Below are 144,179 nucleotides of genomic sequence, written 5' to 3' on the forward strand. Positions count from 1 at the left end.
CTGAGTTTCAATCATTTTATGAAAATTTTGAAACAACAAGTTCACTTCATCTTTGGTCTTCATCAAGCATAACCATGTCATTTTGGTACAATCATCAATAAAAGTAACAAACCAACGTGAGCCACTCAAAGTTGAGACTTTGGATGGGCCCCAAACATCAGAATATATAACCATAAAAGGAAACAGACTTTTATTCAAAATTAACGGAAACGAAGCACGATGGCTTTTAGCCAATTCACAAATATCACAACGAAAACTAGAAATATCACTTTTTGCAAACAAACTAGGAAACAATTTTTTTAAATAACCAAATGAAGTATGTCCCAGATGTCGATGCCACAACCAAATTTCAGATTTTTTTTTTCCCCCTTAGATCCATCTGCCATCAAGGCTTGTTGCAACTTATTTGAATCCTTTGACTGCAAGTCCAAGTAATAGAGTTTTCCCCGCTTAATACCACAACCAATCATCTATCTTGTTTGGATGTCCTTAATCACACAAAATTTAGGCAAAAAATGACAATACAAGATAAGGTTGCAGTGATTTGAGAAACTGACAAAAGATTGTAATCTAAAGATGGAACAACTAAAACAGAATCCAAATTCAAAGTATCAGTAAGAGTTAAGGATCCTTCTCGAATGACTGGGGTTGTCTTACCATTGGCTGTGGAAACAATTTTTTGTGAGGAAGGTCTAAGGGGTGAAACCTGTCTAGAATCAAAAGTCATATGATCTGTAGCACCAGAATCAATTATCCATTCACTATTAATAACAAGTGTAAAAGTATTTAGAAACTTACCACCATGATCTATAGCGGCTACCAATGCAGAGGCTTTTTCAACAACATTAGCCTCTATTTTTATTTCGGCAACAGTTGCAGTCGAGGTTTTCTTGGAATCCTTCTTCCGTTGATCACGATTATTATCATTAATAACAAAGTGTTGATAGCCTAAACATGATCTAAAGGTCCATGGTTCAAACCCTCGGTTCCTCATTGTTTTCCTGGTCATACTAAGAGTCGTTGCTTTGAAATTGTGGGATATCCATACTGGTGGGATCAGTCTTATTGCAGTGAGTGCATTTGAAGGTTGACTTATCAATATTAGGGCTTGTCTTAGGATGGTTGATCGTTGTCGGACTACCATAGCGACAAAATATCCAGGATTTCAGTTCCATGGCTCTGATGCCATCTTCAAATTGATAAATGGTAGTTTTTTTATTCATTTTTTCATTTGTTTATGTACAGAATATATATAGAGGGTAATCACCATTCTAAGAATGGGAAAGAATGATACAAGGAAAGAATGATATAAGGAAATAACAACTAATATCCTAATATCTCAACTTTCCTAATATCTCAATATTCATAATATTTCAACTTTCCTAATATCTAAACATTCCTAATATCTCAACACTAAATGATATAAGGAAAGAATGATATAAGGAAAGCATTCCTAATATCTCAACAAACTCTAGTTTGGGGTCAAGGGTTTTTTTTTCCCTAAAATGACCGAGAGAGACAAAGACAACCAAATGTTCAGATTTGGGAGAGGCAAATTAGAGAAGAAGAACTATCAGATTTGGGAATGTTAGATCCGGTCGGGTTGAGACATGTAACCCATATTTCAGACAAAAATTTGGTTTTTTTTTTTATTTTTTTATTTTTATTTTTAAAAACAATGGTTGATGTGGAGGTTATTTGGCTGCTGATGCAATAGACATTGGGGGGCAATTCGGGCAGAGAAAATTGGCTCCGCATAGAGTGCACAATTCTCATATTATTTTTCCCATTAACGATTGCTTTCCATATTTCATAAACTTAAGGTTCAAAAATCATATATTTTATAAATAAGGGCCTTGAAGCACAAGTTTCCCGTGTATATATATATATATATATATATATATATATAAAAGGCTAGTGGAAGGGTTTTATGGGCATTTGACTTTGATTTACATGTTTGGTTCTTGAAAATTAACATTAAAGCAAAATTCTCATAAAATTAGAAAAATTAAGATCATGGATGTGATATTTTCATTTTTTTTATTTTTATAAAAATCTCTTTAAAAATATTTATTTGATATTTTTTTTGTTACCAATTTGTTTAAATTATTAAAGTCATTGAATTTTATATTTATAATTTTTGTTATAAAATTGATCCTTTATTTAAAATTTATATTTTTAAAAATATTAGCAAGCTTATTTTTATTAAATGCTTATATAATTACAAAATTATACGGCGAATTTTATTTTGAAGAATTTTAAAATAAAAACAAATAAAATAATAAACATAACAAAAAAAGGTAAAGTGATAAATATCCTGTAAAAACAACTTTTTTTTTTTCATAATATATAACTTATTTGACAGTGATTCTAAAAAGCGTTTTTAATTTAAAAACCATTTTTGAAAAAAAATGGGTGTTTAATAAATTTTAAGTAATATTTTTAAAATTTTTAAAAATTACTTGTATTGAAAAACCATTTATAGTGTTTTTTGGATAAACACTTTATAAGTTATTTTTGTTTTAAAAATGTTTTTAAATAAAACACCTCGAATAAAAATATTAGTGAAACGTACTCTTTTAGGGGTGAAGGATACTGGGTAGATTTTTTTTTTTTTTTTCTCACATGGGTTTACAAGGTTTAATGAATCTTTTTTAGGTTCTTTAATGTTTTCTTTCTTCTTCTTTTTTTCTTTCTTTTTTATTTTTTTATTTTTTTATTTTTAATATGCGTTTCCATATTTATAATTTTTGTATGCATATTCACATACTCAAATGATTGAGATTTTGACATTTTCTTCGTATTTTAAAATAATCAATATTTATATATATATATATATATATATATATATATATATATATATATTCAAAGAATCCAACGACGCATTTTCTTTATATTTTAAAATCATCAAATTTATGTACAGATTCAAAGAATCCAATGACATAGACTTTGGCATTTTCTTCATGTTGTAAAATCATCAATCGTTTTTTTTGTACACTTGTCGATACTGTTTGCTGGCTACCCATACATGCAAGTAATGGTTGTCACTTGTCACTTATATGGAGGAGGGGACACCCCTCCCTGCTCTTTGCGGACTACCACGCAAATCAATGTGATTTCTTTGAATAAAAATAAATCAATGTGATTTATTTATTTGACATGTCTTTCCCATTCGAAGCTCTCCCGCTTTCAGTTTTCTCGTGGGGGAGGAGGTGGCTGTTTCTATTGATGGCAAATTATTATTATTATTATTATTATTATTTAAAATAAAAATAAGTATAGTTTGTTGCTCTGAAATTTCAACTATCACTTCACTTTTATTACTATTTGTATCATTTTTATTTTTATTTTTATTTTATTCTTATTCATATGATAGACATGTCAAATAAATAAATCTTGGCCGGGTCTAACCCAAGTTAATTTACTTAAAAAGGAAAAAAAAACCAATCATTGAAACAAACTCCATCCCATTGCTAGATCCTCTATATATACAAACCTTTGGTTGTGACTTGTGAGTGTGGACGGCAAAATAATAGTAGAGAAGAGAAGATGGAAAAGAGCAAGATTCTTGTGGTGGGTGGAACAGGCTACATTGGAAGGAGGATGGTGAAGGCAAGCTTAGCCCAAGGCCATCCCACCCTCGTCCTTCAACGCCCCGAAATCGGTCTGGACATCGAGAAACTGCAGATGCTGCTGTCCTTCAAGGCCAAAGGGGCCACCCTTGTGGAGGGCTCCTTTGCAGATCATAAGAGTCTGGTGGAAGCAGTGAAGAAAGTAGATGTGGTGATCTGCACCATGTCTGGGGTTCATTTCAGGTCTCACAACCTTTTGTTGCAGCTCAAACTTGTTGAGGCCATCAAAGAAGCTGGAAACCTTAAGGTATATATATACATATTGTTTTAAGTCATGTAGTTCCTTTTTGCACATAGTATTTTAACCATATCTGTAGTACAAAGGTATAATAATCCTTTTGGATCAGATTAGAAAGCGTAGTAATGGTTAAGATGAAATAGTTTATTTGATTTCAATTGAATTCAGGTTAATGGAAGCACTGCAAAAGTATAAAAAATATTCCTTCGAAAATCATATGCGAATTTGAATCTGTATTTTTCTTTTCTTTCATGGCTTCCCGAAGATAATATCCCTCATAAATGAATTAGTTTTTTTTTTTTTTTTGGTACTTTTAATTTCCTCACCCTTTTGATGGGCCTGCCTGTATTTATTCTATCAACATCAAAATCCAAGATTGATAATAATTGTGTACAAAATTTTGGCAGCGATTCTTGCCTTCAGAGTTTGGAATGGACCCATCAAGGATGGGAGATGCACTTGAACCAGGAAGAGTAACATTTGATGAGAAGATGATTGTGAGGAAGGCCATAGAAGAAGCCAACATCCCCCACACTTACGTGTCTTCCAACTGCTTTGCAGGCTACTTTGTTCCGAACCTCAGTCAGATGGCTGTCCTCACCCCTCCAAAGGAAAAGGTTTTTCTATATGGAGATGGCAATGTCAAAGGTACTTACAATTAATTATAAAATTTTGTGATACAAATTAACTCTTTGCATGATGATGGAGTATATATGTGCATGTTTTACGGGGTATTACGCAGCGGTTTTCGTGGAGGAATATGATATCGCAACATACACAATCAAAACAATAGATGATCCTCGTACATTGAACAAGACAGTTTACATTAGGCCACCAGAAAACATTCTCTCCCAGAGGCAATTAGTTGAGATATGGGAAAAGCTCACGGGGAAGAAACTAGACAAGTTTAGCATCTCTAAAGAAGACTTTCTAGCCTCTATGGAAGGTAATAAATGAGAAATATTGACTTCCAACTTTACTTTACTTTCATTTATCTGCATGCATTCTTTCTATGGTGTAGGTAAGGACTTTACATTCCAAGTTGGGGTAGGACATTTCTATCACATTTACTACGAGGGCTGTTTAACAAACTTTGAAATCGGAGAAGAGGGAGAAGAAGCTGCAACGCTCTATCCGGAGGTTAATTACAAGCGAATGGATGAATACCTGAAGCTTTATGTATAACAAGTATATGTCTACCAAGCTTATTATATGGTGATGAAATAAAAGCTTTGGAGTTTGGTTTTTGGTTATCCTATTTTACTAAGAGTGATGGAAGTGTTTTTCTTCCTATCATTTTTAATGAAAGTATTTTTTTAGAAATTGTTTTTAGGAGAATCATTCATCCAAGTATTTCTCTAAAACATATCACAAGTGGTTTTCTATCATGACAAGTGGTTTTTCAAAATTTTAGAAATGGTTTCATAAATAATTTTTAAGTTAAAAATGTTTTCTACCATTATTGTCAAACAAACTTTAAAATAATACCATCAAAATTGATTTTAAGATGATCGATCAAGTATAAGGGGCAATATATATATTATCAAAATAAAAAATATATATAAATAAATTAAAAATCAATAATATTATGTTTTATCTTTGATATTATCAAATTAAATCATACATAATTATTAAAGTATTAATATTTTAAATTTTATTAAATGAAAGGTATATAATATTTAAATATAAATATATTGAAAATAAAAGAAAACTCAATTATTTACTTTAAACTAATTTTAAAATTTTTAAAAATATTAAATTATTTTTATTTAATATAATAAAAATTTTTAGAATAGAATATATTTTGTTTTATTTGTTATACTATTTATCAAATAATCGGTAGCCGAGTGGCGTGTCATTTACTTAACTGGGGATCCAAGGGTCAAACCAGCCTATAAAACCAGTACTCACCAAAGTAAAGGCCACATCTAGTGGGCTCGAGATCTACCCATAAAATGGTTGAGTTCAGTAGGCTTCCTAATAAATATGGGTTATCGGGTTGGGTTTTCGCCGAAAACCAATTAACAGTGGAAAATGGATCTTCATGATTACAAAAAGGAGGGGGTCAGGACTTGAATTGTTTGGTTCGTCAAGAACCGATTCCACTAGGTCACTAGTCAAATCGCGATTCCTCCGAATTCATAGCCAATGCAAATGAGCAGGCGATTTAATAAAGGAAACCGAATTGGAGATATCATCGGTCAGTGGTTGAACTGATTGGACCAACCCGATTTTGAAAACATTACTTAAAGGTAAACAACTAGCCATGTCATTTTTTGAGAATATATTTAGCATATTCTTTTAGCAATAAACACTCGATCTTCTTCTTGATAGACTTCAATTCCCTAAAAAACAATGAAACATTCTCATGTCACTATTTCATATTTGTTAATGATTTCTTTTCTAATTTTTCAATCAATTTTTTATCATTGCAAGTAAAAAATCAAATAATCAACATGAAGAATAACAATAAGGATGTTAGAGCTACCTTAATTTGCTCCACACATAGAGTAGACTCAATCTTGCTTTCATTGAAGCCATTTTCAGTGAAGTGGATGCCTATTTAAGTTCTAGGCATGAGGGCCTTGCTTCCAACCATATATGACCTTCAACTTTGTAAACTTTGTGTTTTTCTTTTTTGACCAAAAACAAATATAAATTAGGAAATTATAACTGTAGTACACCGTGTTCAACCTTATATTTGAGTTCCTAAAGGTTTCAAAGTATTGAGTTTCCATCTTAATCTTCCTTTGATTCTTGCTTTGATGAATTTTCTTAGAAATTGAAACATTTAAGCTTAAATAAATTAATTCCTCAATCTTATTTTGTTATCATCAAAGTTACGATTGGGTGAAACTTGGGCTTGAATTTGATTGAATGATTAATTTGAAGTTCTTTTCTTATTATGAATTATGTTTTACAACACCATTAGAATTTAAATAGACATAATAAAAGATGATAAAGACTAATTTACCCCTACTCCTAAAAAGAAAGAAAATAATTCTAATATATTAACTAGATAAATAAGAGATATAGTAACTAAATATATAATTATAATATAGTAACTAAATATATTAGCAACTTCTAACATTCCCCCACAAACTCATGATGCAGTTGCAAGAAGCAACAAGAGTTTGACAATTGAAAATAAAAAATGCGAAAGCGGGTGTGACTTGATAAAAACCTTTGCAATCATATTGTTGAGAAATCCCTTAGCAACTAATCTAGCTTTGTACTGTTTAATCGAAGTACCAAATGTCAATATTTGCATGAAAACTATTTGTATTATCTAAGAAAGGATAAATGTGAACAAGTTCAGACATAGAGATATTATAAGACTCAATAAGAATAGAAAATATATATGCTCAAAGAAGAAAAAGTAGTATAAGATATAAAACTAAAACTATCAAGTAAAGAGATAAGAAAAAGAAGAAGAAGAAGAAGAAGTAGAAGAAGAAGAAGAAGACATAAAATTAAACTATCAAGGAAAGAGAGATAGAATTCTAACATAAAACTTATTAGTAACGAGAGATCAAAGAATAGAGATAGAAGAAGGCACATAACCATAAAAGAATGAAAAATAGAAGAACAAGAGATAGACAAAATTTGGATTCATATCCAACAAACAAAGCCAAACAGAATTTGGATTCAAATCCAACAAATAGAGACAAACAAAATTTAGATTTATATCCAACAAATAAAAACAAACAAAATTTTGGATTTACATCCAATAAATAAAGATAGATAGAATTTGGATTCATATCTAACAACATAAAAGGAGAGACATACCAAAATTTGGATTCATATCCAACAACATAGAAGAAAGAGAGAAACAAAATTTTGGATTTAGATCCAATAAATAGAGATAGGCAAAATTTGGATTCATATCCGAAAAATAGTGATAGATAGAATTTTGGATTCATATCCAACAAATAGAGATAAACAAAATTTGAATTTATATCCAATAAACGAATATGAAATCAAATACCAGGATCAAATAGGAAAACAACGATACGATCACCCATTACGATATCCCACGATCAAGCAAATACGAAATTAGTGTATGAGATCAAACTTTCTTCCATGAAATCATAAATCAAAAGTTTCATTAAAGATGCAGAGAGATGGTTTGAGCCTATTGTCTTTTACTAAATTAAGCTTCGATATCATGTTGAAATCTAAAAAAGATTCAAAGAGAAAAGAAAATCTAGGATTTCTCATTATGAATTCTCTTTAAAATATGTACAATACTATTAGAATTTAAATAAGCCTAATAAAAGAAGATAAAGACTAATTTACCCCTATTTCTAAAAAGAAAGAAAATAATTATAATATAGTAACTAAATAAATAAGAGATATAGTAACTAACTAAATAAATATATAGTAAATACATATATAATTTTAATATATTAACAACTTCTAACAATGATATCTTAGAATTGAATTATTAATTTTATGATATAGATACTACATTTATTTTAACCTTGAATTATGAATGTTGTCCAACTATGATATTAGCTTGGCACCCTGTAAAATTCATGAAATACTATATTTTTTATTTATTGAAATACTATACTTTTTATTGAGAACATTAAGTTCATATTTACCTCATTTACTTTTGAAAATTGTAAGAGTGCATTTTTACTTTTATTGATTTAAATTCATTTTAAATGAATTTTTAGGAATGAAATTGCTTTTAGGAAGTGTTTTTATTTTTAGTTTTTTCAAAAATCAAGTGTCCGTTTTTAGTGCCTATTGCTTTTATTACTTACCTATGTTTCATGGCATCCCATAATATATCATTTGATTTACCAATGTGTAATTATATTCTTTCTTTTTTTTTTCCTTCACAAAAAAGAGAAAAAAAGTATTGATTATACAAATTATTGATTTTGATGGTCACATGTGTGAGATATTTTGTAGTTATTTCCAAAAGTGGAGATATTGATTTATTTTTTTACTTATTGGGAAGATGTTTATGAGAGAGACATAAATTTCATTGTCATTGTTTTTCTCTTCTTATACACTAAGCTTTGCATGAGTATCTTATTGTTTGAGATATTTTGGGCGATAAGTTCATGTAGAGAAAAAAAAAAGATAATTTTTTTTTTATATTATTCATAATTAGTGATATTAGGTCAAGTAAATCTCTCTATATGGATGGATAATTTCCAAATAGATTAAAATAAATAAATAAATAAATAAATTTTTACATAAGTGAGGCTCAAACATGGTACAAAGCACATAAGCTTCCTTTGGCACAATTACATTGGCATTCAAAAATTGCTTTCTTAAAAGTAAGAAGTGAGCTAGACTCTTGCAAAAAAATGTAGCATTAATACATTATGTAACAATCTTCCCTCTAATGTGACATTTTCTACTCCTAAAAGCCTTCTAAAATGAATAAACTTCTCTAAAGATAAAACTTTTGTAACGACTTGTGTCTAATCCTATAAATATTCTCTGTTTTGGGCTTAAAAGATTCTTACAGTTTTAAAATGCATCTACAAAGTTAAAAAGAACTCATACTTATACAACATCAACAAATTTCTCTTCTATTCAATATAGAATATCACAAACACCCCATATATAAACATTACATTCTCATTGTGTCTCATAGGATTATGGGGTCAAACAAACAAACACCCCTCAGCAAGCCAAACAAATCACCACACCGGGGTTGGGAATTGGTTCTGATACCATTTGTAATGACTCGCACTCAATTGTGTAAATATCGTATGCTTTGGGTCTAAGGGGCCCTCACAACTTTAAAACGCGTCTACATAATTAAGAGGAACCCATACTTATATAGCATCAAGTACTTTCTCTCTTATTCGATGTGGGATACTACAACTTTAGTAAAAATATTAGTCATTGACTCCTCTAATTTATATTTGGTAAAAATATTAGCTATTTGTTCCCCTAATCTAACCTTCACCTAAACAAACTAATAGATATTTAGTATTGGTTATTCTTTTATTTATTTTAATTATTTTATTTTATTTTTGTAATTATTAGACCACCTAATCTAACCTTCACCTAAACAAACTAATAGATATTTAGTATTGGTTATTCTTTTATTTATTTTAATTATTTTATTTTATTTTTGTAATTATTAGACCAACAACTCCCTTAACTTTAAGGGAGAGTTGTGCTTAGACCCAGATGGGTCTAGAAATTGGCCCTAAGTCCTCCTAACCTATGTAATTGGGCCCAAAACCCAGCAAATTCTTGCAAATTGAGATGAAGGATATTGAAATTCCATAAACTCGAAAATGCCCTTAGTTGAGTTGGAAAAAAATAATCATGCTGAAAATACAATTTGCAAAATGGATTCCAAGTTTGGAAATTAAAATATTTCTCTTATTAGTTTTACTTTTCTAAAGATTTGAAGACATTGAAACCCTAAACAATTTGAAACCCTAGCCTCCATCATCTACTCTAGATCCCGGTGATCATTGTTGTCGTCAACGTTGCTGTAGCCACACGAATATCCCCAAAGGAGCCCGAAGTCCTGTTGTCGTCATTGTGGTAGTCGGCATCCCCTTGTTCCTCACCATCACCATTTTCCTTTTTATCGGCATTAGGACTTTCACCAATGCAAGTTTTTCGATTGTTGGGAGTTCAGTTTTCCATGATCTTTTTGCTCATGTACTTATACATCATCTTGATTAATTTTGTATTCTTTTTTTTTTTTTTTTAACCTTTTTCATCAACTTTTTCTTGAGAAAATTGGCTTGTTTGGATGGGAATGTGAGCTATTTTTGGGCTCTCCTTTTTGGGCAGGTTTGGGGATTCTACTTTTAGTATTGGAACAAAGTGGATATGTATGATAAACTTAACAAGTTTGTCCATGGATCTACAAGTGAAGAAAAACTGCAACCAGAGTTATGAGACTTTGATTTTCATCATGAAACTTGGGTATTCTAATTCCCAACATCGTGGGAAAGAATTTTCTGGAATGTCTTTGATAATGTGGGCATGCAGCTAGGTAGTTACCATGTAATTTTATTTGTTCCGTCAATTTTTAATTTTTATTTATTTTTTGTTTTTTCTTTTTGCATGTGATTAGATTCACAATAAGGGTGCAACTTCATTGTGTAATCTTGTATCGGTATTCATGATGAATTAATAAAAATATGTATAGAGTATAAGTCAATTTTAAATCACAATATATATCAAATTTTGAGTATTGCATTCTACGCTCTAAGTCTAAGACTATGGCTTTTTCTTTTCTCAATAATATTAAAATTCATAAATATAAACTTAATTCTAAATATATAAGGAAAATTTGAAAAAATACGTCGGAAAAAGAGTATATGTGTAGTTCAATAGGAAAACATTGAAGAGAGATGGAGAGTTTTCAGAAAATTTTAATTATATGGGTTACAAAAAACAAAATATAAAGTTACAAATTTTAGATGATGAAATTTAGAAATCAGAGTCGAGCAAGTTTTTGAAAATTAGTTGAAATCCTTCAAGGAATGTAGCCTTGTACACCTTTGTACAGTTAGTACATTTATCTTCTACACTTATTGTAAATACCTTGTACACCTGCACAAATTCCATAGACCTAGAATGCAATCTGTGAATATGAGTGAGTTAACCATATTCCCATAGTCATGGCTTAGGGAAGAGGGGAAAAATTGAACCCAATTTATGTTCCTATTCATCATTAGTGGGGTAGGTAATTGAATGAACATGTACAATGTAAAAAAAAATGCATGGAATAAGTGTGTCATCAAGCAATATGTTTGTGGAATGTCCTTCATCCTTGGTAAAGGGAAATGAGCGAGCAAGTTTTTGAAAATTAGTCGAATTACTTCAAGGATGGTAGCCTTATACACCCTTGTATAGTTAGTACATTTGCCTTGTACTCTTAGTGTAAATACCTTGTACACCTGCACAAATTCTATAAACCTAGAATACAATGTGTGCATATAGGTGAACTAATCATGTTTCCATTGTCATGGCTTAGGGAAAATGGGAAGAATTGAACCCAATTTATGTTCCTATTCATCATTAGTGGGGTAGGTAATTGAATGAACATTAGCCTTGTACACCTTTGTACAATTAGTATATTTATCTTGTACACATAGTGTAAATACCTTATACACCTTATTTTAGTTGGATATTTAAAATAAAAACTCTCCATCCATTCTTTTTCTTTTTTCTTCTTTTGATAAATTTTCAATTAATTCAAATCATTAAAAAATAAAATAAAATCCTTAATAGATAAATTTGCAACATTTCATATAACTTATTACCAGAAGTCATGTTCAAAATGTTATTAAAATAAGGAAAAAAATTAAAGAAAATTTAAACTTTTTATTATAAAATAGTAAAAAAAAAAAACTTTAAAATGATTTTTAGTATATAAAAAAATAGTGAATATGTTTATTTCAAATAGTATTTTAATCATTAAATTATTTACTTTTAAAATGTAAAAGACAATTTTTATTCATTCAAATCAACATATTTTTTTAAAAAAGTATTTTTCAAAATAGTTTTTCAATCATTAATGTAATTCTTTTATTTATAATTTAAAAATAAAAAATAATGTTAATTTTAGATTATTTATAAAAGAGTTTAAAAACATAATGAAAACGCTTAAATAAGGGAGAATTTGTTGGAGTTGGCATGTGAAGAGTGGTGGAATAAAGAAAAAAATGATGGGTCCCACAAACACCATATGAGTTGAGACAATTTTTATATATTTGATGTGGTAAGTCAAATGGATATTTTTGTCCATTACTATTTCACATCCTTATCATCAATTATGGGTGATAGGAGGACCTTTGACCAATTTCCAAGCCCATTGTAAAATACAATTCTTCCAAGCATCTTCAATTTGTTCAGCTAAGTTACCTTCAATCTCTGGGAATGACCAGTTCATTTCTGTTTAATATCAGGTACATATTTTTAATCATCTTGTTATGGAGGTCAATGGCAGAATTCACAGTCTACAAAGGATCATCTATCTTCGAATGCAATCTATCTGTCATAAGGAGAACAAATTGTCTTGCCCACAACCCAATCAAATAATTTAAAATATGCAATTCTGGCCAGAACATCTCTCTCGACAGCTGCAAAGTCTGGACCTAGCCGTTTCGAAAACCAAGTATCTCTTAGTCACTGATTGAACCATGCATCTTTCTACCTTGAATCAAGACCTTCCTCTTATACGGAGCAGGGAGTTCTCATTATAAGACCACATTAGCTATCTTCAGCAGGGCCATTACCGAAATTGAGGAATCACATTCTGATTTACCGTTTGAAGAAATGCCTGAGCCTGAATCGCTTGATGAAGAGCTTGAATCACTATTGGAGGTACTGGAAATACTACATCCGTTTACTTTTGAAACTGAGACTGAAATAACCGCCTTGCATGGTGCAAAGATGTGCAGATTTGAAAACATGGCAGTAGAGTAATTGAAGAATCTGAATGACTCTCTTGGATTTTGATACGCAGGGCCCATCATCAGTTTCCTTAGGTGAAGTGGGATTCTTATTAATTGTAATGCAATTTTCTGGTAGCTATAAAGGAAGTCAAAACTGATTGAACCAATTCATGTCCCTTATGGGCAGATCTTCCATAATAAGTTTATGAGAATCCTCTGTGCTGCCAATAACTTCAAAGCCTTCATGCTCTCCTTGACGATGACTTCCAATTCACTTCAAAATTATCACATACTTCTGATCGTTTGAAACATGAATCGTGTCCTTCAAAAAAAACTTATCATGACAAAGATCACCTTCCCCATTGTTACCTCTTTCGCTGCACATCTCATTTAATAATTGGTGTCGTCATCCTTCTGAACAAAACCAGAGATGATGATAGTCCGGGAAACTACATTGCAGATTGGCATTCACAAAAATTCCTTCACAACTTGATCTATATCCCTGCATTTGGTATTCAAATCAATGATGGCAGTCCCCACAAAAAAAAAGAAAAAAGTATCTTCTCCTCGAATCTGAAAATGATGTTCTGAAGTGAGGCATTGCATAGGAAAAAATGTTGCTTTAGTCACAAAAGTTTTCCACTTTCTGTAGCATTTTTAGGATATAGAACTACACTAATCTGTTGAGCTTGAGAATGAAGCTGTGCAGCAGCTTCATATTGTCCATCATTAAAGTTGCCCATCTACCCAGAATTGCAGCATTCTGCTCCCCTACAGCATTCTTATGATGTCTCGCATTCAATCAAATATAGAGAGCCACCTCAACAGTTTCAGAAACTCTCTTAGCAAACTCTATGCCCAACATACTGCCAATTCCAAAAGGAATTTGTTTATCATGCGCTGAATGCATGCTTCAGTCCAATAACCATCAGGTATGGATGTTACTATTGCTTCAGACATTTCACGGTCAGTCTTCACTTCAAGTCTAAGAGTTTGGACGGAGAATTCAACAAAGAGACCAATGACCTATATGCACTGATTCTCTGAGATATTATTTAAGAACTCCATGCTAATCTTTTCATAAGCATAAACTGTAGTGTCATAATCCAGGCCACTCGTTTATTTATGAGATTTGCCACAGAGAGTATAATCCAGGCCACTCGTTTATTTATGAGATTTGCCACAGAGAGTACCAAAGGGTCAGTTTCAGCAAGATCACCAAGAAGGCCACAAATAACCAAACGTATATCCAGTCCAGCAGAAATTAGTAGAAGAGAAATGGCATTCAAGATTTTTTTGGAGAAGTTTCACTCCCTGAAACTGGTATAATATCTCGAATAAGTTGCAAAGCTTCTACACATGCATCAGAATTTTGAGCTTTCTTTCCTTTTCGATAGTGATGTCTTCATCATCCAATTCGTTATCAATATTCAACAGATTCTCAATAAACTTAAGGACACAAGATATAATAACTTCAGGTGCTAACATCACCACTCTCTGTCTCTTCTTCTTCGACGAGCTGAACCCTAGGCAGTCCCTTCATAGAAATCTACCCTTCACTGTTTTCTTTGGTGGAGAGAGATCCATGAGACTTCTCTAGCAGATTCTGATCCAATTTTTGAGGTTCTACTTGTACATCATTTGGAAATTCCGATACTGTTACCGCATTCTTATATGCATTTACAAGCTGCTCAAATGTTGTCCCGGATGTCAAGAGCTTCTCATAGCTTCCTGATTGAGTTATCTATCCAGCTTCCGCAACCAGAATTTTATCGACTTCAAAGAGAAACTTCACTTGATGAGTCACTAGACTGACGATTTTATGAGCAAGGGCAGTTATGACGCATGCATAGGAAAGAATTGCAGCTGTATGTGCATCCACTACACTGAAGGGATCATCTAGGAAATACACATCTGAATCGTTTCCTTTCTTCCCCTCTTCCTCATGAGTGCTGATAGTCCCCTCTTCCGAGATCCTCCATTGTTTCAATTAGGTTCTTCACAGTATCACCATAAAAACTGATCACCAAGTTGAGCAACCAGAAAAAGTGCAGATCCCCTATGTGTTAAAGTATTGGAGCAGTGTGCTGCTATTACGTGGGTGCAGCATATCGCTGGATCATCAAAGTTCCATGGAGTGAGAATGAAAGGAAGTGGAGGAAGCTTTAGCATTGCGGTTCCTTGTGACTAGTGGGATTATAATGCGTAATCATCAGGAAAACTTAATCAGGCTGCAGCTAATTCATTCAAAGCTTTGATATCTCCGAAACTTTCTAGAATGATGAAAGATCAATTATCCTCGAACCACAAGTTTAAAAGCAAAGTTGGAGAATGTTACTTTCTGAAGCAACAAACATGGAGAAACACCCGTAAAGAGACCATAGCTGTTCTTTAGTAGAAGATATGGATGCCAAATTTGAGCTGCTTGTCAACAAGTTTTGGAAAGAAGTCAATCCAAACTGAAGGTTCTTAACCAGTTCAGAGTTCTCATCGGTTGTTACTTTCCCATCAAAGACCACAAGGGAATCATCAGAAATATTCCGTACAGAGACTGATTTATTTGTTGTATCAGTTTGAACCTCAGGTGTATTGAAGGGTGAGCCATTAAGATTAAGTATGTCCTGGTCATCCAAAACTGCAACATCTTGATTGTGAATTAAAACAGAAATAAAACCAAGAAAGGCAATACAGAATGCTTCTGGTTCACCGATCTCGAAGTCTGGTTGATCATTATAGGCTCTCAAGCACGCATTACCGACATAAGGTTTTTTTAATAACGCTCTATATACAAAGGAATTTGAATCTTTCACTTCATATGAACCATCTGGGACAGTTTGATTGACATCTTGCGTCATCGAAAATTTTGGGCAGTGGAGTCCATGTCAAAGGAACCTATGTTTCTAGGAAGACCTCTTTCTGGGGGATTTTGGGTGAGGAGTTTTATCAAACAATCTGGGTACATGAACCATTGAATTGAATTTACAATACCGATTCATTAAAGAATTAACTATTCGAAGTTGGTGATCCCTCTCCATATAATGATAAGATCAGCAGAGAATGGCAACAAGGCTGCTTCCATGAGGATCATCAGTTGCAGTATGAACTCCCATTTTCTAACAGAAACAAAAAATCGAACTCTCAGAATTTCTCCCCTGTTTTTCCTTCACAGGCTCTGTTGTTTCTATAAAAGTCAGTGCAACAGGAGCAGGCGAGTGGCGTAAGCTATCCTTCAACCGTGAAGAAACAATGGCATTGCTCCCCTCAGTAGTAGCACCAATAATCGTCCCATCATTAGGTTGATGAATATAAGGAGGCAAATCCTACTGCATAATCTGCGAATTCTGGGCAGTCTTGCTTCCAATCGCTCCCTCTTTCTACTCTTCTCTACGCTTTTCTTCAAGATCTCTCCAAAGAAAACCCCCAAAGACAATCTCCGAATTTTCCCCAAAAAATTCCCATCGAAAGCCATGAAAAATCTTTCCTTTCTCCCCCTGTTCTCAGTGCATGCTACCAGTCCCCTCTTTTCTCCCCTGTTTCCCGAGGTTGATAGTGTGGGATAGATCCGAATTTCAATGGTGCATATTCCAGATTTCTGTAGTTCACTCGAAGATCCTCGGAATCAACTATCCAATATTTGAGTGAGATTGTTGCATACTTCATCTCGTATTGACACTTCCCGTCATTCCTCAACGTACTCCCAAATACAAAAGCAAGGGTTCGAACACCGTGCGGGAAAAGAATATAGATAAAAATAAAAATAAAAAAAATTGAAGTAAAACTTGGAGAAGGAAGTGGCAGAAGGTGTTGATCAATAAACATGGATAGCCCCCACTTCAGATATTAATCCATGGGCTAGAAACAGAGGGAAAAAATGCAGAATATGATTTAAATGAAGAACAGAATATGATTACATTCTGGCATGGAGTTATATGCTTCCGAAGACATCAATGACATCCAAAACCAAAACAAGGCAAACAAGCAAGCATCCAATCTCAACAAAACAAATTGTGGCCCTTTTCGTCCACACAAAATCAACAAAACCATTAAGTATTCACGTGGAAAAATCAAATATAGGTCAGAATTCCAAAAGCAACGAGGTGCATACCTGGACAGCCTTGGTTGCCATTGCTCTTTTCGTTTCTTCTATTCTTTTCCCCGACAAATTTTCAGAATCCCTCCCAATCATCCAATGCGTCTTCTCCAATGCGTCCTCTCACCAAAAAAGAATCTCCTTTTCTGCTATCTTCCTTCTTCTCCTCACCAAAACTCCAATACCTGCTCCCTCTCTTTTTTCCTTTTCTCACATATATATACCACCCCCCAAAGGCCTAAATCTGTTCTTAAAAAGGAAAATTCTCCTATTTCCTTTCTTCTCTTCTCCCTTTTTCCTTTTTCTTTTTTTTTTAAATCTTCCAATTCAAATTCCCCTCCAAAACCTTCCAAGGAGAGTCCCACCTTCCTTAAACTCCAATGGTAATTTTCCTTGCAAAAACATGAAATTTTTGAAGTTAAATAATTGAATGAATAGATAAGTAAGTAAATAAATTAGGAAACGGTAAAAAAATAAAAAAATAAAAATAAATAAATAAATAAATAAATAAACAAATAAATACAAAAATGGGCCCCACAAGCTATGCAACCACACAAGTCATACAAGTCACGCTAAAAATGTCCGAATAGGCCAAGTGTGCCTAAACGGGCCTATGATGGTGACTAATGGGCCAAGTGTATCTAAAAGCTATCCTAAAAAAAAAAACAAGAAAAGCCTAAGTCTAAGTTAGAGCTGCCAAGGGTCACAATAAGGGATCAAATAATCCCTCAACCAAAATCTCCGAGGTGACTCAGAAAAAGGTAAGTGATATGAGTAGCCATGGGCCACCAAGGAACTATTGTGGAGCATTGAAAACGAATTTTAAAGACATGTGCTAAAGGGACAAAATTGAGGGTCTACACCACCTTAATTTCTAGATTAATATAGAGAGCAATTTCGCTTCAAGAACCCTCATCACCTAGTGAAGATGGTTGTGAAAGGGACTATCTTTCGCTGGAGGTGTGCTGAATCTAGAGAGTATAACGAGTCATTCGTATAATTAATCCTTTCTTGGAGGTAGTTTTCTTAGGTGTTTATGAGAACAACATGTTGGCTAAGACTTCCCATCTAAGCATTTCCATCGATAATGTTAGAAAGCAGAAAGAGAGATAAGAAGTCTCAAGTTTTACTATTGAATCATAGTAGAAATGGCTACATTTCCAAGGAGATGCTTATTAGTGAAATGGTCAGAATGATTTAGAAAACAAAAATATCCACTATTATAGAACCCAACAATGAATTTGAGTAGTGTGAGATAGGCTGAAGCACAATCTTCTAAGAATTTGATGAGCCCAAAAGAAACCAAGCAAGAAAATGAAAGAAAATAATAAATTTGGGCTATCATCCGACATTAGGGTGACTTTTTCCCTTAATTAGACTAGAGCATTATATGACAACATTAACTCAATCTTTGGGGTTATACATCTCTAGAAGCAAGTCTTGAGGCTGATGGGCTTGAAGGGCTTGACATTGTACCATTTGAAGAGCCATTTACAGGTTTAACTCTTCTGATTTCAATTCTATACCCTATAATTCTTTTTTTGTTTTATGTTTTTCCATTTACTCCTTAACAACTTGTGTAAAGTGTAAACTCCTAATCTTACTGTTAACCTTCTTGATCTGCAAAAATATAGACTTGGATAGCAGTCCCAGAAGTAAAGCAACATAGAGAATAGAGGTGAGTACTTAACCTTCATCCAAAAATTACCACAAAGCAATGATTTTAAAAGTTTTAGCATAAAGCATATAACCTAAGCTTTAGATGAAAATTAAGGTTTTAGAAAAGAACTATCCTTATTGGCATATTCTTTTAGGGCATGTAATATTCATATATATTGTCTTTTCAGTCATTTTTATATTTTAGTTCTACTTGAATAATGCTATTTTCATATTTTTGCCTTCCAAACACTGTTTATGTCTTTCATCTTTGTTCTAGGAGTTTCATTTGTAGATTATAGGACTCATGCCTCCAGAACAAGTACTAAATCATAAAGCAGGAACAACAAACAAGGGTATTGAAAGTTATTTGATCTAGCTTATGTAATACTTAGAGAGAGATGAATAGGTGTTTCAATTCTTTTTAGTCATGGAATGAAAGTTTTAATTATTTAACTATCTTAATTTTAAATTAGGGAAGCCTAGTGAACAATCAACACAAGACACAATTTTTTACATGGAAAACCACCTACACAACGTGTGGATTTAAAAACCACAGGGTCAAAAACCTCAAATCTCCAATTTAATTAATATTCAAAAGTATAGACAGTTATGCCTGGTAAAATTAATCCCTAAATCTTACTCCCTAGCACCTATACTACACCTCATGTCCACGATGCAACACCGTAGATCTATCTTTAGCACCTAAGGTGACACATATCTTATTCCCAACCTCAAGAATCTGAAGACAACCTCTTGAAAGTTAGGAGTTTGGAGAAGGATAATTAGGTTTTTCCAATATTTGCATCAAACCAAAAACCTATTTAGATAAGGTATTTGTAGGATACAAATACCTAGTTGACTTAAATTAGGATTTTCAAAATAAATCCAATTGTAATTGTAAAATAAAAATTTTCAAAATAAATTCAATTACGATTGTAAAATAAATCCAATTAAAATTGTAAAATTGATCAAATTACAATTGTAAAATTAATTCAGTTACAATTGTAAAATTAATCTAAGTGTGCAAAATTGGAATTCTTCCACGAGCACTTGAGCGCCTTTAAAAACATTTTTACTCAATTTAAAAAAACCTTCAGTCTACAACAAGCCTTATATAACTCCTATTAGCTTATTCCAGACTTTTTTATACTTACCTATGTCATCTCAGTTGATCACACAACAACCTAGAGTCTTCAATGTAGTATAAGACATGTAATCAATAAAGTCCTATACTAGAATAAATGAAACAAAATTGCCAACTTAAATTACATGGCCTAACGTACCAATAATCTCCCCCCTTGATAATTTTATTACAAAATAATGATAATATAAGGCCCCCAATTATCTCAAATAAAGTTTACATATAACTCAATATCACTCCTCTACATCAAATCCTTTTAAGTTATACAAGCATTGACCATAGCACATCCAAGAATGATCAATTTAAACAAGCATGTGTCTTGCACACACCAACCAACCAAATACCCAACTAAAGTAGTGTGTGGGAAATAAATATAACTCACAAATTCTATTCAATCATGGTAAAAGTGAATGGATGCAAGTCATGCATGAAATAATATAATGATATCTATCTTCTCCTACTGTAAAACAAAATGGCAAAGACTAATAAGATAAAACAGGAAAGACACGTAAAAGAACACTTGATGCAGCTTTGAGCACATAAGCATTTCTAGTGCTAGATGAGTATTGGAAGTAACTTTGAGTGCTTGAGTGCTTAATACCTAGTATCAAATGTTGGGCACTCTTTAAGCACTCTTTTAAGTTACTGAAACATCATTTTTAATGTAAATAACCTAAGAACTCAACCCTTTATACCTAGAAAGGCTTGAAAAAAACATGAGAGAACAACAAATACAACCCGAGGCTAAAAAAAACCCATAAAAACTTGTGTTTTTAGCATGAAAAAAATAAATCAAGTATGTAGCCATATAATTAACTTCTATAAATGCAAGAATAAATCAACATCATCCAAAGAAAAACATTAGTTACTAATTATCCTAAAAAAACAATTTCAATACTAAACAATATATTAAGACTAAAAGAGACCAAAGGCATTGGTTATTAAGGGCATCAACTTACTATCTTACATATTTCAATTTTGAATTTCAGAAGTCCACTAAACCATGTCAAGATCTAATTTATTCAACATTCGGTTGTTTTGAACATAGTTCACCAAGTTTTTGTTTAACATCAAATGTGTTGATCTATATATAGCATAACTTTTTTTTCCATCTCAATTAGATATGTAGACCCTCCATTTTGTTCTCTTAACTCATGTTAATACTAGGTGCTTTCTTATGCTTCTTTCTTGACTCATAGTCATCCCTTAGGGGTCCATTGACACTCATACAGTTTACTCTTTCTGAGCCACCTTCAGGGACCCTTTGTTGAGGGGTTTATTTGGACCCTCACCATGAATTTGGTAGCTCCTTTTAAATTTAGTTTAGAATTCTTCAGATAGGTGCACTTTAGGATAGTTCATTTAGGTGTTTTAGAAGTTCACTGAACCTTAGGTACACTTTTAGCTCACTTAGACATCTTTTAGGTAGGTTTACTTGGCTATACTTCAATTTACTCCAACCCACTAAGTTATACTCTAACTAAACTTAATCCACTTAATTCTCAATAGAAGCACCATGATAGCTCATGAGATTGAGATAGTGTGTCCCCTTAGGTGATCTAAAGGACATGTGATCATGAAATATGTGGCCATAGTAATTCATTTAGTGGAATTTGACATATGTTCCTTGAAGATAGAGTATGTCAATTGATCACATAATAAGTGAGATCTGTAACTCAAGGATTTGAGAGTTAATCTTGATAGGTGATAGCACAACCTTATTAGATTATAGATAGTATTTCATGGGGAGTCTGCATGCAGTGGATAGTAGGTAACAGACCCGAGCACTTAGTGTCTCGTTGTTATTTACATAGGATACTAGAGTTCAGATGATTCTCTAGTTAGATGTTGAATCAACTTTGGAATTGGATTATCAGAGAGCTAGTACTCGTATAGTTCCTAATGGTCCCCGCTCTAAACTTGTATACCTTGTTGGCATGGATTATGAGGGTTAGATTGACTATAGGTTCCCTTTTGTGCATAAGGGCATTTTGGTAATTATGAAAGATTGAAAAGGGGTAAGTGAACAAGGTCTTTAGATTGACCTAATTGATTAATTAATAGGCCTATTGGGTTAATTATTCAATTAGGACTCATTTTGGATATAGTAAGTGACCCAAGCCCACATGGGCTCAAGTCACTTAAGCCTAGTTAGGATCCCTATAAATACCCTCTTAGAGCTAAAGTTTTCATAACTTTTATCTTCCACCATCCAAAGAGAAAAAGAGTCATAACCTCCACCCTCTTTTCCTCTTCGTTGGAAGTATGCTGAGAACAAGATTGAGTCATCAGGTGGAAGATTGTGGTTTTACGAGACCTCCAACAAATTTAAAGTCATCTTCAACACTTGGAATTTAAGGTTTGGGAACATCCAAACCTAAAGGTTAGTACTTTAACCCTAAAAAATCAATTTTAAAAAAAATTAGTATTACTTCTATTGCTTAGATTTAAGATGCCAACAATGAGATGGGTCTTGCATGCTATACCTCCCAATTGGAGCCAAAAAATGTAGAAAAAGCTTTAGAAGATGAGTCTTGGACTACCACTCTCTAGGAAGAGTTAAATCAATTCACTATGATGTGTAGTATTTAATTCCTAGGCCTAATAATAAGCATGTCATAGGTAAAAAATGGATTTTCAAGAATAATAAGAAGAAAATGGGATCATTGTAAGGAACAAAGGAAGATTAGTTGCCCAAGGATACTCACAGATAGAGAGGATTGATTATAAAGAGACATTTGTACTTTTGGCAATAGCATGCTCATTGAGGATAAAGTTTTACCAAATGGATGTCAAGAGTGCTTTTCTAAATAGGATTATGAGTGAAGAGGTTTATGTTGAACAACCTAAGGTTTCAAGGATTTGAAATTCCCCAATCATGTCTATAGGTTAAAGAAAACCCTTTATGGATTAAAGAAAGCTCCTAGAGCTTGGTATAAGAGGCTCATGACCTATCTTTTGGAGAAAAAGTTTGAGAGAAGGGGAGTTGATAGAACCTTGTTTATACATTGGTCCAAGGATGAGTTGTTAGTGGCACAAATTTATGTTGATGATATTGTTTTGGGAGCCACCTCTAGTGACTTTGCCCTTAGTTTTACCGAGGAAATGAAGATTGAATTTGAAATGAGCATGATAGTTGAACTAACTTTCTTCCTAGGATTGCAAATTAGACAACTAAAAGATAGAATCTTATTTTCTCAATTCAAATATGCTAGGGAGTTAGTGAAGAAATTCGGTCTAGAATCCACCAAACACTTTAAGACACCTATAAGCACTACCATGAAGCTTAACAATGATACATCTATAAAGGATGTTGAGTAAAAGTTTTATAGGAGTATGATAGAAAGCTTATTATACCTCACAACAAGTCATCCTAACATATCTTTTAGTGTTGGAGCTTGTACTAGGTACCAAGCAAACAACAAAGAGCTACAATTAATTTATGTTAAAAGAATTATAAGTTATATAAATGAGACTTTTGACTATGGTTTGTGCTATCCCTATGATTCTTCTTTTGTGATTATTGGTTATTCCGATGTTGAATGGGCCGAAAATGTCAATGATAAAAAAAAAAACACATCTGGTGTTTTTTTTTCTTTTTTTGGTGATTGTTTTATGGCTTGGCTTAGTAAGAAACAAAATTCTATATCTTTATCTACTGTCAAAGCTAAATATATTGTTGTTGGAAGCTGTTGTCCAAAACTCTTATGGATGAAGCTAATACTAAAAGACTATGAAATTGAGCAAGAGACCATGAACATACACCGTGACAACTCTAGCACTATAAATATCTCAAAAAAATCATGTTCTTCATTCTCATACTAAACACAATGAAATTTGACATCATTTCATAAGGGATCTTATTGAATGTAATGTTATCTCTCTAGAGTTTGTCCCCATTGAATATCAATTGGCAGATTTCCTTACCAAATCGCTAGATTCTCTTAGGTTTGAGTTCTTTAGGAAATCCCTAGGTGTATGCCTAATCAATTGATCATCTAGAGTTATAGGCCTAAAAAGTTTTGAGCTTATTTGTTTCATTTTTTTGTTTTCCTCTGGTTTTCTTTTTGTTTACTTTGGACATATGATTTTTGTTTATTTACTTGATATATTAGCATAATTTGTTATATCTCGAGTTTATGAACTGGAGAAATATACTATATCTACAAGGCTTTATGTGGATTGATTCTTAGACAATTGTTAATCACTATTGATGTGTATTGATTTCTAATAATTAAATGTCTTTATATAGTGGAATTTCAACCGTAGTTACATCTTATGCTTGATTAAAAGGGGGACTTCTTAAGTTTAACTCATAAAGTAGACTTTGTTCACTTTGGAAAGATCCTTTGTCATGCTCAAATCTTATTATCCACATGTCTGGTTTGACTATGATCATTATAATTGTTTCCCGAAGTGAGTCAGTGCAAAAAATTGAATACTTAGTTAAGCATAATTCTCATACACTTTCCAAGATTCATGTTCTTAAATGTAAGTTGCTTACTTGCAACATTTGGAAGCACCCCTAAAGTAGATACAAAGGCAACCATGAATGAAAATAAAATAAAATAAATCAATAGTGATCATGGTGTACAATGCCTCTACTTTAAAAAAAAAAAAATGATATCAAATCAAGGGGGAGTAAAGTTGTGTTGTTTGTAGATCAACGAGGTCGTGTTAAACAGAAATTTTGCAATCTTAGATCAAATTGACTAGATGTGTACTTTAATTTGACCAAAAGCATGATTGGATCTTTTCTAAATAATCAATTTTGAAATACAGATCTAGATAGTAAATCGTATTCCCTTGAACATCAATACTTATGTTTCTATGTTGGCCCTCTTATACATTAATGATTATGCATTGAGTTTTAAAACTGAGATTATGATTAACTCTGGCCTTTGAACTTGAAAGTTTGTTTTAAAACTAAGACTATGTTGTGACAAAAATGGGGAGATCATTAACAATATTTCACTCACTTAAATAAGGGAAGCATATTAATCTTGAAAACTAATTGAGAATAGATAATTAAAAATTTCCTTGACCAAAAGAGTTAAAATATTCTTTAGGGAGAATTATGTTTTTTAAAGTTATATTTTTTAAATTATTTTATACATTCTTTCTTTTATTTTATTCTTAAGGGAAGTTAATTGAAATATTGGAGGAAATTAAACTTGAAACACCGGAGGAAACCAAATCAATTGTTGAAAGCATAACTTAGAAGTTTAAGAGAAATACTTGATGCGGATGTTTCTTGCAAGATATTTCTATTTGAATTGTTCATCTCTTTAAAACTATTCGAAGTCACAAAAGCTTCTTCCCATGATCTTCACACCTTATTTTCTGGTTGGAAATAGACCTTTGTGATTTATTATTGATCTATTGTGTCTTATCAAGCTTCTATTATGTCTGGTTGATTTGGATACATTTATATTCCTTTCAAGCTTAGCTTTGTATATTAGTGTCGCTACAGGGATCTATTCATCTTTTATGTTTTCACAACGCATCAAGCAAAATCTCCAATTATTATGTTTTGTTTTCTTGACAATATCTTATCTCACATATTGCTTTACCTTTGATATAGTTTTCTATATGTGTGCAAGTTACAAGGTTGGAAGATTAGTTCTACAAGTTTGTGAAATTCATTCCTTTAATTTATTTTTAATTGAATGTTAACATGTGTTATGTAAACTACTTTATGAGAGTACATATGAGTTTATGTAATGATGTTTTGTCACCAAATTGCTAAAAGGGAAGATTGTTAGGACATTGAGTCATGTTTGTATGTTGACAATTTTGTTCCTTTTAATGTTTAGCCATATAAGTTCTTTAAGATAATGACTTGCTCTCCATTGAAGATCAAAGGTTGTTGTTCATCCAACTGGGAAGTCATATGTATAAAAAGGTTTTACTTATGGAAAGTTAGGCTCCTACGAATTATAGAAAGAATCAATTTTGTTTTTTTTTTTAACTTAAAATGCTTTAAATTTCAAGTGGCCTAAAGCGCTCAAACGTTGAAGACCACTCAAGTGTTCCACACCGCTCAAGTGCTTGAGTTGCTCAAGCGATGCTTGAATTGTCTCAAGCGATAATGCTAATTTATTGAGATTTTTTCACGCAAATTCAATTTAAAACTCTTCCAAAACTGAAACTCTTTGGGTTAGTTACTTATATATACCTCATTATAACCCCTTAAGGATTAGAGATCTCAAACTTATTGTGAGGGTTTCATTAAGGAGAACACCTAACGAGCCACACCATTCTCGATCTCTTATTCAAGGATTCAATCTTTGAATCTTAAGTTGAAGACTTTCATCCCTTCAACAATGCTAAAATGTATTCACTAAAGCAATCAGAGGTCGTTGTGTCGCGGACATGGATCAAGTTGTAGGTACTGAAGAGTAAGTCTTTAAGGTAAAGCATCCAAGTAAATATATGTAACTTGATCTCATATAATGGATTTAGATTAGTGGCCTTGGAACTTGTGGTTTTTTTATCTCCATAGTTAGTATGGGGGTTTTTCCACGTAAAAATCCTTGTACCTGACTGTTTAAATATATATATATATATATATATATATATATATATATATTATTGTATTGCTTGTATTGTTTATCTTTAATCGAATCAATAATCCCTAACTACTAACAAGGAAAAAGTCGGTAATACATATAATCTTTATTTAAAATTTTAAATATACCCATCCACCCCCACCCCACCCCACCCCACCCCCTTGATTTAGGTGTTACCCTACTAGACTTCAGGGTTTTTTCACACCCGAAAGTGTTAAGGAAGTTGAAATATATATATATACTTCTTTAAAAGAAGACTGAGCCATAAAATCTTGCTTTTTAACACTAATTAAAAAATTCACATGAGTTAAGGGAGAATGCATAGCTTGATGTGCTTTTGATCATATCATCAACATAGCTACCTTAATCACTATCACAATAGCCAGTCAGCTTCACTTATGTATTTCTAATATATTTTATTCTCACTTCACTATGCTTTGCAAATATCTCAAAACTCATTTCATTGCCCCAAAATGAACATAACTAGGAGAGTACATGAATCTTATAATTAAGTAGACTTGTTGCAAACATGGTGTCACGTCTTGTACCATGAGATACAAGAGATTTTGATCCAAGCTTCAAAAATGAGTTTTATCTACTTTTTTTTTCCTCCCATCTTTTTTCTTCAACTTTTCATTCATAACTATGGGATTTGCTAAAGGTTTTCAACTAGTCATGACGTTTTTTTTAGGATACATTCAACATACCCTTCTTTTTTTTTTTTTTTTTTATAGAAAATAAACACTTTATCTTCACCTTGATAGACTTCATTCGAAAAAAAAGTAGTGCAACAATCCCATGCATGTCACTCATTTTGTATTTTTTTTTATGACTTTTTCAATCAACTCTTTATCATTTCTAGTAAAAATCAAATCATCAATATAAAGGCAACAATAACGATCTTAAAGCCACCTTTGCTCTTTACATGAGTAGATTTAGTCTTGCTTCTATTAACGTCATTTTCAATGAAGTAGCTATCAATTTGGGTATACCATGCATGAGGAACTTGTTTCAAAACATACAAGGCCTTCTTCAACATGTAAAAACTTGTTTTCTTTGCCACCAAGAACAAATATAAATTAAGGAATTATAACTTTGGTGCACCAAGTTCAACTTTACATTTGTGTTCCTAAGGGTTCTTTAAAGCACTGAGGTCCTTACATTTCCGTCTTCATCTTCACTGACTCTTGATTTGATATTGAAACATTTAAGCTCAAATAAAACATTAATTCTTTAATTTTATTTTTCTATTATCAAAAGTACAATAGGGGAAACCTTAGGCTAACTTTTCCTATGATCGATTGAATGATTATTTAAAGTTCTTTGAGATGGGTAATCAACAATAAGGTAATATCTTAGTATAGAATCATTATTTTATGATTTGGATACTATATTGATTTTAGTATTGAATTATGGATGTTTTCCTATTATGTGACTCTATATGATTGGTGAAATACTAAATTTTTATTGAGTAATCGAGTTTTGTATTTACCTCACTTATTGTCGAGAATTTTAATGAAAATAGTGTATTTTTTATTTTGTTAATTTAAATTCATTTAAAATGAATTCATCGTGATTAAAAGCATTTTTAAGAAGTGATTTAAAAAAAATAAAAATCAATTCCTCGTTTTTAGTTTATATTACTTTCATCACTTTCCGATGATTCATGACATCCTGTAAGAGTAATCGTAGGAGAGTGGCTCTCCTTCTTCATATCCTAATATATGATTTGCTTTATGAATGTTTAATTGTATTCATTTCTTAGTCATTTTTGTGATAATGAAGGAGGGGAAACAAATTTTTTATTATACATATGTTTGATTTTGATTATTGAATTAGTGAAATATATTGTATTGTTCCAAATGGGGAGATATTGATTTATTTTTCTATTTGTAGGGAAGATATATATTGTGTTACTAGATGTTTATGCAAGGTGTAAATTTCATGGTCATTTTTTTTCCTTCCTACATACTATATGTTTTACAAGTATCTTGTTATTTGAGTGAGTTTGAGTGTGTTTCAGGTGACAAGTTTATATAGAGAAAAGAAAGGAGATAAAAAAGATTGTGTTATTCATATTAAGAGATCTTAGGTGAGGACTAGGTTGAAAAGAATTTTAGGATCTTAGCAGGAGAAATTTTAGAGATCTTATTATAATCTTATTGTTTTGTTTCAAATTGCCAAATGAGAAGATTGTTAGTAATTTAGTTAGCAATTTTGCTTTAGACATTTCTCATTCGAAATTACTTTATTACTAGTAAGTCTTATATCGACATTGTAGAAAGATACACAATTTGAAACAAATTGTATGTAGTTTTGGATTTGGTTAAGCAATAACAAAGAAGACAAGTATGTAGTTTTGGATTTGGTTAAGAAATGACAAAACCAAATTTAATGTGAAAAGAAATTAAAAAATTTTAAGAAAATTTAGAATATTGTTTCCTTGTTGGTTTTCATTTTTATAACTTTATTAAACTTCTTATTCTATTCCAACCAAGGATTTTGCATTTTCATAAAGAAATCTCTTTTCCATAACCCTAAAAAAAATCTTGTTACTTCACCATTGATCATAAACTCCCACAATCAAGATTTTGACTAAAAGAATTTTGAAAATGTTTTCAAAAAGAAAGAACAAAGGTCAAGAATTTGAGCCTCCAAGCTTCAATATGGCTCTGAAGTGATCTACTAAGGAATACAAAATGGCACTACATGGCTAAGATGAAGAACATGTATAAGGTTGACTATTATAAGACTTTCAAATTTAATATATTATTATTTTTGTCAATAAACCCATGGATTTTACATCGAAAGAGGTTGAAGTAATCTTTTGTAGTGATTTCGCAAATGTATATTCAATGTTTTGTATATTGAATATATCTTGAGGACATGTATCAATTCCTACACAACAAATCCAAAGGTGTAACTAAATCTCATCAATTAATTTGAAATAGACCTAAAAATTATAAATTTAAGATTTCTTTTCAGGAATAAAATTTTATGACTATATATTCACTCCTATGAGTAATTTCATGAGTGAAGAATAACCTCATATTTTTCTAAGCAATAAAATAAATTAAATTACCTACTTCTTATAAAATCTAAATAATAAAAAAAAACTTTAAAAAATAATAAATAAAAACCTTATTTTATAATAAACTAAAATAAAATGAAATACAAAATACAGTAAAAATAAGAATTTTTATAGACTATATATATTTTTTTTAAAGTAACTTATTATTACTTGGAGGGAGTGGCAGAATGAAGAGAAGGAAGTGAGGAATGAAAGTCATGGGATTGATATGAAATGCAAATGAAATTCCCATTTCATTGAAATTGATGAGAGATGCTTCATTGAATTCAAATTCAGCTGATACACACTATTCAAAGTGAGGACAATGTTGCACAGAAAAAAATGTCACGTGATCTGTTTGTATATATCTTTGGTGGGTAGCCCGCCTTTGTCTTCGACTGCTTGGTAAATGTGTTCTGGATATATTATATATATAAAATTTGAATTTCATTTACCTGTTTTGGTTGTCGAAAATTAACATTATTTATTATTTTTATCCATGTATCGCATAAAAAGTTTTATATATATATATATATATATATTAGACTGATTAAAAACGGAAACAATTATTCACGTATAAGATAAATGATGTTTCATAATATTGTAGAATAATAGAAAGAGGAAAAAATTGTAATGATTCAAAAAAACAAAACTGTGATAGAATTAGAAAAATTAACATCACGGATGTTATTAAAATTTGCCAATTTGTTTAAATTATTAAAATTATTGAAATTTGTATTTATAATATTTGTTATCAAATTAATCCTTTATTTAAAATTTATATTTTATAAAATATTAGCAATCTTATTTTTATTAAATATTTATATATCTTGATAATTTGTAATTATAAAGTTAATTTTATTTTTAAAATTTTTAAAATAAGAAATTAAAGTGATAAATATTACAATAACGACTTTTTTTATTTTATAAATTAGGAGTCTGATTAATAACAATTTTAGAAAATGTTTTTAACCCTTAAAAGATAATAATTTTCAAGTATTAGAAAGACTAGCAGTGCTTTCTATAATCATTATCAAATATAGGTGAAGATATTGGTTAGATATATATATATTTTTTTGTCCAAATATGTTAACAAGTTTTGATTAATCATTCTTTTATTTTTTTTGAAAAAAATTCTTTCAATAGTTATAATTTTTTATACATATTCACAAAATCTAATTATCGATATTTTGGCATTTTCTTCATATTTCAAAATAATCAATATTTTTTTAATATATATTCAAAGAATCCATTGATTCCTATTTTCGCATTCTCTTTATTTTTAAAATCATCATTTATATATATATATATATATATATATATATATATATATATATATATATATATAAAGAATCTAATGACTTAGTTTTTGGCATTTTCTTCATATTTTAAAATAATCATTTTTTAATACATATTCATCTTTTTAATTATATTTTTTTTCTCACCATCGAATCTCTCTCCTGTTTTTCACTTTTCTCATCAGAACACTGGAAGGGGGAGGAGATGGCTATTTCTACTGCATGGAAAATTATTATCATTTTTTAATCAAGTATAGTTTTTTATTCTGAAGTTTTTAGCTATCACTTCCATTGCTAAATCCTCCATATATACAAACCCTTGGTTGTGACTTGTGAGAGTGGAAGGCAAATAAGAGTAGAGAAGAGAAGATGGAAAAGAGCAAGGTTCTTGTTGTGGGTGGAACAGGCTACGTTGGAAGGAGGATAGTGAAGGCAAGCTTAGCCCAAGGCCATCCCACCTTCGTCCTCCAACGCCCGGAAATCGGTATGGACATCGATAAACTGCAGATGCTGCTGTCCTTCAAGGCCAAAGGGGCTACCCTTGTGGAGGGCTCCTTTGCAGATCATAAGAGTCTGGTGGAAGCAGTGAAGAAAGTAGATGTGGTAATCTGTACCATGTCTGGGGTCCATTTCAGGAGTCACAACATTTTGTTGCAGATCAAACTTGTCGAGGCCATCAAAGAAGCTGGAAACATTAAGGTATATATGTATATATAGTCTTAATTTTGATACATAAAGAAGGTTATATTTGCACATCGCATTAAAAACAAGGGAACAAGGGTCTAGCATGTGACACCTTTGGCAACCACTCCTAGTAATTTCCTCACCCTTTTGATGGGTCTGTACTAATAATTCTATCGATATCAAAATATAAGATCGATACTAATTTTGTACAAAATTTTGGTAGCGATTCTTGCCTTCAGAGTTTGGAATGGACCCAGCAAGGATGGGAGATGCACTTGAACCAGGAAGAGTAACATTTGATGAGAAGATGATTGTGAGGAAGGCCATAGAAGAAGCCAACATCCCCCACACTTACGTGTCTTCCAACTGCTTTGCAGGCTACTTTGTTCCGAGCCTAGGTCAGGTGGGTGTTCTCACCCCTCCAAAGGAAAAGGTTTGTCTATATGGAGATGGCAATGTCAAAGGTACTTACAATTAATTATAAAATTTTGTGATACAAATTAACTCTTTGCATGATGATGGAGTATATATGTGCATGTTTTACGGGGTATTACGCAGCGGTTTTCGTGGAGGAATATGATATCGCAACATACACAATGAAAACAATAGATGATCCTCGTACATTGAACAAGACAGTTTACATTAGGCCACCAGAAAACATTCTCTCCCAGAGGCAATTAGTTGAGATATGGGAAAAGCTCACGGGGAAGAAACTAGACAAGTTTAGCATCTCTAAAGAAGACTTTCTAGCCTCTATGGAAGGTAATAAATGAGAAATATTGACTTCCAACTTTACTTTACATTCATTTATCTACATGCATTTATTCTTTCTATGGTGTAGGTCAGGACTTCACATTCCAAGTTGGGGTAGGACATTTCTATCACATTTACTACGAGGGTTGTTTGACGAACTTTGAGATTGGAGAAGAGGGAGAAGTGTTGGGCTTTGTGGAGCCTAGTTTTGTTTGATCCGGTTTGACGACCCGACCCAAATAATATTGCATGGCTTTTTAATGGGAGATTTATTGAGGCCTGTTGGGCCCGTTTAGCCCATTGTGGAACCACCTTTTGTAATTAGGGTTTTTTAGTATGGTGGGGTTGCCATGTTATATATAGAGAGAGAATATTGTAGCCGCTATGGTTGTACTCTGTATTCTTCCCTGATAATAGTGATATCCCTGCAACTCCGTGGATGTAGGCAAATTGCCGAACCACGTAAATACTGTCTTGTGCGTGTGATTGTTTTTCTTTGGCGTTTGTTTTTCTCTAATTTTTTGTTTCTCACGGGTTGGGAATTCGGTTTAATTCCCTACAACTGGTATCAGAGCCTAGGGTTAGGTTTTGAGTGGGAGCAATGGCAGAGGAAGCAGGAAAGGCGTCTGGAATAGAAAAGTTTGATGGCACAGACTTTGCGTATTGGAGGATGCAGATTGAAGATTATCTCTATGGGAGGAAATTGCATCTACCTCTTTTGGGGACAAAACCTGAGAGTATGAAGGCTGAGGAATGGGCGCTTCTTGACAGACAGGTTCTAGGAGTTATTAGGTTAACTCTGTCTAGGTCTGTTGCACATAATGTTGTAAAGGAGAAGACCACAGCAGATTTGATGAAGGCTTTGTCCGGTATGTATGAAAAGCCGTCCGCAAACAATAAGGTGCATCTGATGAAGAAATTGTTTAATTTGAAGATGGCAGAGAATGCATCAGTAGCACAACATCTGAATGAATTTAATACAATCACAAATCAATTGTCGTCTGTAGAAATTGATTTTGATGATGAGATTCGTGCTCTGATCGTCTTGGCTTCTTTGCCAAACAGTTGGGAGGCAATGAGGATGGCAGTAAGCAATTCTACGGGAAAGGAAAAGCTCAAGTACAATGATATACGAGATTTAATTCTGGCTGAGGAGATTCGCCGAAGAGATGCAGGTGAAACCTCAGGATCTGGTTCTGCCCTAAACCTTGAGACAAGAGGTAGAGGTAATAACAGAAATTCAAATCAGGGTAGATCAAATTCCAGAAATTCTAATCGGAACAGAAGCAAATCTAGATCAGGCCAACAAGTACAATGCTGGAATTGTGGGAAACCAGGTCACTTTAAAAGGCAATGCAAAAGCCCTAAGAAGAAGAATGAAGATGATTCTGCTAATGCTGTAACAGAAGAGGTACAAGATGCATTACTTCTTGCAGTAGACAGTCCACTTGATGATTGGGTTTTGGATTCAGGAGCTTCGTTTCATACCACTCCACACCGAGAAATCATACAGAATTATGTTGCAGGTGATTTTGGTAAGGTGTATTTGGCTGATGGTTCAGCCTTGGATGTTGTGGGTCTGGGAGACGTCCGGATATCTTTGCCCAATGGGTCTGTTTGGTTACTGGAGAAGGTTCGACATATTCCTGACCTGAGGAGGAATCTGATTTCTGTTGGACAACTTGATGATGAAGGACATGCAATACTATTTGTTGGTGGTACTTGGAAGGTTACAAAGGGAGCTAGGGTATTGGCTCGCGGAAAGAAGACTGGTACTCTGTATATGACCTCATGTCCAAGAGACACAATTGCAGTTGCTGATGCAAGTACTGATACAAGCCTATGGCACCGCAGACTTGGTCACATGAGTGAGAAAGGGATGAAGATGTTGCTGTCAAAAGGAAAACTACCAGAATTGAAGTCCATTGATTTTGACATGTGTGAAAGTTGCATCTTAGGAAAGCAAAAAAAGGTGAGCTTCTTGAAAACTGGCAGGACACCGAAGGCTGAAAAATTGGAACTAGTACACACTGATTTGTGGGGGCCTTCTCCGGTTGCATCCCTAGGAGGTTCAAGGTACTACATCACTTTTATTGATGACTCAAGTAGAAAGGTATGGGTTTATTTTCTGAAAAATAAATCTGATGTATTTGAAACTTTTAAGAAGTGGAAGGCCATGGTTGAGACAGAAACAGGTTTGAAAGTAAAATGTTTGAGGTCAGATAATGGAGGAGAGTACATAGATGGAGGGTTCAGTGAGTATTGCGCTGCACAGGGAATTAGGATGGAGAAGACCATTCCTGGGACACCACAGCAGAATGGTGTGGCTGAGCGCATGAATAGAACTCTCAATGAGCGTGCTAGAAGTATGAGGTTGCATGCTGGACTACCAAAAACTTTTTGGGCTGATGCTGTTAGCACTGCAGCTTACCTGATAAACCGAGGACCATCAGTTCCCATGGAGTTCAGACTTCCTGAGGAGGTTTGGAGCGGTAAAGAGGTGAAGTTTTCACATTTAAAAGTTTTTGGTTGTGTTTCTTATGTTCATATTGATTCTGATGCTCGTAGCAAACTTGATGCAAAGTCAAAAATATGTTTTTTCATTGGCTATGGTGATGAGAAATTTGGCTATAGGTTTTGGGATGAACAAAACAGGAAAATCATCAGAAGTAGAAATGTGATATTTAATGAACAGGTTATGTACAAGGACAGGTCAACTGTAGTGTCAGATGTTACAGAGATAGATCAAAAGAAATCTAAGTTTGTCAACTTAGATGAATTGACTGAAAGTACTGTCCAGAAGGGGGGTGAAGAAGATAAGGAGAATGTAAATTCACAGGTAGATCTGAGTACACCTGTAGTTGAAGTTCGCAGATCTTCCAGGAACATTAGACCTCCGCAGCGTTATTCACCTGTTTTAAATTATCTCCTGTTGACTGATGGTGGTGAGCCAGAGTGTTATGATGAAGCCTTGCAAGATGAGAATTCAAGCAAGTGGGAGTTAGCCATGAAGGATGAGATGGATTCTTTGTTAGGGAATCAGACATGGGAATTGACTGAATTGCCAGTAGGAAAGAAGGCTTTGCACAACAAGTGGGTATACAGAATAAAGAATGAGCATGATGGTAGTAAACGTTACAAGGCCAGATTAGTTGTTAAAGGGTTCCAGCAGAAGGAGGGCATTGACTACACAGAGATATTTTCTCCAGTTGTGAAGATGTCAACAATTAGACTTGTACTTGGAATGGTGGCTGCAGAAAACTTACATCTTGAACAGTTAGATGTGAAGACAGCATTCCTTCATGGTGACTTGGAGGAAGACCTTTACATGATTCAGCCAGAAGGGTTCATTGTTCAGGGACAAGAGAGTTTAGTCTGCAAACTAAGAAAGAGCTTGTATGGCCTTAAACAAGCTCCTAGACAGTGGTACAAGAAGTTTGACAGTTTTATGCATAGAATTGGGTTCAAGAGATGTGAAGCTGATCACTGTTGCTATGTTAAGTCTTTTGACAATTCTTACATCATATTACTGTTGTATGTGGATGATATGCTTATTGCAGGGTCTGACATTGAGAAGATTAATAATCTGAAGAAGCAATTGTCCAAACAATTTGCAATGAAGGATTTGGGAGCTGCAAAGCAAATCCTTGGTATGAGAATCATTAGAGATAAGGCTAATGGTACATTGAAGCTTTCACAATCAGAGTATGTGAAGAAAGTTCTCAGCAGGTTCAACATGAATGAAGCTAAACCAGTGAGCACACCCTTGGGGAGCCATTTCAAACTAAGCAAAGAACAGTCACCGAAGACAGAAGAAGAAAGGGACCATATGAGCAAGGTGCCCTATGCCTCAGCTATTGGTAGCTTGATGTATGCTATGGTGTGTACAAGGCCAGACATTGCACATGCAGTGGGAGTTGTGAGCAGATTCATGAGTAGGCCTGGAAAGCAGCATTGGGAGGCAGTCAAGTGGATTCTAAGATATCTGAAGGGTTCATTAGATACATGTCTTTGCTTCACAGGTGCAAGTTTGAAATTGCAGGGTTATGTAGATGCTGATTTTGCTGGTGATATTGATAGTAGAAAGAGTACTACTGGGTTTGTTTTTACTCTAGGTGGTACAGCTATATCATGGGTTTCAAATCTACAGAAGATTGTTACTTTGTCTACTACAGAAGCTGAGTATGTTGCAGCAACTGAAGCTGGAAAGGAGATGATTTGGCTACATGGTTTCTTAGATGAATTGGGTAAGAAGCAGGAGATGGGCATTCTACACAGTGACAGTCAGAGTGCAATTTTTCTTGCCAAAAATTCGGCTTTTCATTCAAAGTCGAAACATATACAAACAAAATACCACTTTATCCGTTATCTTGTTGAAGATAAACTGGTAATACTTGAGAAGATTTGTGGATCTAAGAACCCTGCAGACATGTTGACTAAGGGTGTCACTATTGAGAAGTTGAAGCTGTGCGCAGCTTCAATTGGTCTTCTAGCTTGAGGACAGGAGGATGAGTTGTAGGGATGAGGGATTGTTTCTTGAAGGATAGCGGTTTGATGTTGGTGATTGGACTAGTCTCCAAGTGGGAGATTTGTTGGGCTTTGTGGAGCCTAGTTTTGTTTGATCCGGTTTGACGACCCGACCCAAATAATATTGCATGGCTTTTTAATGGGAGATTTATTGAGGCCTGTTGGGCCCGTTTAGCCCATTGTGGAACCACCTTTTGTAATTAGGGTTTTTTAGTATGGTGGGGTTGCCATGTTATATATAGAGAGAGAATATTGTAGCCGCTATGGTTGTACTCTGTATTCTTCCCTGATAATAGTGATATCCCTGCAACTCCGTGGATGTAGGCAAATTGCCGAACCACGTAAATACTGTCTTGTGCGTGTGATTGTTTTTCTTTGGCGTTTGTTTTTCTCTAATTTTTTGTTTCTCACGGGTTGGGAATTCGGTTTAATTCCCTACAAGAAGAAGCTGCAACGCTCTATCCGGAGGTCAATTACAAGCGAATGGATGAATACCTGAAGCTTTATGTGTAAGAAGTATGCATGTCTCTCTACCAAAGCTTATTATATGGTGATGAAATAAAAGCTTTGGAGTTGGGGTATCGGTTCTCCTATGTCGATAAGAATGCATTTGAAAGTGTTTTTCTTTCAAGTATTTTTAATGGAAGCATTTTTGTAGAAATTGGTTGTAGGAGAATCATTTATCTAAGAGTTCATTTCACAATAATTATTGGAAACACTTTTAGTATTTTTAACATTTTAAAATTTTTATCTTTCAAGTATTACAAGTGCTAAAAATACTTTTTAAAATTACTATCAAACACACTTTAAGCGTTTTTCCAAAACATAACACAAGTTGTTAATTTTCCAACATTATAAGTGATTTTTCAAAATTTTAAAAATATTTTCTGGTTAATTTTACTAAACACCTAATTTATTTTTTTTCAAGAAATTCTTTTTAAGTTAAAAATGATTTTTACAATAACTGCCAAACCGAATCTAAAATAATACCACCAAAATTTACTTTAAGATGATGCAAAAGGCCAAAGTAAAAGGGGCTATATATATATAACCATTAAATCAATCATATATGGCGTCTACAGCTACTTAAGCTCTTGGTTGGGTTGTCTTTGTGGATCACATATTAAATTAATAATCTTGTTTTGAAATAAATAAAATTAATTATGCCATTTAGCATAGTTTTAAAAGAACAATTAACTACATTATTGGGGTCTTATTAGATCACTTTTAGAATTATTTCTTAGATTCTATTAATGTGATTCAATTGAATCGAGTTCTCCATTGCTAAGGGTTGGAATCTATTAGGATAGAACACTGAAAAATATGATATGATATAGTAAAATAAAATTTCATTAATAAATCTATTTGTCATGATTTGTTATTTTTATTGTATCCTTAATTGTTCACTTATACATCATTTGTATTGTATATAATTCTGGTGTATTAAATATCGTATAGAAGATTTACGTCATGAGTTCCTTGTAAGATGATGAGTAGTTCATAATCAAGTTTATGGAATTAAACAACCTTTATATACATACAAGAGATTTAATCATGGATATAAAAATATAAATATTTTAAATAAAAAACTAATCATAGACACATATAATCATATTTTTGTACTCTTTTAAATATATTTAATTCATTTAGATGAATTTTTAGGATTAAAATTGCTATGAGGAAGTGGTTTTTTTTTTCAAAAATCAAGTGTCCATTTTTAATGCCTATTGCTTTTATTACTTACCCATGTTTCATGGCATTCCATAATATATGATTTGATTCACCAATGTGTAATTATGCTGATTCTTTTTCATTTTTTTTTTCTTGACAAAAAGGAGGAAAAAAATTACTGATTATACAAATGATTGATTTTGATGGTCACATGTGTGAGATATTTTGTAATTATTTTCAAAAGTGGAGATATTGATTTATTTTTTTACTTATTGGGAAGATTTTTATGAGAGAGACATAAATTTTTTTGTCATTGTTTTTCTCTTCTTGTACATTAAGCTTTGTATGAGTATAAGTAGATCCCAAATTTTATCCTATTTTTATTTTTATATTAATTTTAAGTTTAATTTTATCCTTAATTTTTAAATCCCAATTATATTATAATTATTTTTAACCCACTTACTATCTAATTATTAATTTTATTATTATTATTATTATTATTATTATTATTATTTTATTTCCTTCATTTCTCTTTTCTCAGTCCTCTCTCTCCCCTACTTACTCTCACCTACCCCATCCCTCCCACGTCATGGGACATGCCCCCCTCACCTTTCTGCCATAATTTTCATTTTTTTTCATGGGATTTCTCTTCTTCCCACGGATTTTCCACTCTTCCCATTTGAGGGGCCCTCCATTTTTCTCTCTCTGAAGGCTGGCAGCTGGACGACCTAAAAAATACCGCCATTCTCTTTTTTTTTTTTTTTTTTTTTTTCTCACTATTTTATTTTTATTAGGTTTATAAATATTTATTTGTATATATTTATTAAGTATGTACAAAATTAAACATCAAATAAACTAAAAATTTTATTTAAATGAGAGGAATAATTCAATAAATATGTTCTAATAAAATACTAATTTTAAAATATTTTTTTTAATAGAAGAAACTTTTCTTTTTTATTTATAAAAGTTCAGGAAAATGCATTTAGAAAATTGTCCATAAATTTATTTGTTTAACAAAAAAATTTTGTAAATAAAATTGTCCCAAAAATTATTTTTAATAAAATTATCCAAAAAAATATTTTTTTAAAAAATAAATTCTTTTTTCTCAATTAAAATGAGATTAAAAGTGTTTTTTTAGAAATAGAGGATTTAAATTTTTGTTTTTTTTTTAATTAAAATTTCTTTTACAAATAAAGTTATGTTGTTTTAAATAAATTGTAAAAATCACTTTTTTTTAAATGAAAATGAATTAAAATACTTTTGTAAATAAATTGTAAAAATTCATTAAATTCTAGTAAAATCAAGTAAAAATAATTTTTGTACCCAAATTGAAATTTTGTAATAAATTCTTTTAATATAATAAGTGTAAATAGTTTTTTTTTAAAAAAATTGAATACAAATGAAATTGAGAAAATAAATTGATTTTTTTTTGTAAATAAATAAATTGAAAAAAAATTATTTTTAACAAAATTCTCTGAAATTTCCTGAAAATTGATTTTTTTGAAATATTTTTTTTAGTTCAATAAATCATTTTACATAATTCTCTTGTAATTTATTTTGTTTATTTTTGCAATTAGATTTCATTATTATTTTTTATATGTATTGATTTTCACCATGGTTTGTATATTAATTATTTTTCTTGATATCCATAGTTAATTAATTAATTGTCATAATTTTCTTAATTTTTTTAGTAGAGGTCGTACGTATACGGGCTTAAAAGGGTGCTATGGCTCACCACAGTATTTTCCCAATAAGTAACCTAACCCCCGGAACTAGACTCGATTTTTCACAGACCTGTTTTTTCCTTCGGGATTCACACTTAGAATTTCTCTTTTTTATTTTGTTTTTCCTCAAAATATGGAGTACACAGTATCTTATTGTTTGAGAATATTTGGGGGTAAGTTCATTCATGTAGAGAAAAAAAAAAAAAAAAAGAAAGAGAAAAAAAAATTATATTATTCATACTTAGTGATATTAGGTGAGGACCGGGTTGAATCAAGTAAATCTCTCTATATGGATGGATAATTTCCAAACAGATTTTAAAGATAAAAAAATAAATTTTTACATAAGTGAGGCTCAAACATGGTACAAGGGCACTTAAGCTTCCTTTGGCACAATTACATGGGCATTCAAAAATTGCTTCCTCAAAAGTAAGGAGTGAGCTAGACTATTGCATAACAATACAACATTAATACATTATGTAACAATCTTCCCTCTAATGTGACATCTTCTACTCCTAAAAGCCTTTAAAAATGAATAAGTTTCTCTGAAGATAAAGTTTTTGTAACAATCTGCACCAAATCCTATAGATATTCTTCATTTTGGGCTTAAAAGACCCTCACGGTTTTAAAATGCATTTACAAAATTAAAAAAAAAAACTCATATTTATATAATATTAACAACTTTCTCCTCTATTCAATGTAAAATATCATAAACATCCTTCATGCAGACATAATATTCTCGTTGTGTTCCATGAGATTATAAGACTAAACAAACAAACACCCTTTATGAAGCCAAACAAATCCCACATCAAGTTCGAGAATTGGTTTTTATACCATTTATGATTCATACCCAATCGGATAGATATTGCCTGTTTTAGATTTAAGGGACCCTCGTGACTTTAAAATGTGTCTACATACATAAAAAGAGTTCGTACTTATATAGTTTCTCTCCTATATGATATATGATATTACAATTTTAGTAAAAATATTAGCTATTGACTCCTTTGATGAAAATATTAACTATTTGCTCCTCCAATGTAACCTTCACCTAAACAAACTACTAAATATTCAGTATTGGTTATTCTTTTGTTTTATTTTAATTATTTTATTTTATTTTTGTAGTTATTGGACCAACAACTCCCTTTACTTTAAAAAACAATAATAAATAAATTCAAATATAGTAAAACTCATTGAAACTTGTGCTTGGATGAATGTTTATTAGGTTGAAACATTGTACAGTTTTCCTAAAATTTCTTGGCCTTTTGCTTTAACCATTTTTATAGAATACCACAAAATCCAAAGTGTTTGGAATTTTTACTAAAGGCAGATTTTATGGTAAAAAAAAAAAAAAAACAGTTTTCTAGATTAGAAAAACAAGTTTGATAAACTTCTAACACAAAAGAGATTTTGAAAATTTATTTTAAAAGTGGTTTATTTTTTGAATAATTTTATTTTAAAATAAATTTGATATGTTTTTATTGTTAATTTTATTGTAAAGTATTTTAGACTATAATTGAAAGTATGAGAGAAATTTTGAGAACTTTTGTATTTATAAGTGTACAATATCACCTGTATGAGATAATAATTAGTTGAGATTTTTATTTTATTTTATCATATTTAAGTTCTCAAATAAAATTTTAGCCATAAAATCATTTGAAAACTATTTTTAAAAACTATTATTTCAAAAATTATTTTTTAAAAACTATTTTCAAAGTATTACCAAACAAACCTTTAATGTTTGTATATTAATGTAAAGTCCTTTTAGCCCTAAAAACAGTGAGGAAGATGGTTTTGAAAGTCATTATTAATTTTTTAGTAGAAAACTTTTTCTTCAAATTTATGTTCATAAACTAAAAGTGTGTTTTACGATGATTTTAGAAAGTGTTTTTAATTTTTTTAACACTTAAAAAATAAAAATTTTCAAGTATTAGAAATGATAGAAACACTTCTTAAAATCACCGTGAAACATATTTTAAAAAACACTTTTAAAATTTTGAAAAATCACTTTTAGTATTAAAAAATCATCATTAGTGTTTTTAAGAGAAATAGTTGACAAGTGATTCTTTTAAAAACACTTTTTTAAAAAATATTTTAACTAAAAATACTTCAAAAAGAAAGAATGTTAAACACATCATAAGGATCTGTTTGATAATAATTCTAAAAAGCATTTACTTAATTTTTTTTTATTTTTTTAAGTGTTAGAAATACTAAAAACGCTTTATGAAATTTTAATATTAAGATTTCGTTTAACAATGATTCTAGGAAATACTTTTAATTTAAAAAATATTTTTGACAAAAAAATTAGGTATTCGATAAAATTTAGAAAACACTTTAAAAATTTTGAAAAATTATTTTTAGTATTGGAAAAATCTTTGTGATGTTTGATGGAGAAACAATACTTGATAATTTCTCCTCAAAACACTTTAAAAGAGAAAAAATTTCTACTAAAAATAGTTTCAGTAAGAACAATATCAAACAAATTCTCATAGTATTGAAAAATCATTTGTGATGTATTCACAAAATCCAATGACTGAGATTTTGGTATTTTCTTCATATTTAAAAATTATCAATTTTAATATTTGCACATTGTTTTAAAAATGGACCGACCTAGCCAAATCCGGTTTGGGTCGACATTTTGAGATGGATGGGTCATGAACCGCCGTCGAACCGGACGACCCGGCAGTTGGACCAGTGACTTGGTGAACGGGCTGTCGGTTCGAGCCTGAATTCTTTTGGCCAAAATGGGCCACACTATTGGGCTTAAATCAGGGAAGTGAGCCACTGCATAAGCCACAGCCATAGCCAACAATATCATGCCATATCGATGTGGAACTGTTCTGAAAACTGGGAGAATAAAATGCAACATGCGGATTCGACCACGTAACATTAAGCTTAAGAAATCATGCCGACCATTGTGACTTGTGCAAATCTTTCTACATCAACTACATAAAATAGATTCTTCCCAAAATTTTTATAATAATAAAAATGCAAATAATTTAAAGTAAAATAATATAATATTTTTAAAACTATGAAATAATTAAATATGTTACTTTTAAATATATATATATATTAAATTAAATAACTTCATATTTAAATATTATATATATTTTATTTAATAAAATATTAAAATATTAATATATTTATATATTAATATGATAATATTAAACAAATAAATATTATTAATTTTTAATTTTTTTTTTATAAATTTACTTTTTTATAAATATTTTAAATTTTAATAATATATAAATTATATATTTAGGATGTGGTTCAACACTTTCAATCAATCAACCATGAATCGTGAACGGAAACATTGTATTTGCGGGCCGGGGCCCGGAATAGAGTGGAAGACCAGCCAGGCGAACGATCTTCCTACACTTGTCGATGCTCTTTGCTGGCTACGTACCGTGCAGGACAAATAACAAATAATAATTGATTTTATTTTATTTAATTTCTCACGATCCAAACTCTACTGTTTTCACTTTTCTCACGAGAAAACAGAAGGAAAGTGGAGATGGCTGTTCCTAGTGCGTGGCAATTTTTTTTTTAAATAAAAAATAATTAAATATAGTTTTTTATTTGAGAAAAGTTGAATTTGATTCACTCATATAAAAGTATATAAAAAAATCTCAAAAAATTTAAATTAATATTATCTTTATTTATTTAAAAATAATTTAAACTATATACACTTTTAACTAATAATCTAATTATTTTTAAAAATACTCTTTTATTTGTCATGTCATTCAAATCCATTGATAATTAGACTCCACCATGTAAATCTTTTAATTCCTTCTAGATTTATTGTAATTATTATTTTATTATTTGAGATTTTTTTTTTCTCTAGAAATATCATAAAATAAGAATTAAAAAAAAAAATTATTTTAATATTAATAAGTTAAAAATAAATTCATATTCTTTATAATAAATAAACCAATAATAAATTTGTATTTATTATATAATATTAACAATTATTTAATATAATAGAGAATAAAATTTATTGTAAGTGTTTTTAAGATATAAAATATTTTATAATATTATTGTACTTTGATATATGGTATAAAAATAAATAAATAAATAAATATTTATATTAAATAAACTAATCATAATGAATGAATATATATATATATATATATATATATATATATATATATATATATATATATATAATTAAATTTATTATTTATTATTTAATAAACAACCTTATTACTTTTTGAATTGGTAATTATGATTAAATAGGATTTGTTTGACAATATTTTCTCTTAAAATTTTAGGAAATAAAGAAAAAATATTAATCCTATTTAAATAGGATTTTTTTTGCATAATATTTCCTAAATTTTTAGGAAACTAAAATAAGAATTCGAAGCGTTTGTTTCTAGAAAATGAAAATCCCAATTAATAAAATAATAAAACAAGAAAATAATAATAATAATAATATTATTATTATTATTATTATTATTATTATTATTAAAAGAAATGAAAACATTTAAATGGAGGAGTGTAATTATCAATTGATTTGGATAACATGACAAGTAAAATGATATTTTTAAAAATAATGACATAACTCGTTAAAAAATATATATATTTTACATTATTTTTAAATAGATAAAAATAATACTAATTTAAAAAATATGAGATTCTTTTTTCTATATATTTTTATATTAATGAATCAAATCCTACTTCCCTTTCTATTTTGAAATTCATGTGGCTCCACTTTTATTTTGAAATGTCTGCGGCTCCACTTTTATGACTATCTCTATCATCTTTATTTTAATATTATTATATCATATATAGGGTTCTTGGCCTTATTGTTGGGGTCTAACCCAACCTAATTTGCTTCAAAAAAAGTAGAAAACCATTGATCCCATTGCTAAATCCTCCATATATTTGTGGGTGTGGAAGGCAAAACAATAGAAGAGAAGATGGAAAAGAGCAAGGTTCTTGTTGTGGGTGGCACAGGGTATCTAGGAAGGAGGATGGTGAAGGCAAGCTTAGCCCAAGGCCATCCCACCTTTGTCCTCCAACGCCCGGAGATCGGTATGGACATCGACAAACTGCAGATGCTGCTGTCCTTCAAGGCCAAGGGGGCTACCCTTGTGGAGGGGTCCGTTGCAGATCATAAGAGTCTGGTAGAAGCTGTGAAGAAAGTAGATGTGGTGATCTGCACCATGTCTGGGGTTCATTTCAGGTCTCACAACCTTTTGTTGCAGCTCAAACTTGTCGACGCCATCAAAGAAGCTGGAAACATTCAGGTATGTACATATATATATATATTTCCTTTTAGAACCTCTGCAAAGTTTGGTATAATTTACTAAAGGAGATGTTTTAATTAAGGTCTAAATTAGCTCTTTATTTACTTTCTATCCTTCTCGGTCAAACTAACACCAGAAAAATTGTGGTTGGTCAAAGAAGGTTGCCTATCTTCTGAAGTAGAAAAGTAGAATCGAGTAAGTCATGGCCCATACGAGAAAAACGGAAACCACACACTAGGGGCCAGCGTCTTGACAACAGAGGAGTAAAAAGAAAAGGTGGTGTGAACCTTCTAAAAGAATCCAAGTTCCCTGAACCCTTGTCAATAAAGTGATCTCACATTTGACTAAGCATTCATATTCTCGATAGAGGCCTATGACGAGAACTTGTATTCTAGAAACTAAAAATTAATGTTTGTATGAACCATTCTCTTATGTGTTTTAGAGACATGCCTTCGAATTTGTATTCTTGAGAACTTATTGTATAATATTTATTTTATTAGGGAATGGAAAAAAATAAAGGGTAAAATAACACGTGATCAATTTCTAGTACTAGGAAGTGTTTTTAGAGGATGAAGAAAAACACTAAGCTAAATAACTTGAGAAATAATGACCCGATCAAATCTGAACTCAACTTAAAGTATGTGTGGATTTGGGAAAATATTTTTATAATTCAATTGGGTTTGGATTAAATTTATTTAATTTACATTTAATTTGGGTTAAATTCGATCAAGATTTAAACAATCTAAACCAATTTAATATTTTTATAATATTTTAAGATATATCATCCTATATAATAATGTTCATTTTCTTCTTATATTTTTTTTTCAAAAAAATATCAAACTATAACTATATTATATATGTATTTTCATTTTTTTTAGAAAAATATAAAAATATATTTTTATTTATTTTTACTATCTTGATATTTTATTTTATTTACTATTTAAATTTTAGTATAAATATATATATAAAAAAGTTTTTTAAAAACATTATAAATGAATTTTAAATGATATAATTCCATCAACTCAAATATAAGTCAACCAACTCAAATTCAATTTGATCTTAAAAAAAATTAAGTTGAGTTGGACTTAAATTGAGTACTTTAAATTAGAGATTAGGAGAAATTAGACTTGGATTAATTATTTCTTAATTTGAATTTGACACAGCTAAACAATCAACTAATCAATTTGCCCAAGTTGCTAAAAAATCAAAAGTTATAATACTAATTAAACTAAAAGACATTCCGTAGTGGTTATTATTTTGTTTTTTTTCTATATTTATAATCATTGGACCACCTAGACTATTTATTTAATAATCCAAATAAAGTCAAACTCTATTCCTAAAGTCATAATTAGCATATAAAATACTCTATTTATTTATTTAATCTCAATATTTTTATGTCTTGAAGGTATAAATGAATTAATTTCAAATACATAGATTATTAAGTAGCAAAAATAATATTTCTATTGGGTTAAAATATTATTTTTCTCTGAATTCTAACTCGAATTGTATTTCAATATCTTGAATTATGAGACAATATATTTTGTCCTATGCAAAAAGTGTCCAAAGGAGTGATGGAGCATAGGGTCTGGTCCACAGACAATCTCAGTGTCACTCTCATTTACTTTTTTCTTTCTTTATTCCATACTAGGCCACCCATGCCCCCCTAGCATGTGACACCTTTGGCTTTTGACTCTTAGTAATTTCCCCACTCTTTTGATGGGCCTGCATTATAAATTCTATCAATATCAAACTCTAAGATTGATACTAATTTTGAGCAAAAAAATTTGGTAGCGATTCTTGCCTTCAGAGTTTGGAATGGACCCATCCAGAATGGGAGATGCACTTGAACCAGGAAGAGTGTCATTTGATGAGAAGATGATTGTGAGGAAGGCCCTAGAAGAAGCCAAAATTCCCCACACTTATGTTTCTGCCAACTGCTTTGCAGGCTACTTTGTTCCTAACCTCTCTCAAATGGCTGCCCTCACCCCTCCAAAGGAAAAGGTTTGTCTATATGGAGATGGCAATGTCAAAGGTACTTACAATTAATTATAAAATTTTGTGATACAACTTAATTATTTGCAATACGATTGTGTGTATATGAACCGGTTTTACGGGGTATTATACAGCGGTTTTCGTGGATGAAGATGATGTTGCAACATACGCAATCAAAACAATAGATGATCCTCGTACATTGAACAAGACAGTTTACATCAGACCACCAGAGAACATTCTCTCCCAAAGGCAAATAGTTGAGATGTGGGAAAAACTCACAGGGAAGACATTAGACAAGTCTAGCATCTCCAAAGAAGACTTTCTAGCCTCTATGAAAGGTTATAACTGAGAAATAATAACTTCCAACTTTACATTACATTCATTCATCTACAAGTATTTATTTGTTCTCTTTTAGTTTAGTACTTGTTTTTATTCTTTCCATATATGCATGGTATGTTGTAGGTATGGACTATGCAAGCCAAGTTGGGGTAGGACATTTCTATCACATTTACTACGAGGGTTGTTTAACAAACTTTGAAATCGGAGAAGGGGGAGAAGAGGCTACAAAGCTCTATCCGGAAGTTAATTACAAGCGAATGGATGAATACTTGAAGCTTTATGTATAAGAAGTATATATGCCTACCAAGCTCATCATATGATGATGTAATAAAAGCTTTGGTTGTTGGTTCTAGTATGACACCTCCAAATTTACTTTTGAGATGATCCAAAAGGCCAAAGTAAAAGGGGCAATTGTAGGTGAGATTCCTTAATCTCTTTGTTAGGTGTCTTCATGGATGACATGTTAAATTAATATTTTTGCTTTGAAATAAGTAATGCTAATTATGTCTTTAGTATAGTTTTGATAAGAATAATGAACTATATTATTCTCTATTGGGTTTATTTCCCAGATTCTATTAATGTCATTCAATTGATGTCAACTCTCCATTGCAAGGGTTTGGATGCTTCATGTCAACCAAATAGTTTGCATTTTTGCCATTCAATTGATGCCAATTCTCCATTGCAAGGGTTTGGATGCTTCATGTGTACCAAATATTTTGCTTTTTTGTCATTCAATTGATGCCAATTCTCCATTGCAAGGGTTGGGATGCTTCATGTCTACCAAATGTTTTGCTTTTCTGTCTGTTTGTCTAAATATAAAGTTGAGGATGAATTGTTGCACATTTAAAGATTAGATTAAATATTTTATTCTATAGTCACAGCTAATTATTAAAGGATAATAAATAATCTTTTAGAACTTGGTAAATCTTTGGTTGAATAGTGTTTTTTTCCCCTTAATTTCCAAAATCATAATGAAAATTGGTACTTTTTTTCTTTGATAGCACCTTTATGTATTCCTGGATCAATTATACATTAAGAGTATCAAAACCATCCAAACTGATATCTTAAAACATATGATTCTAGCGGTTATATTATATATTACATGATGTAAAAATCATGGACTAAGTTAGGACATCATTCTACCCTAAAATTAAGCTCAAAATAGATATTAGACCCATGGGTTCTAGAACCAATTCAAGTTAAATTAGATGACTTGAGCCTCATTTATCATTTAAATCATGTTATTTATGTGCAATTAGAACACATATATATTTAAGCCCCAATTTATTCTATCAAAATCTTGAACAATGTAAGGCGTGTATCAAAGTTCAAGAGAAATATAATTTTTTTTGGATTGTTGGATAAAAAAGGATGCATTTTCATAGTTGAAGGTGGAGCTCTCAAGATTTCTAAAGGGTGTAAGAAGAAAAGTCTGTCACAAATCATACTAATTTAGTTTTTGGGAAAAAAAAAAAAAACTCTACTAAAGTTTGGCATTTCAAGCTTGATCGTGTTAGTGAGAGAAGCCAATTAAGTTAAGTAGACAAGGTTTTCTTAGGAATGGACAAATTAGAAAATTAAGCATATGTGGACATTGTGTGTTTGATGAGCAAAGAAGGGTAAATTGTTTACTTTTGTCTATATTATAAAAAACATTGGATTATTTACATTATGAAATTTTTTGGGCTTGCAAGAGTTTCTTATTTGAGGATATTAGATACTTCATTACTGTCATAAATGATTTCTCTAGAAAAGTATAAGCTTATTTGTTAAAACATAATAACCTAGCTTTCAAGCCTAGTAGATAGTGGAAAACCTTGATTGAAGATCAAACATAAAAGAAAATTATAAGGTTATGGCTTACTAACAATAGTTTGGAATATTTGTTAGGACAAACCCCTTAATGACATTATGTAACAATTTCACTTCACTAACTATCTTTTGTATTGTGGTTTAATTGAGCATTTAGGTCAACATCATTAGCATTGTACATGGCTTGGATGCATTAGAAGTTGCATAGAAGATCCAAGTTACGAGTTTCTTACAAGTTAATGAATTGTTCACAACTAGTTCATGAATTTAGGGAATCTATTTGAGGCTATAGAGCACTACTTCCTAATTGGATAAATGACTTGTCTTGGTCTTCCAAATGAATTTCCCATGATAAGTATACTAATGTGTATTGTTGGGATAGAATCCTAGAAAACATAATATGATGTAACAAATTTTAGATTTATAAATAAACTTATTTATTTGTGATTTTAGTTCCCTTTATTATTCTTTTTGAAATAATTATTTATCTGAATATTCGCAACCATATCACTTGTATTGTACATGACTTGAGTGTATTAGGAGGTATATAGAAAATCCAAGTCATGAGTCCCTTGCGAGGTGATAAGTAGTTTATAGTCAATTTATGAATTTAGGTAATTTATTAGAGAATGTAGTGCACTACCTCCTAGTTAGAGGGATGATTTGTCTTAGTCATCGGAATGTCTTTCCCATGGTGTGTGCACTAATGTGTATGGTTATACATTAAACAAGACCTATAGTAAATTTGACATTGGTTATCAAGTAGTTATGATTCACCAAACTATTATATTATATGGAATCTCAACCTTGAGAGGATATTGAGTATGTGTTGAAGTCAATAGGAGGCTTTAACTTATGGGTAAGACCTTAAGGTGATCATATAATCCCTATAGATTGGATTACTATTAATGGAGGCTTATGAAAATTGGTATTCTCAATAGAGGCACCATGATATCTCATGGATTAAGATAGCATGTCCTCTTGGGTGATCCTAAGGACATGTGATCAAGAAAATTATGGTTGTAGTAATTCTTAAGTGGAATTTGACATATGCTCTTTGTGAGTTAGAGTATGTTAGTTTATCATATAATAGGAGGATTTATAGTTGAACAATTAGAGAGGTAATGTGGAGAAGTTGATAACACTACCTCATTAGATTACAAAACCAGTTCATATAGGGGTTTGTGTGCAGTTGATAGTAGGTTACGAACACGAGCTTTGTCCTATTGTAAATATTATAAGATATTAGAGTGAGTTGACTCTTTTTAGTGGAGTGTTGATTCAACTTTAAAATTGGATTTTAAGAAAGCTTGTATTTTCCTATGGATCCTAGTGGTCCTTGCTCGTGAACTTTGAGACAGTGTGTCCTCTTAGGTGATCCTAAGGACGTATGATCATGAAATCTATAGGCCCGTAGTAATTCCTTTAGTGAAATTTGACATATGCTTTTAGTGAGCTAAAATATGTCATTTAATCACATAATAGGAGGATTTGTAACTCAAAGATAGTAGAGGTAGTCTTGAAAAGTTGATAGCTTTCACTTTGTTAGACTATAGACACTAGTTCATGGGAAGACTAAATACAATAGATAACAAGTCACATATCCAAACACTTAGTGTCTCGTTGTTATTTACACTGGGTATTGGAGTGTAGTTGATTCTCTATAATGAGATGTTGAATCAACTTTAGAATTGAATTTCGAGGGAACCGATGCTCTCCTATGGGTCCTAGTAGTCCCCACTAAATCTCATATACCTTAATAGCATAGTCTATAAGGGTTGGATTGACTTTTGGTTTAATTTTGTGCATAAGGGTGTTTTGATAATTATGTAAGGTTGCATATGGTTAGTGAACAAAGTCTTTGAGTTGAGCTAATTAATTAATTAGACGACTAAGAGGGTTAATTAATCAATTAGGACACATTTTGGGCTAGATTAAGTGACTCAAGCTTACCAAGATTAAGTGACTCAAGCTTAGCATAAGCTTGAGTCACTTAAGCCTAGTTAGGGAACCTATGAATACCCCTTTAGGGGTTAGGGTTTTCAAGCTAGTAGTCTTCCACCATCCAAAGAGAAGAGAGTCATAGCCTTCTCCCTTCCAAAGACCCATCTTTGGAGTGCTAAGATCAAGTTAAAGTCATTAGGCGGAAAGCCATAAGTGTACGAGACCTCTGGATACTTTAGGCTTTATCTCAACTGCGTGGATTTGATTTGAAAACATTCAATTATGAGGTAAAGTTTCTATAACTATTAATCTAGATCCATTTATGTTTAAAAATGTATCTTTTGCTTCCATTTTTAGAATCTAGAGCCCTAGGAAGAAATTCATGTACCTAATCTTGGGATAGGGAATAAAGTAATCCGAGATTCCCTACATTGACTCCCATGAAGATGTGGACAAGTCATGAACCTAGTTTACAACACATTCACCTTTGAGGTGGCCCAACACACATGCTTAAACCAAAAGTAGACAAGTTGGAAGCAAAGTTAGAGATATGTACATTTATAGGCTATCTAAAAGGAATGAGAGAACATTACTTTCATAGTTAGGTCAACCAGAAGGTAGTTGTTAACACAAATGTCGAATTTCTAAAAGAAAACTATATGGTGAGTAATAGGGCAAAATGTGAAATTGAGTGAAGAGCACTTAAAGATATTTCCACATTAGCACAAAAGACTATGGGTCTAGAGGTTCCTACACCTATCATTCCTATCACTTCTAACACATAAAAGCCTCATCATAGTGGAGGGTTGTTATACAACTAGATAGGTTCGTGTATTTGGGGGAGTCTTTTGAGACAATTCCAGAGAACATGAAAGTAATTCCATGGATTATGATGAGATAATAAGCAGTGATGATGTTATTCTATGGCAAGGAGTTATGGAGGTAGAGTTAAAATCTATGTATTCTAACAGAGTTTGGGATCTTGTAGAAACACCTAAGGGATAAAACTCATAGCATGCAAGTGGGTCTATAAGAGGAAGAGAGGGGTAGATGGAAATATTGAGACATATAAGGAGTGACAAGGAGTAGATTTTCATTCCTAAAGGGTATATTTACCACATGATTGGCTGTTGATTCTACCAACACTCATTCCAATTCCATAAAACAACTAAGAATAAGATTAAAGTATCAAATCATATTTAAATTGTTTAAACTCTTGATCAAACCACTTGTACAAAATGATAATAGGAGTTTGTTACACAACCATACTAAAAGTTTGCTTGCTTTGGGTAGGGTCTAGTTAAGAGAGGGAATAGTTTTATGTATTTTTCCTTCTTTTTTTCCTTCTTTTTCTTCTCTTTTCTTTCTTTTTTCATCTTGTTCAAGTTTGGATATATATATTAAGATTTTTGTAGTCCTTTTAAGTTACTTCTATGTTTTAGGGGGATATAACAACCATTTTAATAGTTTCCCTCCAAAATTATTTTCTTAAAAAGAAAAAAAAATTGCAAACAAGAAGAGAAGGAAAAAAAAAAGGGGAAAAGAAAGAAGTGAAAGGAAGAGCTTATTATTTCTAAACCTATATTATCCACAAAGCAGTACCTAAGGGTTTAGAATTTCTCTCCCATAATTGGATAAGGAAAGTTCAAGAAAAGAAATGAAAGGAATTTCTTGTAATTGGGTGACGGATTTCCTTGGGGAATGTTTTCTATTGGAAATCTCTTCGAAAAATTATCAGATTTGTTTTGAAAGCTAACTTGATCATAATGATCTCTACTACTGTTGGAGACTTAAGGACAACACTAAAATGTCTACTGTCTCCCCATTACGTATGAATTAAAATATCAAAAATAAATATAATTTTTTTTATAAAACTTAAGCTAATCATATGGTAGAAAAAGTTACATAACATATCTAGATTCAAGCAAATTGATAACAATTGTATCAATTGGGAAGTTTTTGATAGGAAAATGATGTTTGTGACAGTATTGATGACGCTTTTGATAGGAAAAATGAAATGTCTTGTATTAACATAAGAGTAATTAAACTATTTTTCAATTAAAAATAATTTTTAAAAATTGTTTTTTAAAATATTTAGAGCCCATTTGATCATATTTTCTAAAATTTGTTTTTAAAAATATTTTTTTATTCTTTAATTTAAAAACAATTTTAAAAAATAAGTTTTAAAAAACATAGTCAAATGGGCTCATGTATTCCTTTTGTTTTTGTAGGAAAAAGAAAATACAAATACAAAAATTTTATAGTGTTTTAACTCCTTAATTTTAAAAAAATTGATGAAAACAATTCTTACTTATTTAATAAAAATTATTCTTTATTTCACTTTATTTTTAATAAATTATTTATACAAAGCAATAATCAAACAATATTAAAAAATTTTAAAAATAATTTTCTATTTTTAAAAATAAAAAATTATTTTTAAATCCCATTATCAAACAAGCTTCTATTCATCAATATTTAAGTTTTTAATTTGTCATTAACTCAAAATAATTGTAATTTTATTATTGCTAAAAAGTGTCCCATCTCAACCGACATCCTGAAGTAAACACCGTATGTCAGACTTGTAAAGTGTATACTTAAAAACTATATATATTAAATTTACCTTCTAGTTGTATGTTCATAATCGATATGATTCCATTTCAAAATTATTGAACCATTTTTTTATATTTTGCTACTTAAGACTGAATAGTATAGCCTTGCAAGGCTGGTCTACTCAGAAAAAAATATATGAATAACAGTTAAAATATATATATATATATATATATATATATATATATATATATATATATATATATATATATATATATATATAATTTAAAAATAAATAAATAAATAAATAAGGGTTTTTTGCACACGATAGATGTTCCTTTGATATGGTGGACTTGGTAGTTTGTCCATCAATTTTTGGTAGAAAACTCCTCCACAAGAAAGTCAAACCCCTCCTCCTGTCCTTCAATATTTAATAAGATTGTCGACAATGAAAAGAGGTTGCCTTTGAAATTTCATTTGCTATATTTTTCAATGAAAGTAACTTGGAGTGTTGTCATTTTTGTTCATGGGGTTTGCTTCCATTTTATAGGAAGCTTGCATACCGTTTGAGAACACGTGATGAATACCCTCCTGCCCTCAGATCATCACATGAAGGGATATGAGAGGAAAAATAAATGGAGGAAACAAATATATAAATTATAGAGATATGACTTGAATTTATGATCTTTTATTGTCAAATCAAGTTTTGATTTATGTTAAATAATCAATTTTTAAAAAAATTTAACTCTCCAAACTTTGAATTAAATATGTTTATCATACTTTTTAACAATACCCACATTCAAAAATTTGAAAAACAAAATAGAAATAAACTTAATTTTGAAAAAAAAAAAAAAAAAAAAGCCAAAAACCATGTTATTAATCAGGCATTTTTCACAGGGGAAATAGATGAATGGTCATTTATTGTTGGTATGGTTTCCATGGGAGAGTTGGTGAGAAATAATTAGAATGACAGTTGCTACATTATTGAAAGGGCCCAAGGAACAGCCAACCACTTGTTTAGGCTTACCAACCAAGGTTGCTTAATTCTCCACCCAAGGAAAAGCCATCACTTTCTATTCAAAAATAGTATAAACTTCAGAGACATATTTTTCAACAATATCATGTGAAATCAAAGCAAAGTGAGACTGGACACTAGCTATCTAAACATTGCGGTATGTGCTCAATTACGTAAGACAAAACATGTGTCTTTGGTTAAACAAATGAGCGATGATTTTGTCATTTGAGTAGGCCACCTAATCCCTGATCCCATTTTAACTTTTGATTTGAGTAACCATAGAGGAAACCGACTCTTTAACACATGATTTTGTCCATTATCAAAAGAAACACACTACCATCATTTATATTATAGGAGTAATGAATTTACAGCTAACTCTCTCAGGCATTTTTAAGTGTTTGACCTTCAAGTTAGGTAAACCTACTCCATGCCAAGTGACGTAATCTCTATGGCTTAATTTCACTTACATAGGTTTTAGTTAAATACCATCTATCCCATTTAAAAAATCATCAAATACCTTTCTTATTTTGAATCATAAAGGAATAAAACGAAAATATCAAATAAGAAGAATAAAAAAATATATAAGATAAAATTTAAATATAGTAGAAGTTCATATGTATTTTGCCAAAATCTTAGGGACATAAATAAAATTAACCATTATTATAAATATGCATGATGTCATTCTTTGATATATCTAACGTTTCTAATAATATCGGACATGATATCTCTTTTAAATTTATATCATTGATATAGTGATTCTTATATTAGGGCATGATATCTCTTTTAAGTTTATATCATTGATGTAGTGACTCTTATATTAGGTTTCTCCGTTGTGATACTGAATATTATGAAATTATGTTTAGTCTACTCTAATTAAATATTATTGGCTATGACATAAGATAATTAATTTTTGAATAAGATATTCAAAACTTGATAAAAAAATTACATTAAGAATTAATTGACTCTTAAAATTTTTATATTTTATATATTTTTTGAAAAGTAACTCGAATATGTTTTCTTTTTTCATTGGTATGAAAGTAGTTCTTTGTCATATTAAAATATTTGGCTCTCTTCTTTTTACCTTATAGAAGTCTAATTTCTTGGTAGAAAGATTTGATATTTTTTATATTTAGATATATCATTGGGTTTTATTATATTAGTCTGACACATCCCACCTATCTTTATTTTAATAAATTTTATATATCTAAAAATACCTTATTTTTTTCCTTCCCTACCCTTTTACTTCACTTCCTCTTCATCTTTCTTCCTCAAATTGTCTTTTTATTTATTTATTTATTCTTTTTCCTTTTTTTTTTTTCACTTTGAGATTAAAAAAAAGAAGAAAAATAAATCAAGCCGCTGACACCACCATGACCCATGACAGCGCTTGCCTGCGCCACTGCCATGCTGCTAGGTGCTTCCGCCAGCCTGGCAAGCAGTAGCAGCCTGATTTGGCGCTGAATCCTTTTCTTTTCTTTTTCAATGAAAAAAAAAATTGAAAAAACGTTTGGAAGTGGAGAGATTGTCGAAGGGGTGAGATTTTCTTATGGAAATATCAAATTCTTTTTGACTTAGTAACTCTTTTATATTTTCTTATTATTACAGATTCCTCAAACTTACGAGAATATATCCATTATAAGATTTGTTTGTAGGACTAATATCACATCCTCTCTATATATACAAGCCGCCCTTGGCTGTGAGTGTAGAGGCCAAAACAAGGGTAGAGAAGGGAAGATGGAAAAGAGCAAGGTTCTTGTGGTGGGTGGCACAGGCTACATTGGAAGGAGGATGGTGGAGGCAAGCTTAGCCCAAGGCCATCCCACCTTTGTCCTTCAACGCCCGGAGATCGGTATGGACATCGAGAAACTGCAGATGCTGCTGTCCTTCAAGGCCAAAGGGGCTACCCTTGTGGAGGGCTCCTTTGCAGATCATAAGAGTCTGGTGGAAGCAGTGAAGAAAGTAGATGTGGTGATCTGCACCATGTCTGGGGTTCATTTCAGGAGTCACAACCTTTTGATGCAGCTCAAACTTGTTGAGGCCATCAAAGAAGCTGGAAACATTAAGGTACGTGTGAGATGCGTATTAGACAAGAGAAAGGGAAGGATAATTTTTTGTCATGAATGAGGACATAAAGTAGTCTGAATATTAATGGAAATATATACATCCCCTTGATTAATTCACTAGGGTTTACCAAATGAGCTATAATACATGTCTTTGTTCTTTCCTTATTCATTTTTTCTTCTCAACTAATCTTGGAGACGGAATTAAGAGATTGAACAAGCACGATAATCTTGGGAAAATTAAGGAAGGAGCGAGAGGTTGGCTAATAGATTGACCAGGGCTTATAAATCTTGGAAAATACTAAGTCCACAGATCAATGCCAAACTTGGAAGAGGATGACATAGGTGTTAAGGGAAGGAGGTGTATGCCGGTCAGATCCCAAAACAAACAAGCTAGCCAGAAATGGAATCAGTGGTGACAGTTTTATTTATTTATTTATTTGGGTGTAGTGGGGTTGGTTAGGGTGTGGAAATACCATCTGGGGTCATGATTAATGTAACATGCCTTTTTGGGTAAATGTTTCTCATTCTATCAATTCAATGGTCAAAAGTTGTTCTCATTAATCCTATAGTCTATACTGCATGGTCTAGAATTTTTCATATTTTCAGAAATATTCTATAGATCTGACAAGAAAAATGGTACCAAGGCATGGGTGTGACAAAATTATATAAAATGTCATCTTGTTAGGTAAGCCCTTGTGCCAGAACCTTTATCCTTTATCATTCATCATTTGGTCCTTTGTTATCTACTTTTATAATTTTAAAAAGGAATTCAAGATTTGTTTGATATGCTGATATTTTATATTATTACTTTTATTTTCTATCCTACACCCATGTTTTCCCCCTATCTCAAGTCTCATGTGAAAAACCATTATAATAAAAAATGGCAATAATTTCAACACTTTACTTTGAATTCACGGGAGGTGGGTATATGTTTTACCGAAGAATTTTGAAGCTTCTAAAAAAAAATTATATCAAAGACATGATATTATTTAGTCTATACTTAAAATTATTAAAATTAATTTAAAGGTCTATCTTATTTGTGGGAATGGCCATATTCTCCTCCATCTATATTTTTTTTAATGATCTCTACTCTTAAAATTACTAATTATTTAGTTCTATTTACTATTATTAATTATTATTTTTTATTAAAGTGATAATTTTATACTAATAAAATCCACCAATAATATTTAAAAGAAGCTTTAAAAACTCTCTTTTAAAAAAAAATAAATACTTGAATTAATTTAAGAAATTAGAAATGAATTTTCCAATTTGCCACTTTATGGTTAAAGAACATGATATACATATTAAATTCAACTTTTAAAAATTTAAACTTTTAGGAAAATTGATTGTTCAACATAATATCAAAACTTAGTTCAACATAGTATCAGAGTTAGGTTTAATAGGTTTTGGGTTTTAAAAAAAACTTTTAGAAAAATTGGCAGTTCAACAATCACAATTATGCATAGTCACTTTTCTTTTATTAAAAAGTAATTAAATCGTGTCATAATAGATATTAAATTGATCATCCGGCACTTTGAGCCAGTTGATGTATCAAGCTTGTCTGGCATAAGAAGAACCATTTTCAATTTTGTTTTTTTTATTATCATTATCTTATGATATTCTGTTTAGATTTCAAAGGTAACGAGAGAAAATGGAAAGAAAAGAAAAAAAAAACATTTCTTATTTTGCTTCCATTATAATTTGATATTAACAATATTTAAAATGGATATCGATTAATTTTTTACAAATTATTGCAGCGATTCCTGCCTTCAGAGTTTGGAATGGATCCAGCAAGAATGGAAGATGCACTTGAACCAGGAAGAGTGACATTTGATGAGAAGATGGTTGTGAGGAAGGCCATAGAAGAAGCCAACATCCCCCACACCTATGTGTCTTCCAACTGCTTTGCAGCCTATTTTGTTCCTAACTGCTCCCAACTTGGCACCCTCACTCCCCCAAAAGAAAAAGTTTCATTATACGGAGACGGCAACGTCAAAGGTACAAAAAACTCAACTTTGTTAAGGATAATCACGTGCATAAACCCAAATTCAGTAAAATTAAACTTTTCAGAAAATTAATAATTTAACATGGTATGGAAGTCTCATTTGATGGAAAGTCATGAGTTCGAGTCGCATCTCCGCAATTTTACATGTTTATTTCCTTCATTTGTTTCTTCTTTAAACTTGATATGTTTTTGAACTTAAATTCTACAAGTTTAATCTTTTAGGAAAATTGGTAGTTCAATAAATTTAATAATATTTTAAGTTTTTGGATTAATGAGTGGCTTAAGAACATATTCCTATGGCTATATTCGGTTCTCGAAAAATTTGAGGAAAATATGAAAAAAAAAAAAAAGAAAATAAAGAGGAAAAGTAAAAGAACAAAAATGAAAAAAAAAAAAAAGTTTAAACTTAATAAATTATTTTTATATGCATCTTCAAACTTATTTGACTTATTTTATTTATTTTTGTCTATTATATAAAGATTAAATAATTTACAAATATATAAATTTTTGACAAATTTTAATTATATTTCATTTTCTTTTATATTTTCCATGACGAAACCAAATATGAGTAAACCATTTTCCTTGACACTTTCTTTCAATTCTTTTCTTAGTAATTTTCGGAACCAAACATAGCCTAAAAGAATTATAAGATTTTGACTAGAATGACAACAATTTTGAAGTTGTTTTTATACTGAGACTTAGGGTTAAATCCGCATACATTTCAATGGAGTTTATTAAATGTGCTTGTTTGGTGGATACTACGTAGCTGTTTTTGTGGACGAAGATGATGTTGCAGCATACACGATCAAAGCAATAGATGATCCTCGTACACTGAACAAGACAGTCTACGTTAGGCCACCAGAAAACATTCTCTCCCAGAGACAGATAATCGAGATGTGGGAAAAGCTTACAGGGAAGAAACTAGACAAGTCTAGCATCTCTGCAGAAGAATTCCTTGCCTCCATCAAAGGTAATCAAGAAATTCTTTTTTGAATTCATTAATATATGGATGGAGTTTCTATAAGTTTACTTTCGTCCTCCATTGTGTAGGTCTTGACTATGCCGGCCAAGTTGGAGTAGGACATTTCTATCACATTTACTATGAAGGTTGTTTAACAAACTTTGAAATAGGGGAAGAGGGAGAAGAAGCTTCAAAGCTCTACCCAGAGGTTGACTACATAAGGATGGATGAATACCTGAAACGTTATCTATAAGAAGTGTGTAGCTAGCTTTGTCCACCTAATTTCGCCATATATGTCACAAGTTATAATTCTTTTTGAGGAACTACAATTGAATCAAACATATATGTAACACCCGACTCATGCATGCCATGCAGGAATTTGAGGGTAACGAAAGCTTTGGAAAAGTTCTTTTTGAATAAGCCAACAGCCATGGCCAACTTATTCGTGTTGATTTCCTATTGTGGTATATTTGATGTTGTTTAAAAATGTACCTTAGTTGCCATTTCCTTTGGCAACTCTTCTTGAACACAAGATAGCATTTTTTTTTGGAAACTTTTCCGAAACAATTTTCTGTTATTCAAAATAAAAACAAAAAATATAAAAATACTTACATTTGATAATAAAAAAAAAATTGTTTTTTGCATTATGATTTTAAAAACATAAAATAAGGTGTTTTTAAAAAACATCTTTAATTATTTTCACTTATTTCTAAGGGTTATTTTAAAAAATAATTATATAAATATGAAGAATGATGAAAAATAAAGCTTTAAATATAAAAATTATTTTTAAAACATATTTAAAAACGTTAAAAACATATTAAAACATTTTTGGTTTTTAAATAAACTTTTATTTTATAAAACATTATAGATTTTTTTTAAACTATTATAAAAAAATTGTTTTTTAAAACTATTTTAAAAAATAGTTACTAAATAGGACCAAGGTTATTTGACAAAACTAAAAATTAAGTATTGAAAAACATTATTGTGAAAGCTAGGAGTTACATGTTGGAAGTGTTGAATTAATCGAAATAAAAAAACATTGACAACAACTTAATTTTGAGTATTTAATTTAATTTAACTATTTCATAACAAAAACTAACCCTATACTCACTCATATATGAAAGATTTCATATATTCTTTCCAATTTCTATATAGCTAATATATTATTCAATAAAAACCATCTTTCGACATAAAAAAATATGTGCAATGTAATTTACTTGACATAATTTACTCGAGTAATAAATAATTCATTTACAATTTGCTCATGATAATTAGAGTGTGTTTGGAATTATTTTTTCTTTAAGTGTTTTTAGTGAAAGTGGTTTTAAGAGTACATTTGGGAGTTATTTTAAAAAGTGTTTCTAACATTTTTAACATTCAAATGATAAAATTTTTCAAATATTAGAAATATTAAAAACATTTCGTAGAATTACTATCAAATGAGGTCTAAAAGAATCATCTATGAAGTGTTTCTCTAAAAAACACTATCAAGATATTTTTCAATATTATAAGTGATTTTTAAAAATTTTGAAAGTATTTCTTAAATTTAATTAGTCAAACACCTAACATTTTTAAAAAAATACTTTATAGATTAAATAAGTTTTCTAAAATCACTACCAAATGGACTCTTAAGCATATAAATCCAACCAAATTATGTTTGCAAGTTGGTCTAAATTTTGTACTATGAAGTCTCATTATTGTTACAGTAGTTTCTATATGAAATTATCATTGTCAAATTCATCTAAAAACACATTTTTAACTATTGTTATTTTAAGGTGGTTACGTATTACTATACAAACAATAACAATATTCATTTTCTTAAAGAACATTTAACATATTAGTAAAGATAAGTTCACATGAGTAGATAAATATGTCCAAAAGCTCTCAACATTAGATTGATCAGTAATAACATAAGTAAGTTAATTAAGATAATATGCATCAATCCATCAAGAATGAGGTTTCAAGATCAAAGGTTAGTGTTAATCATAATCTCAATTTCGAAAGCCCAATTGTAAACCCTCAATTTTGTCCTCCTAGCACATGTCTTGTTAGATACTTATTCGATACTTTACAGTAGCTCCTTGGTGGCCCATATCTACTCACATTACTTACTTTTCTTGAACCACCTCGGAGACTCTGATTGAGGGATTGCCTAACCCCTTATTATGACCTTGGCAGCCCTAATTTAGACTTAGACACTTTCCTAAACGCCTTAGGCCCACTTAGATACTTCATTGGGCTTAGTTCACTTAGGTCCACTTTAGCACTTTTAAACCCATTTTTTATATGACTTGCATGATAACATGGCCTACATGACTTGTGTGGCTTATATGGATTTCTTTATTATTTTTTATTTTATTTCATTTTATTTTATCTTATTACAAGTTTTCTAAATCATATTTCTTGGCTTTTGGGCATGAGGAAACGGGTCGCCACCTATTTGGAAAGAGAACCAACAAACTTTTGAAAAAGATGAGATTTTGTTTTTAGAAGAATAGCACATATATTATTTCCATGAGGGAATCGGTCGTAAAAAGGAAGGCATGCATTGCATCAAGCCCCTACACCATTCAGTTTGATCCCAGATGAGGCATCATTCCAGTTGACTCACCCCGCGTCCTTGATTATTGGATGTCAGGATACTTTTGTCCCGTTCACTTTATGGCCAGAGGATGATGATTCAGAGGGGAGGGAGATACAGATTGTGACTCGTAGTGGGAGGATAGCTCAGCCACCACCACCAGCAATCAGACCATTTGAGGGTGTAGCCTCTCATGAGGAGGTTAGGAGAGAGGATGATGAAGTTTTGAGACAGCTATAGAGTACCCAGGCCCGCATTTCTATTTGGAGTTTATTGGCATCATCCAGTACTCATAGAGATGCTTTGATTCGAGCCTTGAGTCAGATCAGGGTAGAGACCACCACCACTCCAGAGAGATTGATTCATATGATGACAGCCGACAGGGCCACTTGCATCGTGTTTTCAGATGATGACTTGCCACCTGAGGGTCCAGACCACGTATGCCCTTTATATATCATAGTTGGTTATTCAGGCCGTAGAGTCCCATCTGTCCTACTGGACAATGGCTTAGCCTTGAACGTTTGCCCTTTAGCCACTACTATAGCCCTTGGTTTTGCACCTTCAGATTTTGGTCCATCTACTCAGATAGTCAGAGCATATGATAGCACCAAGAGGGAGGTTATGGGTACCTTGATGATTGATTTGCAGATTGGTCCAGCCACATTTTCCACTTTGTTCCAGGTTTTGAGGATTCCTACATCATTTAACCTGTTACTAGGCCGACCATGGATTCATATAGCTAGATCTATTCCTTCTTCCCTTCATCAGAAGGTGAAGTTTATTCATGATGGGCAGGTCATCACAGTGCAGTTTACCAGGGATATATTTGCCGCTTTTGAGCCAGTACTTCAAATCAGTCACAGTGAGGACGACCTACTTCTGACTGGGTTTACTTTTGATGAGATACAGACTCTCGAGATTGAGGATTTTTTCAAAGATTTTGTAGCTATGTCTTTTGATCAGCATAACAACACAGTGGTCCTTGATATGATGAGGGGTATGACCTTTCTACCTGGCATAGGGTTAGGACGACTTTAGTAGGGACCGAGCGAGTTCATAGCTGCCATTGACCATGATACGACATTTAGACTTGGATTCATCCCTACTGAGGCCGATTACCGTTACATGGCGCGGCTGCGCAAGGAGAGGGTGAGGGCCCGTTTATCCCACACACCATTTGATTATCCCATTCAACCATATAGGATGAGTTTGACCGACTACTTCGTCAGAGGATCAGAGATTCGACCTTGTCTAGAGGAGATTGATAGTGTGGTTCATATAGATAGAGAGACTGAGCTTCAACATCTATTTCACCAGCTACAGTTGAGTGATGGGGCTCTCGACACTTCTTTCCCTATGGCGATTACTCCCACGTCTCTAGATCGAGCTAGCATGTTGTCTCTATGCTTTCCAGAGGAGATCGCTAGTGATGGGGTGATTGTTGATCCTACTGAGATGATTGATGGAGTTGTTCCCCATGATGAGTACCGTGATGAGATGGACATGATGACCGTGAGCCAGATTACCAGCATTGTTCAGCTTCAGTTTGTTTCAGCATTTGATATGTTTGGGGTGTCTACCATTGAGATCCTTGAGAGAACTCAGACTATTCCTATTCCAGAGCTTCTAGAGGATGATAGTAGTTTATTTGAGGGCATTGTTAGCCCAGTTGAGGGAGGGTCCAACCTTGTGGACCCACCTCTTTCTTTTGATGTTTTATTAGATTTGTCTCCCGCTCTGACGCTGTTACTATTGCTTCATTTATGGATTTGAGCATTTTTTAGGATTCGCCTGTCTCTTGTGATAGTATCTCTATATCTGCACCTCACCCACCCATCTCACAGATCTTTGATATAGATGATGAGATTGCACAGCCCGATTCAGATAGGGACTCTTTTGATCATGACTCTGATCCCGTGGATGAGAGAGTTTCACCTGCTACAGGGGATGTTGAGACTGTTGATTTTGGCACAGAGGATCAGCCTAGAGAGTTGAAGATTAGTTCACCTCTATCTACAGATGAGAGAGATAGACTTATTCATTTACTCATATCATACTTGGATGTTTTCGCATGGTCTTATGAGGACATGTCTGGTCTTGATCCCTTTATAGTTCAGCACCACTTACCTATCCTACCACATGCCAAACCGGTTAAGCAGAAATTGAGACGATTACATCCACGTTGGAGTCTGCAGGTGAAAGGTGAGATTCAGAAACAACTCAGTGTTGGATTCATATCAGTGGTTGAGTATCCAGAGTGGTTGGCAAATGTCGTCCCAGTACCCAAAAAGGATAGCAAAGTTAGAGTTTGTGTGGACTTCAGAGATCTTAATAAAGCCAGCCCTAAAGACGACTTCCCTCTCCTACATATTGATTTGTTAGTTGATAGCACTGCAGGCCATTCGATGTTGTCTTTCATGGATGAGTTTTCAGGGTATAATCAGATTTTGATGGCTCTAGAGGACATGGAGAAGACAACCTTTATTACTGAGTGGGGTACCTACTGTTACAAGGTTATGCCATTTGGGTTGAAGAACGCAGGAGCCACTTATCAGAGGGCCGCTATTACTTTGTTTCATGACATGATGCATAGGGATGTTGAAGTTTATGTGGATGATATGATTGTGAAATCCCAAGGCAGAGCAGATCACCTAGTGGCTCTAGAAAGATTCTTTGAGAGGATCCGGAAGTTTAGATTGAGGTTGAATCCCAAGAAGTGCACCTTTGGAGTGACTTCTGGGAAGTTATTGGGACATATGGTCAGTGAGCGGGGTATAGAGGTCAACCCAGATAAAATCAAAGTCATACTTAACATGCCTGTACCAAAGACTGAGAAAGAGATTAGAGGTTTTTTGGGCAGATTACAGTACATTAGTCGTTTCATAGCCAGATTGACAGACATATGTGAGCCCATCTTTCATCTTTTAAGGAAGAGCCAGCCAACAATTTGGAATGATGATTGTCAACTTGCATTTGAGAAGATTAAGGGGTATCTGCTTTCTCCTCCTGTTTTAGTGCCTCCTACACCATGACGTCCACTTCTTCTATATTTGTCAGTTTCAGACATGGCCTTGGGATGTATGTTAGCTTAGATTGATGACTCAGGGAAGGAACAAGCTATTTACTATCTCAGTAAGAGGATGCTGGAGTATGAAGTGAAATATGTTATGATTGAGGGCCTATGCTTAGCACTAGTTTGGGCTACCAGGAGATTGAGGCATTACATGACAGAGTACTCAGTGCATTTGATATCCCGCCTAGATCCATTGAGATACTTATTTGATAGACCTGCATTGACTGGTAGACTGATGAGATGGCTCGTACTTTTGACAGAGTTTGATATCCAATATGTTTCTCAGAAATCTATTAAGGGAAGTATTGTCGCCGATCACCTAGCCTCACCACCGACATTTGAGGATAGACCAGTTGATGATGATTTTCCAGATGAGGAGTTTGTTGCTATGACAAGCTTATCAGGATGGTGCATGTACTTTGATGGTGCAGCCAATCAGTTAGGGTATGTGATAGGTGTTCTGTTGGTATCCCCTCAGGGTGATCATATTCCGAGGTCCGTTCGTTTGGCATTTTCTGATCGACATCCTGCCACGAATAACATAGTTGAGTATGAGGCTTGTATCCTTGGTTTAGAGACTGCATTGGAGCTTGACATTAGACAGATGGAGGTATTTGGTGACTCCAATCTGGTACTTAGACAAATTCAGGGGGATTGGAAGACTAAGGATGTGAAGCTTAAGCCATATCACGCTTATTTGGAGTTGCTGGTTGCGAGATTTGATGACTTGAGATATGTTCATCTACCTAGAGCGCAAAACTGGTTTGCCGACGCCTTAGCTACCCTAGCTTCTTCTGTGGACATTCCGATTGATGTAGTTATACGTCCGTTTCTAATTGAGTTGAGGTCTGCACCCGCCTACTATTGTTTGATTGGAGAAACAGAGATCCAGGATGATCTACCTTGGTATCATGACATTTATCAGTTTCTTAGATCTGGTATATACCCTAAGGTAGCCACTGCCAAGGATGTGAGAGCACTGAGGAATTTGGCCACTAGATTCGTGATTTGTGGAGATACCTTATACAAACGATCAATTGATGGTATGCTTCTATTATGTTTAGATCGAGCCTCTGCAGATCGAATGATGAGAGAGGTTCATGCAGGAGTTTGTGGTCCGCATATGGGAGGACACATGCTGGCCTGTAAGATTATGAGGACGGGTTATTTCTGGTTGACTATGGAGACAGATTGTTGTCAGTTTGTTCAGAACTGCCTAGAGTGTCAGGTTCATGGTGATCTTATTCATACACCGCCATCAGAGTTACACGCTTTGATCTCACCATGGCCATTTTCCGTATGGGGTATTGATATTATTGGGAAGGTTTCACCAAAATCTTCCAGTGGTCATGAGTTCATCCTAGTTGCCATAGATTATTTCACCAAGTGGTTGGAAGCTGCATCATATGCGAGGTTGACATCTGCTAGGGTTGCCAGTTTCATTAGGTCACACATCATTTGCCGTTATGGGGTTCCCCATGAGTTGATTTCAGATAGAGGGGTGCACTTCCGAGCTGAGGTAGATACTTTGTTGCAGAAGTATGGCATCCAACATCATAGATCTTCAGCATATAGGCCACAGACCAACGGGGCAGTAGAGGTCGCGAATAAGAATATTAAGAGGATTTTGAGGAAGATGGTTGAAACTTCTCGAGATTGGTCAGAGAAACTTCCTTTTGCATTGTGGGCATACCGTACCTCTTTTCGCACCTCTACAGGAGCTACACCTTACTCTTTAGTATATGGTATGGAGGTTGTTTTGCCGGTTGAGACAGAGATGGGTTCTCTGAGAGTAGCCCTTGAGCAGCAGATTTTTGAGACAGAGTGGGCTCAGGCTCGGTTTGACCAGCTTAACCTTTTAGATGAGAAGAGATTGAGAGCAACTGATCATATTCAGGCCTATCAGAGGAAGACGACTCGTGCCTTCAGGAAACGGGTTAAGCCTTGACCATTACAAAAAGGAGATTTAGTTTTGAGGATTCTCAGAGGTTTGATTGGAGACCCTAGAGGAAAGTTCAGACCTAGTTGGAGTGGGCCTTATGTTATTCGAGGGTTGACTCCAGAAGGGGCTGCATGGTTGACTGATTTAGATGGGAACCAGTTTTCAGAGCCTACCAACGTGGATCAGCTGAAGAAGTATTATGTTTGAGATTATGGTCGCAGGATGGGTGGCCATCCTTTCGGTTAGCCTTACACCTTATCACCTTTATTGATATATTAAACCATTGCTAGCCCATTGAGCCTCACGTGGTATGTTATAGCCTTATTTCTTTCTTATAGCCTTGATTACCATTTCTACACCCGGGTTGGGACCCTTTGGTGTATATGCATGCTTTGCTAGGAAAGTCTCATGAGCTTTAGACTTATAGGTCTATCTTCTCATTCTTGTTACCATCCCCTTATCGCCCCATTTGTTCTATTTTACTGTCATCACATTTTCATTGGCTCTCTTGCGTTTATTATTATTTGCTTCATCTTATCTCTTCTATTTCTTGGGTTGATGATTCTTCACATCTTGGTGCAAAAGAGGGCAGTCATATCACTCCATCCATCCCCTCATTTGGCATTGATTTGGAGATTTTAGTTTGAGAGGTTGTCTCATGGGTTAGGGTTCATGTATTCATCAGTGGTCTGAGAGAGTTTGTTCATTCCTTGTATATTTCCCATTGGAGTTCGAATTATTGATGATCAGAGCATGTGCATCCAAAAAAAAAAGAGAAAAAGCGCAATGACATGTTTGTGTATGGTATTTTGCTCTATTGGGACTTATATCATCTTTTGAGGTTTATTTACTGGGTATATTTGTCGTTGTGGGTTTTTGTGAGATTTTTATACGAGTTTTCACTCCTTGAGCTACTCTCGTTATGCATTTAGAGTGTTGAGGGTTCCTGTGAGAGTTCTATGGTATCCTATGCTTATTGGATCACGGTTGATATGTATTGGGTATGAGAGATGAGTAATCTTTTTACTAGGGTCTCCGGATCATTGTCTAACTCATCATTCCATCATTGGTGATATGACTTTCCTTTATTATACTAACATGGGTTGATCATCACTCATTTCACTTTCTCATTGCTTTCTTTTATATCCCATTACCTCTTTCCAGATCTTTGTTCCACCTTTTATTCATTCCCTACACGTTGATACCCATTACTGATTTGATACCTTCTTCACATCATTCACATATTTCATTGATGGTCTAACCATTCATCCTTTCTCTCATTTCGCTATCAACATTCCCTTTTGTTACTTCTAAGTCCATGACTCATGAGATTTTTCTATGCATTACATCTTGTACACGAGGGTACGGGTTTGATCATTGGGTATTTGAGCCTAGTTTCCCTTCATTTCTTTCACCCTACTACCTTGCCCTACGTTACGTTCCGTGTCTGAAGACCACCCTGAGGCCACGAGATCAAACGTTATCTTTGACAGTCTTCACTTGGGCAGGTTTTTGTAGATTGGTTGAAGTATAGTCGTTACTATGTTCTCTTTTATGGAAGATACTTTTGAAAGCATTTGGTCTCTCTCTTGTTTGGCATATTGATGTTTGATGGATTTTTAGGATTGGAGACAGTTCATTGAGGATATCGGATTCATCATTTTGTCGTGCACCGGACATCCACACTGAGGCATATTTCCCCATCTCGAGATTGCCACATCCCTCATCATTTTGGCTATTCATTTTGGCTATTCATTTGAGATCAGATTTAGAGCGTCTTCCTTGAGGTATCAGCTGATACTTCATTCTGATTTCTTAGCAAATTATTGTTGAGTTGGAGACAGCTGATTGATGATGTTGGATTCATTCTTTTGATTGTGCATCAGATATCCACACTAGGGCATATTTCCCATTTTCTCTGAGGTTTCTAGTTGTTGTTGGACGGCATGACTATCCCTATTTATAGTTATAGAGATGTTTGATTGATTTTGACAGATTCTTTATTGCACATCAGATATCCAAACTAGGGCATATTCCCCTCTCCATGATGAGATTATGTTCGGGCAGCGGTATATGGATGGATGATCATTGTTGGTTATTTATCTCATGACTTTGACATCAGATATCATACTGGGGCATATTCCCCTCTCCTTTGCGAGATTTGTTTGGGCAATGACATGAGGATGGATGATTAGTGTCGGTTGTTTACCTCATGATTTTGATATCGAATCTTATACTGGGGCATATTTCCCTATTTTCTTTGAGTATCCTTGAGATCGAGACAGTGGCCAGCTTGGTTTTAGATTGAGCTTAGTTTGGAGCTTTTGGAGATTGATTATATCAGGACCTCCATACATGGATTTGTCGAGATAGAGATGGATCGTATTGGCTTTCACTAGAGGAGCATGGTTGGATCCTTTAGCCAGATGTTCATGGGATAGATTTGTTTTCATCATTGTCACCTTGCAGATTGGATTACCCAGATGAGTAGTATTTTGTGCACCTTGAGACTTGTTTTTAGATGAGCCCCGATATCCACACTTTGAGATTTACCTTTTAAGAGTCGTCGGCAGAGCAGCTTTTCAAACATAGAGAGTTCTTCTAGTTTGACCTTTCAGAGGTTTGTCATGGTGTATTGGTTTCTGACCTATTGATTTCAGCAGATGATTGATTTACCGGTTGTTTTAACAGTGTGAGCGCCCTGGATACTGGGGCATATTTCCCTTCAGTAGTCCGACTCTTGTCACTTTGAGTATACAACTTTACTTCCTGTCCACTTTCGAGTTGGTCTTCTTTATCTGTTCCTTCCAGGCCCTGAGCCTCATAGTCCTAAGTTATCCACTCCTTCTTATGGCTTTGATTTATTCGTTCCTTCTAGGCCTCGAGCCTCATAGCCCCGAGCTCTCTTTCTTCTTTTAGGTCCTAAGCCTGGTAGCCCTGAGCTATTGTTTCCCATAGACCCGGAGCCTTTCCAGCCCTAAGCTGAGTCTTCATCATTTGGTCGCCCATGAGTGGTTTGACCGAGAGTTTGCGTATCGCATTCTCCTTCTAGTCGATCAGTCATAGAGCTTGGAGCTCATAGCCCTGAGCTATTCATTGTAACCCCGAGTTACTCATTGCATCATGACCCAGAGTCATTTATGTCATTCATAGCCCTGAGCTATTCATCGTAACTCCGAGTTACTTATTGCATCAAGACCCAGAGTCATTCATTCCACCCATAGCTTGGAGCTGTTCATCATAACCCTGAGTTACTCATCGCATCATGACCCAGAGTCATTCATAGCATCCCGAGCCCTGAGCTTACGACCCAGAGTCATTTGCGTCCTTCACATCCCTAAGACGTTTCGTTTTCATCATTCTAGCCACTTGTAAATGGCCTCGACCCGACACCATGAGTCGAAAAGCATCCTGATCGGCTATCCCTTTAGAGCCCTGAGCTCATGACCCAGAGTCGTTTCTCTTATTTATGACCTAAAGCCATTCTTTCCATTTAGAGCCCTGAGCCCGTGACTCGGAGTCATTCACTTCATCTATGACCCAGAGTCATTCTTAGCATTTATAGCCCTGAGCTCATGACCCAGAGTCATTTATCCTATTTACGACCCAGAGTCGTTCATCCAATTTCCGACCCAGAGTCATTTGTCCTATTCTTGACCCAGAGTCATTCTTCTTGTCCATGACCTAGAGTTATTCATCTCATCCATGAATTTGAGTCATCATTTTCATCTTTTTCCATCTTTGTGCTACTTGTCACATAGCTTTCTCTCTTCACTATCATTCTCCCACGTAGAGTTGTCCCTTCCTTGTCGTTGCAGCCCCATGTTCCGACCTTACTCTTGTCATGTGCTAAGACAAAATCTCTGGTTCTTCTTTAGTTCTTCAGTATAGTTCACTTCGTTTCGCTCATTACTCGTATTTCTACTCACATTCTCTACGCTCGTGATCTATACCGAAGAGGGGCATATTTGTAGACCCTCAATTTTGTCCTTCTAGCACATGTCTTGTTAGATACTTATTCGATACTTTACAGTATCTCCTTGGTGGCCCATATCTACTCACATTACTTACCTTTCTTGAATCACCTCAGAGACTCTGATTGAGGGATTGCCTAACCCCTTATTATGACCTCGACAGCCCTAATTTAGACTTAGACACTTTCCTAAACGCCTTAGGCCCACTTAGATACTTCATTGGGCTTAGTTCACTTAGGTCCACTTTAGCACTTTTAAACCCACTTTTTATATGACTTGCATGATAACATGACCTACATGACTTGTGTGGCTTATATGGATTTCTTTATTATTTTTTATTTTATTTCATTTTATTTTATCTTATTACAAGTTTTCTAAATCATATTTCTTGGCTTTTGGGCATGAGGAAACGGGCCACCACCTATTTGGAAAGAGAACCAACAAACTTTTGAAAAAGAGGAGATTTTGTTTTTAGAAGGATAGCACATATATTATTTCCATGAGGGAATCGGTCGTAAAAAGGAAGGCATGCATTGCATAAAAAGAAAAAAAGAGAAAAAGGGGAGTTTCCTCCAAAGATTTGGGGAGTTCTTTATGGGGGGAAGGCGGATAGATATAGAGAGGGAGAGGAAGAAAAAATGGGAGGATTCTTGGATTGTCAAGGGCAGAGAGAGAAGTTTTCAAGGGAAGAGGAAGGAAGCACGGAAAATACCAGTGGGAAAAATCTGGGAATACAAAAACCAGTGGAGATTTTCTTACCGGAAGGAAGTGTTTCCAGGTATGTTTACTATAGACCCCTTTTTGATTCCGATTATCCTTTTGATGTATGAATTTTCGTTGGATTTTGAGTCTCGTTCGAATGCTAGGGGATAGAATGATAGAGGTCGTATGTTTGTCTACATTGGTACTTGATTGCTTCTATAGATGTTGTTGATTTGTCTCTTTGGAGTTCTCTAATTTTGATTTATGGTTGAAAGGTTCTATTTTTTTAATTTCCTACGCATTACATGAGGACTATGGTTATACTTGTTTGCTGGAATCTGCTCGTACCTCTCTCACCATTCCAAGCCCATTGACAAAGCAATGGAATGTGGCTTGGCTTGGTTATTCTTTTTTTTTTTTTTTTTTTTTTTGTTTTTTATTTTTATTTTTTCTTATCTCTACTCTGTTTTCTGGAGCTCTTTCTCTTTGCGTTCGTTTTTTATTTTTATTTTTTCTTATCTCTACTCTGTTTTCTGGAGCTCTTTCTCTTTGCGTTCGTTTATTCTTTTCTTTTCTTTTTCTAGTTTTTTTTTTTTTTTTGGTACCCTGTCTTCGTTATGCAGCAATTTCTGGAACTCTTGGAATTGGAGGAATTCTATCCACCGACATTCCATCTCCTCCGGATATCTCACATCCGGAATTCTGTCCCGCCGCCATTCCACCTCCTTCGGATATCTCACATCTGGAATTCTGTCCCGCCGCCATTCCACCTTCTCCGGAGAATTCTGTCCCACCGCCATTCCACCTCCTCCGGATATCTCACATTCGGAATTCTGTCCGCCAACATTCCATCTCCTCCGGATACCTCACATCCGGAATTATGTTCAGCCAACGTTTCATCTCCTCCGGATGTCTCACATCCGGGAATTTTGTCCGCCGACATTCCACCTCCTCCGGATATCTCACATCCGGAATTCTGTTCGGCCAACGTTCCATCTCCTTCGGATGTCTCACATCCAGAATTCTGTCCGCCGACGTTCCATCTCCTCCGGATATCTCACATCTGGAATTCTGTCTAGCCAACAATTCATATTCCCAGGACAACTTGGCTCATCAGACACTCACGATCCGCCGGATCCATTTCCGCCCGCAATCTTCTACTCCTCTTGATTTTAATAAGCATGAACAAAATTCATGATTCCAAATAATGGAATTTATAGAATCAACTCATGCAAAATTAACTAGGGCTTTGGAGAGGGGCCCGACATTCATGATATTTCCTCAAATATTTCTTGTTTGATATTCGATTGATTGTGCTTCATTTTGTGGTATATATGGGATTATTTTGGATATGTTATTTGACTAATTTTGTTTCCCATAAAGGAGTACTAGCTTGCTATCCAGGTACGCTCCTCCTCACCTATTTTTCGAGAATTATATGGGCACATATGCTATCGGCGATTATATCCATACATGATGTGATTCTTGGGTGTTTAGATACATGCTTGATTGGCTTGGATAAAACAAATGTTGTATCATATTGTCAAACTAACATTTGATGACCTTTTGATAACGCTTAAGAAGTGGTTCAAGTATGCACCCTAACTCTCCTTTATCGTGATTAGATCTTGTTTGGCATGCTATTTTTTAAGTCACCTTGCTTGCTTAGTCAGTAGAGACTTTTATAGGGCTTAGAGGGGTGCTACCTCCTAGAGGTACCTTCCCAATAAGTAACCTGATCCCTGGACTTAGACTTAGGTTTCCCAAAGACATGCTTTTTCCAAAACTATGGAGTCACTTTTTAGGGTTTTTCTTTCTTGTTTTATTTTCCCTTTAAATAAAAATAAAATAGGTGGCGACTCCAACTTTTCTAAAATTAATTTTTCACAAATAAAAAGCGAGTCTCGCCGATCGAGTGGGGACGCACGTGAAAAATGCGGGTCCACACCAATACATAACCATCAACGTACAAGAGAGTCAACTGATTACTACTCAAAAAGTGCTATTTGATAGCTTGTAATTAATCCTTTTAAACACTTTTGAGTAGTAGTTATTGCCTTTTAACCCAATTAACATGTTAAGGACCCTTGCAATCAATTCTAATCAAAATTGTGTAAGTTTGGTGTTTTTGTTAGTAATTTGATCACCAAAGCAATCCAAGATTGAGGAGAGTTATTTGGAATCCATGGCAAAGCAATGAAGAGCTCAAATTCATAAAGAACCAAGATTTGGAGCTCCATAGCCCTTTTCGAAAGTCGTTCAAAGTATGCAAGGAGAGAAGCAAGGAGAGAGGAAAAACAGAGTGAAGAAAATAGAGGATAGCAGCTGCAGTCTTCTTTCGCACTTTTGGAGCACTTCCCGAAGTCCATTTTCTACATACTATATACCATTTCAAAGCTCAGGAAGTCAAGAATCCAATGCTTCAAACCGTGTACGATTTGGAGCTGAAATGAGGAAGTTACAGCCATTGGAAGCCAATCACTCCAAGCTGAAAGAAGAATTCAGCAAAGTGTTGCGAAATCACCCTTTTGTTGCGGAATGATTTCTCAGCCTTTTTGCACAGTGCTATGGATTTCCCCTGAAGTTTCACGACACGTTGGAAGCCGATCACCGCAAGCTGAAAGACCACTTCGCAGCGGTGCGAAATCAGCCGTTTGCTGCGAAGTAATTTCGCAGCCCTTTTTGTGCGTCTGCGAAATCTCGCAGACCTCGTTTTCACCTACGAAATGGTCCTTAGTGCTTCCCGATATTTGCACCGACTCTTTTAGATCTTTTCTTCTGATATTTTTGTGTCTAAATTTCCATTTTCTCCTTGTATTCAGCCACTCATGTAATTCCTTAGTTAGGAAGTATCCAAGGAAGGGTAAATTACCTTCCTATATAAACTCTTAGGGAGACTCTCGGAGAGGAACCTTTTGTAATAGTAAGGAATATATTTTACAGAGCACTTGCTCTGCTTTTCATATATATTTTTGTCTTCTCATTCTTTTTCTTTCTAGCCAATCAAACTCTGAAGATTTTTCCTTAGAGGATGAAAGGCTAGGCTCTTTGTCTCTTGGAGTGAGGAAAGCCGAGTAAGTTCCCTCATGCATAAATTGGAAGTTTTGTTGTTTTAGTTTTTAATGAAGAGAAAGTGTGACCCGTTAATGGTTTTTATCTTTTTAGTTAACTTAAAACGTCTTTAAATCACCTGGGCCAACACTTGGTAAGGCAAGTGATCTCCGTCCATGGAGATGCACTAGTTTGCCCCTTACGAGCCTCTGGGAGGTGACTTGAAGGTAGGATTTTCTAGAATAGCCAACACTTGATAAACTTTTGGACTCCAAGGAGACATCCATTAGTTATCTCTTGCGAGCTTTTGACGGGTAATCCAAGGTTAAAGATCACCTTGAATGGCAAGTGCTAGGTGAGAGGCACGAGCCATTGCAAGTTGCATCAGTGAGAGGGATTTAGTGTTTGAACCCATTAATGGGAAGCATCTGTACAACACCGGTTGGAGAAAGAACTATATGTTAATTCTCTAATGCCAGGAAAAGAAACAAGTGACCGGAACTCCCTTTTTGTATGAGGAATCTGAGCCTAGTGATCTGAAACTCCAAGAAACACTTTTCTTTGTAAGTAAAATCAGTTACTATTTTTGGTTAGTTTAAAACCAAACCTTTTTCATTCAAACATCTTTATGTTTTCTTTTAAAGCTAACCTTGAAATGAAAATGCACCAATTCAGCTTTGAATTAATATCATTTGTGAAATGAAAACCCCATCCCAGTGAACGATCCTAGAGCCACTATGCTATAGTAGCTTTGTCTTTGCTACCCTAGTATATGGTGTAATAGGTTATAAATTTTGTTGATTACTCCCTCAATCAAGGAGCACCAGCTGGACACAAATCAGCTGAGACACCAATTAGGCATGAATCATCAACACAAAAACATAAGTATTGATTTTGAAGGGAATACGATTTATTGTCTAGTTCTATATTTCGAAATTGATCACTTAGAAGAGATCCAGTCATGAATTTGGTAAAATCAAAGAACACATCCAGTCAATTTGAACTAAGATTGTTAGATTTCTGTTTAACATGACCTCGTTGATATATATACAACACAATTTGACTCCCCTTTATTTTGCTATCATAATTTCATCTTTTTTTTTTTTTGTTTGAAAGTGGAGGCATTGTACAACATGATCAATATTGATTTTTCATTTTCTTTTCATTCATAGTTGCCTTTGTATCCAATTTGGGGGTATTTCCAAATGTTGCAAGTGAGTAGCCTATAGTTGAGAGCATGAATCTTGGAAAGAGTATGAGAGTTATGCTTAACCAAAGATTTAATGTTTTGCATTAACTCACTTCGAGAAACAAATATAATGATCATAGTCAAACAATATATATGGATAATAAGATTTGAGCATGACAACAGATCTTTCCAAAGCAATGAAGGTCTACTTTATGCGTTGAACTTAAGAAGTCTCCCACTTGATCAAGTACAAGATGTAAATAATATTGAATTTCCCATATATAAAGATATTTAATTATTAGGAATCAAATACATCAATAGTGATTAACAAATATCTATGATTTCATTCACATAAATCTTGTAGATATAGTATATTTCTCCATATCACAAACTCGAGGTATTACGAATCATGCTAGTATATCAAGTAAATAAACAAAAATCACATGCCCGAACCAAAATAAGGCTAAAGGAAACAAAAAAGAAAATATATATAATATAAACACTTAACTCAAAACCTTTGAATCCTATTTCTAAGATGATCAATTGATTAGGCATATACCCAGGGATTTCCTAAGGTACTCAAACCTAAGAGAATCCAAGGGTTTTGGTAAGAATATCTGCCAATTGATCTTTAGTGGGGACAAACTCTAGAGAAACAACATTTTCTTTAATAATATCCCTAATGAAATGATGACAGATTTCAATATGTTTAGTACAGGAATGAAGAACATGATTCTTTGAGGTATTTATAACATTAGAGTTGTCACAACAGATGTTCATGGTCCCTTGCTCAATTCTAAAGTCTTTAAGCATTTGCTTCATCCATAGGAGTTGCATACAACAACTTCTAGCAACAATATACTCAACTTTGACAATAGGTAAGGATATGGAGTTTGTTTCTTACTAAGCCAAGCCACAAGACAATCACCAATAAAAAAACAAGCACCAGATGTGCTTTTTCTATCCTCGATATTTTCGGCCTAATTAGCATTGAAATATCCAACAATCACAAGAGAAGAATCATAAGGATATCACAAACCATAATCAAGAGTCCTATTTATATATCGAATTATTCTTTTAACAATAGTTAAGTGTGACTCTTTGGGGTTTGCTTAGTACTTGTCACAAGCTCCAACACTCGAAGATATGTTAGGACGACTCACTATGAGGTGAAGTAAGCTTCCTATCATACTTCTATAAACTTTTGCTCAACATCTTTTCTAGATGTATCCTTCCTAAGCTTGGTGGTAATGCTCATAGGTGTCCTAGAGTGTTTAGAGGATTCTAGACTGATTTGTTTTACTAACTCCTTACCATATTTGGATTCAGAAAGAGAGATTCCATCTTTTAGTTGCCTAATCTGTAATCCTAGAAAGAAGGTTAGTTCACTTACCATTCTCATCTCGAATTCAGTCTTCATCTCTTTGGCAAAACTAAGAGCAAGGTTACTAAATATAGCTCCAAAAACTAAATCATCAACATAAATTTGAGCTTCTAACAACTCATCTTTGGACCTATTTATAAACAAAGTTCTATCAACTCTCTTTCTTTCAAACTTTTTCTCCAAAAGATAGGTTGTGAGCCTCTCGTACCAAGCTTTAGGAGCTTACTTTAACTTGTAAAAGGCTTTTTCTTTTAATGCATATAGGTATGATTGGGGAATTTTGAATCCTCGAATCCCTTAGTTTGCTCAATATTAACCTCTTCACTTAGAATACCATTTAGAAAAGCACTCTTAAGATCCATTTGGTAAAGCTTTATCCTCAAGGAGCATGCTATTGCCAAAAGTATCCTAATTGATTCTAATTAGACTACGGGTACAAATGTCTCTTCATAATCCCCTCTATCTATGAATATCCTTAGGCAACCAATCTTGCTTTGTTTCTCACAATGAGCCTTTTTTCATCTTGTTTATTCTTGAAAATCCATTTTATACCTATGACATGTTCATCTTTAGGTCTAGAGACTAAGTACCACATATCATTCCTAATGAATTGATTTAACTCTTCCCGGAGTGCGGTAGTCCAAGATTCATCTCCTAAATCTTCCTCCACATTCTTTGGCTCCAATTAAGAAGTTGGAATACAAGACCCATCTCATTTAATCTTGATTGTCTCATATTAACTACTCATTCATTAAAATAACATTTGAGATGGGTGGTTCTTAGGTATTCTAGACCTATGCTTACTTCTTGTTTCTTCAAATGTGTCATCTAGAGGTACAAATTCATCATTGTTAGGGTCAATGCTTCTTTCAAGGATCAATATCATTAGGGTTTTCTTTTGTGACTTCCAAGTATTTAGTGTTATCCCCTATTGATTCCTTTCGACTCTCAATTATATCCTAATCATACCTAGTATCATTTATAACCACATTAGAAGATTCCTAGATAATCTATGAATTTTGATTATAAAATCTATAAGCTTTACTCATAGTAGAATAGCCTAGGAAGATACCTACATCAGATTTAGCATCAAATTTTCCAAGGTTCTCCCCGTTCCTATGTATTTAGCATTCATTGTCGAAAGTCCTAAGATATTTAAGATTAGTTTTTCTCCCAATCCATAATTCATAAGATGTCTTCTTCGTTCTAGGCCTAAGAAAAATCCTATTGGCATTATAACATGTTGTATTAATAGTTTTTGCCCAAAATTGCATAGGGGTATTATGCATGTGAATAATCACCCTAACCATTTCTTGTAGAACTCTATTCTTTCTTTCAATTACGTCGTTCTGCTGAGGAGTTCTAAGAGCTAAAAACTAATGTTTAATTTCATTTGACTCGCAAAAGAGGTCAACATCTACATTATCAAACTCTCTCCCCCTATCACTCCTAATCCTTACAATTGGATGACCTATTTCCACTTGTATTCTATTGAATAAAGGCTTTAAGGGCTTCATGACCTCTGATTTCTTCCTAAGAAAACTCACAAAAGAGTATCTTGAAAAATCATCCACAACCACATGGACATATCTTTTCCCACCTCTAATTTTAGTTTGCATTGGACCCATAAGATCCATATGAAGAAGATCTAAAGGTCTAGTGGTCCATATTTACTCAACCTTTTTGTTGAACTCTTAGTTTATTTTACTTTCATGCACTCGCCACAAAGGGTTTGGGTTCACCACTAAGTCTAGGAATACCTCTAACTTTTTCAATATTCACTAAGTTCACAAGGTCCTTATAGTTTATGTGACCTAGTCTTCTATGTCAGAGCTTAGTAAGATTTAGTTTTGCCCTATTACACACAAGAGGTGTTCTAGAGTTAGGATTTATAGCATAACAATTATCAATTGTCCTATGTCTCGTGATGAAAAATTTTCCTTCTTTATTGATTACCTCACATAATTCTTAATGAAAATTCACCCTATGGTTTTTGTCACACATGTGACTAATTTTTAGGAGGTTTGTCTTGAGTCCTTCCACATATAAAACCTCATTTAATATGGAACAACCAAGGATAACTATACTATCCTTGCCTTTTACACGAGTTAGGCTTCCATCTCTAAAAGTAACAATCCCACCATTATAATTTTCAAGAAAAGTAAATGAGGATTTGTCTCCTGTCATGTGTCTAAAGCAACCACTATCAAGGTGCCACTCACTAGAAGATTTAGCTTTAAGAACTTAATGTTTAGACTTATCCTTTCTCAACCAAACTTCTTTAGTTCTAGGTGGCGACTTAGATGAACTAGGTTGACTAGGCTTCTGATTAGTTTTATTCCCTTTCCCATTATTCAAGATGTTATTTTTAAGGGAATTGAAGGCATTAATAAGTCTATTCATTTGAGTTTCAAACCTTTCTAGGAACCTAGTGTAGCATCTAAATTGGGAATGTCCAGTTTTTTTACAGTGTTATTATTACATAATATCATGTTTTTCAAGGTTTTATTTTTACAATTTCATGGTCACTTCGAGCATAGTTTCAATCCACTTTGTGTTAGCTAAGGGCATTGAAATTGATAAGTCTAAGATAGAGGTAATTGCCAATCTTCCTGCTTTCAAGACGGTGAGAGAGATAAGATCTTTTCAAGGATATGTAAGGTTTATAAGAGGTTTATTAAAGGATTTATTAGTATAGTTAGATCATTGTGTTCATTATTGACTAAAGATGAACCTATATATTAAATGGATCAATGAATTCCAAGAGGTATTTGAGAGGCTTAAGCCTTTGCTTATCACCACACTTATCATATAGCCATCATACTAGTGTTTCCCTTAGAGTTGATGTGTGATGCTAGCAATTAAGCCATATGAACCTTGGGCAAAGAATGGACAAGAAGCTCCATGCGATCTTCTATTCTAATAAATCTCAAGATAGCACCCAAATGAACTATCCCATAATGGAAAAAAGCTTCTAGCAATGTTGTTCACTTAGTATAAGTTTAATTCCTACCATATAGGTTCACCAATTATGGTGTTTATTATCTACCATTCAGACTCGAAGTATTTTCTTGCTAAGAAAGCAGTCAAGCATAATAGTTTGATCAAGTAGATCTTTTTATTATAAAAGATTCATTTGATCAATAAGCATAAAAAAAAATTATAATGTGGTGGTTGATCACCTCTCGAGGTTATTATTTGAGGAGAAAGAAGAGTTAATTTTCATAAATGATAACTTTTTGGAAGAGCAATTACTAGTTGCCCATGTAATCCATACCTTAATCGACGCACATTGTGAACTATTTGGTAATACTAGGCAAAGTCTCAAGATTGGAGTGCCAAAGATTGAAAGTATCTTTTCAAATATTAGGAATTTCTATGGGATGATCCATGTCTTCAAATGTTGCCTTGATAAGATTATTACTAAGGTGTATATCAAATGAGAAAATTCCTAGAATCCTTAAGATTATATGATTAACATGACTTTATTAGTTACCCCCTATTAATATTCTTGCTCGTCTGGCATTGAGAATTTTTCAACTGATCACCATGACTCGACATATTTATATTTTCAAAACATAGAGAAGAATGAATTGATAGTATTTCTATATATATTTCATAAAAATAAAAATGAAAATTTGCACAATACTTTTTGAAAAGATTGTTTCTCTAATACCCAATTCCTTATATTATAATTGAGTTGTCTTTTAATATAATAACTAGTGATTCTTCTAGAAACCTGCATTAGTACCAAACTAACCCTTTATGCTATTAGGTAACAAATCTAAACAAGTTCACTTCACTAAAAACAATAATATGTCAATTAAATTATACACTTTGAAATTTTCTTTTCTATTATGATTGTGTTAATGGTATTTATTAGTTACAAACATAAATTAGAAATGACTTATCAAATAATAATTATAATTCTGATCAATGTTTTACATGAAAATAATATCGGAGAAATAGAGATTTGAGATTTTAAGTTGCTGCAAATTTTTTCTTGTTGAAAAATATTTCAAGACTAGAAATTTTTTTAACAATTTAAAAACTAGAAATTACATTATTATTAAAAATATCTAACTTTATTTAAGAATTCACTATATGAAAGGTCCAAATGAATTTTGAATGTATATAAAACACCAATGTTTTTTATTAAAATTAATAAAAAAATTACATAACTGATTGATGGCGTGAAAATAGAACAAGAATATGTTAATAATAGCTAAGTAGGTAACCTCTTCAATCTGCAGTATAACTATCGCATTCACAATTGTTTCTCCAAGAAAAACAGCCAACTCTCCCTCACTCACATTCTCTTGCTTTCTCTCATTTTCCCTCGTTGTCACTTTCTTTCTTGCTTTCGAGAATTGAAGTTGGGTTCATAGAGCTTTGAAGAAGGTGTTGGAAGTAGTAGGTTCTTTGATATTCAATGCTTTGTTGTTGGACTTGTTCTTCATCAATCAGTTATCCTTCTTTCTTTGTTAATTTCTCTAGTTGATTTCAACTAAGGAGCGTTGTTTGAGTGAAGTCTTCAAGAAACTGATAGTCTCTTTCACTTAGGCTATGTTTGGTTCTCGGAAAATGCTAAGGAAAGGAAAAAAAATCATGTGGAAAATTATTTTTCTTAGTTTGGATTGCATGGAAAATATGATGGAAAAAAAATATAAAGGAAAATATGATGGAAAATATCATAATATTTTCCCCACTATTTTCCTTAAAAAATAATGAGGAAAATAAGAGAAAAAGTTGGGGAAAATTTATCGGGTTCTTCACAGCACACCCCCGCCCCCGTCTCTCTCTCTCACTGCAAAACTGAATTCACAAACATGATTTATTTATTTGCATATTCCTCTGTAATGACGATAAAGCTCGGGTTATTTGCAATTTTTATGCTTTCCTTGTCATTTTTCTCTTCCACCCTATCGGCTTCTGACTCCTGCGACGTCAACTAGTGGTGCGACAAAACGCCATATCCGGCACCATGCAAGTACTTCATGAGCCATGGTGGGCACAAGTACAATGCGCCCAAGCAGAAGTCCGAGTTCCGAAAGATGGCTATGGAGGTGGCCATGGAGCGAGCCCTCACCGCGCAGAGCCACAACAAGTGGCTGGGGTCCAAGTGCCGCAACGAGCGCGAGAAGGCTGCATGGGCCGATTACTTGAAGCAGTATCAAGACACCATTCAACAACTCAACCAAACCCTGGACCCTGCAACCAAGTGCACAGACTGACCAGCAAACTTGGCTCAGCACAGCCTTGATTTTTAGAAAATAAGAATATAAAATTTATTTTATTATTCTATAAATTGATAAAGACAAATTATTGAATTTATTTTTCTTTCATTTTTCCTTGACTTTTTTTTCATAGTTAACCAAATAAAAGAAAATAATCTTTTTTTTTTTCCCTTGAATTTTTCATCGATAACCAAACAAGTGAAAAAATTTATATTATTTTCCTTACCTTTTTCTTTCCTTCCATTTTTCCTTTCAATTTTCTTTCTCTCGCATTTTTCCGGGAACCAAACATAGCCTTCTGATTCCACTTTCTTTCTCTGGAGAATTGAATCGGCCCCTTGTCCCCCTTGTGGTGGATTTTGTGTTTTGCGTTATATATATATATATATATATATATATATATATATATATATATATATATATATATATATATATATGTAGTATTTGGTCGGTGGATAGGATAAGAGAGAATATTATATCCTTTTTCATATTTTGCTTGTGGTGGATTTTGTGTTTTGTGATATATATATATATATGTAGTAATTGGTCGGTGGATAAGATAAGAGAGAATATTATATCCTATTTCATATTTAGTTGGTGATGAGATATGATAAGTTATCTCATCACTTATCTTATTTTATATTAAATTATCACTTATCCTATCATATTTTAAATTATTTTTATCCTTCTTCGATATGTTAATCACATAATAAGATATGAGATATGCATATTCTATATTTTATAAACTTATTTTTTTCTATCAAATTTTAAATTTTTATATATAAATTAAATTTATAATTAAAAAAGAAAAACTAAAAAAAAAAAACTAATATTATATAAATTATTTTTATATATTGAATAGTATAATATAATTTTTTTTATTCATAAAGTTTAAATATTTTAATCATAAATATTGTTCAATATAAGAGAAATTTCAATTTTTAAAAATAAAAATATTTAAATATGATGTAATTTTTATTTTAAACATTGAAAATAATATATATTCCATTTTTTTATTTTCTAAATTAAATATAAACATAATATAACATAACATATCATATTGCATATGTTATCTTAGAATATCATGCTCCTAAGATATGTATATCCAAGGACATCATTTTTCATTGCATTGGAAATCATGTCGCATATATATTTTGGTGATTTACAAATTCACAAGCGCAAAAATCATCCAACAGTTTTCTAACAATTTAAAATTTAAAAAATTACATTATTATTATTATATAATAATAATAATAATAATAATAATAATAATAATATTTAATACAAAAAATTATTTTTCAAATATGGCTATCATTTCAATCTTTTTTAATAAAATATTTCTTAAAACAATGATTATTTGATTTTAAGGGGAAAAAAAGCCGTTTTCTCACAAATAAGCATTATCCTCATAATTCGTTACTTTATCTAGTTTTGTTACAAATATTTTTTTTCCGTAGTTATTAGCATAAGAAGCAGTTTAAAGTTCTTTTGGATTAAGGTAATGTTTCTCGTCCAATTATAAAATGAAAAAATATATATATAGGATAAGCACAAAATTTCATTAGAATTTAAAATTTAAAATTTTAAAAAATAAAAAAAATAAAAAAAATAACAAGATACACATCATATCTGATTAACTAAATTCCAACCAATTATAAAAGTAACCAAAACAAAGGAAAATTCTATAACTTACCAGCTATACGTTTCAAATTAGACTCCTCCTTGACCCAAGTCATAATCGTATTATATATTTCCAAAAGGAGACGACAGAGTAGAGAAAACTCAGGAAAAGAGACTTGAAAGAGGAGAAAATTCAATCTCAGGCTTACTCTCAATCTCAAAGAAAATGAATCTTTCAGAACTTGGTGAAGATGCAAGTCTACAAACAGCAGCAGAAGTGCAGAATAATCATAGTGAAGGTGGAGAGCTTTTTGATCTTAATTCTTTACCACCAGGATATAGATTTAATCCCACAGATGCAGAGATAATAGTTTTCTACTTGAGGAAGAAGCTCGATCGTCAATCATTGCCACCGAACAAGATAATAGAAGTCGATCTGTATGCTTATGGTCCTGACGAACTAGCAGGTTGCTTGTTTCTACATTCAAGTTCAACTGCTTCTTTATATATTCTTTAGTACTCTTGCTCCTTTGCTTATAATGATCTTGTGAATGATTATTGAATGAGATCTCACATGGGCGGTCGTTTGTTTTTGGCTATTTTAGTTTAAATGGTTTTCAAAGATGTTTTAGTAGGGTTTTTACTTCTCTTTAGTATTATTGGTATATATGAATTGATTTTTATTTTGATTGATTTTACTCAGCGAGATACGAGCCATCTGGGAGTGATGAATGGTTCTATTTCACTCCAAGGGAAAGGAAATATCCGAATGGGCAACGTCCCAAGAGGTCAGTCGGAGGAGATGGATACTGGAAGGCTACCGGAGCTGATAAAGAGATCAAATTTGAGGATCGAACGGTAGGGTACCGGAAGGTTTTAGTCTTCTACCGTGGAAGCGTTCAAAACGGAGTCAAAACCAACTGGATCATGCATGAATTCAGAGTTGCTAAACATCCAGAGCCTCCAAGAATAAGTGGTGTCAATGATATGAGGGTATATATTAAGTCCTGTTTTCATTTATTTTATATTGTATGTTAAGACACTTCTGCAGATTAATATATATCATAATGTTTCTTGTTTGTTTGTTTGTTTTGGTTGCAGTTGGATGACTGTGTTCTATGCAGAGTCTATAGGAAAGACGAAAGGATCTACAAAAGATCACGACATGAGTCTAGGCTTGATGAATCAGGCCCATCAAGCTCCAAGATTCCAAGACGTGACCTCCTCAACCATGATCCTAATGAGGCCAATAATCGATATGAGGAGCACTACTCTTATAATAACATCCAAATGCCCCTCCAAACCCCACAGCCACAACCTAGAACTGAAATATTCCAAACCCCTCAAGAACATGATCATTTTGCTCTGCAAAGCAACACCCCTCAAGATCATATGAGGAGCAGTACTCTTAACCATAATCCTAATGAGGCCAATAATCGATATGAGGAGCACTACTCTTATAATAACATCCAAATGCCCCTCCAAACCCAACAGCCACGACCTATGACTGAAATATTCCAAACCCCTCAAGAACATGATCATTTTGCTCTGCCACTGCCCACTCCTCATCAGTCTATACACAGTATTGGGAATGAATTTGGAGGTCAGGGTCTAGGTAACTTTGGTATAATGAATGGCACCTTTGGCAACAGCAGCTTTGATGCAGGGAATAATATTGATTTTGCCAACGTCCCTGGGTTCGATTCAACTAATTATGGAAACCCGGGTTTATATCCGATGATTTATTATGTCAATGATGCTACACCGATGTCATCAAACATGAATGGCAACTACGACCACGGTTCGCTGCATGGAAGAAACAATAATCGACAGTTATAGTAGTAGCTATATATGCTGGGGTTTTTGGACTTAGTAGTGTTGTTATATTAGTGTATTTCATGTTGGTATAATAGTGCATGTCATTAATGTTATAGCAATTTATGATATTTAGGACTAAATACATATACAATTTTGAGCCCCAACATTGCGTTTTTCCTTTGTTTTTTTCCTCGGTTGAATATTTTCTTGTTTTTGTCATTTAACTTCATAACTTGTTTAGAGTAACAAACAAACAATTAATGACTTAATGAAAGGAAAAATAGAGATGAAAAATATCTAATACAAGATTTAATGCGTTCAGCTCCCTTACTGTTTCTCAAAAGTGAAGAAAAAGTGAGAGAGCTTGATTTTATGAATAGTTAAGAAAACTTTAAATCATCAAATATTCTTTTAGTTTAAAATTTTGACAATTTTCTCTACATGTATATGGCGCAAATGGAGGTCTAGATATATCAAAACATTCTAGTACCTCAATCTAAAAAAATTCTAGTACCTTTCATTATCAAATAAGTTATCTTAACAATAAGTATCTTATGTATCTTCTACATAGATAATTTTTAATTCATTAATATAGTTCAAGACCTACAATGTATTTCTAATTCATTAATGTATTTTCCAGTTCAATCATGTAACTCATCACAATTTATTAGTTCCTATGATGATAATGAATCATGAATTCTATTCCCATCATGGCATCCAAAATTTTTTTTTATTAGAAATTAAAACATGCATCTTATTAATTCCCTGTCAGACCAATGCACAGTTCTTCATTATATATAATACTATTAAGACATGCGGTGAAATATTTAGCCATCGATCACAAAGATTTATAATGGTTTTGAAGGATTTTGTAGAAAACATTAGAAGAATAATTAAAAAAATAAGAAGGATTCACACTCTGATTTATTTTCTACTATGGTATATAGACAAGTATGCCAAATAGCCATTAGAGTAAGTCAACATTAGTTGGCTGTCTAAGGAAGGCTGATTAGGAAGGGATATTACAGAATACATTGGTTGAATAATTAAGGGAAGGTTGGTTAATGACAGGGAAAGAAATTCTTGCAATGCTGGCAGTGATCTTGCTAGTAACAATTAAAAGGGAAGAAATTGACCATGCTGAAATAAAATATTCTAACTTGTTGTTTCAAAAAATATTTTGGTTCGTTGGAAATTATTTTGCTAGTGCATATTGATTTTGATTTGTTGATTCTAAGTGCAATGGCTTCAAGGAAACTAATCCTTAGAATCTGGTTTGCTAGAACTTGGAAATTAGTCTTCCAGCTAGCAGTACATGCTCATTTTGGTTTCTTGAAAGTATCTTATCATGCCCCCTCAAGCTGGAGAAGGGCAATGAACTCTCAGATTGAACTGAAAGACATGGGTTGAGTGGCGCAAAAGGGACTTCATGAGTATATCAACAATCTCAAATGTAGAAGGAATATGTCTAGTAAGAAGTGCTCCAATTGCCACATTTTCTCATATGAAGATAATCAAGTTCAATATGTTTCATTCTAGCATAAAATACAGGATTTTTGGACATATGTAAGGCACTCATATTATCTGTGAATAGTTGAGGTGGTTTGATAATGGATGGCAATATCTCAAAGGAGAAAGGTAATCCATGTGAGTTCAACAACTGCAGAAGCTAGAGATCTTTATTCGGCTTCATCACTAGAATGAGCAACAATCATTTGCTTCTTTAAACTCCACAATATACAATTTGCTCCAAAATAAAAATAAAAATGCAGTAACCTGTTGTGCTTCTTTGCGTAGTAAGACAACCAACCCAATTTGAGTCTAAGAATCTATAAAGGCTCATGGGACTTTGAGTTAAAAATCTAAGACCGAAGTCTAGTGTTCCTTTTAAGTAATGTAGAATTTGTTTTATTGCTTCGAAATTGGACTTGGTAGGGCTTTGAAAGTGTTAACAAACGCGGTTCACAACATATGTAATATCAGGTCTAGTGAAAGTAAGATATTGTAAACTTCCAACTAAACCCTAATATTATTTGATGGCATCCGTGAGATTATTGTCATTTGGTAATTGAACATCCTTGAGTGACATTGGAGTGGCAATCGAAAAGCAATCGAGCATATGAGCTTTGATGAGCAAATCATTGATGTACTTCATTTGTAAAAGGAAGACGCCTTCTTTGAATGGACGAACCTCAATACCAAGAAAGTATCATAATTTCCCAAGGTCTTTTAAAGCAAAGGTGGTGCTTAGCTGGTGAATGACATTTTGAAGAAAATCATTATTATTTCCTGTTATTATGACATCATCAACATAGAATAAAACAAGAAGAATATTAGTAGCATTATTGTAAATAAATAAAGCATCTACCTTACTACAATGAAAACCAAGTTGAAGTAATGTTTGAGTTAGACATTCAAACCATGTCCGTGGAGCTGGTTTGAGGCCATAAAGAGATCATTTGAGTAAACAAACATGCGAAAGAAATTTAGGGTCCTCTAATCTAGGTGGTTGCTCCATATATATTGTTTCTTTAAGGTTACCATGTAGGAATGAATTATTGACATCAAGTTGTTTCATTGTCCACTTGAAACTTACTGCTAAAAAATTGACTAATCTGATGGTGGTAGGTTTTATAACTGGACTAAATGTTTCTTCAAAGTCTACACCTGGAACTTGTGTAAAACCTTTAGCAACTAATTTGGTCTTGAACCTATCAATGCTCCCATCCTCCTTGTATTTTATGTTGTATAACCATTTTGATCCAACTACATTCTCATTTTGTGGCCTAGGAACAAACTACCAAGTGTGAATTTGTTGCAAAGCCTTTAACTCTCCTTCCATGGCAGTGACCTATTGTGGAGTGTTCAAAGTTGTTCGAAGGGTCTTTGCTTCAGTAGGTGGGGGAGTATAGGCAGTTCGGGGAGAAAGAGTAGGATTTTGCCTAAGTTTATGTCTAGTTATCTTAGTGTAGACCCCTCTTAGGACCAAAGGTTTTTTTTTTCTCACCACCCCGGGAGGGCTGACAGCATTTTTGGAAGAGGGGGGACCTCTTGCTGTTAGAAGCAAGCTGCATGGACGGGTGGCAAAGACATGACTTTCCATGGTGGTACTCATTTTACAAAATAATTTTTTTATTACAAATTAATTTTATGATTAAAAAAAAAAACTAAAAAAATATTTATAAAATAATATTAATATATAATATATATAAATTATTTTTATATATTAAATAACATAATATAAAAAATAATTATTTGTAAAATTTAAATATTTTAATCATGAATGTTGTTAAACATAACAAAATTTTCATTTTTTTAAAATAGAAAATATTTGAATGTGATATATATTTTATTTTAAATATTGAAAATAATATATATTTCATATTATTTTTTATTCATTTCAGAAATTAAATATAAATTTGATATAACATATTGCATTAGATATTCTACCTTAAAATATTATATCTATAGGATATATATATCCAAGGATATCATATCCCATTGGAAATCATATCTTAGGATATGCCTATCCTATCCAATGGGATATGACATCTCCTAAGATATCATATCCTAACCTATCCTGACATAACCTAAGGGTTTCATAGTTCATTTTGTAATATTTCTTAAAAAAATAGTTTTTAATAGTTCATATTTACATATTTTTCTCTTTTTTTTTCTTCTTAGTTCTCAAAAATAGAAAACCACTTTGGGGAAAACAGTTGATAGAGGAACCCTAATTATTTACTTGGATTCTCCATAAAGGAATTCTGTACTTTATCAAAATATTTTTTAAAAACAAAAACAGCTAAAAACACATCAATTCTTTTTTCTAATTGTAAAGCAACAACTTCCACGAGAAAAGGCAATCTGATTAGAAAAAAGAAATTAACAACTTCCAACTGAAATTGAGCTTCAGTTAAGGATGTGTTAAGATATCCGACAAAAGAAAGAAGGGAGAATTGTGTTTTGGGCCCAGCTGGACCCAAAAATTAACATTTGATCCATATAACTTCCATAATTGATGGAAAGGATATGAGATGTTAAAAGACCAATATATCCTTCAAGTTTCTATACATTACCTTTTAAGGATATAAAATAGTGATGGACTAAAATACCCAATGACTTTTCACATAAGCTTTTTTTTTTTCTTTATTGCACCACTATTCATGCAACCATAATAATTCTATTTTAATAATTTGGATTTTTCATTATTTAAATTTTTTTATATAAATAATTGAAAATCAACATTATTTTCTATTTTAAATTATAAATAAGAAAAATTATGTTCAAAAACTATTTAAAAAAATACTTTCTAAAAAATAGTAATATGATTTATATTTTTTATATTTTCTTTTTGAAAAAACATTTAATTAAAAAATGAAAACTATTTTAAAAAATAAAAATTGAAAACCTTATTTAGCACTATTTTTTATATGAAAATAATTAAAAGAATTAAATTTCATTAATTGATCATCCATTTTGATTTTTTTTCCATTAGTTATTTTAATAATAAAAAAAATATAATATGTTTACAATTAAACAAAGAAATTGATCAATTATGAGTTTTTTGTGGGACTATCTTTTATATGAAAAATAATTAAATAACTAAATTATATATATTTATTACTCTTTTTAATTTTATTTTCTTTATTTATTTTTTGTCTAATAGAAAATTTTAATATATCCATAATTAACAAAGCAATAAATCAATTGTGCACATTTTAATCTATTAAAATAAATTACTTTCTAATTTAATAAATAAAATGAAATAAGTAAATAAATTTGGGGTTATTTCTATTTTTTTAACATATCTTATATCAATATTTTTTATGATTAAATAAATTTTTTATTTTTTATTTCTTTAATTCCAAAAATAAAATGAAATAAATAAATAAATTTGGAATTTTTCAACTGATCTTATATTCATATTTCTTATGGTTAAATAAATTTTTTTATTCTTTTTTCTTTATTTCCAAAAATAAAAGGAAATAAATAAATAAATTTGGCTTAAATAATAGTTTTTAAGTAATTTTTTTGTTTTATTTTTAATTATATTTTGCATTGAAAATAAAATAAAATAACGTTTTATTTGAGTCAGTGTACAAGGTATCTACACTAAGTGTACATGACAAATATACTAACTGTACAAGACTATTATTTGTGAAGGATTTTAAGTGATTTTGAAAAACTTGTTTGTTTATTTTCCCTAACCAAGGATAAATGACATTCTTTACACACATTGGTTAAGCATACATTCATCTCATGCACTTTATCTAACTTGTATATGGTCATTTTAATAGGTACCTCACTTATGATGATTGTAAAACAATATTATACAACAATTTTTCTTCTTTTTTAAAACTAAACCAATGCAAACATGGTTAACCGATCTATTGTCAGATATTCATCAGATGATGTATGAAATTTGAATTATTGTACAAGGGTATTACACTAACTGTACAAGACAAATTTACTAATTGTACAAGGGTGTACAAGACTATTTTTTGTTCAAGATTTCAAGTGATTTTGAAAAACTTTCCCATTTTTTTCCACTCAAATATTTTTTCTCCACTCAAATTCTCTCACTCAAGAATTGTTTTGAATTTTATTTTAAAATTTCATCATCAAATTTTTGTAATTGCATATTTTGTTTTTGTAGTTTTAGCAATGTTCTTTCTTTCCACTATTTTTTTTATTTTTTATTTTTTGTGAAATTTTATCCAAATGAATCTATATTTAAAATTATAATCATATTTATCAAAATTTTTACTAAGATTATCTTTAATTTTTTTTAATATATTTATACTCATTTATTTAAAAAATGAAAAACTAATTTTTTTTTTTTGTAAACATGTTCTATTATCTTTCAAGTAAAAAATTAGAGAAGTTTGAAAGTCAATAAAAATAAATAAATACCACTTTTAATAATTTTTAGATAAAATTTTATATAATATATTTTATTTGAAATTTAATTTTTAGAGTTTTACTAAAAAATTGTACTGACAATTTTTTTGTTGTGAATCAAAATACTTTGCATTAGTCTATCTAGATAAGAAAAATTATTAATATAATATTAGAACTTCATATCTTAGTTATTTTTTTTCAATAAATTTATCTTTTTAAAAATTTTAAAATAAAAACATTAAAAATTAAAAAGCTAAAAGGATATATATATATATATGTAGAAAATATAAAAAATAATTAAAAATAAGAGAAAAATATAAATGAAAGGGTAATATAAATTTAAAATAAAAATAAAAAATAAAAATAAAAAATAAATACAAAAAGATAAAAAATATTTGGATGAAAAATCCCAAAATTTTTATCATTGCTTATAATAAGAGCAAAAAGATTCAATATATATATATATATATATATATATATATATATATATATATATATATAATAGAGTGAAGTGATAGTCAATTTTAATTTTTTTTTAAAATATGGTTAATGTAGAAAATAATTAAAAATAAGAGAAAAATATAAATAAAAGGGTAATATAAATTAAAAATAAAAAATAAAAAATAAAACTAAAAGATAAATACAAAAAGATAAAAAAATATTTGGATGAAAAATCCTAAAATTTTTATCATTGCTTATATAATAAGAGCAAAAAGATTCAATATCTTTAAAAATGAAAAACAAAAAAACATTATTACTTTTTATTTGACATAAAATAGAAATATAGATTAGAAGAAAAAAAAAATAGAAATAACTAATACTTAATAGGGAATAAAAAAAGAAAAAAAAAAACACAAAAAAATTGAAATTCACACTTACTTGTGCCTATGTAAGGGTTAAGGGTATTTTAGGGATTAATGAAGGACAATATCCTTTATCTTAATTTTCATACTTTGTTTGAGTCTTGTGCTTAAATATACATGATATATGGATCAAATGTTAATTTTTGGACCCAACTGAGCCCAAAACACAATTCTCCCAAGAAAGAAGGGATTAGTTAATATATTTGTACCTAATCAATGATGAACAACACTCAGAAGAAATTCCTGAATGTGAAATCAACCATACCCAAGCAATCAGATTCTTGAAAGCTACCAAACTTTTAATTTTCTGAAGAAAGTGAGAGAGAAAGTGAGAGGTAGTGAGAGAGAAACATTCAGGAAACGAAGCAAATGAACTTAAATTGGATCTCTACATAAAGAAAGAAAGTAAAGCGTTAGGAGAATTTTTCCGGATTCATGACCAAAATGACAAGAAATTATTGAATTTGAAATCAACTACAACCAAGTTATCAGATTCTTGAAAACTGGCAAACTTCAATTTAATTTTCTGGAGAAAGTGAGCGAAACTGAGAGAAAGTGATAGAGAAACAGTTATGAATCTTATATAGGAAACAACGCAAATGAACTTGTAATGGATCTATACAGAAAGAAAGAACGGAAAAAGGAAGAAGCAAAAGGGTTAGGAGAATTTTACCGGATTGATGACAAAAATGGCCAAGAAATTGTTGGATGTGTGAAATCAACGACACCCAAGCCATCAGATTCTTGAAAGCTACCAAACTTGAATTTAATTTTCTAGAGAAAGTGAACGAAAGTGAGAGAGAAACAGTTATGAATCTTATATACGAAACAAAGCAAATGAACTTAACTTGAAATGGATCTGTACAGACTAGTTGGATTAATTTGAAAGCAACTGCTTCCATGCGAAGAGGGAATCTGATTAGAAAAAAGAAATTAACAACTCCCAAGTGAAATTGAGTTTCAGATTCTTGACCAAGAAAGTGAGAAAGAAACAGTCGTGGATCATACTTGTCAATCACAGCTAATTAACCTGTCAATGATATCAAGAAAAAGAAACACAGGATTAAAGAATTTGTACCTGATAGATGATGAAGACTGAGAAAAATTTGATAAATGTGAAATCAGCAATTTCTCATTCGGCAATTTCTTCTGAGTCTTCTTCATCATCAATCAGGTACAAAATCCGAATCCAACTCCCTACTCCAACACAAGATCTCTTTCTTCGCTGTAATCACTGCTCTCGACCCTTCATTCACAGCCAAAGTGTTGAGTATGAGATGATGAGTTTTGTTGCTCCTGTGGCTATCTTTATAATATTTGGGCTATTTTGATAGTTTGTAATATTTCAAATACTCTAATCTTGATCAGATTTTATTTTAGCTCATTTTCAACTTTGTTTTTTAATAATTAACGGTGAAGAGTTTTTTTTTTTTTTTTAGGTCTACAATGGTGAAGTGAGGTTACATTTCTTTATCAAGGACAAAAAATTTATCAAGAAAAATAATGTTGATTTTTTTTACATCTTTTTATTCTTTTTCTTGATCATTAATAAAGAGTAGGGGAGAGAATAGTTATATTGTTTTGAAATTTATTTTATTAGAACATGCACAATTTATCTATATTTTTTACTTTTAAAATTAAAGGTAATATTTTGAAATCTTGTGAACAAAATAAATTTGAAAATAAGGATTTTATTAGGTAAAGGAAGTTATGATAAATAATTTGGATAGTTTAATCTTACCTCAACTTTGGTAACTCTTTTCCCATATCAGTTCTATAATTAAAAAAATATTAATTATTTATTAATCTCCTACTTAGGGTGTTTATGGCATCCTTGTAATAATAATAGTAATAATAATAATAATAACAATAATAATAATATGAAAATTAAGTTTTGAAGAGAATTAGTGAATTATTAGGTCATTTTATCTGTTAGCACTATTAATATACCATTAGTAGTTAATTACATCCACTTCTTATTACTATCATTCATATACCTTTCTTATTATCTAAACATGTCATATTTATTTTTGCTAACTAAATATTTTCCCTTTTTTAAAAGAAAAAGAAAAGTTAGTAACAAAATCACACTTTTTACCACAAAAAATAATAAAATAATATTTTTTAAAAAAGTTTTATTAAATAAACTAAAGAAAATTTACCAAAAGAATTCCTACATGATCATACCAAACACATTGAGGTGGGTGGACATTTTATCAAATAGAATCTTGAAGAAAAAGTCATTTGATTTCCTTTGGTCAGGTTAAAAGATTAACTTAAAGTTATGCTTACAAAGGTTGTTTCAAGTTAAAGCTTCCATAGCTCACTAAACAAGTTGATCATTAGAGACATTTATGCACCAACTTGAGGGGGAGTATTGGTGTGAGTTGTAATTCCTTTTTTTTTTTTATTAACTTAGAGTGATTATAAGACTAATTAGTTGTCATATTCATTATAAATCCCTTGTATTCTATTAGACTAATTTCTAGCCTAGAATTTCTTTTTTCCTTTACTAGTTCTCTATTGGTCCATGAACTACTTCAATATGGGATGTACTCTTGTAAATGAAAAATAGAACAAAAATATACTTACTCCGGTTTATCATAGTAAATATTTATCATCTATATTGCTTTATAACTCATAAATTAACTAATTTTATTTCATACATATGAGTTCCAATCTTATGGGTGAACAATATTGCATTCTAGTTCACGAGCATAGATAGTACATATGAGTTCTAATTTTTTTAATATATTAATAAGCTATCAAACTTTTTTATGTATTTATAATTAAAAAAAAAAGAAATATGAAAAACCCTAAAGATTAATTAAGTTAACTTATTATAAGGATTTAGTTTTTTTTCATAAATTATAAATTTTTAAAAACTTCTTATCATTTTAATAAATTTAGTGGTTTTTAATTAACAAAAAAGAAAAATAAAAAGTTGGACAAGTAATTTTATTTTGGAGTGCAAAGCCATTTTTTTATTTATTAAACTGCCTTGAATAAATTTTTTTAATCATTTTAATATAAATGCATGAGTTAAAAATGGGTACTTCAATTACAAATTATTTACTGTTCAATTAGATCTCATAATATAGATCTTTTATCTATATGTTAATGAAATTGCTCATTATATTCATTGATTAATCTTGATTCAAGCTAACCATGTCTTACCAAAAAGAAATATATTATATATCTCATTAAAGAATTCTATTTAGAGACTATTTAAATAAAAGAATTTAGCTAATATCTATTATTCATAAAATCTTTTGCCCCATTCCTTCCAAAAGTTAAATAAATATATAAATAACATAAAAAAAAGGAAGGAACACTCCTTTTGGTATAACAGAGTGATTGGAGCCCTCAAATATTGTGCTAGAGATTATCCCATTAAAATACAACTTGATTGTTTTGAGATTGAACTGCAATAAATAAATAACATTTGAATAAAAGTTAATTACCATATTAGTCCAAAATGCATACCTCATATAATGTGTTATGTTTCAAGATTTGAGATTTCATGACATCTATTAATTCAAAATAGATCATTGAGCTTTCTCAAAGGATTAATTCCTTGGTGCAAACATAGTATAGAGGATAGAAACTATATATAATTATTAAGTCATGAAACATCTTATGTTTCAATAGTTCTTATATTTATATCTTGAAGTATGAAGTATGATTAGTTCCCTCACTCCACTAGATGTTTCCAACTACTCGTCGTCACATTTTTATCCATCACGTATAGTCTTCATAAGTTCATCTCTATCCTATAACATTTTCCCACATAAAATATTTATAGAGATAATTTTAATAATTTTTTTTTATATTATAAGAAAATTTAATATCAAAATGATAAATTCTCAACACATGAACAATTCAAAAAAATTGTTAATAGAGTTCAAGTACTTTTTCTTTTCTGGTCTTATCTTAATTCATATATAACTTGTAATGAAAACTTAGCTTGCAAGATTTTATGCTTTCTTTGCTACTCTTATGGATGTTGCCTCCAATAGTCATTCCAACATTGTCCAATCTCACATCAATAATGAGTAAGTTTTACATTTTTTTCTTGTAAGATTGACCTTTTTGCAAATCTCTAGCTATTGGCTTTGTGCCAAAAATTCAAGACTATGTGACATTTAGATTAAGAAGAAGAAATTTGACTTATATAAATTTTGATTTTATATATATGTAGAGGTAAACCTTTGGACTAGTCCTAAAACAAACTTTGGGTATACTTATTGATGGTAATCTAAAAACTCAAATGGATATTGTCCATCTCTATTGCATTTCATGTCAAACTTTTGTTAGGTGAAGTATCATATATATTGCTTTATATCTCACAAATTAATTAATTTTATTTCATACATATGAGTTCTAAATCTTATAGGTAAATAATATTCCATTCAAGTTTGCGAGCAAAGATGACACATATGAGTTCTAATTTTTTAATATATTAAAAAGCTATATATCAAACTTTTTTATGTATCTGAAATAAAAAAACAAAAAAAAAAAAAAGAAATAACCCTAAAGATTAGTTAAGTTATCTTATTATAAGGATTTAGTTTTTCCATAAATTGTAAATTTTTAAAAACCTCTTATCATCTTGATAAATCAAGTAGTTTTTAATTCACAAAAAAAGAAAAAATAAAAGTTGGACAAGTATTTTTTTTTACTAGGGTATACATTTAACAATATCAGTACTTTTTGTACCTAAATGTCTTCAATCTTACACATACATACATACATACATACATACAGATATACATACATATAATCCAAAGTGGGTTTTATATGATTTCAACTAATAAGTATTTGATAATTTATATATGCCATCAATAAAATGAATTTATAAGACTCCCTACTTTTGAGGAAATATCACCTAAAATATACTCAAAAAATATTTTGTGGTTATTTAGATGAAGTATTGGATATGATGAATTTCTCAAATAATCTAATTTATCTTTAACAATAGGATAATAATGTGACCTCTTTTTTTTTTTTTTAAAAAAAAAAGTTAATTTCCATTATTGAATTTTTTTTCTCTCTTTCTCTAGTATATTAAAGCAAAAAAGAACTTATCCATATAAATAGTACTATCTTTAGGACCAAATTCAAAATTGTAGTGGACCCAAATCATATCAAAATACATTCTCCATGTAATATGTGCAAACATCAAAAGCAAGTTTGCAATTAAAGCATTCCAATTTTAAATTTTAAATTTTAAAAAGAATTTCAAATATCAAACAAATAAAATCATCTCTAAATTTTCCTATCAATAGGGGAGCTTTCTTTTATTTCAAAAGGAGGGAAGGGAATTGGGCAAATTGAGGCAAACCTCATTATCGATTAGAAGGCTTCCTTATAGTCTATATACCCTCTTTGAGTGTAATCTTTGGTCATGAGTCAAGCATTATACCTCTCTATTGAACCATCTATCTTGCATTTGACCTTGAGAACCCACTTGCTCTCCTAATCATCTTAAGTTGAAAGTGGAAGTTCAACCAACTTCCAAATGGAGTTGGTTGTAGCTTTTCACATTTCACAAGTAAAGGAGAGCTTCCTTGAAGTTCCTTGGCATATCATCATCATCATCAAAAGCATACATGAAAACTTCCCCCTTCATAGGGAACAACTCCACCTTTGGTTTTACCCAATACTCGTCCAATGCAATTTTTTTGGTCAATAAAATTAGAAGTGATCATTGAAATCACATTCCTTAGTGACTAAATTATTAAAATCAAATGAAATCTAGTTGTGAAAATGTTTCACATCTCCAAGTTATGTAGAAAATGATTCAAACCTTAACCATGCGATTTGAGTATAAGGTAACAATAATTGAACGATCATAGTACCATGACATCAAATGAATTGATAGGTTCCTTGCAAGTCCATGAACAACGCTCGGATGAAAGGTCTTAGATTGAGGCGAAAGAAGTACTAAAAAGCCTAGTAAGTCTTAGAAGAGAAAAAATGAGTCTCAAAATAATTCTAAATCAAGTAAGAAAGTTTAGAATTGAAAAATAGAAAAGGAAATTCCAAATTAGGCTAAAAATGAGGAAGGGGTAATATTCCAACTAAAAGAAATAATAAATATCATATATAATATTATAATTAAAAAAAAATATGGTCATTGCAAGTTAAAACGTAAGGCTTGGCAATCGAATGAAAGGAATTTTTAGGCTAATGCTATAAAAGGTAAAAGTGAAAATTCAGAGACCTTGTTATTAGCATATAGGGCTAGAAAGAATGAAAACAAAAGCACATGGTTTTTGGATACAATCTATAGTAGTCATATGTGTGGTAGGGAAGAGATGCTTTCCAAGTTAGATAAGACTTTTAATTTAGAGGTGAAATTTGGAAATGACAAAATGGTACCAATTAAGGATAAAGATAAGATTTTCATTCAATTAAATAATGGATCCTAAAATTTTATCTCTAATTATATATTAATCCATGTCTTCATCAAAATCTATTATGTACAAGGCAACTTTAAAAAAAAGGGTTTGATATGTGGATCTATATGGGTGTTTGTACCATCAACAATGATTAGAAAGGACTAATAGCAAAGCTAAATATGATACAAAATAATTTATTTTCATTAAATATTAATTGTGGATAATTGACTTTCTTTAGCTCTATAATTGATGATAAAAATTAGTTATTATACTCATGTTTTGGATATTTAAATTTTGGAAGTCTAAAATTACTTGCTATTAAGAAGGTTTTTGGGTTGCCTTCTATTAATTCTCTAAATGAGGTTTATGAAACATGCATTAGAGGTGTTTCAAAAGATTGGCAATCCACGTAAAGCACATAAGTTAGAGCTGGTTCACACAAACGTGTGGGGGCCATCGGTGAAAACAAGAACTTTATCATATGGTATTAGCTATACTAATAAGCTAAAATTCTAAAACTATAAACTAAATAAGATGCATCATGACCAAATCAAAACAAATCTAAAAATGTGAACTTTAACACAAGGGATTAATTATAGTAATAAACTATAAAAAATATATAAAAACAACTAAACTATAAAAAAATGAATTAAAATAAACTAAAATAAGTTTAAAAACATGAACTTTATCACATGGGATCAACTAGACCAATGAAAGAAAATTATAAAAACACCTAAACTAAATAAGATGAATCAAAAACCAAGCTTAACAAGATTAAAAATATGAACTTTATTACATGGGATCAGTTAGACTAATGAAATAAAATTCTGAAAATACCCGAACTAAAATAGGATAGATAAAAAAACTAAGATTAGCAATTTTTAAACATGGACATAGTAGCATGACACAAATTAAATTAACTCTAAAGATGTTAAAAACCTACACTAACATCTAGCTAGTTTACAAAATTAACAACCAAAAACTTCACAAACCTATGATAACAAGAGATCAATGGGGACTAATATTAAAAATATTAGGAACTTAAACTAACAACATGAAAAATTGAAAAAAAGAGATAACAAAATATTCAATGGAAAACAAACCCATGTAGTTCTCCCCACTCTTGTAGAACCTTTATAGATTTTGTTTGTGCATGCCCTATGTGTCGATGCCACACCTTTGATGATGCCTTGTTGGATTTAGTAACTATCATAGCTTGAGTCACATTTTCTTCAGGGGCATAAAGACCTCCATTTTTAATACCTCCAGCTAGCACTTGCTAAAGTTGATCCTTTATGACAAAACTAGTTGATGAGAATTCTATGAACATAGGTTGTCAAAGGTAAGTTGCCCAAATGATAGTAATTTTTATTTTTAAAATTTATGAAATAACCAATAAATTTTTAACCTTTAGATCTCTATATTTTGTTTTCAATCTAACTTCACCAATATGTGAGATTCTTAAAGCTCCTCAACTTCTAACAAATATTACATCATTTCCTTTATATGGAGTTACTTGAGACATCTTACTTGGGTTATTTGGTATGAGGGTTCTTTCAGCCTATATAGAAAGAGGGATCTTTGTCTTCATTTAGAACCATGGCAGCCAAAGCTTGAGGAATCTTCTTTGATTCATATGAATAGTTAAATATGTTCCAACAATCCAAGGCTGAATGGTTAGCCTTATTACAAATCTAGCAAATGAGAGTACCTTTAGATTTTTAAGGTTTTTGTTATGGTGGGGGCTGGTTGTTTTTGAAGTCGTTTCTTGGATTTTTGGTCCAATATGAACATTATGCCTTTGATCACCAGTGGCATTATAATTGAATCATCCTGTTGGAGTGAAGCCATGCCCTTTAGAATGAAATCTTCCTCGATTTCTTTCTCTTCCTCAAATATTAGTGAAGTAGGCATGTTCATGGTTAACTGAGTTCTTAGTCACCTTATTTTTTGTCATAATCGCTTGTTCATGCCCTTATAGAGCTAGAACAAACTGATTGTAAGAGGGATATGGTGAACTTGATAACATGGCCACCCAAAAATCCATGTATTTAGCTTCAAGGACTTGAGCTAGTTAAAAAACCTTGTCCAGATCACTTACTAGTTTTCTAACTGCAACTAATGCATTACAAATGCCTTTGAAGTCCCTTAGATATTCATCAAGAGATCTTGTGCCTTTCTTTTGCCCTCAAAGTCTATTAGTCAGTTGCACACTCTTTTCTTTGGACATTGGCAGAAGTTTCTCTTTGAAGGAGTTCCAAACATCATAAGCAGTCTTTGTTTCATCTAGAGAAGCATTACTTATTCTGTCACGAGTCTAAGAAACCACGATGTAAGTAGACCATTGTTGTGAGACCATGTTTGTATGGATTGATCATGAGCCTCCTTTGTTTTAGTATCCATCATCTCCTCTGATGTACTTCTGTTTTCAAAGGGATGGTGAATTCATCTGAGACCTCGGACAAGGGGTAGAACTTGTGAGCACCATAAAGGAGATTGGACAGATTCTGTTCGATGGAAATGAGGTTTTAGCACTGATGAAAAGCTTGGATGCTAAGAACACTTTCTAGAATCCCTATGAGTTGTGTTATGTTAACCTGCTCTAATACCATGAAGAATCAAAAGGATTTTTGGAACAAGACACAAATTGGAAGTTGCAAGAAGAGAAGAATTTCTAGAAGGGTGAACTTTTTGTTATTTCCACTTTAAAATTAAGTGGGTGGCCTACTAACCTAGTGTTTTAATTTTTTATCCACTTATAAAAGTTTTTAGCCAATTAAAAGAATGCCCAAAATAGTTGATAACTGTTATAAGGATATTTATCCTTTGATGGAGTGGGTAAATTAATAATAATAATAATAATAATAGGAATAAAACAGTTATTTGAATAACACGTTCAGAACGGTTTTGAACGGTTATTCTTGGCCTTCTTCTCCTATCAATAAAAGAAATATACAAAACCCCTTCTTGTGTGTGAGTTCTCTTCCATCAATTACAGAAATAATTCTATGCATTAGAGTTTGATAAGGAGAAGAAGAGATCAAGAATTTAAGATTTATAAATTGAAGGGGATCTCTTGATTTAACATGGTTGTGTGTTCTTCAAACGGTATGTAATCAATTCTTAATTTTATTGAGATGGGTTGAATTCAATGATCTTGAATTGTGTGTTAATTTCTGCGTTAAATACTAACATTTGGTATCAAAGCAGAGTTAAATTTAAATATTTAGAATCATTGTTTTATAAAGATTAAAATTTGAGATTTTATCTTATATTAATTCGTCTCACAAAAAAAAAAAAAAAAATAAACAAAATAAAGACCAGCCTTAGTGCGTAGAAGGAAGGCACTGTGTCTTCCTTGCAATGCCGACTGGAGCGATGCCGGTGAGGGGCGCCGTTTTGGCGTCAGTCCGGTGGTTGAAAAAAAAAAGGCGTCGTTTGCAGGCGCCATCTCCTCCTTTAGGTGCCAGTCTAGGTGCCATTGGAGGCGCCGTTTACAGGCACCATCTCCTCCTTCAGGTGCCAGTCCAGGCACCATTGCAGGCGCTGTTTGCAGGCACTGTTTCCTCATTCAGGCGCCAATCTAGGTGCCGTTTGCAGCGCTGTTCCAGGCGCGCTTCAGGTGCCATGTTAGGCGTACTCCAAAAGCGTCAACTCAAGCACTGTTCAGGCGCTACACCAAGCACTATTTAAGGCGGGCCTCAGCCACCATTCAAGCACCGTTTAGGCGCCATAGGAGACGCCCTTGGAAGCACCATTCAGGCGTCGTTCACAACAACCGGAGGGCACCCGTGAGGCTCTTCCTATGGCTGCAGGTGTTGGAAGGTTGTCTCGGTGTGGTGCAGCCGGTGTCAATATAGGAATTTGTGAATTTGTGATTTATTATAGACTCGGTAATAGCAGCCCTGATTTAACATCTTAGTAATAAGGATTATATGTCTATTTTAATATTTGAAACATAGGTTCATTGGTCATGTGAACCTTCTTTATATGCATGTGCACTGTGCTTTTTTTAATTTTTTATTGAAATTCCAGAGGATACTGAATATTATCCCATTCACATGAATGTTTCAAAATTGTTGAGCTTTGAATATACTGTACATATATCACAATCACGTCATTCACTCTAGACATATTAGGAGAATGATATCCAGAGAGTCTTTTATGTTTTTGTCACCTATTAATTTCATCTTGTGAATATTTTATCTAAAGACAATTTATAAATGTAAGGTTAACTAGTTTAGATAGTTGCCAAAGTAACCTAAATTAGTGAGCCTTGTATTTATTAAATTGCATAAAATAATAAAGGGAGGCTTGTAAAATTTTTAATAATTCTCTTTATAATTAGGAGAATGAGACTAACCCAAAGGAGAGTCAATTTCTGTTAATTATTAATTAATGATTTTATTTTGTGTTGCTGAGAAAGATAAAATGGATACCCAAAGGTAAGATATAAATGACACAAAATAGTAAAGTATTTTAAGCTCCCTCCAAGTGAACACTGGATATGTTAAAATTTACCCAAAGGAAAATTTTAATGATATCAATAGTTCATTGTTATTTATTTTATACTTGAGGCCATATTGTGAGCATTGTTCTATTTTGTACAGTTCCCACTTCGTTACACTCTCTTGCATCTGGAATGACTGTTCTTGATGGGTCGAACTTTTCTGAATGGTATAAAAGGGTTCAATTCTCATTGGGCGTATTGGATCTTGACCTGGCTTTAATAACTGATCAACCTCCTGAAGCTACGGATGACAGTACTCTGGAGCAGGTGGAACAATCAAAAGCCTGGGCAAAATCAAACAGACCCAGTCTGATGTTTATGAGAATGACTATTGCTAATAATATCAAGACCTCTCTCCCTTAAATCGAGTTTTCCTTGGAATTTCTGAAATCTGTTGAGGAGCGCTCAAACGCGTTGATAAGTCCCTTGCAGGCACATTGATAGCTGAATTGACCACCATGAAATATGATGGTCAGAAAGGTATTCAGCAACATATTTTAAACATGACCGAAAAGGCTGCAATGCTTAAGGCACTAGGCATGAGTATGGATGAGTCCTTCTTGGTACAGTTTGTCCTTAACTCACTTCCATCATAGTTTGCTCCATTCAAAATCCACTATAATATTAACAGCGATCAGTGGAACTTGAATGAGCTCACCAGTAAATGCATACAAGAGGAAGTGAGATTAAGACAAGAAGTACATAATCTTGCCCTTGCTGTAACTCATGGAGTCACGAAGAAGAAAGGAAAATTCAAAAAAGGAAATAAGTTTCCACCTAAGAAAAGTGGACTTGGGGAAGGTACCCAGAGTCATGATGGAAAATTCACGGTAAGTTGCTACTTTTGTGGCAAGAAAGGGCATGTGAAGAAGGACTGTAACAAGCGCAAGGCTTGGTTCGAAAAGAGAGGTATAAATCTTTCTTTTGTATGTTATGAATCAATTCTTGCTGAAGTTCCTTCAAATACTTGGTAGATTGATTCTGGAGCCACAACTCATGTGACTAATTTAATGCAGGGATTCCTTACAACCAGGAAACCAAAGGAAAGTGAAAAGTTCCTCTATATGGGAAATCGTCTCAAGGTTGAAGTGGTAGCTGTTGGTACCTATTGCTTACTATTAGAGACGGGTCATCGGATGGATCTTTTAAACACTTTTTATGTACCTTCTATTTCTAGGAATTTAGTTTCTTTGTCCAAATTAGATGCTGTTGGATATTCTGTTTTATTCAATTATGGACAATTAAGTTTGTTGTTAAATTCTGTTACAGTTGGTTCTGGTATTTTATGTGATGATTTATATAAAATTTCCTTGAATCATGAATTTGCACAAGCTTTGATAACCTTGCATTCACATGTTGGTTCAAAACGTGGCTTAATTAATGAAAATTCTTCAATCTTGTGGCACAGAAGACTAGGGCATATCTCTAGGGAAAGAATTGAGAGATTAGTGAAAGAAGGAATTTTACAAAATCTTGACTTCAGTAATTTTCATGTATGCGTGGATTACATAAAGGAAAAGCAAACTAAACATACAAAGAAATGTGCCACAAGAAGTAATGAGCTTCTTGAGATAATTCATACGGATATTTGTGGACCACTCTCTGTTCCATGTTTTACAGGAGAGAAATATTTTATCACCTTTATAGATGATCTATCTTGTTATGGTTATGTTTATCTAATGCATGAAAAGTCTTAGGCCATTGACATATTCGAAATGCTCATGACAGAGGTCGAGAGACAATTAGATAAAAAGATTAAAATTGTGAGATCAGATCGAGGTGGTGAATATTATGGCAGATATGATAAATCAGGACAAAATCCTGGTCCTTTTGCCAAATTCCTTGAAAAGTGTGGCATTCGTGCTCAGTACACAATGCCTGGTACGCCACAGCAAAATGGTGTTGCTGAAAGGCGTAATCACATATTAATGGAAATGGTTAGGAGTATGATGAGTTACTCTTCTGTACCTATTTCATTGTGGGGTGAAGCCTCAAAAACCGCAATGTAAATCTTGAACAGAGTTCCTAGTAAGGTCGTTCCAAAAACTCCTTTCGAGTTATGGACTGGTAGGAAACCTAGTTTGAGACATATACATATATGGGGTTGTCCAGTGGAGGCAAGAATCTATAACCCACATGAGAAAAAGCTTGATTCGAGAACAATATTTGGATATTTCATTGGCTATTCTGATAAATCGAAAGGGTACAGATTTTACTGTCCTAACTACAGTGTGAGAATAGTTGAAATCGGTAATGCCAGATTCTTAGAGAATGGCGAAATCAGTGGGAGTAATGAACCAAGAAAGGTAGATATTGAGGAGATAAGAGTGGATATCCCACCACCTTTTTTACCTCAAGAAATTATTGTCCCTCAACCTGTTCAACAAGTTGAGGAACATGAGCAACATAATAGAGATAGTTCATTACCACCAGAAAATATTGCCATTGAAAATGTTGTAGAGCCACCACAACCGGCACCTTTGAGGAGATCTCAAAGAGAAAGGAGACCTTCCATTTCAGATGATTATGTGGTGTATCTACAGGAATCTGATTTTGATATTGGGATAAGGAAGGATCTGGTTTCATTTTCACAAGCCATGGAAAGTGATAATTCTAGTAAATGGATGGAAGCTATGAATGAAGAGTTGAAATCTATGGCCCATAACGGTGTCTGGGATCTCATCGAATTGCTTAATAGTTGTAAACCTGTCAGCTATAAATGGGTCTTTAAGACAAAGTGCGAAGCTAAAGGCAACATCAAACGATTTAAGGCTAGACTTGTGGCCAAAGGTTTCACTCAAAAGGAAGGTATCGATTACAGAGATACCTTTTCTCTAGTTTCCAAGAAAGATTCACTTAGAATCATCATGGCACTTGTAGCTCATTTTGATTTATAGCTACATCAAATGGATGTGAAAACTGCATTCTTAAATGGGAATTTGGATGAAGATATCTACATGGAACAATCTGAACGATTCGTAAAGAAAGGAAATGAACACCTAGTTTACAAATTAAAGAAATCTATTTACGGTTTTAAACAAGCTTCCAGACAATGGTATATTAAGTTCAATAATACCATTACATCTTTCGGATTTAAAGAGAACATTGTTGATCAGTGTATATATCTGAAAGTTAGTGGGAGCAAGTTTATATTTCTGATACTGTATGTGGATGATATTTTGCTTGCTAGCAGTGATCTTGGTTTATTACGTGAAACCAAGGAACATCTCTCTAAAAACTTTCATATGGTTGATATGAGTGAGCCAAACTATGTTATTGGCATCGAGATCTTTAGGGATCGATCTCGAGGAGTGCTAGGTTTATCTCAAAAAGGATATATTGATTGAGTTTTAGAGAGATTTAATATGCAGTCATGTTCATCGGGTATTGCACCTATATTGAAAGGTGACAAATTAAGTAAAATGCAGTGCCCAGGGAATAACATGGAAAGAGAGCAAATGAAGAAAATTCCTTATGCATCAGCTGTGGGGAGTTTGATGTATGCTCAAACATGTACAAGACCAGATATCAGCTTTGCTGTAGGCATGTTAGGAAGATACTAAAGTGATCCAGGATTCGAACAATGTAAAGCTGCAAAGAAGGTGATGAGGTACTTACAATGGACAAAGGCTTATATGCTCACACATAAAAGATTAGAACAATTAGAGATTGTCAGTTACTCAGATTCTGATTATGGTGGTTGTCTCGATAACTTAAAGTCAACTTTAGGATTTGTCTTTATGTTGACAAATGGGGCAATATCGTGGAAGAGTGAAAAACAATCAATTACTACTTCATCCACGATGGATGTCGAGTTTGTTGCTTGTTTTGAAGCTTCAAGTCATGCTTTATGGTTGCGGAATTTTATCTTAGGGCTTGGTGTTGTCGACTCTATTGCTAAACCTTTGAGAACATATTGTGATAACACCGCAATTGTTTTCTTCTCTAAGAAAGGCAAATTTTCTAGGAGATCGAAACACATGGATTTAAAGTATTTAGTTGTTAAAGAAAGAGTCTAGAAACAACAAGTGTCAATTGAAAATATTAGGACCACACTTATGGTTGCTGATCCATTAACTAAAGGATTACCTCCAAAGGCATATTTGGAACATGTTATGAGGATGGGCCTTTTGAGTAATACATAATATGTATGATAATGAATGGTGGTTATGTAATTGACAATTTGCGCATTAAAGATTGTTTCTATTTATTCTTGTTTTCAATTATGGGTGCACATTTTATTGTTTGATAAACAAGAATTGTCTTGACAAGACAAATTACAGGGGCTGTTTGGCATTAAGGACTAGGTTAGTAAGGGTTATTGATGTGTGGTGTATGGAAGGAAACATGACTTTATGGTTATGTGACCGCCATGACTTGCATTTATGATCTAAACTGATTCAGTATTATGGTATATGATTTTGGGCGTATTGGCTAAGTTTATTGAAATCGTGATCATGTGTCAAATTTATTTTCCAGTATATATTTTATATATAAAAGTAAATATATTATAGTTTTCATAATCAGTTTAGTGGGACAAGTGGGAGAATGTTATTTCCATGTTAAAATTAAGTGGGTGGCCCACTAACCTAGTGTTTTAATTTTTTATCCACTTATAAAAGTTTTTAGCCAATTAAAAGAATGCCCAAAATAGTTGATAATTGTTATAAGGATATTTATCCTTTGATGGAGTGGGTAAATTAATAATAATAATAATAATAATAATGATAATAATAGGAATAAAACAATTATTCGAATAACACGTTCAGAACGGTTTTGAACGGTTATTCTTGGCCCTCTTCTCCTATCAATAAAAGAAATATACAGAACCCCTTCTTTTGTGTGAGTTCTCTTCCATCAATTACATAAATAATTCTGTGTATTAGAGTTTGATAAGGAGAAGAAGAGATCAAGAATTTAAGATTTATAAATTGAAGAGGATCTCTCGATTTAACATGGCTGTGTGTTCTTCAAACGGTATGTAATCAATTCTTAATTTTATTGAGATGGGTTGAATTCAATGATCTTGAATTGTGTGTTAATTTCCGCATTAAATACTAACACTTTTTCCATACACACGGACTGATTTTATATGTAAAGATGTTTTACAGTGTTGTAGACATTACACTTTCTTTATACATCAGAAGAGAATGATATGTAAAAAGATTAAATGAGGATTTCCTACTAGCCTTGAAATTCAACACTTTTGATTCACATAATGGCTATCCATTCTGGATGCTCAATAGGTTGGGATCCTGTTTGCTTTCCTTTTATCAGCAGATTGCACGTTGAGATAGTTACCTTTATCATTCTGTGTTGCTTTCCTTTTATTAGCAGATTGCACGTAGGGATAAATCCCTATCCATGATAAAACTAGGGCTTTTAAATAACATATATAAAAAACTTCCAATTAAATATAAATTTCTAATGCTTCTCAAATTTCTAATAATCCTCAAATTCCACCAACTCCAATTGAAGTAGGATTAATATTTTAATACTTCTCACATCCAATCCTTCTATTGCATACTTATTATTTATAGCATACTGTTTAAATGATTAATCAAGAAACAATCTAATAATTCTTGATTTCTCATTCAATATTTATTTATTTTCCAAGTTCTAATGGTAATTCCCAATGCAAGAACAATTCAAAAAAAAACTATTAATAGAGTTCAAGCTTTTGTTGATGCCAAAAAATCTCATATGAGGTTTTGTTCTAGGAATCCCCATATAGCCTTCTCTTTGAACATTGATTTTATTCATGTACTTTTTGTTACTTTGAATTGAAAATTGGAAGTCTCCCATCAATATCAAATCACTTCAAATTCTCTTTTTGTTGCTTCTTTAGTTTTATGCATTCCAAGTTGCAAACACTAAAAATAAATAACAATGAGAGAGAATTGATGATTTTCACTATTTGAGTGCATATTTTTAGGATTATTTTTCCCAAAATATACATTGAAAGTCAAAAGTCAAACTTCTCAAAAATGTTATTTCTTTTAGATGATGCATGATTACATGATATGATTCTCCCTAATAATAATGAGATAAAGAATTTCAAATAATTTTCTCCCACTGAAATAGTTTTATTTTTTTAATTTATTATTATTATTATTATTATTATTATTTGTTTTCTTTCAGGAAAAGGGATCTCCCTAAATTTTATGGTAACATGGACTCTTTTTTAGTTAAAAGAAAGATAAAATCCAATTATATTTAATGAAGTAGTAAAACAATAACTTCTATATCTATATATTTTAATCATCATAAAATGGCCAATGTACTCAAATGTTGTTTCCATGATAACTTATCTACTTTTTACACTTGTATATTTGTATGTTGAAGTTCATTCACGAGAACAAAACCTAAAAATAGTTTTAGAAAGATAAAGGATATTAAAACTTAATGAACTTATTTCCAATTGTTTTTGTTTTCTTTTTTTCTTCTTTTTTTTTTCTTTAATTTTTTTGTTTTTTGGTTTTCTTTATTTTTTTTTTTTGCATTTATCTCTTATTGTTGGTTAAAGTCTCAATCCTAGGGGAACCAAAACTTGATACATCATGACCAAGGCTAAGTTTAGTATTATATAAGTCAATGGAAAGTGGAATTGGAACAATTTTTGGGATCATTCAAACTCATGGAGTGTTCCTAGTGTCCTTCTCAACATTCAAACATTCCTTGCGGGACCTTCAAATGTAGTTGAATTTTATGTTATTTTCATCTCATATTTCATAGTTTTTGGAGGCGAATTAGTAAATTTAATATAATAACTGTTTTTTAAATCTTCATACTAGGTTTTTAGTATAAATACTTTCTCTTAATCTTTCAACAACATTCTTGAAATACCTTCTTGCAAAGTTGAAGTCAAGAATTTGATTCATTGAAGAATCAATAATATTTTTGAGGTAATCAATTAAGGAGTATGAGGGAGTGTTGTGTTGATGATGTGAAAGATGAAAGCAACTGTCGATTGTATAAAATCCTACTGGGTAGGAGCATTTACTTAGGTAAACCTATATTTCTTCTTCTCATATTTAGTAAATTATTTGTGGTTGACAAACCATCCATAGGTTTTATACCTATTGGTTTTTAGTTGGTTTGTTCACATAAATCTTATATTCATTACCTGATTGATTTTTGTTGTGCATGGGATTAATCTATTTTTATGATCGAGATATCTCTAAAGACAAATAAATAATCAAAATCAAGTTATAGATTATAACTTTATAATTCTTTTAGTTAAACCACCTATTCTCCTTCTCTAGAGAATTACTTTAGTTTGGTAAATTTATGTTAATTTGGCAAATTACTTAAACCACCTATTGACCTTCTCTATAGATCAAGTTATCAATAATTTGTCAAAACAAATTTTTTCAACTAATAACAAATATTACATAAGTTTTTACCCATTGTTAGTTTGCCACATGCATTTTGGAAAATTTATTGGTGTGTAAATCCAATATAATGTAAAATAATATGAATTAACAAAATGAACTTCTTTTGGAATAAAAGTTTCTCCATCTTATGACTAACAGTGAATTAAACTACCAAATCTTCAAATTATTAAATGATAGGTCCCAGTCAAAGCCAGAATATAATTCTCTTCGGGTGAGAATAAACCACAGAGTTTAGATCAAATATATGCTGCCTTCTTATTGAATCTAATAGAATTTAAATACATAAAGTTCAACTACTTCCTATAAATAAGGAAACAACTACTTAACACGTTGCAAATAAGTAGCTATAACTGCATAACCCACTCCTTCCACTCCTTTGCAAATATGTGAACGTTGAGAACAACTTGGACCAAGTCTTTGATAACACATCCACAGTCTGTCCTCCTTACATGTACCATGGATTTCTAATAGGCACACGTTGAGAACATCTTGGCTTATCAATACTTCCCCCACCGGGTGGACTCTTGTCCTCAAGGTCCACATCTGGAAATTGCTCAAGCAATGACTGGTGTGTCTCCCACGTGGCCTCTTCAGCTGGTAAATGTTTCCATTGAACCAAGTGTTCTTTTTCAAAATTCTTGCCCCGCTTGATCCAACGAGTATCTAGAATGTGCTGGGGCTCAAGTATGACTGCTCCTTCATTAGTTACGGGTGGTAACTCAGTAGAGGGCAGTGTACACTTGCCAATAAATTTCTTTAAGAGGGAAATGTGAAAAATTGGGTGAATGCGGGCTCCCGTTGGCAACTGAAGTTTGTAAGAAACCACGCCAATTTTTTGAATCACAGGATATGGCCCATAAAATCAATTAGCAAGCTTTTGGTGGGCATGTCTAAAACTGATTGTTGCCGATAGGGATGTAACTTGAGAAACACCATTTCTCCTACTTCGAACGTGACATCCCTCCTCTTTTGCTTAGCCATTTGCTTCATGCGATTGATGGAGGCTTCCAGATTGGTTTTGAGTTGCCATATTACCTCATCTCTAGTTATCAGTTGCTCATCCACTTTGTTGACAAAAGAAAAACCGTTATGATAAAATGGAAATGAAGGGGGCGGATGCTCATATAACGCCTGAAATGGAGTCATTCCGGTTAAGGCATGGTACATTGTATTATACCATAACTTAGCCCAAGGAAGATAGGTACTCCACTTGCACGACCATTGATGCACAAAGCACCGAAGATACTACTCCACACAGCGGTTGACTACTTTCGTTTGGCCATCGGTTTGCGAATGATAAGCGGAACTAAGTTGTAACTTGGTGCCTGACATTTGAAAAAATTCTTGCCAAAACCTGCTAATAAAGACGGGATCGCGATCACTGATGATAGATTTTGGCAGGCCATGCAACTTGATAATTCCTTCCACAAATTTTTTAGCTACACTCTTGGCAGTAAATGGATGAGTTAAGGTTAGAAAATAAGCAGATTTACTTAATCTGTCCACTACTACCAATATTGTGTACTTGCCGTGGGAAGGGGCAGTCTTTCAATGAAGTTGAGAGTGATATCATCCCATACTTGGCATGCAATAGGAAACGATTGGAGAAGTCCTGAAGGTGAGAGTGTTTCAGATTTCACTTTTTGGCATATTTCACAGCGCTGGACATAGTTGTGGACTTCTCAATACATTTTAGGTCAATAAAACTGTTGAGCCAACCGCCTGAATGTCCGCAACACTCCTAAATGCCCCCCAATTTTTGTGTCATGAGCCTCATGTAACAGCATTTTCTGTAACTCTCCTTGGGAAGGAATGAGTACCCTGCCTCTGAAGTAGAATAACCCCTGTCGTTGTGTATATGGCCCTTCGGTTTGAGTTTTGGCCAACTGAGCGACTGAATGAATGTATGGATCTTCTTCGTATGCCTTTCGGATTTCATCCTACATAGATACAGTGGGTACATGAAGGTGATTAAGGACTTGACTGTTGGGCTTTCGTGAAAGGGTGTCTGCAGCTGAATTTTCACGGTCTGGGCGATAAGTGATCTCATAATCATAGCCTAGCAATTTGGCTACCCATTTTTGCTGTTCTGGCATTACCAAACGTTGTTCCAAAAAATATTTTAAGCTGCGTTGATCGGTTTTGGATGAAGAACTTCCTCCCCAATTAATATGGTCACCATACACATATAGCCTCCATAATTGTAAACATTTCTTTGGTGTAGGTTGACCATAATTTTTTTGTAACTCCTAGTGCATGGCTCATAAAGGCTATAGGTTTGCCTTGTTGAGTTAAGACCGCGCCTATTCCTTCCCCTATAGCGCCCGTTTCTATAGTAAAGGACTCATTGAAATTGGGCATCACCAAAACAGGTGTGGTGGTTATCGATTGCTTAAGAGTCAAGAAGGCTGCTTCGGCTTTCTTGTTCCATCTGAACTGCCCTTTCTTGAGGAGGTTGGTAAAGGATCGAGCGATGATGCTATAATTCAGAAAAAATTTCCTGTAATATCCTATCAAGCCTAAAAAACCACGTAATTCAGAAATATTAGTTGGTTGTGGCCATGCCACCATGGCGGCAATTTTGTGATTATTGACCTTCACTCCTTGAGGCGTAACAATGTGTCCCAAATATTGTATCTCTTGTTGGTTGAATGCACACTTGCTGGCCTTGGCAAAAAATTGATGTCGCCTTAATATCTCCAAGGTTTGTTTAACATGCACCGCATGCTTATCCCAAGTAGGACTATATACGAGAATATCATTGAAGAAAACCAAAATAAACTTTCAAAGATAAGGTCGGAATATAGAGTTCATAATGGCTTGGAATGTAGAGAGTGCATTACATAGGCCAAACGGCATCACTAAATATTCGTAATGACCGTTGTGAGTACAAAAAGCAGTTTTGAGTATGTTAGAAGGATTTACTCTTACTTGGTGATATCCAGCCCTTAAGTCAAGCTTGGTAAAGTATGATGCGCCATGTAATTCATCCAACATGTTGTCTACTGTTGGAATAGGAAATTGATTCTTGATGGTGGCGGTATTGAGTGCACGGTAATATGTGCAAAATCGTCAACGTCTGTTTTTTTTCTTCACCAATAATATGGGTGATGAAAATAGACTGGTGCTGGGCTGACCGAGATTGAAGTCCAGCATCTCTTGAACTTATTTTTCGATTTCTTCCTTCTGGAAATGGGCGTATCGATATGGGCGTACATTATTTGGTTGGGTCCCTTCTTTGAGCGTAATGCAATGCTCTACGACATGCACAGGTGGCAGACTTGAGGGTTTCTGGAACACGTTTGCATAGTCTTTCAGCAACCTCTGCATATTTTGCTGCTTATCATCAAGTGGCGCAACATTAGATACCGTTTCCAAGGTTGGTTGAAAGCATACAACAAATATCACATGGCCTTGGTGAAACTCCTTCGATAATTCATCTGGTGAAGCAACCCGAATTGCTTGCACATCAACACCTTGTAGCCTTCGGTTTTGATTTTCCCAAATAAAATCCATGGTCAATTGTTTCCAGTTACAGACCAAGAAGCCAAGCATTTCAAGCCATTGCACACTAAGTACAAGGTCAAGACCTATTAAAGGCAGAGAAAAAAAAAGTGAGGTAAAACTTGGTGCCCTACAACTCCACTCGTACCTTGTCGTATCGCCCTTGACACCTTAGTTTTTTTCCATTGGCCACCCGGACAGAAAATGCTTCAGTAGGAACGACTGGCAGCCTGAGCATGTTTTCCAGACGATCACTGATGAAATTATGTGTTGACCTGCTATCAACCAAAACCACCACTTCATGAGGGCCCATTCTTGCTGTTATGTGTATGGTTTTTAGACCCATTGATCTCGTTAATGCATGCAATGTAATTTCTGGTTCCAGTTCAGGTTCCTGTACTTTCCTTGTATCTCCACCTTGGTCTTCTTCCAACGTTGGCTGATCAATAATGTCTTCGCAGTCTATGGTACCCGTGTGCCCCTCCAAGAGTAAGAGTTGCGGTTTTTAACATCTATGCCCGGCTATGAAGCGTTTATTGCAGTTAAAACAGAGACCTTGAGCCCTTCTCCTTTGCATTTCATCCCATGTTAGGCGCCTAATTGGAACAGTAGGGCTAGCGGAAGCTACACGTGTATTTTGTGAAAAAAACTAGGGGAGTTCTTGTGGGTGGTGGTTGAGTGACCCGTTGCTGTCGTGTAAGCTGCTCGTCTCGCATTCGTGCCAAATTAATGGCATCCTTGAAGGATTGTGGCTTAAACATCCGTATCCCATTAGAAATCTCAACTTTCAAGCCTCCCATGAACGTCCCTACCAATGCCCTTTGCATCTATCCACGTACCTTGTTACCGAGCTTCTCAAACTCCCGTTGATAGTCTCTCAACGTTCCCAGCTGCCTGATCCTTGAAAGGGCTTCATCAAAATCTTCGCAGCCTGATGGTCCAAAGCGAGCCCATAATTCTTCTTCGAATTTTTCCCATGAAATTACTTGTCTTTCTTCTCGTAACGTCCTGCGAAGCCACTGCCACCACTGGTTGGCCTCCCCTTCAAGATGGTAAGCAGTCATAGGAACTTTTTGGTTCTTTGCAGTGCCTTGGTATTCAAAGAATTGTTCTACTCGATTGAACCACTTCGTTGGATCGTCTCCAAAGAAGCGTGGAAATTCTAGCTTGGCTGATTTGGAAGAGACGATTTGTCGACCTCCATCGTTGCCTTCTTAGTGAGGATTGCCATGGTTGGGGTTCTCTTGATCTGTGATCATCACACTCGAAATTCGATGGATAGCTTTCTCCATCCACTGTAGACCTTCCTGAACTATACCGAGTCCCAACTCCAAGTGCTCAATACGCTCCTTGTTAGCTCCCATAGGTAACCTGGCTCTGATACCAATGATAGGTCCCAGTTAAAGCTAGAATATAATTCTCTTCGGGTGAGAATAAACCACAGAGTTTAAATCAAATATTTGCTGCCTTCTTATTGAATCTGATATAATTTAAATACATAAAGTTCAACCACTTCCTACAAATAAGGAAACAACTACTTAACACATTGCAAATAAGTAGCTATAACTGCATGACCCACTCTCTCCACTCCTTTGCAAATATGTGAACGTTGAGAACAACTTGGACCAAGTCTTTGACAACACATCCATCTTCCCATGCACAGTCTGTCCTCCTTACATGTACTATGGATTTCTAATAGGCACACGTTGAGAACGTCTTGGCTTATCATTAAATTACTTATCTAATTATAACTTTGAACTATACACATACATATTAAAAAAAAAATTTCAAGAAAAAATGTCATTTTTATAAACAATTTACTATTATAATTTTCATTTTAATTATAAATAATAACATTCAAATGAATAATTTTGTAAAATTTTACTACAATGAGATATTAGTTTATTAAGTTCAATAGAATAATATGTTTTTATTATTAGTTAAACTCTTAAGTCAAAATTATTTTGAATTACTATTGAAATTAAATATGTAAAACTTGTACCTATTTCCAACTCCGCACACACCATGAATTTTCTTCCCATGTGAAGCTACATTAAAAACAATTCAGATGTAAACTTATCAACTTTGTAGGGTCATTAAAAATTTGATAAAGAACGTACACTACAAGGAAAAAGATATATGGTGACATATATAATAAGTCACCCTAAACATAGGGTGTCGCTACAACATAGCGTCACCTAATCCACTGACACCATAGAGGGTACCAATTGGTGACGTATTTGGAAGCAACACCAAAGCAAATAAATGGTGATGAATTCTAAAGCAACACCATATATTTTTAGTGATGCTTAATTTGATATAGAGTTGTGTGAGATATAAAAGATGTCGTATTAAATGCATCATCTTTTAGTTATGATGTCACATTAAATGCATCACCTTTGAGTTATGGTGTCACATCATTGTAAATGATTATAGAAGATATGATTGTTTTTTGTTGATTAGCCTATAGAATTTTGTAATGCTTATTAATAAATAAGATCAAAGTGTGTAAATTTTGTCCATAAATATAATAATCATATTACATTTAGCTTATATTTTCATAATGCTTATGGATTAACTTGTAATACATTACATCATCCACCAACATTTGTATATTAAATGTTCACAAAATAATATATAGTACATCAAACACATCAAACCCACCAAAACTAAAAAAGAAAAATGAATACACATAAAAACATGATTTAGAAATGTTAAGCATCCCAACATTCATGTATACTTGCATTTCATATGCATAAAATTGACTAACTATAAAATGACACGAGTTGCATCGAAAAACCCAAAATTCTCAATTCCAAATAAAGTAACATTTATGTCTTATAATGTATGACATAAGAGTCACATCTAAAAACCCAAATCTTGTTGCCTTTTTCTCCTTTCTTTTTATTCTTCGTATTGTCCTCCCAAGAGTGTATACCTGCATTTTATAGTTTAATGAGTTTTAAAGTTCTTATTGAAAATAAAAATGTGATGTTATAAAAAATAAACAAATCTAAGTACTAAAGTTTTCTTTTTTCTTTTTCCTATTTTGATAAAAAAATAATTCGTAAAGAATAATTAATGCTATACAAGACCAATGGAAAATTTATATAACAACTAAGGGACTCACCATGCATGATCACGATACATGATCACCATGCATGATCACCATGCTATACAACATGATTCATGATTAGTTATAATACAAAAGTAATCCATTCTCCTCTAATTTAATCAAATTCTACTTGAGAATGTGTTTTTTGTCATCAAATTGAAATCAAATAAGAATAACATTAATATCACAATAATTGGAAGTATGAAACTATGTACAATTCATTAAATGAGTAAAACCTTTAATGCAATAAATGTGGAATCAACAATTATTTCTTTAATGGATCTCATAACAAAGTAGTCACATTTGAACTCAAATAAAGACAATTCAATAAATATAAAATAAATCAAAACTACAAAATATAAATATAAATCTAAAATTTTAGAAAATACTAATCTTCCACTTAAAATCTACACTTTTTTAAATTTATTTTTTATAATTCATTATGCTTTTAAAAATCATTTTTAACATCTAATTCTTTTTTTATTTCTTGGAAGGATTTTCTTAATTTCAATATTTTTTTAATGTTTGTTTTGTAAAATAACAATGTCCATTAAATTTCATCTCAATTATATAAACTAAAATTTTAGTAACAAAATATAAAAATGTTTTCAACTACTAATATGATATATAGGACATGATATTATAACAAGAATGAAAATTATGTATATAAGTAAAAAACCTAACTCATTATTAAGAAATGTTAAAAGAAAAATTAGTATGAGAAAGAATTAAAGAACCTTTCATAAAAATTATTGATTTTTCAGTGCATAACTCCAATTGATATTTTTTTTTCTAAGTAAAATAATTAATAAAAAATTTGGATAAGAAAAATATGTTCAAATAAAAATAATAATAAAATAAAAACACCAAAGGAAAAATATTCAATATTTTAAATTTTTGACTTTTAATATTCTTTAGATCAATAAATTATCAAACATATTTTTTTGGAAAAAAAAAAATGAAGAAAAGGAAGAGTTTTATGGAAGGAATTGGAAAAAAATTTATAATAAAAGGATTTGATAGAAATTTCATCATCAATCTCAAATTACTCCAAAGTTTGGTCAATGCATATAAAAACAATAAGAAAAGAAGGCAAACATAAAACATATTTTTAGAATCATTTTGTAGGAGATGACAATATTGAGAATAATTTTCTCAAAAATTATTTTCCAAATATCACCAACCAATGTCCTCATCATAGCATACTATAATATTCTTAGAAAATAAACATATAGTCCAATAAAAGGAATTTTCATAGAAAATCAAAAGAAAATTATCAAACATCTTAAAAAAAAAAAAAGGAAAAATGAAGAGTTTTATGGAAGGAATTGAAAAAAATTATGTAATAAAAGGATTTTATAGAAATTTTCTAACCTTGAAAGGAAAATTTCACCATCAATATCAAATTACTCTAAATTTTGGTCAATGAATATAAAAACAACAAAAAAAAGAAAGTAAAAAAAAAAAAACAAAAAACACATTTTAAGAATATAAAAAATATGAATAGAACAAGATGAGATATTAACCATAATACCATGTAAAAGAATAGAAAAAAAAGAACAAAATATAAGATTTGATCATTTTTATAATTATAAAAATTTTCATTCCTCTTTAATTTTTTTTTTTTAAAAAAGAATTCATTTATAAATAAAAAAAATTAATTTATCATTGTTAATTCCAACATTCCAAACCAACTCCTATATGATATGGAAACTATTTCATTTTTCCTTTTGTGAGAGATGACAATATTGAGAATAATTTTCTAAAAAATTACTTTTCAAATATCACCAATCAATATCCTCATCACAATATTCCATAATATTCCTTGAAAACAAACAGAAAGTCCCATCAAAGGAAATTTCTTGCAAGATCAAAAGAAAATTTCATGTTGTAAAATGTTTATCTCTCATTTTGAGTATGAATGATATTAAAAAATCATTCATTTTTCTTATTTTCATTCATTTTGGGGTTTATGGGTTTAACAATGAAACAAAAGATATGGTGGAATGTTAAACCTAGTTTTTACTTTCCTACAACTCAATAAAAAAACACTATTTAATAATCCATATTACAGATATACCAAATCAATGAATATAAATCAATTGTGCTAATAAAGATTTTGACATTAATAAAAAAAATCAAAATGATAGATCTAAGATATTTTGGGTTACCTAAGAGTCCACAAAGTAGAGAAGAGCAGTTTTGTGTTAACTATAAGTGTGAGAAAAGGTAGAAGAATATTTTGGTTAGGGTTATGGATGAGATTTTTTTGGATCGTGGGTATGTGGAAACAATGACCTTTTTATATACTATCATTGTTCTCAAAGTGGGTCCATTAAGTTATAATATTTTAAAAAAAAATTATTTTATATGGTGTCACTTTTTGAAAATTGACACTATAAACCTAAAATTAATATCATAGATCCTAATTGAATACTTTTAAATGATGTGTCACCTTTGTGAATTTTAAGCCATATGGTGTCATTATTTTAAAAGGGACACCATAAATAGTGACACCATAAATTATTTTTGCAATAGTTTAACGAAAGACAAAAACACAAAGAAGATAATTTTTTCATTTAAGAAAAAAATAAAATGACAAGTTAACAACTGACTTTAAAAAAAAAATGATATGAATGCCATACATTACCAACTCATGCTTCAATATGTTATGTTTTTTGGATCATTTTTATTGCAATGTTAAATATATTCATATTTCTATTAGAAAACAAAAAAGGGCAAATGTCTCAAGTTATGTCATTTGTATAATTTAAGATATTTGTCTAGATCTTCTAGGAAAAGAAAGTTTTAATGTCCTAGCATCTAAGAAAACTTTAGGTAGTATTTTACAACTTTATGATAAATACATTTTCTTATGAAATAATTCAATTACTAAATATTTCAATATCAGTTAAAAATGTAACATTAAAACTTAAAGTGTCTTCAAATTCTTAAATTTGATTGTTACCTCATCCTATAACCTAAATGCCTTAAGTTATCGACATTATTCAATAATTTAAGCACTGTGCACCTTATTTTAAAATAGAAAAAATAATATCATTTAGGTGCAATAATGTTCTTGGTACTTAGTAAAATAATAAATTATTCATACATGAGAGAACTTACAAAGGTAAAATAATTTTAGTTACTTAAGATACCTCAACCTTGATGAACTTTATAGATCAAACAAAGAAGCTCAAAATCTAACAAATTAAATGGTGGATCCCTACTTGAAATCCACAATTCATTTAATGAAATGCTATAAATACAAACTTCCACATGAAGTTATTTTCTAGTGAAAATCTCCTTGAAAATTTTTCTATTAGGTTGTTGGATGATGATATATTGTTTCTCTACAAAGCAAAAGGTCCTTCATACAACCTATTATTGAGATTTATTCTCACCATCCACCTATTGATCATGAGGAAAACCCTAGTTGTTAGGAAGCCAACTTATAAATCATTTATGATAACAAACACAAGCTCCAAGTTTTATTATGGGAAAAACACTCTAAAAAAGGGGGTCCATAATGCCACTCATTCTATTTTGGAAAAGTGAAATGGATTGCATAAAATACAAGGTGTAGATGGAGGTTAATGATGATGCAAAATAAATAACAATAGCATAAACGTCGACTGTGAATACAACAAAAAGTGATTGATAGGGATATGACAATCAATTTCTCATCCAAATTTCAAAAGTAAAGAAATAGACTTTAATGTTTCCAATGATATTTGTTGACCCAGTGTAGCAATATTTATCATACTTGAATATATATACTAAGAAAATATTGGATATTGACAAATAAAATATAGTTATAAGAAGATAATAATAATAAAATAATGGTTCACCAACCAATCAATTAAAAATTTATGCATTTAGTGTAGAGCTAAAACTTGTCAAATTATGTAGGATCCAATGTTCATATATGAAATTATAATTTGTAGCAGGCAACACAACTAATGTGGAAGTTAAGACTAAAAGACCACCATAAAGTTGTCTATTAGTTTTTTTTTATTATTATTATTATGAATAGTACATGATATTAGAAGCAAATGTCAACAAATTGGATAAAGACATTCATGGAAAACAATAACTATTGATCTTAGAAAACATATATTTCAATTATTTTTTGGAACACTTATTACATATAATTTTCGAAACTAAGAATTAAGGTGATGTTTGATGGAATTGAAATTCCAAAGTGAAACGTGTTTTGATATCATATGAAATTTGAGAGCTAAAATATGCTATATATTTAAAATTTAATCATCTTTATTTTTTTTATCTTACTGTTATGCTTTAGAACTCTTATTAAAACCTTATTGATATGTCACATACATACATACATACATATATACATACATACATATATATATATATATATATATATATGCTAGCTAGGCATGGAAGATTGCATAGAAAAATCTAAAGAGATAATCCACTATGTCTACAACCCAGAACTTTTTGAAGTTCAACCATGGCCTCATTTTAATGATTATTTTAATGCTTTAACCTCTAGTCAATTGTCCAACCTTTTATATGTTCATTTCACCTCAAATGCCCTTTGGTTTGGATCATGTGTTATAACTCTCATTCGCATTGTCTTTGTTGGTTTCTCATAAGCACCATCTTTTTTGCACATTGATTTAGAAGTTTTCAAAGGCTTAATTATTTTTTAGTTATTTTTCTCTAGGTTCAATATGAATGCTCATTTTTCTTGAAATATGTTTTTCTCAAACCATGTATAGGTGATATCTAATATTGAAATCTTAAAACATATTTCAATTAAAATAAAATGTACCAATTCTTGGGACTTATTAATCATAAAACCCTTATTGAATTGAATGTTTTAAAATAAAGATTGTATTTTGGGATGGATGATAATAAAGTAGAATTTAGTTGTGAACTAGTTTTCCTTTGCATTATTTTAATAATAATTTCAAAACTCAATTTAACAAACTCTCTAGTAAAATGTTTAATAAAACTCAAAAGTAATGTTCGAACTTTAAAACACTTGGTGTAGAATGTAGCATAGATTTAGAATTTTATTTGAGTGAAATTTCTTTTTAATAGTTTAGCTTAATTAAGACAATTGAAAGAAATATTTATGAGGCTTAAATGAAGCTTTTTCAATTCATTTTTGAAAATATAATCTTATCCTTTTTACAATGATTTTTTGTCCTTATCAAATTTTTTTTAATAAACCCAAACCTATAGTATTTACAATTTAGTAGTTTTAGGAACTACAAACATATATATTTTCACATCTACTTGCACACGATAAATGTAAAAAGCCACAAACTTTGAACAAGTTCAATAAACAAGATATTTTATTTAAAGCAAATTAGAGTTAAAGATAAACCAAAAAAATTAAACTCAATAGACTTCGTTTAACAACATTTAGCAAATATTTTTTACCCCATTTCCATAGACAAGATTTTCTCTTTATATCCCCCTTATTGAGATTATCATTTTGTTTTAACATCACAATCATTTTCCTTAACATGTACAACTATTAGCATCTATTTTATTTCTTTTTAAGACAATTAAAAAAAAAGACAACCCCAATTAATTAAGAATGGAAAGAGGAAAATAACATATAATGGACGAATTTGAAAGTGATAGCTTACAATTAAGTAATAGAAGTGAGAGGAGGAGAAAAAATGAAATGGTACGATAATTATGCATAAATTTCTAATGTCATTCAAAATAATTTTCTAAAGAAATGATGTTTAAAAAATCTTATGTTAGGATTCAAAATCAACAACAATAGAGGTTGAAAATAGTAAAAGGCAAACTCATAAATCTAATTTATTTTTGTATTTTACCTCGATTTGAGTTAGCAAATGAAAACCCTTTATGTAAAGTTGAATCTTTAAATTTCTTACTTGAAAAAAACCAAGGATCTTCCATCACATCGCAAGTCCACACTAGCATAGGGTTGTGTGGGGAAAGAACAAGAGAGGAAGAGAACATATGGTGGCTACTAGGTTTCATGCCTCTCACCTAAGACAAAGAAATGCTTATATAGTAACTAAGTTTGAAAAAATTACAATCTTGCCATTACTGAATAAATCATAATTTAATCATTAATGAAAAATTTATAATCTATACTTTCATAGTGCACTCTCATCTATCTATCACTTAATTTAACATAATATACAAAGGGATTAATGGGTCAGATGGGGACACTAGAGATTGGTAAAATAAAATAAATTAAATTAAATTTTCTAAAACTTCATTATTAATCTTTATTCTGCTTTAGAAGATTAACAACACCGAATTCTTTAACCATTAATTGAAACAAATAATCAATGATTTTTTTTAAACCTATTATACAATTTTATGTTATTCCCTGTGAATTGACATTCATAATTCTAATAGAATATAGATATTGACCTTTCAAATTACATCTTTATTCCTTAAGTCAAATCTACATTTTCTTATGATCATTGAATATGTTCATATCCACAAAGATAAGTATCATACTCCAAAAAAAATGAAGGTAACTCATGGATTCAATATTACCATTCATCTTTACTTTACTCAAGGGACACCACTCTTTGTAACTAAGGTATCATGGAGTTTGATATTGAAGATATATATTACAACTTGTTAATTATTAATTGCCCATCTCTTTAGAATTTTACTCACACATAAACTTAAAGCATTTTTTAATTTAATCCTCACTACAACATCTTCTCAAGATGAAGAGTATATAAAAGCATAATAGCTTAGAGATATGGTAAATCTAATATATAGCTTTTAAGAAATAAATCTCATTAAGTCCTACTCAAATGTACAACACATACACTAGAACAACAACTTTGGAATTGGAAAGTGAAAGTATTATGTAGTTTTACTCACCATTGACTAATGATTTATGATAAAATCTTTTGAAAACAAAATTGAAATTTCATCCTACTATGTTATAGTAAAAAATAAATTGATAGGAGAGAGTATATGTGTAGGTAGTCACACCCCAAGATTTGAAAATCATGTCTCAAACTTAATATTTAAAAACAATCCAAGATTAGCGAAATTGAAATGTGAACTATGAAAAATGTTATAGTGTTAATACAAATTAAATTAGGTTCATGTCTCATTACACTTTGACTTGTCATTTACTTATGTTAATGATTCAATTGTGGTGCTCAAAGATCTATCATGTAATTTAATTTTAAAATTTTGTATCATTCAAAGCTTAGTACTAAATACAAATACATCATGCTTCATAATGAATGATTTAATTTCAAACCTAGCTATTACTCAATATTCTTATCTTAATACTCTCATAATAGAGCTCTGAGTTTAAGAACCTTAAGTGGATAATGTGCATAGACCCAATACCTCAGATTGATTAAGGTTTTAATAAGTAACTCACACTTGAAAACTTTTTTCCAAACTTTGGTGTTTTAGCATTAGTTCAACATATAAAATTTAAAGACAATAAGAATTTGATTTGGCTTTGTAATTTGAGAGTTCATTTTCTTCATTTTTCAATGAAAACTACTTTTCTAATGAAAAACTGAAAAATCCTATTTTGATTTACTTAGAATTAATTTTTTGAAATATTTTTATTGAATTCAAATAAGTGATATTCCCTTATTTACATTATAAATTGAATGTTAAGAAGTTGGAAACTACTATGGGAGGAATCTAAGAAAAAGGGATTATATCATAGATACATGGAACAATTAAACATTTTGTGTATAGATGATCCTTTTTTTCATTTGTCTTTTGATTTTCTTGATTTAAATATAACAATCAATCATTTTGAAGACAGATGATCAATCATCATTATTAAGGATATGCATTATACTATAAAGCAATCAATCATTTACTAGTAAAATTCTTTAATCATGGAAACTTAAGGACAATCCCAAAAACAATCAAACATCTTTAACTAGAATGTGATTATTCTACCTTTCTAGAATATTGATCAATTTGCAATAGGAGAATTATTAATCATTTTTTAGAAGAAAACAAGAATGATTAACACATTTAAAGGGAAATGATTAAGCATGTTGAGAATGATTAAGAGATGACCATTATCTTTAAAGGGAAACAAGTAGTTATTTTTTTTAAAAAGGAATGATTTTTTAACTCCACAAAGAACAATTAACTCTTGTAATTGGTTTTCTTACACATTTTGACACCATAAACTCATTCTTAGGTAGCCATTTCACAATCTACAACTTTAGAAGACTTTGCTCACAAAAGAAGGATGATTACTTATGCATTAAGTTCATTTAATTTATAGAAAAGAATATGGAGACCTTTCTAATAGTTGTCATTTATTTAAGTTTGAGCATATTGTTATGGTGTTATTTACTCATCTGTTAAAAAATACAACAAAATTAACTCTTAATAAAACATGCGTATGATCAATGTATCACTCAACATTAACTCAAAAAGAGATCTTCAAGACTCATATCACAAATTATGCTTGTCAACATATGGGCACAACCATCTCACTTTAAAATTATTCGAAGGGATTAGCTACAAGACATAGTAGAGAATGTTTCAATAGTGAAATTTAAGCCATTACGTGACAAGTAATAAAATCATTAAGAACAACTAGTAGCTTATTTCACTTTACAACATCATGAGCATTATGGATAAACATTGCTAATACACAAATCTTGCCATATAAATGTTGTTGTTCACTTTTACTTCTATATTTGAACATGTAATTTTAGGACTCTAACCCTAGGACATATGTTTATTGCCCCTATTACATCTTAACTAGGATCTCTTAGGGGTAAGTTTTAATTGTTTCTAGAGAACTTCCTACTTCTTCTTTTAGGGGCTCTCATTTAAGGGTCCCTACTCCCATCCCCAAAATTAGTTCACAATAGTAGTTGAACCAATTCTCATAACCTATTTCATTTTTAAGTGCTCTCACCCAAGGGCCTTGCCCTCTTTATTTCACGATGTCACCCTTTGATAGTGTCATTTTTCAACTTCCTAGTGGCTCATTTTGTAATGACAATGAAAATATTGATAAGAAAAAATGGAAATTTTTTCTCAAGTATGATTAATTATGTTAGATATGTGTGTAATAAATTTAGTTAACATGATCAATTAGACAAGATTGATTCTGATTTCATTTTGATTTTATGTATTGGAAATCGATTTTGAGTATTACAAATTGATTTTTGGAAAGAATTTATGTTTTTCTCCACTACTATTATATTCGATAGTAGAGAGGATTGTGCAATTATATTTTGAACAAAAATAATTTAGTGAATAAAGAATGAAGAAATAGAGTATGCTTAGTTAATAAAATAAGTTCGATTGGATTTGAATAATGAAGGAATAGTTATAAGAAGGACTATACCAATGTTCAACTACTAAGTTTTAATAAAAATGTGGGACTTGTAAAAGGATGTTTATTATTTATTAGAAATGATGATCAATTGTCTATGAAAGGATTAACAATGTAAAACCAAAAAATGTTAACCATTCTACAAAAATAGTTATGTTTCTTTAGAGTTTCATTGAGAAATATTAAAGAGGCATATGTGTCATTGTAATCTAACAAGGTAGTGCTATTGCCTATCAAGATTACCTCTCAAATCCTATAATAGATCCCACTTATTATGTGATCAATTGACATATTCTAGCTTAGACCTAGAGTATGCCAAATTCCACTAAAAGGAATTACTAAAGCAATAGATTTCATGATCACATGCCCTTTTGATCACCCAAGGGAACACACTATCTCAATTCCTTGAGATATCATGGTATCTCTATTGAATACTTGTTGCCACTAGTTTCCATCAATAGTGACCTAATCCATAAGGATATATGACCACTTTAGAATCTCACCCATAGGTTAAAACCTCTTGTTAATTTTGGCACAAACTTAATATCTTCTCAAGGTTAAGAGTCCATGCAGTATAGTAGCTTTGTGAATCATGACAATTGGTAGTCTTGCATCATGATTCACCATAGGTCCTGTCTAGTGTGCATGACAACACTAGTGCACTCATTATGGGAAACTCATCCCAACAACCAAGATAAGTCATCCCTCCGATTAGGAGGTGGTGCACTATAATCTCTACTGGATAACCCAAATCCATGAAACGATTGTGGATAACTTATCTACTTACGAGGAACTCATGACTTTTATCGATCTTTTATGCAACTTCTAATGCCCACCAATCACATACAATGTAATAGACATGGTCTAAATGCTCAAATCAATGTCAACACACCAAAAGGATAGCAAGGGGATAGTTAAGTCTAACATTGTTGCATCATGTCTTGCTTTTAAGGGCTCAACCCCAATAATATCTATTTGAATTCAATAAAAATATTTACAAAAATTAATTCTAAGTAAATCAAAATCAGATTTTCAATTTTTATTAGAAAAATAGTTTTCATTGAAAAATGATAAAAATGAACTTTTAAATTACAAAGGCAAATCAAATTATTTCTTGTCTTTAAATTTGATACTATGAACTAATGCTAAAACACCACTATTTGGTAAAAAGTTTTTAAGTGTGAGATACTTATTAAAACCTTAATAAAATTGAGGTATTGGGTTTATGTACATGGTCCACTTGAGGTTTTTAAACTCATAGATTTATATTTTAAGAGTATTAAAATGAGAATATTTAGGCATAACTAGGTTTGAAAGTTAATCATTTATTATGGGGCATGATGTATTTGTATTTAGTACTAAGATTTGAAATCTATAACATTTTAAAATGACATGGTAGCTCTTTGAGCACCACAACTGAATCATTACCACTTAAGTAAATGGCAAGTCAAGGTGCAATGAAACATGAATCCCAATTTAGTTAGTATAAACACTGTAACATCTTCCATAGTTCACATTTCAATTTTGCTAATCATGGATTGTTTTTAAATATTAAGTTTGAGCCATGATTTTCAAATCTCGGGGTGTGACTACCTAGACATATACTCTTTCATATATATTTGATTTTGACTATAATAGAGTAGGATGAAATTTCAATTTTGTTTTCAAAAGATTTTATCATAAATCATTTGTCAATAGTAAGTAAAGCCACATAATAATTTTACCTTCAAATTCCAAAGTTGTTTTAGTGTATGTATTATACATTTGAGTGGGAATTCATGGGATTAATTGCTTAAAAGCTATGAACCATATCTCTAGGCTGCTATATTTTTTACACTCTTCATCTTGAGAAGATGTTGTAATGAGGATTAAATTATAAAATGCCTTGAGTTTATGTATGATTATAATTCTAAACAGATAAGCAATTAATAGTTAACAAGTTGCAATATATATATTCAATATCAAACACCATGATGCCTTGGTTACAAAGATTGTATTTCCTTGAGTAATGCTAAGTTGAATGATAATATTGAATCCATGAGCGATGTAGCTTCATTTTGTTGGAGTTTGATAATTATCTTTGTGGATATGAGCATATTCAATGATCGTAAGAAAATGTAGATTTGACTTAAGGAATAAAGATGTAATTTGAAAGGTTGATATCTATATCTTATTAGAATCATGAATGTCAATTCACAATGAATAACATAAAATGATATAACAGGCCTAAAAAAAAGCATTGATTATTTGTTTCAATTAATGGTCAAAGAATTTAGTGTTGTTAATATTTTAAAGCGAAATAAAGATTAATAATGAAGTTTTAGAAAAGTTTATTTAATTTATTTCATTTTATCAATCCCCAATGTCCCCATTTGACCCATTAATCCATTTGTGTATCATGTTAAATTATGTAATAGATAGACAAGGGTGCATGTGGACTCGTATTTTTCACGTGCATCCTTACTCAATGGCACGACTCATTCCTATTAGTGAAAAATTAGTTTTGGAAAAGTTGGAGTCACCACTTATTTTATTTTATGTAAAAGTGAAAATAAAATAAGAAAGAAAACCCTAAAGAAGTGACTTCATAGTTTAGGAAAAGCAAGTCTTGAAAAACTCGAGTCTTGGTCTAGAGATCAGGTTACTTATTGGGAAGGTACCTCTAAGAGGTAGCACCCCTCTAATCCTTAAAGAGGTCTCTATTGACTAAGTTGAGGGAAAAGTGACAATTAGTCAATTGATTGAAAGTACCTAGGTAGGCTAAGATGATTTCAAAACTAGCATGCCAAAAAAGAAATCAAATCATAATTGCAAAGGAAAGTTAGGATGTGTACTTGGATTGACTCTCAAGCATTATCATAAGACATTAAAGTTAGCACAGAAATATAGCACATGACATATATTTAATCAGAGCAAATCAAACAAACATCTAGGCACCGAAGGATGGAATCAAACATAGATAAGACTCACAACAACATGCATGTTCATAAAATTCCAAAAAGTAAGTGATAGTCTCATGTACCTGGATAGCATGCATAATTTATAAGATTCCTCCAAAAATGCTAGAGTGGTTAGGACAAGTATAAATTATATAACATCTTTATTATGTCTAATATACTGTATCAAAGCCAAAATTGAGCCAAAGTAAGTCGAATGACTCCAAAAAATAAATAACAAATTCAAGCAAAGTACAAGATCATCAACATGCAATTAGAAAAGGGAGCATCACAAAATAATTTCTAAAAAAAGGTCTTGGAGTGGAATTTAATAACAAAAAAATTCAGGAAGCAACACCTATACATCTAGAACAACATGCCAAAATCCAAATACTCATTCAAATGATAGATTGCAGCAAAGACACCCAAAAGTTCTACAAGGTCCAGGTTAGGTAAAAAAAGTGGCATGCATAAACGAATTTTTAAAAAATAATAAGAGATCACATAAAATAATACAAAAAATCACACACATTTTTCTAAGTGTCTATATCATATAAAAAATGAATCCAGGGTCAGATAGTACTCAAAAATATTTTTAAAACACTCCAACTAATTAGATGTCCAAATTCCGTCATGTACAGTAGATACGACTTTGAAAAATCATATCCTCCTCAAAAATGCATATTTTTTAATATTTTATATGGGTTGTGCGTGTTCCTTAGAGAGAATTCAAAGTGGTGCTGCTCTATATCCCTTTATGCTCTCAAAGTGGTCATCGATCCCATGTATGATGGAGAAAAAAATCCCATGGTGCGGTTATGGTGTACTCCTTTTCAATTGTGCATGTTGCCTTGTGGAGTCTTCAAAGTGATAGCCTTTTTTATTTATGCAGGCTGCTCCTCCTTAAGATAGGTTTGTGCGCTTTGTGGTTGTCTCCAAAGTGGTAGTTTGTTGCCTTCTCCCAATCAAGGTTCTCCCTTTAAAAGGTGGTGCGTGTGCTCCATCCTTATCAACATGGCAGCCTGCATGTAAATCCTCCTATCTATCAAAAAAACGAAAAAAGAAAAAGAAAAGCGCATGCAACCCTGTATTTTTCCTCAAGAGCCCTCTTAAAGCCGCGAGTCTCCATAAATCTCTCTCAAACTGTGTCTTCATCTCCTAAAAATCCCCTCAATATTCGTCTTTTTTTTTTTTTTTTTACTTTTTTTTTAAATTGTGTCTATCCCTTAAACTCTCCCAAAACGTCCACACCTACTTTTCAATCTCAATATAGTATCCATCCCATCTCCAATGACCATGCATCCAAGGAAATCCCACCTTCCAAATATCAATCTCAATGTGACCATGCACACTTTCCATACCTTCCCTACAAAATTTCAAAGTTAATAGATTAAATAAAATAATAATAATAATAATAATAATAATAATAATTAGTAAAAGTAATAATAATAATAATAGTAATAAAAAATTTTTAAACAAAATTATTGAATTAAAATAAATAAGTGAGGACAAGTATTGTGAAAAAGTGACAAAATAATAGGAAAATAAAATAAAGGAAGAAATAAACAAGACAGTAAATAAAATAAACAAAAATATAATAATAAAAAGTCAAGTCATGTGATTTTACAAAAAACGAGCCATGCAAGTCATGCAAGCCACGTGAGACATGCAAGATGTGCCAAAAAGGTGACATAAGCAAGACTAGGTAAACCTAAGTGGACCAAGGTGTGCCAAAATGGGCCTAGGTGAGCCTAGATGGGCCTAAGTGAGACTAAGAGGGTCAAGTGCATCTAAATGAGCCCAATGTGCCTAGATATACTATCCTTAAAGTGTATCTAAATGAACTATCCAAAAAAGAAAGGAAAATCCTAGGCCTAACTCAATACTGTCAAGGGTCATAATAAGAGGTCAGATAAATCCCTCAACCAAAGTCTCTGAGGTGGCTCAAAAAAATATAAGCTATATGAGTAGTAATGGGTCACCAGGGAACTATTGTGGAGCATTGGAAGTGAACTTAAAGACATGTACTAAAGGGACAAAATGGAGGGTCTACATTGCACTATGAGGATATAGGTTATAAATTTTTCATTAGTGATAAAATTATAATTTATCCAATAATGGCAAGATTATAATTTTGTGAAACTTGGTTACTATAAAAGCATCTCTATGGCTTAGGTTAGAGGCATGAAACCTAATAACCACAATTTGTTCTCTTCTTCTCTTGTTCTTTTGCCCACACAACCCTGCACTAGTGTGGACTTGTGCCGTGATGGAAGACCCTTGAGTTTTTTCAAGCAAGAAATTTAAGGATTCAACTTTACATCAAGGTTTTTATTTGATAATTCAGATCGAGGTGAAATATGAAAATTTCTAGATTTATAAGTATGTCTTTTACTATTACCAATCTTTATTCTTTAGAAAATTATTTTGAATGAAATTAGAAATTTATGCATAATTATTGTACTATTTCACCTTTTCTCCTCTTCTTAGCTATCACTTTCAAATTGATCCACTATATGTTATTTTTCTCTTTTCCATTCTTAATTAATTGGGCTTATCTTTTTTCTAATTGTCTTAGAAAGAAATAGAATGGATGCTAATAGTTGTACATCCCAAGGAAAAAGAATGTGATGTTGAAACAAGATGATAATTTTAATTAAGGGGAATAGAAAGAGAAAATCTTAGCTATTGAAATAGGGTAAGAAATATTTGGTAAATGTTGTTAAAAGAAGTTTATTAAGTTTTTTTTTTTGGTTATCTTTGACTCTTATTTGCTTTAACTAAAATATTTTTGGTAACTGAACTTGTTCAAAGTGTGTGGCATTTTACATTTATTATGTGCAAGTAGATGTAAAAAATATATGTTTGTAATTCCTAAAACTACTAAATTGTAAATACTATAGGTTTATATTTCTTCAAAAAAATTGATAAGGACAAAAAATAATTGTAAAAAGTGTAAGATTATCTTTTCAAAAATGATTTGGAAAAGCTTCATTTAAGCCTACGATATTTATTTCAATTGTTTTAATTAATCTAAAATGCCTATTAAAAGGAAATTTCACTAAAAAAAATAAATTAAATCCATGCTACATTCTACACCAAGTGTTTTAAACTCCAAACATTACATTTGAGCTTTATAAATGTTTTGCTAGAGAGTTTTTAAAATTGAGTTTTGAAATTGTTCTTAAAATGTTGCAAAGAAGTAGTCTACACCTTAATTCAACTTTATTGTCATCCATCCCAAAGCACAATCTTTTTAGAACATTCAATTCAATAAGGGTTTTGTGAACAATAAGTCCCAAGAATTGATAGATTTTATTTTAATCAAAACATGTTTTCAGATTTCACTATCAGATATGACCTATACATGGTTGGACAAAAATATATTTCAAGAGAAATGAACATTGATATTGAACCAAGATAAAAATAATTATGAAATGATTATGTATTTGGAACACTTCTAAATCCAATGTGCAAAAGAGATGGTGTTTATGAGACACCAACAAGGACAAGAAGGATGAGAGTTATAACACATGCATAATCAAGATCAAAGGACATATGAGGTGAAAGGAACACATAAAAGGTTAGGCAATTGACTAGAGGTTATAAGCATTAAAATAGTCATTAGAATGAGGCATAACTAGTAGTATTTCATAATTGAAGTTCAAAAAATTCTATGCTGTAAAAAAAATTAAACATAGTGGATTATCTCATTAGATTTTTCTATGCGATATTCTATGCCTAGTTAGAACATATCTATACATCTATTGTTGTATCAATAAGGTTTTAATGAGAGTTTTAAAGAATAATTGTAAGATAAAAAAAATAAAGATGATTAAATTTTAAATTTATATTATATTTTAGCTCTAAAATTTCATATGATACCAAAACATGTTTCACTTTGGAATTTCAATTTCATCAAACATCACCTTAGTTCTTAATTCATATATATATATAATAATTGTTCCCAAAAATAATTGAAATATATGTTTTCTAAGATCAATAGTTTTTGTCCACATTGAATGTCTTTATCTAGTTTGTTGATTTATCCTTTTAATATTGTGTATTATTCATAATAAAGAAAACTAATAGACAACTTTACGGTAGTCTTATAGTCTTAAATTACACATAAGTTGTGTTGCTACAAATTATATATTTCATATATGAACATTGGATCCCATACAATTTAACAAGTTTTAGCTCTACACTAAATGCATAAATTTTTATTTGGTGAACCATTGTTTTTTTTTATTATTATCTTCTTATAACTATATTTTATGTATCAATATCCAATATTTCTTAGTATATATATTCAAGTATGATAAACATTGCTACATGGGGTCAATGAACTAATATGATTGGAAACATTAAAGTCTTTTTTTTTTTTTACTTTTAATTTTTTTATGAGAAACTCATTGCCATATCCCCATCAATCACTCTTTGTTGTATTCACAACCTATACTATTGTTATTTCTTTTGCATCATCATGGATCTTCATCTACACCATTTATTTTATGCAATCCATTTTACTTTTTGAAAATAGAATGAGGAGCATTATGCACCATTTTTTTAATGTGTTTTTCCAATAGTAAACTTGCTTAGAGCTTGTATTAGTTATCATAAATGATTTATAAGTTAGCTTCCTAACCACTAGGGTTTTCCTCATGATCAATAGGTAGATGGTAAGAAGGAAACTCAATAATACATCATGTGAAGGACCTTTCACTTTCTAGAGAAACAATATATTATCATCCAACAATCTAATAAAACAATTTTCAAGGAGATTTTCACTAGAAACTAACTTCACATGGAAGTATGTATTTAATTTCAAGGATCCACCATTTAATTTGTTAGATTTTGGGCTTCTCTGCCTGGTCACATAACTTAGGACATTTGCCCTTGTGCTACATAATTTAAATTGTTCCTTGGCCCTTTTACGTTTTAAAAAATGAACCTATAAAATTATTTTTGGCCATGACTCATGAGTAGTAATAGAAATATGAATTTATTTAAGATTGCTATTAAAATGAACCAAAGACCCTAACATATTGAAGCATGAGTTGGTAATGTATGGCATTCATACCATTTTTTTTTATTAGACGTCAATTGTTAACTTGCTATTTTCTTTTTTTTTTCTTTTTCCTTTTTTCCTTAAAGGACAAAGTTGTTATCTTCTTTGTGTTTTTGTATTTCATTCTTGGTTATCAATTTTTTAATGACCCTACAAAGTTAACAAGTTTACATCTAAATTGTTTTTGAATGTAGCTTCACATGGGGAGAAAATTCATGGTATGAGTGGAGTTGGAAATAGGTATGAGTTTTACACATTTAATTTCAATGGTAATTCAAAATAATTTTGACTTAGACTTTAACTAATAATAAAAACATATTATTCTATTGAACTTAATAAACTAATGCCTCATTGTAGTAAAATATTTATTGAATTATTCATTTCAATGTTATTTATAATTAAATTAGAAATTATGCTAGTCAATTGTTTATAAAAATTGCATTTTTTTTCCAAAAATTTATTTTAATTTGTGTATGTATAGGTCAAAGTTACAATTAGATAAGTAATTTAATGTTTTGGTAATTTAATTCATTGTTAGTCATAAGATGGAAATGTTTTTGTCCTAAAGAAGTTCATTTTTTGTTGATTCATATTATTTTACATTTGATTGGATTTACACACTAATAAATTTGCCAAAATGCATGTAGAAAACTACTAGTGGGTAAAATTTATGTAGTATTTGTTATTAGTTGAAAGAACTTGTCTTGATATATAGAATTCTCTAGAGGAGGTGAATAGGTAGTTTAAGTGAAAGATTTTTAAAGTTATAATCTATAACTTGATTTTTTATTTGTCGTCATAGATACCTCAATAGTAAAAATAGATTAATCTCATGCACAACAAAAATTAATTAGGTAATGAATATAAGATTTATGTAAACAAACCACCTAAAAACCCTTAGGTATAAAAAAAATATGGATGGTCTATCTACTATAAATAATTCACTAAATATGAGAAGAAGATACATAGGTTTACCTGAGTAGATGTTGCTTCTTGGTAGGATTTTATATCGTTAACACCTACTTTCTTCTTTTAGATCATCAACACAACACTCCCTCGTACTCCTTAATAAACTACCTTGAAAATAGTATTGATTCTTTAGTGAATCAAATTCTTGACTTCTACTTTGTAAGAAGGTATTTAAAAAATGTTGTTGAAAGATTAAGAGACTTAGTATTTATACTAAAAACCTAGTATTAAGATTTGAAAAACAATTATTATGTTAAACTTACAAAATCGCATCCAAAATCTACGAAATGTGAAATGAAAATAACATAAAATTAGCCTACATTTGAATGTCCCGCATGGAATGTTTGAATGTTGAGGAGGACACTAGGAGCACTCCCTTCATGAGTTTGAATGCTCATCTACCCAAAAATTGTTCCAATTCCACTTTCCATTGACTTATATATTACTAAACTAGTCTTGGTCATGATGTAGTCAAACTCTCATTCCCTTAAGACTGAGACTCTAACCAACAATAAGAGATGAATGCAAGAAAAAAATATATATATAAAAAAAGGCAAAAAAAAAAAAAATTGAACAAAAGTTCATTAAGTTTAAATATCCTTTGTCTTTCTAAAACTTATCTTTAGGTTTTGATATTGTGAATAAAATTTAGCATACAAATATATGAGTGTAAAAAATAGATATAAGCTATCATGGAAACAACATTTGAGTGCATTGACCATTTTATGATGGTTAAACTATATAGATATAGAAGTTATTGTTTTATTACTTTATTAAATATAATTGGATTTCACCTTTCTTCTAACTAAAAAAGAATGTATGTTACCAAAATACATGCCAAAAAGAATCATTAGGGGTGGTTTAACTACATCTAGATGATGTTAATGATAGGGATCATCTCAACCACAATTTTCTGTTCCTTATTCATCTATTCTTTTATTTTTCTTTATTTATTGTATATCATTCAAAGTTTTCTAAATTGAGAAAATACTAGTGGGGTATGTAGATGATGAAGAACTCTCTATTAGAATCCATGAGAAAATACTATTGAACAAGTATGGGTAGCATGCCCAATATATTAATCACAATTGTTAAATTCTATTTCTATATGATTTCACATATATTAGCACATAAAACTCACTTATTGATTAAATTTAATTATATTTTGAAGTAGGTCTCTTAGAGTCCATTTGATAGTGATTCTACAAAGCGTTTTTAATATTTCTGATACTTGAAAATTTTTATTATTCAAGTATTATAAATGCTAGAAATGCTTTCTTGAATCACTTTCAAACACACTCTAAGAGTTCGTGATTCTAGGAAGCATTTCTAACCTTTCTAACACTTGAAAATTTTTATCATTCAAGTGTTAAAAAAGGCTAGAAACGTTTCCTAAAATTGTTGCCAAACACACTCTTAGTTGAGTTTAGGTTTTTAACACTGTAGGAGTAGGTTTTTTTTTTTTTTTTTTTTTTTTGACGTAGTTTTTTTAGTATAGGGATATCGACAAAGTGACTTAACTAATAATAAATTATATCATAATTATCTTTTCTAAATCAAAGGTCGCCAAAGGGAAAAAAAAGTTTAGGGAGGTTTTTGTTTGCCTTTGTATTCATGGGGAGCAAGTTGTCACTATAGTTGTGGTTATATGTAAGACCATAAGTTCTTGTATTTTTATTTTTTTTGTTCTATGTAAATTATTTTTCATCATAGTATTTTTCACTTTTTTTTTCCTTTTTTTTTATCGATAAGGTGATGAAAACAACATAGATATTTGCAAGAACTATTCTTCAATGGTATTAGTACATGAACAATGGTATTGCATATTCTAAGACTTGAATATTAGAAGATAAATTGACAACCAATTGACAATTTTAGTGCTTTTGAAGTAGAAACTTTAACAATGAATTTTTGCATTTGTGCTACGGATTCAAACAATGACAAGAGAAATCTTCCACTTGTCATAATTAAGATGATACAAAATGTAATAGTATAATTAGATATACTTTGCTAATGATTTAGTTGACAAGAATGAGATTATACATATATGGTAGTTTTAACCATTTATAAAGAAGTTTTAACTCTATTCTAAAGATTTGATTCAGATGTTCTTTTATTTTTATTTTTATTTTAGTTTTTGATAATTAATATATGAGTTTTTTATTCATGCTTAATTGAATCTTTTGCTTACTACCTAGTTTTGCTTACTCATGCAATTTTAGTTAGTGTTACTATAACATGGTTCTATCCCTATACTTGACATAAGGTCTTATCCTTAATGAATAGTGAAGGTGATGAGTAACAATCATGAAAATTAATGTGGTGGGTGAACAATGAATGCTCAAAGTGATTAATCATGCTAATGACAAAAAAGAAACTTACCAAAAAATAAATTGCAATAGCATTGCTAGAATTTCTTAAATGGGGAGATGGGGTAGGAATGAATAAGGAATTCTTTATATAATCACCCAAAAATATTAATTTTTATTTGTTTAGTTCTTTTATTAAGATATTATTAATCAATGAAAGCAAAAGACAATCAATCACAAGAGGAATGAGATCTATGTGGAAAACCCTTAGAAACTTTGTAAATGTAAAGACCATGGGGTTTACTACAAAGCTAAAATTCACTAATTGTATGAAGAAATAGGTACACATAGTAGTTGTTACTCCTTTATACTTACGCTACAATACACACACCTACTCTCGTGTCCATGACACAACATTTTTGTGTTCCTTGGTGTGTTCTTCAAAACTTTAAGGGAATGTGATTTTTACCATAAACTAAAAAAAAAAAAAAAAAACACAATGTTGAAACACTTTTGAGAGTATTAGGTTGAAGGCAAGCAATACTAACCTAAATCTTAGGCACCTAAAGAGCAAAATTGATTAATATTAGGTATACACACACACACATATATTGTGTAAACTCTAGTGGACTTGTAAATATTTTGAAATCATTTTTTACAAAAATTAGAATTAAAATCTCAACAAATTTAGACAAATTCTCAAAACAAAGTAAAATTGATCTCAAGTAGTACCTAAGCACCTTAGAATGGTGCTTGAGTGTTGGGAATGCTTTAGTAGCCTTTGAGGGTGCTTGAATGCTGGGAGTGCTTTAGCAGCCTTTGAGGGCGCTTAATCACTCTCACTATTTTTTTTTTCAATTTTTAAATTTCAATTTCCTTTTTTATATAGCATAATATTGAATTTAATATTTGTTTCCAAAACAATTATATTTTTTATTTCCATAAGAGTCCAATTTATAACTTTTATATCATTATCCTCGATGAACTTAACTATACTTACATGTTTAATCTAGGTTGATTATAAAAATCACTCAATATCACTTTACACCTCAAACAAACATCATAATGAATAATATTCAATATTTACAGCCCATTTGGAAAATTCTTGTACTATGGAACCTGTGATTTGCACACACTAAAACATTAATACCTATGAAAAGTAATATGTGGAAAGAAAAACAAAGAATATCATAACAAAATTAGAATCAACCAAATATAACAAACTAATCCAATGATCAAATATCTAGAACTAAAAATAGTGATACATACTTCTATCATAAAAGTGATAGATAAAAGATAACACAATGATAATCAAAAGATGAATGCATATATATATATATAATGAGTTCAAAATACATCCAAAATATCAACATAAGATAACCAAAATAACTACATCGTACGAAATTCAATAAATAAGTCTATTATACATCCAAAAATCCTAACCATCATTCTAAAACATCTTGCTAGAATTGTCTGAAGGAAATGGTGGAAACTAACTAAACCTTGAGCCAAGAGAAAACATGATCCATGCTAAAGTAGTGCTACTTGGTTGTCAATGTTCTAAGATTAATCATAAATCTCATCAATCCATGAGTTAAGATGGCCACAAAGTCTATTAATACAATCATCAACATAAAGGTGAAGTTGATCAATGATGTTAAAACCCAAACCATAGAATCCACCCACAAGATGGGATAAACCTATTATAGCTTTAAAACTACTTGCATGATGACCTCGACTCCTGGGACACAAGTGTGAGGTCTCATAACTTAGTTCCAACTCATCAATCACATCCTCCTCATCAATAGTCAAAGCACCAATCATGGTTAAGGGTATGACTCCCATGCTTGGATCAAGAACTCTCATCAATGGAGCACAATAGTCAAGCACCTAGAAGTCATGTAGATGTCAAACTTTAAATTAGTAGGTTGGCCACTAAGAATAGAATGGATAAGATGCACTACAAACTAGTGAATCTAATGAGTTTGATAAGGGAAAACATAGGAAGCTCTTGTGCCCCCTTAAATAGGTTAGCAAGCTAGCCCTAACCAATTGTAAGTCTAAATTAACCTCATCCAAGAAATGAGGAATGACCTTGATGAATGGTTGTAAATGTAAAGCTCGATAAATAGAGTAATATAAGACTAGTATAATCTATCATGGCAGGAAAAGAGATGCTTGGGCCAACAAAATGAATGTTTAAATAGAAAATCCAAACATAATGGTAATACACAACCACAGAAAGTGAAGCTAGAGAATCCTAATGACGATCCAAAAAGAGAAAGAGTCACTACAACTTTTGTAGTACTCCGGGTATCATCCTCAAGGACTGGCATATGGAAATTGTCAATACTAGAATAAATAAATTGCTTTTATTTAAATCCTAAAGTGAAAAACAATATGTGAATAATGTGAAACTAAGTAAAAGAAATTAAATTAATAAATTGAAGATCACCTCCATGTTTGATGTAATCCTTGGGTGTTTAGGTGTATACTTGATTTGCTTGGATAAAACACGTGTTGTGTCATATATTTCTATACTAACCTTTGATGTTTTGTGATAGCGCTTAAGAAGTGGTTCAGGTATGCACCCTAACTCTCCTTTATTGTGATCGATCTCCTTATTTGACATGCTATTTTCTGAAATCACCTAGCTTACTTAGGTATCTATAATTAACCAATTAATTGTCACACTTCCCTTAACTTAATCGGTAGAGACCTTTATAGGGCTTAGAGGGGTGCTACCTTTTAGAGGTACCTTCCCAATAGGTAATCTGATCCCCAAACCTAGACTTGGGTTTTTCAAAGACATGTTTTTTCCAAAAATTATGGAGTCACATTTTAGGGTTTTTCTTTCTTGTTTTATTTTCCCTTTAAAATGAAAATAAAATAAGTGGCGACTCCTATTTTTTCCAAAATTAATTTTTCACAAATAAAAAGCGAGTCTCGCCGATCAAGTGGGAACGCACGTGAAAAATGCGGGTCCACACATACCCAACAAAATAGATGTGAGCACATCCTAGAATAGATTTAGCATACAAAAGCCTACCCTAAGGCTCTGATACTAGTTGTTGGGAACCTCGAATTACTTCATTCTCCTATCCTGGATCTCCTAGGTTCTGGTATATGCATCTATCTTTAGGGATCTTTAAATCTAGCATAACAAAAATAAAAGGCTTAAAAAACTATAGAATAATACAGATCTAGGGATTAAAACTCATATCTATGATCTAGATGCTTCCAAATCGAAATCTGTTTGATGAGAAATGTGCTTGAATGCTCTAAAGCTCTCATACATCTGATGACTCAAAACCATATCCATGGCACTCTAAAGAGTGGACTTTTGAAAGGTAAATGCCTAGAGTCTCACTCTTTCTCTAGATTTGGAAGACAATAGTCAAAAGGCCATTAGAAAACCCTAACCTCATAAAAGGGTATTTATAGGGCTCCCCTATTGGGCCTAAGTGACTTAAGTCCATATGGGTGTGGGTCACTTAATCTAGCCCAAAATGAGTACTATTTGATTAATCAATCACATAGGGTCATCTAATTAATCAATTAACCCAATCTAATGACCTTATTCACTATCCCCTGTGTAACCTTCCATAATTACCATAATGCCCTTGTGCACAAGAGTGAACACAAAGTCAATTCAACCCTTATAAACTGTGCCAACATGGTATATGGGCTCAAAGGGGCGCACCATTAAGACCCATAGGATTACTGGCTCCCTCAAAATCTAATTCTAAAGTTGATTCAACATCTCATTATCAAGAATCAATTGCACTCTAGTACCTTATGTAAATAACAACAAGACAAAGCTCAGGTCTGTGACTTACTATCCGCTACATACATATCCCACTTATTATGTGATCAACTGACATACTCTAGCCCTAAGGAGCATATATCAAATTCCATTAAAGGAGTTACTAAAACCATAAATTTCATGATCACATGTCCTTTGAATTACCCAAGGGGACACGTTGTCTCAAACCCATGAGATATCATGATGCCTCTATTGAGAATACTTATTGCCACTAGTCTCTATCAATAGTGACTCATTCCATAGGGATATATGACCACTTTAGGGTCTCACTTATAGGTCAAAGCCTCTTATTGATTCCAACACATACTCAATATTCTTTCAAGATTGTGAGTCCATGCAATATAGTAGCTTGGTGAATCATGAAAATTGATAACCTTACATCATGATTCACCTTAGGCCTTGTCCAATATGGATCATATACACTAATGCACTTGCCATGGGAAACCCATCATGACAGCTATGACAAGTCATCCCTCTAATTAGATGGTAGTACACTACAACCTCTATTGGATTACCTAAATCCATGAACTAGGGATTATACTCAAGTATCTTTGGAGAATAAGGGATAATTTGCTTGTGAGTCTTTGCGACGATTGGTACTCATAAGGTATTGAGAATTAGACCTTCAGTTTGATGAGCACTCTCACAAGTCTACCTCTAGGTATGTGTATACTCTAACTAGTTTTTGTTACTTTTAAAACAAAAAAGGAAGACATTTGGCTTAAGCATAGCTCCCTTGGCTATATAGTCGAAGATCCTATTTTTGGTAACAATGGGATGGTGGCAGAGTGTAAAGAACCAAAGTACCACTAGAAGAGAAAATGTATAGAGAGGAAGTACTACTTGCTTTGTGAGATAATTAAGAGATGTCACATGATTGTAGAGCAAATTCTTTTTGTGGTGTCCAGTTTGCTTTTAGGGCTAGTGGGAGTTTGTTGGCATTGAGCCCCTAAAATTAAGATACGATGTAAAAAAGTCAAACTTGATTGTTCCCTTGTTATTCTTTTTGTGCATTAACATTGATTTGCATATTCAATCCATATCTCTTACATTGTACATGACTTGGGTGCATTAAGAGTTTCTTA

At 31.8% G+C, this 144,179-nt stretch overlaps 5 protein-coding genes across 6 annotated transcripts; all 5 read left to right on the forward strand.

The window, feature by feature from the left end:
• The first annotated feature begins 3,531 nt into the window (after positions 1-3,531).
• LOC117929210 (isoflavone reductase homolog) lies at positions 3,532-5,125 on the forward strand. Its single transcript, XM_034849486.1, has 4 exons — positions 3,532-3,879; positions 4,278-4,518; positions 4,613-4,816; positions 4,892-5,125. Exons 1-4 carry the CDS (start codon positions 3,550-3,552, stop codon positions 5,053-5,055), a joined length of 939 nt encoding a protein of 312 aa, XP_034705377.1. The 5' UTR covers positions 3,532-3,549; the 3' UTR covers positions 5,056-5,125.
• Positions 5,126-31,382: 26,257 nt separating this feature from the next.
• Positions 31,383-37,750, forward strand: LOC117928281 (isoflavone reductase homolog). Of its 2 annotated transcripts, none has more exons than XM_034848197.1 (5): positions 31,383-31,800; positions 32,009-32,249; positions 32,344-32,547; positions 32,632-32,721; positions 37,510-37,584. In XM_034848197.1, the coding sequence occupies exons 1-4, from the start codon at positions 31,471-31,473 to the stop codon at positions 32,700-32,702; spliced, it is 846 nt and encodes a 281-aa protein (XP_034704088.1). In that variant the 5' UTR covers positions 31,383-31,470; the 3' UTR covers positions 32,703-32,721; positions 37,510-37,584. The 2 variants fall into 2 exon arrangements, with proteins under 2 accessions (XP_034704088.1, XP_034704082.1); XM_034848191.1 differs by having other exon boundaries at positions 31,384-31,800; positions 32,627-32,721; positions 37,510-37,750.
• Positions 37,751-45,288: 7,538 nt separating this feature from the next.
• Positions 45,289-48,646, forward strand: LOC117928296 (isoflavone reductase homolog). Its single transcript, XM_034848204.1, has 4 exons — positions 45,289-45,703; positions 47,495-47,735; positions 47,830-48,033; positions 48,158-48,646. The coding sequence occupies exons 1-4, from the start codon at positions 45,374-45,376 to the stop codon at positions 48,319-48,321; spliced, it is 939 nt and encodes a 312-aa protein (XP_034704095.1). The 5' UTR covers positions 45,289-45,373; the 3' UTR covers positions 48,322-48,646.
• An 8,378-nt stretch (positions 48,647-57,024) lies between these two features.
• Positions 57,025-60,833, forward strand: LOC117928956 (isoflavone reductase homolog). Its single transcript, XM_034849112.1, has 4 exons — positions 57,025-57,416; positions 59,173-59,413; positions 60,187-60,390; positions 60,471-60,833. Exons 1-4 carry the CDS (start codon positions 57,087-57,089, stop codon positions 60,632-60,634), a joined length of 939 nt encoding a protein of 312 aa, XP_034705003.1. The 5' UTR covers positions 57,025-57,086; the 3' UTR covers positions 60,635-60,833.
• A 24,527-nt stretch (positions 60,834-85,360) lies between these two features.
• LOC117906820 (NAC domain-containing protein 2-like) lies at positions 85,361-86,973 on the forward strand. Its single transcript, XM_034820043.1, has 3 exons — positions 85,361-85,601; positions 85,838-86,127; positions 86,236-86,973. Exons 1-3 carry the CDS (start codon positions 85,361-85,363, stop codon positions 86,971-86,973), a joined length of 1,269 nt encoding a protein of 422 aa, XP_034675934.1.
• The last annotated feature ends 57,206 nt before the right edge of the window (positions 86,974-144,179 follow it).

The sequence above is a fragment of the Vitis riparia genome, chromosome 2, assembly GCF_004353265.1.
Source record: "Vitis riparia cultivar Riparia Gloire de Montpellier isolate 1030 chromosome 2, EGFV_Vit.rip_1.0, whole genome shotgun sequence".
In the NCBI taxonomy this organism is placed as follows: Eukaryota; Viridiplantae; Streptophyta; class Magnoliopsida; order Vitales; family Vitaceae; genus Vitis; species Vitis riparia.

What these genes read in the sequence shown, in the direction of transcription:
- LOC117928956 (XM_034849112.1), top strand. Translation starts at nt 57,087, where the DNA reads ATGGAAAAGAGCAAGGTTCTTGTGGTGGGTGGCACAGGCTACATTGGA. An exon ending in AAGAAGCTGGAAACATTAAG is followed by an intron (nt 57,417 to 59,172) that starts GTACGTGTGAGA and finishes AAATTATTGCAG; the next exon opens with CGATTCCTGCCTTCAGAGTT. An exon ending in CGGAGACGGCAACGTCAAAG is followed by an intron (nt 59,414 to 60,186) that starts GTACAAAAAACT and finishes GATACTACGTAG; the next exon opens with CTGTTTTTGTGGACGAAGAT.
- LOC117928296 (XM_034848204.1), top strand. Translation starts at nt 45,374, where the DNA reads ATGGAAAAGAGCAAGGTTCTTGTTGTGGGTGGCACAGGGTATCTAGGA. An exon ending in TGGAGATGGCAATGTCAAAG is followed by an intron (nt 47,736 to 47,829) that starts GTACTTACAATT and finishes GGTATTATACAG; the next exon opens with CGGTTTTCGTGGATGAAGAT. An exon ending in CTTTCTAGCCTCTATGAAAG is followed by an intron (nt 48,034 to 48,157) that starts GTTATAACTGAG and finishes GGTATGTTGTAG; the next exon opens with GTATGGACTATGCAAGCCAA.
- LOC117929210 (XM_034849486.1), top strand. Translation starts at nt 3,550, where the DNA reads ATGGAAAAGAGCAAGATTCTTGTGGTGGGTGGAACAGGCTACATTGGA. An exon ending in AAGAAGCTGGAAACCTTAAG is followed by an intron (nt 3,880 to 4,277) that starts GTATATATATAC and finishes AAATTTTGGCAG; the next exon opens with CGATTCTTGCCTTCAGAGTT. An exon ending in TGGAGATGGCAATGTCAAAG is followed by an intron (nt 4,519 to 4,612) that starts GTACTTACAATT and finishes GGTATTACGCAG; the next exon opens with CGGTTTTCGTGGAGGAATAT.
- LOC117906820 (XM_034820043.1), top strand. Translation starts at nt 85,361, where the DNA reads ATGAATCTTTCAGAACTTGGTGAAGATGCAAGTCTACAAACAGCAGCA. An exon ending in TGGTCCTGACGAACTAGCAG is followed by an intron (nt 85,602 to 85,837) that starts GTTGCTTGTTTC and finishes GATTTTACTCAG; the next exon opens with CGAGATACGAGCCATCTGGG. An exon ending in GTGGTGTCAATGATATGAGG is followed by an intron (nt 86,128 to 86,235) that starts GTATATATTAAG and finishes TTTTGGTTGCAG; the next exon opens with TTGGATGACTGTGTTCTATG.
- LOC117928281 (XM_034848191.1), top strand. Translation starts at nt 31,471, where the DNA reads ATGGAAAAGAGCAAGGTTCTTGTTGTGGGTGGAACAGGCTACGTTGGA. An exon ending in AAGAAGCTGGAAACATTAAG is followed by an intron (nt 31,801 to 32,008) that starts GTATATATGTAT and finishes AAATTTTGGTAG; the next exon opens with CGATTCTTGCCTTCAGAGTT. An exon ending in AGATTGGAGAAGAGGGAGAA is followed by an intron (nt 32,722 to 37,509) that starts GTGTTGGGCTTT and finishes TCCCTACAAGAA; the next exon opens with GAAGCTGCAACGCTCTATCC.